General features: G+C 56.3%; 5 protein-coding genes across 5 annotated transcripts; 4 read left to right on the top strand and 1 right to left on the bottom strand.

The window, feature by feature from the left end:
• Nucleotides 1-3,109: 3,109 nt before the first annotated feature.
• USP43 (ubiquitin specific peptidase 43) lies at nucleotides 3,110-17,036 on the top strand (the record flags this gene model as incomplete). Its single annotated transcript, XM_082007951.1, has 15 exons — nucleotides 3,110-3,619; nucleotides 6,006-6,146; nucleotides 9,894-9,982; nucleotides 10,968-11,060; nucleotides 11,384-11,519; nucleotides 11,595-11,718; nucleotides 12,514-12,676; nucleotides 12,791-12,902; nucleotides 13,670-13,773; nucleotides 14,027-14,104; nucleotides 14,201-14,330; nucleotides 14,494-14,842; nucleotides 15,266-15,424; nucleotides 16,010-16,147; nucleotides 16,228-17,036. The coding sequence occupies 15 exons, from the start codon at nucleotides 3,110-3,112 to the stop codon at nucleotides 16,941-16,943; spliced, it is 3,042 nt and encodes a 1,013-aa protein (XP_081864077.1). The 3' UTR covers nucleotides 16,944-17,036.
• Nucleotides 17,037-20,317: 3,281 nt separating this feature from the next.
• ARHGAP44 (Rho GTPase activating protein 44) lies at nucleotides 20,318-48,533 on the bottom strand (the record flags this gene model as incomplete). Its single annotated transcript, XM_082008263.1, has 20 exons — nucleotides 48,327-48,533; nucleotides 38,221-38,260; nucleotides 34,982-35,086; nucleotides 34,824-34,900; nucleotides 34,201-34,312; nucleotides 33,220-33,296; nucleotides 32,318-32,435; nucleotides 30,814-30,882; nucleotides 30,655-30,736; nucleotides 29,690-29,817; nucleotides 29,433-29,544; nucleotides 26,889-26,970; nucleotides 26,121-26,201; nucleotides 25,924-26,037; nucleotides 25,694-25,785; nucleotides 25,214-25,394; nucleotides 24,655-24,672; nucleotides 24,153-24,375; nucleotides 21,764-22,466; nucleotides 20,318-20,463 (listed from the first exon to the last, which is right to left on the bottom strand). Exons 1-20 carry the CDS (start codon nucleotides 48,377-48,379, stop codon nucleotides 20,318-20,320), a joined length of 2,613 nt encoding a protein of 870 aa, XP_081864389.1. The 5' UTR covers nucleotides 48,380-48,533.
• Nucleotides 48,534-59,799: 11,266 nt separating this feature from the next.
• Nucleotides 59,800-64,602, top strand: LOC309411420 (cytochrome P450 2C5-like; the record flags this gene model as incomplete). Its single annotated transcript, XM_082008049.1, has 9 exons — nucleotides 59,800-59,976; nucleotides 60,505-60,667; nucleotides 61,040-61,189; nucleotides 61,976-62,136; nucleotides 62,309-62,485; nucleotides 62,590-62,731; nucleotides 63,171-63,358; nucleotides 63,994-64,135; nucleotides 64,328-64,602. 9 exons carry the CDS (start codon nucleotides 59,800-59,802, stop codon nucleotides 64,519-64,521), a joined length of 1,494 nt encoding a protein of 497 aa, XP_081864175.1. The 3' UTR covers nucleotides 64,522-64,602.
• On the top strand, nucleotides 64,591-83,219 carry FBXW10B (F-box and WD repeat domain containing 10B; the record flags this gene model as incomplete). The annotated part of the gene is made up of 13 exons (XM_082008264.1): nucleotides 64,591-64,674; nucleotides 69,242-69,338; nucleotides 70,492-70,701; nucleotides 70,802-70,929; nucleotides 72,161-72,283; nucleotides 72,839-72,963; nucleotides 73,408-73,611; nucleotides 75,111-75,232; nucleotides 75,813-75,961; nucleotides 76,906-77,048; nucleotides 77,764-77,922; nucleotides 79,379-79,466; nucleotides 82,275-83,219. 13 exons carry the CDS (start codon nucleotides 64,591-64,593, stop codon nucleotides 83,217-83,219), a joined length of 2,577 nt encoding a protein of 858 aa, XP_081864390.1.
• A 5,206-nt stretch (nucleotides 83,220-88,425) lies between these two features.
• On the top strand, nucleotides 88,426-94,073 carry LOC309411556 (Golgi apparatus membrane protein TVP23 homolog B-like; the record flags this gene model as incomplete). Its single annotated transcript, XM_082008223.1, has 7 exons — nucleotides 88,426-88,437; nucleotides 89,245-89,327; nucleotides 90,183-90,327; nucleotides 90,807-90,896; nucleotides 92,693-92,824; nucleotides 92,912-93,040; nucleotides 94,041-94,073. 7 exons carry the CDS (start codon nucleotides 88,426-88,428, stop codon nucleotides 94,071-94,073), a joined length of 624 nt encoding a protein of 207 aa, XP_081864349.1.
• Nucleotides 94,074-139,444: the final 45,371 nt, after the last annotated feature.

Consider the following 139,444-nt stretch of genomic DNA (forward strand, 5'->3'; position numbering starts at 1 on the left):
TTGATAAACTCCATTCTTCCCGCGCTGTGTGAAGCACAACCTGCCTTTGTTAAAGAATTCAGATAGGAAAAATCCCCTTCCTCATCCTTATTGCAAATGCTCCGGTGGATTCGGGTCTCCCCCTCCTAGGGGCTTGCAGCGGGATTTGCAGCAGGATGCAGCCGTGAGCGGGGCCATGAAGCTGCCAGGATTCCCCCGGAGCTCTTGGGACTTTGCTTTACGGATTGTCACCTTCGTATAGGAGCAGGGAAACCTAATTTTAAGGATGCCTTTACAAAAGGAGCATTTTATGTATGGGCTTTGTAAAGATGGACTTGCAGCTCCCTGGCCAGGAGGCTGCTGAGAAATGAGCGTTAACCGTGGGCGCAGAGCCAGTTTGCGAGTCAAACCTCTGAGCTTGGAGGTGTTTGTAGCCGGAGTTTCGGCTCAGCCCGGATGCCGTTCCCCGACTGCCTGAGGCAGTGAGACTCCCCCCCCCCCCCCCCCCCCCCCCCCCGGTGTCAGCAGCTTTCCTTAGCCAGGCTGGGGGCCGCCAGCCAACGCGGTGCAAGGGGGTTTCTCCAGGGCCAGACCCTGCACGGAGCCACCACAGCGGCCGGCCCGGTGCGAGCGCTGCCGAGCCCGGGAGCCGGTCCCCAGGCCGCAGCAGGGTGGGCTCCATCCCACCAGGCAGGGCTGCTTCCTGCCTTCATTCCCATCTCAGCGGGGCAGCAGCCCCCCAGGATGGGGGGGGCTGCACAGCTCCTAGATGGGGGCTGCTTCCCCGGGAGGCCTGGCGGGGGGCAGGGGGTGCCCCCCACCAGCGCCAGGCTCTCAGGGGACATCCCGCGCCCATCAGGGCTGGCTGCGGTGGGGAGGAAAACTTCAGCCGGGCTCAGTCCTCCCTCCTCTCTGGATAAGCAGCTCCTGAGCTTGCCGGCACCCTGGGGCCAGCCGCCGTAGCGCCGTCGCCGGAGGACCCCCGCGCGGCTGATCCCCCTCCACCTGCTCGTCACCAGGCCGTGATGGATTTTGTCTGAGATCACGTCTGGCCGCGGCGGCAGCGCACAGCCCTCTGCCCGCGCCTGCCCGCTGCCTCTCTGCCCTCCTCCATGCCCACCGCGCTGACGGCCGCCAGTCTGGCCTCCTCTGGGGAGGTCACCATCTCCCTGCACTGCCTCACCTGAATTCGCACCCACCCACGGCGCAGGGACGCCCTGTCCCCGGGGAGGAGGGATGGCGACATCCAACAGCACCTCCTGGCCCTTCCTCCACCATCTTGCCCCATCTCTTCTGGACCCGCGTCACCTCCAGCTGCCCCCAGGGCCGAGCTTGCAGCACATCCCCGTGTGGGGCAGGGAAGGCGGTGGGGCAGCTGCCTGGCACAGCAGACCCTTTCCCTGAGGGAAGGGGAGATGCTGCTGGGTGCTGCTGGGACCTGCAGGGATTGGAACAGAGGCCGCAGCCCCCACAGCCGAGCTCAGCACCCCAGGGACCCCCTCCCCGGCTCAGCATCAGCCTCGGCCGCTCCCCAGGGAGAGAAGAGCCATGTGGCCGCAATGGGGCCACCGCAACACCCCTTGGCCCGCAGCAAGGTGACACTTAGTGGCACCCCTGCCTGGCAGAGGGACCTCCTTCCCGCTCTGTCCCTCCCCAGCCCCTTGGCCCTGGTTATGGACAGCAGCTGCCCGGGGCGTGCCCCGGCTCGTCGGCACACAGGGCAGCCCTGCCGTGCTCGGGGCTATCTCAGCGGTTTGGTGGGAGCTCTCAGAGCAGTCCTGGGCCAGAGCTCGGCTCGGGGTTGTTGGCAGAGGCGAGCGGGTCCCGGCCTGATGTGGTTGGACTTGGTTGGGGGATTTGAGTTTCCCACAGCTGTTTGAAGAGCAACGCGCTGCTGCCAGGTTGCAGTGGAGCTGATGGCGAGTTGCTGCTGAAATAGCCGGTCCTGCTGCAGTCTCCCTTCTTGTGCCGCCATGGTGCCGTGGGACAGATACAGCTGGACTGGGGACTGATCCAGCTAGAAAGATGAGGACAGACTGTTTAGCAGGGCCTGTAGCAATAGGACAAGGGGTAACGGTTTATAACTAAAAGAGGGCAGATTTAGACTAGACATGAGGAAGAAATGTTTCACAATGAGGGTGGTGAAACCCTGGCCCAGGTTGCCCAGAGAGGTGGGAGATGCCCCATCCCTGGGAACATCCCAGGTCAGGCTGGACGGGACTCTGAGCAACCTGATCGAGTTGAAGATGTCCCTGCTCATGGCAGAAGGGCTGGACTAGGTGGCCTTGAAAGGTCCCTTCCAACCCCAAAATTCTATGATTCTATGAAAACCACTTCTCAAAAGCCCAGTGGGTTGCCTCTGCTGGGCGTGCTGCAGGCAGAGAGCAGGGAGCTGACCTGGTGGCCTCGGCCATCCTGTGTCCCCCGGCCACCCAGGGAGGGCTCAGGTCCTGATCCCTGTGGCTGGGGGAAGGTGGCACCATCCCTCCCCAGCCGGGCACTGCTGGACCCCGAAAGAGCACCCGCACTTGGCACCAGCCGCTGTGGGGCTGGCAGGAGGCAGCCGAAGCGCCGGGCTGACGACCCTCGTTCTGCGGCTCCGTGTGTGGGGAGCCCACCGGGCCCCAAAACCTCGGGGGGGGGGCACAGAAGCGAGCAGCGTCCCAGTGTCCCAGCGAGCAGCACCCGGAGGTGGCAGGAGTGGGGCAGCTCACGGCGATGCTGAGACCCCCCATGGCGCCGGCGGGCCATGGCTGGGGCTATTGGGAAAGCCCCGGGGCCACGGCGGGTGCTGCCCTGGCGAGAGGCGGGGGGCCATGGCTGGGACTCCCGGGGAAGCCCGGGGGAACGTCGCGGCTCGGCCGCCCGTGCCGCCCGCGGCAGCTCCCCGCCACCCCCCTCCCCACCCCGTCCTCCTCCTCCTCCTCCTCCCGGCTCCCTTCCCTCTCCCTTCTCCCAGCACCAGCCCGGCCGGGGGAGGAGCCGGCCGCGCACAAAACCGCCCGCCCGGCGCCTCCGGCCCCCGCACCGGCACCGGCACCGGGGGCGCCCAGCGCCCGCCCCGGGCCATGCGCGCCGCGGCGGGGCCGGGGCCGGCGGGGCCGGGGGAGGGCGGCGGCCGCCCGGGGCCATGAGCGCGGCGGCGGGAGGCGGCGGCGGCCCCGGGCGGCGGCGGGGCGGCGGGGGCAGCCCGGCGGGGCGGCGGGCGGGCGGCGGGCGGCGGCGGCGCGGCCTGCGCTCGCTGGGCAGCCTGGCCGGGCGGCTGCTCCGCACCTGGGCGCGCCTGGCCGGGGGCCGCGGGCGGCGCCGCGCCGCGCCCGAGGACGACGAGGGCGGGTTCCGGGGGGGCGGCCCCGGGGCCGAGCGGCGGCGGCGGCGGCCCGGGGCGGCGGCGGCGGGGGGCGGCGGGAGCGGGGGGGAGCGGCCGCCGGGCGCGCAGGGGCTGCGGAACCACGGGAACACCTGCTTCATGAACGCGGTGGTGCAGTGCCTGAGCAACACGGCGCCGCTGGCCGAGTTCTTGGCGCTGGGCCGCTACCGCGCCCGCGGGACCCGCGCCGAGGTCACGCACCGGCTGGCGGCGCTGGTCCGCGCGCTCTGGACCCGCGACTACACGCCGCAGCTCTCCGCAGAGTTCAAGGTACGGCCCCGCCCGGCCCGCGCACCCCCGCGGCGCCCCCCACACCCACGGGACCCCCTGCTCACATCGCCCGCTCCTCTCCCTCATCCTCCCCGTGGACTCTGCCCTGCCAGGCGCCTCCAGCCCCGCTGTCCCCCCCAGCCCCGCTGCCGTCACCCACTCCGGCCGGGCTGCCTTCCCCTGCGCTCTGACGGGCGCTGGGTGGGCGAGCTCCCCGCGCCGGCCACCCCACGGAACCGTAAGGGCGACCGGGGTGCTGGCTGTGGTGGGGGCTAAGACAGGATGGTGCCCCGGGAGCCCAACTCGGTGGCCTCAGGCCCCGTCACTGAGTGCGTGTGACGTCCTGGGGGGTGGCAGCACCCACCCCGCAGGGCCTGCCGGGGCGCAGGGGGTGCTCCGGGGGTAGCGAGGTGCTCGTTGCCTTTAATTCGTGCAGCGAAGTAACCGGCTCTTGCAGCGCTGGGCGCAGTATTTCCGTGCCTTCCGCTCCAAACGCACGCACTCTTTACGCACAGAGCAAAAAACACCCCAAAACTTCCAACCCTTGCTTTGAATCTCCTCCCTCCGGGCGGTTTTCTGCATCTTCCATGAATTTCCACCTTTTTTTTTTTCTTTCTTTTAATCTGTCTAAATAAGATTTTTCAAATAAGAGCCGAGTCTGCGACTCATTTTGCTTGAAGCCCATCTGCCGTGGCCTTGCTCCCTCTGCTTGTGCCGGGATGCTTATCCTGCTGCGAGCAGGGCCGGGGGCAGGTGTGGCCCGCGGGGGTCTGCGCACTGTGGTGATGCCGGAGGTCCTGGCCCGGCACGGTTAGTGCTGGTTAGAGTCGGCATCGATGGTCGGGGTTTAACTGCATCAGCTGGTTAAACCCACACGGATGGTTGGGGTTTCTCTCTCCTGGTGCTGGTTTTGGGGCTGAACTCCTAAAATTGTGCTTTTCCTGGCCCTGATCAGCCACCACCGTCCGAGGCTCGGAGATGAGTCCTTGGGGGACCCCCAGCTCTGTCTTCTGGGGTGCTCGCTGGGCCCCCTCCCTGGGCTCCCCACAGGGAGCGGGGTTCCCAGCCCCATGCATCCTGGCTCATGCTGCTCCCCCCAGGAGCTACTCACACAGCTCTCGCGGGCTGGTGGCACACTGGCATCTGCTGGTGTCACATACCCCCAGCTGAGCCCCCGGGGCCACCCGAAACCCAGGCACGTGGCACCGCTGGGACTTCAGCTGGCTTGGTGAGGGAGCCGGCATCAGTGTTTGCTTGGTAGCCTGATGGCACCCTGATGGGCTCATCCTCCCCGAGCACGGCCTTGGCCCCACAGCATTCCCAGCCCTGCTCTTCCCACTGCAGCTCCCCATGGTTTCATCACTCCAGTGGCTGCCTCTGGGGAGGTGAGGGGAGGGTGAGATCGGGGGATGCTCTGGGGAGCCCTGTCAGCACCTCCCGGAAACCCCCTGTGGGGCTGCGGGGAAGGAGGAGAGGGGCGAGGAGGAGCTGGCAGGGCTTGCTGTGGAGGGGCAGAGTCTGGCAGAGCAGGCAGCACCCTCTCCCCAGCACTGCCCTCGGGGTGGCTGGCGGGACCCTCCTGGCACATGGCTCCATCAGGGCCATCTCTGCTTCCCCTCCCTGGTCTCACCCGCTCCGCTTCAGTTGGAGGGTGCTGAGTGCTGGGCTCCGATGTGCCGAGCATCCCAAATTTTGGGATGCAGGAGGTTTGCTCAGGGGCTTTCCTCCTGCCTGTGTGGGCAGGGCGGGCAGAGCTGGCAGCTGCCCTGCCCACAGGCCACATGTTTGCTTGACTGTACAAACAACCCCCGTCCCTTCTAGGGACTTGGGTGGCTGGGCTAGCACCGCCAGCATAGCCTTGCTGGGGAAACTGAGGCACGGGCAGGCACTGGGCTGGCTGCTGGTGATGGGGCAGCAGGTGCAGGCAGGGTCTCTGGGGGAGAGCTGCTACCTGCCGGGTAATCCCAATGCTGGGAATTGCCTTCCCCGGCTCTTGCACTGAGTTGATGCTGTCGGAGCGTGCAGAGCGGGTGACATTGGCAGGTCCCCATGGGCTGGACTTGCCCGTATGGGCTTTGCTGGGGTGTGCTCTGTCCCCTCACCCACGGCAAGCTGTCCCCTCCTGGCCTCATCCTGGCAGCTGAAAGCCGGGACACCATGGTGATGGGCCACAGAGCTGCTGTCTTGGCCACATGTGCCGGTGTCCCCACTGCTCTGCTGTCCCTGGGCTGGCCGCGGTGACCCTGCAGAGGCAGGACGAGGGCAGATGCTGTTGCAGGCAGGAAGCAGGGATGGGTTTTTGTGATGGGCGCTAACGAACCGGCCGTTCATTAGTACCAGGCAGCGTGGCCCGAGGCTCAGCGCCCTCCCTGCGCCTCTCTTGCAGAACATCGTCTCCAAGCACAGCTCGCAGTTTCGGGGCAACGCGCAGCATGACGCCCTCGAGTTCCTGCTCTGGCTGCTGGACCGCATGCACGAGGACCTGGGCACCGGCTCCCCTGTCCAGCAGGCCCACGTCCCCCCGCAGGTGGGTGGCCCCCGCTGGGGTGGCTGCACACCCTGGCTCGGGGGGGGATGTCCACACCAGGACTGGGACCGGGGATGCTGAGATGTCCTGGGAGGGGGCAGGTTGGAGTTGTCCCCCCACCCTGGTATGGGATGGGGATGCAGGTGATGTGGTTTGGCTGGTGAATGGTGGGGAGGCTGTCGGGGCCCAGGTGCTGTGGGACTGGGCAGGGCGGTTGGGATGCTGGGAGAGCATGGGGGTGTTGGCAGGAGCCTATCCAGCTGAGCACCCCGGTTCTGGTGGGCACCCCGGTTCTTGGGGTTGCTCGGCTGGGAGGAGATCCAGCCACCCCCCACCGTCCCTCCCCGCCTCCAGCTAAGCTGGTCGTAATTACAGCACTCGGCGGCTTTGCTGCTGGCAAAACCAGCAATTAAGTCTCCTTGCATCCGTCTGCGCTCATGGCATCGCTCTGGCCCTGCCTGCTGCCTGCCTGCTGCCTGCCTGCCGGGGCGTTGCCTGTTGCAGCCGATGGGTTTGTGCAGCCGATGTTTGCCGTGCCGGTTTGGCGCAGCCGCCTGCTGTCCCTGCTTTGGGGGTGATGCTTGCCTTGGGCAGGAGGTCCCGGGAGCAGCGTCGTCCTCCCTGTCCCCAGCTTGGGGCATCGTGGCTGTGGTGACATGGTTCCTGCCCCAGGGACGCAGGTCGGGGACTCTGCGGGCAGCCCCTGCCTGGCCTCCAGCCTCACTGTGCCCATCCTGCCTGGGAGAGCTCGGAGGCAGCGCCCATCCCCAGAGCCTCTGGCCGGGGACCACAGCTGGACCATGAGCTGAACCGCAGCCCTGTGGCGTCCTGGGGCTGTAGCCACCCCTGCACTGAGCTGAGCCATCCTCAGCCCTGTCAGCCTTTCCCCGATGGCGTGCAGATCCCCAGGCTGTTAGGGAGAGCCTGGCAGCGGGCAGCTCCCCTTGCTCGCTTCTTAAATGTGAGGTGCCAACGTGTGCCACGGGCCAGGGCATGACGCCGGCGGTGCCCTCGGTTACCCCTGGCAATGCTCGGGCCGCCTGCCCATCTTGGCCCCTTTCGGGGGGTGCCACCCGAGCGGCTCCCGTGTGCCCATGTCCCCGGGGAGGCGATGGCCCATGGGGTTCGTGAGCCTGAATAACGGCTTTGAAGTGTCTGGATGGAGCTGGGCACACACACACCCGTCCTGGTTTTGGGTCGCCCGGGCTGGGGGAGGAGGGTGCGTACCAATAGCGAAGGATGGGGATTTGGGGGACGGTTCGCTCCTGGCCGAACCCGTGCTGAGGCTCAGGGACCGGGGATGCTCAGCTGGTGGGAAGTGCATGACGAGGAGGTCAGTGGTCCAGGGCACGGAGCCGGGCAGATTGGAGGGGTGCAAATACCCTCCTGGCTGTTTGATGGGTGCCCATGAGGGCTCTGGGGCCACCCGGGTGGGGACCAAGGCTTGTCTGCCGGGAGCGCTGGAGGAGGAGGCGGCATCCCCTGGGGTTTTGGGGGGATTCTGGGGGCTGCGTGGGGCACAGACACAGTCCAGGTCCCCTCTGTGCCACACCAGATGGACCCCGGCCCCGGGCAGACTGTAAGGACACGTCAGGCTCAGCAGGACCCGGTGCCAGCAGATGGCACAAGGGAAATCCACCTCCTGGCCAAATATCTCATTGATTTTCAGTCTTGCTCATCATGACACCAAAAACTCCTCTTCTTACCCCAAAAAAGCCCAATCCTTTCCCAAGCTACTGAGCCTCCTTTGTGCAACGTCTCTTCTGCCATCAGGCTCCGTGTGCCCATAGCAGGGGATGAAGCTGGTGTCTCCTGTCCTCTGTGTGTGGGGCCGGGGGCTCCCTGCGGTTCCCAGGGCAGCGGGCAGGCAGGCAGGCAGCAGGCAGGATGCGGGCAAGGAGGTATCTCCTGACCAAGCAGGTTTGGCTGTGTAACATGGTCGCGTCCCAGTGTCCCCGTTCCCTACGGAGTGGAGCAGAGGACCTGGCTCCTCTTGGGGGGCGTCCTGGGTGCGTGGCACGTCTCACCTCCCGCAGCTGCTGCTGGCATCCCCCGAATTTGGCAAAGGCGGCTGCCTCCCTGCCAGGCATCCTGCCTTTCCTCGGGACGGAGGAAAGGATCCTGTGCCGGCCCTGGGAGCGGGTGGCAGGGACGCAGGCAGCCCAGTGCTGTCCTCGGTGTCAGTCCCTGCCAACAACAGGGAGAGCAGAGGCCATGCCTCAGTTTCCCCGTGCACCAAGCAGGGGGGATGGAGCGAGGGATCCTTCGCGCAGGGCGCCTCGCCCACCCCGAGGGGCGTCCGGCCCGTGGAGGAGCCGGTTTCTCTAGGGGAAGGGGGCCCGGTGTTGCTCCTGCTGCTTGGGGACGTGCCGCGGGCTTGCCAGGGGGAACGGGTGCGGGGACCCAGCCGGGGAGCACGGCTGGCTGCGGTGGCTCAGGGTGCCGGGAGATGCCGGATCGGGCCCAGGGAGAGCTCAGGTGCCTGCAGTGTGGGGGGAGAGGCGGTCCCCCACCGTCGGGGGCTGAGCCAGGGGCACAGTGACGTGGGGACGTGGCCAAGGGATGGGTCGGCAGCGGAGCAAGCGCTCCCCACAGCTGCCTCCCCTGCCAGCTCGCAGGGTGCTGGTGGAACGGCGCTGCTCCCGCCACCTGCGCCGGGCCCCTGACAGCCCGGCACTGGGGCACTGGGTCGGGGTGCGGGGTGCTGCGCCTGGTGCCATGCCTGGGCTCAGGGCACCCGGGGGGCCATGTCAGGGTTCGGCATGTTGGGTGCCACGCCTGGGCTTGGGGTGCTGTGCCGGGGTGCTGTGCCTGGGCTTGACACGCCGGGCGCCGCGCCTGGCCTTGCGGCTGGTAAAGGTGCTGGGGAAACGCGCAGCCGCGGGGCCGCTCTCCCAGGCGGCCATGGCGCCAGCCAGGGCTTATTTTAGCTCCCGGTTCTGGTGATTTCGCATGCGGCTAATTCGCGCCCGGCCGCGTTTGCCTCAGGCGGCTGCGTGCGGAGCTCGTCTCGCAGACACACGGACACGCAGACAGACACATGGATGTCTGCCCACCGCAGCATCCCACCGTCTTGCCCACCCATGCCACGGCTCCCCTCAGCACGGCTGCTCCCGGCACCCATGGGTGCCTGTGCCGGCACAGTGGGTGCCAGGGTGCTGTGGGCAGCTCCCTGCCAGGCCTGCCTACCCTGCAGGTGTGTGCCCATGGGTGCTGGGGCTCCCTGGAGGGGATGTCACCAGGGGACTGGCTCTCCCCCCGCCCAAGCCCTCCCCTGCCGGAGGAGCCCGTGCTGCGGCGTGGATAAGCCGACCCAGGCGACTCGCCCGGGTTTTCCCTCCTGGAGCATTTCAGCTGGGCTCGAACGCGTTCCCAGCTCCAATTCCTCAGTGTCCAGAAGCTCTGGACACCGAGGCTGTGTTGGGTGGCCCCTGGGGGTCTCTCTGCTGCAGACCCCCTGCCCACAGCCGGTGCTGGGGCAGGGATGGGGACAGAGCATTAACCTTTATTGCTCCATACAGCTGGTGAGTGGGATGTACCCCAAAATTTCCCCAGGAGAAGGCATGCAGGGAGCCTGGAGGGCACGGTAGTGCTGGGCAGGGGTCTCTTCGGTGTCACCATCAGCCCGTCCTCATGCCGGGGGGACACCGAAGCTGGGCTTGGTTCACTGGGACGTGTCCCCAACCCCTCAAGGGTGGGGCGTCACCCCGGTGCCTCGCTTACCCCGCTTGTCTCTTGCCCCCGCAGCCCGGCAAGGATGGGAGCGGCGGTGCCGGCAGCTCCCCTCTCCCCCGCGGGCAGAGCTTCGTGCAGAGCCACTTCCAGGCACAGTACAGGTGAGCAGGGGGGGCCGGATCCTGCCCGGCCGGGGGCTTCATCCTCCAGCGGGCCCCGGGCGGTGCTGGAGGGGCTTTGCTGACGGGTGGCTGGATGCCGCGAGCCCAGGGGAGGGCTGAGCTGGGGAGTACCCATCCCTGCAGAGAGGCTCCATCCCACCCAGCCCGGGCACGGGAGCCGCTTCCCTGGTTGGCGGTGCGGCCACAGCGGGGGGCGAAACGCGGAGCGGGGGGTTTCAGGGCACTGCCTAGTCTGCTTTGAGTGCCAGCAAATATTTTTGCAAGTGGCAAAAAAGACAGGTGGAGGGTTGGAGCCTGAATCCACATGGCAGCGAGCGGGGTGTCCTGCCTGCTCCCCCCCGTCTCAGCCCTGCGGCTCCCAGTAATTAGCTGAGAAGGGTGCTGGGCTGGGTGCTGCCCCCGGCCCCGTGCTGGCAGGCTGGGCGTGCAGCCCCGGGGGGGCTGGATCCAGCCCTGCGGTGCTGGTGAGGGTACCATCCCGCTTTTGAGGAGGGGTCCTGTCCCTTCCCAGCACCCCAAGGTGTTGTCCCCACTTAACCCCCACCTGGGTGGGTTGGGGTCACCCCAAAGCCTCCAGGAGCCAGAAGCCACCCCAGGCTCGGCGATGCGAGCCCTTGGGAGGGGAAGCAGGATTTGGGGGGGTATCGGGGCCACAGCCACCCATGGGAGTGGGAGACCTCCCAGCCCAGGGATTTCACTCTGGCTTCTCTAGCATCGCTTTCTGCAGGTGCCCTTGTTAGGTTTCAGAGTGAACAAGACCGTTGGGAAGGGCAGGCAGGTACGGGCTGTGGTGCCTCACCCTGGCAGGAGGTCGTGCAAACCCTGCGTGATGCCGGGGCTGTCTGAGCCCTGTGGGATGCAGTACCCGGGGTGCGGTACCGGTGGCGGGACGCTGCAGCCCCAGGGTGGGGGCTCTGCGGGTGCCATCCCCATGCCGGTGATGTGCCCTGGCCATGTTTCACAGGTCCTCCCTGACGTGCCCTCACTGCCTGAAGCAGAGCAACACCTTCGACCCCTTCCTGTGCGTCTCCTTGCCCATCCCTCTGCGCCAGACCAGGTGAGCCCAGCCCCGTTCCTCCCCAGCCGCTCGCCGCCATGGCGAGAGGCATGGCTGCCGGCCAGCGGGGTTTTGGCTCCGAGGGGAGTCATTTGCATATTTCGGGGTAAATAATTAATTCGGGGGGTGGTGGCAGCGTTGGGACAAGTGACGGCCACCGCCCAGCAGCTGTGTCCGATGAGCCTCCGCTGCCCCGGAGTTTGGAGCCGCCATGCTGGGATGCAGATCTCACCGGCGTGGTCACGAGTGGCGTCGGGCCTCAGCGCGGTGCGCAGTGGCTTTCCGCGCTGAGGCATGCCTGTGCTTCCCTCCGGTGTCCCCAGGGCTCTCAACGTCACCCTGGTGCTGCAGTGCGAGCGCCGGCGGTTCGTGCGGGTGGGGCTGGCCGTGCCCCTGCTCGGCACCGTGGCCGACCTGCGGGAGATGGTGGCGCGGGAGGGCCGCATCCCCCCGGAGCAGGTAACGGCGGGGGGACGCGGGGGGGGGACGCCCCCACGCCGAGGGACACTGAGGGCGCGGGGTGCCGTCCCGCAGGTGATCCTGGCCGAGGTGTCCCCGCGGGGATTCCTGCGCTCCCTGGGCGACGCGGAGGCGCTGGGTGCTGCCGGCGAGGGGGCGCCCCTCTACGCCTTCCAGCCGCCCCCCGCCCGCCGCACAGGTACCGCCCCCCGCCCGTCCCGGGAGCGGCTTGTACGGTGCGGGGAGGGGGGGGTGGGACGGGCGCTGTGCGGGGGGAGGCGGGAGCTTCTCTGGGATTGGTGGGAGGCGGTGGTGCCCCCGGTGTGATTGGTGGCTGGGAGGTGTGCTGGGGGGGGACTGGTGTCTTGCCTGTTGTGATTGGTCAGAGGCAGCTTGCTCTCCTCTGGGATTGGAGGGAGACTGATGTGCTTTGCTGTGATTGGTGGGAGGCAGGTGTGCTTTGCTATGGTTGGTGGGAGCTGTGTCCTCTCTGCTGTGATTGGTGGGAGTCCTGGCACTCATGCTGTGGTTGGTGGGTGGTTCCCACCTTGTTTCCGCCCCTACCCCATGATTGGTGGGAGGCAGGTGTGCTCTGCTGTGATTGGTGGGAACCGTGTTTTCCCTTCCCCCCAAGCCCCATGATTGGTTGGAAGCAGGTGTGCTCTGCTGTGAAAGTTGGGAGGCAGGTGTGCTCTGCAGGGATTGGTGGTAGTCTTGTTTTGCCCCTCCCCTCCTGCCCGTGATTGGTTGGGAGGCAGGCATGCTCTGCCGTGATTGGCTGGGCTGTGATTGGTGGGAGGTGTGAGGGTGCCGGAGGCAGCGCCGCAGGCAGGGGAGCACAGGCAGCCCCGGCAGCGGGCAGGGGACCTGGCAGGGGGGTCCCCGCGGGGACGTGGCCACGGGAGAAGGAGCCCGTGCACTAATTAGTGCCTGTCGGTGCTGAACGAGAGCCCCTTAATTACGGGCGCTCACCCCGGCCCTGTCCTGCCCGCAGGGTGTCCCCGCAGCCTGCCCGCCTCCCCCGGGGGGACCCAGCCGGAGGGGCAGCGCCAGCTGCCCGCCGCTGCCCGCTCCTCCGACTGCCTGCACCGCGGGGCGGGTGGCCGCATCCTGCTGCTGCTCTGCAACACGGCGGGCGCCGGCCCGCAACTCGCCAGGTACCTGCCCGTCCTGCCTGCGCTTTGCCTGTGCGCTGCCCTCCTTCCTCCGCCCCCGGCGGGAGGGGGCGTGGGGGTGTCCCCCCTCAGCCGCGTGTCCCCTGCTGCCCCCAGGTTCGGGCCGCCACTGGTGCTGCGGGAGGAGCGGGGCGTCTCCTGGGAGCAGCTGCAGCAGAGCATCCTGGCCCAGCTGCGGGCCCTGCTGCGGGGAGAGGTGCGGGCGCAGGTGAGCCGGAGCGGGTGACACTGCTGTCCCCTCCTCGGCCGAGACTGCTGGCACCTGTGGCCACCGTGGCCGCGGTGGGTAAGGAGCCAAAGGTGGCCACCGTGTCTCCATGGGTGGCTGCGGTGTCTCCATGGGTGGCTGTGGGGGAGCTGTGGGTGGCCACGGTGGCACTATCACTGGCTGTGGTGTCACTGTGGGTGACTCTGGTGGAGTTGTGTTTGGCTGCAGAGTTGCTGTGGGTGGCCCATGGTGTGACTCTGGTGGCCCTGGGGGTGATCCTGTTGTCAACCACAGGTAGCCAATGTTGTCACCATTGGCCATGGTGTCCCAGTGGGTGGCTGTGGTGGCCCTGGGGGTGGTTGTTTTGTTGCCACAGGTGGCTGATGGTGGCTACATTGCCACTGTGGGTGGCTGTGGTGGCCCTGTGGGTGGTTGTGTTGCCACCGTGGGTGCCTGCAGTGCCACCCAGCTCCCACGGCAGAGCCTCCCCAGCGCTCAGGTGCCACCACCCCAGAGGCGCTGGTGTCCCCCAGCTGCCCCTTTGCCCCCCAGCCACACTGCAGCCAGCGGGACGGGTCATCCCCCAGCCCCGTGTCTCCGTCCCCCATGGGCATCCCCTGCCAGGTCGGCCACGGGGACCAAAGAAATCTGATTTTGGGGGCTTTTTTTGTCCCTTGTCACAAAGCACGGCTCCCCCCAGGGCGATGCCAGAGGGCAGGGGGAGCTCTGCCCCCCAACCAGCCCCACAGCCCCCTTTCCCCTTGCAGGGCACGGAAGCCCTCTTCCGCATCCGCCTGGCTGGGCGCTCAGCCCCCTGCGCCTACCTGTCCCCACAGGACCCCCGCCCTCTCTGCCACCCCGCCGTCGACAGGTAAGGGCACCCGCGGGGATGGGATTGTCCCCAGATGTCCCCTCATTCCCCAGGGGTGGCCAGTGGTGTCACCGGCGGTGGCCGCAGGTGGCCACCCTGCTCACCAGGGGCTGGGTCCCCAGCCCCATGTCCCCGCCATGGGTGTTGCTCGGGGACGCAGTGGCCATACTTGCCTGCCACTGTGGGCTGGCAAGGAGGTAGCCTGTGGGGATGGGGGGCTTTGGGGTGCATCTCACCTCGTCCTCGCCCCCAGAGCGCTGCAGCTGAGCGGGGCGGGCGGCCCTCCCCACGTGAAGCTGACAGTGGAGTGGGACGTGAGCACCAAAGAGCGGTGAGTCCCTTGCACCCGGGGTGGGGAGGACCGCCAGGCACCCAGGTCACCCTCCCTCACCTCCCTGGTGTCGTGTCATGCCCCCCTCCCACGCAGCCTTTTCGGCAACATCCAGGAGGAGGTGGTGCAGGATGCGGAGAGCGTGCGGCTGCAGCAGCAGGCGCACCGGCAGCAGCACAGCTGCACGCTGGACGAGTGCTTCCAGCTCTACACCAAGGAGGAGCAGGTACCAGGCACCCCGCCAGCTGCGCAGACAGCGGGCACCCTGCCCGCACCCGGCAGAGCCGCTGCCAGGGGCAAGCCCTGCCAGTTGGCAGTGCCAGGGGTGGCTCTGGAGGTGGGAGCGGGGTGTTGGGGAGGGAGGTGGCCGTGGCATGTGGTGTCCCCAGCTGGCCCCGGACGACGCCTGGCGCTGCCCGCACTGCAAGGTGCCCCAGCAGGGCACGGTGAAGCTGAGCCTCTGGACGCTGCCCGACATCCTCATCATCCACCTCAAGCGCTTTCGCCAGGTAGCTGAGCACCGGCATAAACTCACCACACTGGTGAGGTTCCCCTTGCGGGGTCTCGACATGGCCCCCCACGTGGCGCAGCGGGGCCAGGCCGGTGGGCAGCTGTTGGGGCGCTGGGCGCCCTGGCAGCCCCCCCTCTGCCTGCCCCCGAGCTGCCCCCGCGACTACCTCTACGACCTGTACGCCGTCTGCAACCACCATGGCAGCATGCAGGGCGGCCACTACACTGGTGAGTGGCCGGGGCGCTCGGGGCATGGACGTGGGATTTGGGGGCACTTCAGGGTGCATGGCATGGGGCTTGGGGAGCACTGCAGGGCTTGTGCTGTGGGGCACAACATGGGGTTAGGGGGATATGCTATGGGGTTGGGGGGCACCTTGGGGATCTGCTGGGGGGGCACAGCATGGAGTTGGGGGACACGTCACGGGTGTCTGCCGTGGGGCGCAGCAGCAGGGAGCCGGGCACCGGGGCCGTGCGGGATGGCGTTGCAGCCGCGCCGGGGCAGGCATGGCCCCCCAGCAGCCTCCCACCCCCCGGCTGTCCCCGCACCGTGGGGCTCTTGCTCCCCACTGCACCTTGGGGCTGGGGGGCGGCAGGGCAGAGCCCGCATCGCCCCCTCACCCCCTGTGTCCCCCCCTCACCCCCTGCCCCCAGCCTACTGCTGCAACGCCCTGGACGGGCAGTGGTACAGCTACGACGACAGCCGGGTGGAGCGGGTGCAGGAGGCGGAGGTGAGCACCCGCAGCGCCTACATCCTCTTCTACCAGCGCCGCAACGCCGCGCCCGCGTGGTCGGCCGGCAGCTCCGTCAGGGGTGAGCACCCCCACCTCCCCGGGCACCCCGAGGCTGCTGCCCTGGGCACGCAGGGCACGGCTCAGTGCATGTACGGGCGCGCGGGCTGTAGTGGCACGGCATGCAGACGGGGTGTCGTACGTGCGCTTGCAGCACAGCCAAACGCACGTGCATTCAGCGCTCGCGCACACAGCATGGCGCACGCACGCCCACGCCACGCGCAGAGCGCAGGTGCGCGCACATGTGGGCTTGCGTGGGCAGTACAGCAGATGTGCACGCACATGGAGCATAGCCACGCCTGCAGACGTGCACACGCGTGTGAGCGTGCAGTGTTGTGCGTGCACAGTACAGCCACATGTGTGCTGTATGTGCACGGAGCTGCACGCTGTGGAGGGCATGTGCTGTCACACAAGCACACACATGGGTGCTTAAAACCGCAGCCGCGCATCGCAGGCAGCGTGGCGTGCTCACGCTCGCCCCGGGTTGTGCACATGTCTACACGCATGCAACGCGCAGCTGGTGCTGCCCCGTTGCTGAGCGCTCTGGGGCGGGGGCACGGCAGGACCCCTCGCCCCGCAGCCCGGCCCAGCCTCCCACTCCCCACAGCCTCCACGGCCTCCTCGCTGCCGGACCACTGGCTGGCCCGCCTGGGTGGCAGCACGCCGGACACCGCGGCCTCGCGCCCCTCGGCCACCCGGCCCTCCCTGCCCGGCACCCCCGATGCCACCACCGCCCCGGAGAAAGGTGACGCTGAGTACCCCTCCCCAGCCCGGCACCCCGCGGCAGCTCCCAGATCCTCCCACTCGCTATTTTTGTCATTGCAGGTGGCTTCGAGGCCAGACCCTCGGTGCGGGGGGTCCAGGGCTGCAGCGTCAGCATCAAGCTCTCGCCCGCCGCTGGCCCCTCCAGGGCCGTGCCCCCGCGCTGGTCCTTCGCCTGCAAGGAGCGGGGCCGGCCGGGGGTCCCGGGGGAGCTGGTGGCCTACCTGGAGTCAGGGCGCCGGCCCCGCTGCACCCGCCACTCCCTCCTCCCGCTGGGCACGGGTGGGGACCGCAGCCGCGACACCCCTCTGGCCCCCAGCCCCACGTCAGCCAGCCCCACGAAACAGCCCGGCAAGGGGCAGGAGGAGCCGGGCAGCCCCCGAGCCCCCCGCTGGCCCCTCCGCGTGCCTGGGCTGCGGCGAGCTGCCAGCGCCGGTGCTGAGGGGTCCCTGCGCCTGCCCCCCAGAAGCCAGAGCAGCCCGGGGCGGAGCGGGGAGGGGACGGGAGGGCTCCGCCACCCCGGGCTGCCACGGCCAGAGGGGGATGTGGGTGTCCCCCCCCCACACCTGTCCCCCAGCCCGGCAGACGTGGCACGCTCGCAGAGCTCGGCCAGCCTGCCCCTGCGCCCCGAGAGGGGCCTGCGGCGCTCGGCCTCGCTGGGCAGGGGCACGGGGGGACCTCGCCTGCCCACTGGGGGTCCCCCCGGGGCCACGCTGCAGCGGGGACAGCAGCCCGTGGGCTCCCTGCACTGTCCGGCTGTGCCCGAGTCCAGCTTCTGAGCCACAGCTGGTGGGCACCCCTGCCCACGGCCCCCCAGCTGGGGCTCCCCAACTGGGGGTGTCTCGACCCACGGGGTCCTGAACTGGGTAATCCCAAACAAGGGCATCCCAAAGCAGGGTCACCCCGAACTGGGAACATCCCGACCTGGGGCCATCATGAGCCAGAGGCTCCCAGACTGGGAGCTTCCCAGCCCGGGGGCACTCCTAACTGGAGACAGCCTAAACTGGAGGGTCCCAAACCAGGGTATCCCAAAGCAGGGGCATCCCAAACTGGGAGCACCCTGAACCAGAAGCTCCTAAATCAGGGCATCCCCGCCTGGGGGCATTCCAAACCTGAGTCACCCCGAACCGGTGGCTCTGAACCCAGGGGCGTCCCAACCCGGCATGTCCTGAACTGGGGGCATTGCCCACTCGCCTCCCCAGGGAGTGGACAGGCGGGTGGGTGGGTGGGCACGCGCGGGCTCGCTGGCTCGGCCAGCTCTGAGACGCGAGAGTATTTATTGTACCAGGAGAGTTTTATTCAGAGATGCTTTTTGTTTTCTAAAAGGTGACTATTTTGGGGGGCAGGTGGGTCCCCCACACCAAGGTCTATGCAATACGTGATTCCTCCAGCCAGCTTTTGTACCGGGGCTGCAGCCCCACCGCCGGCGGTTTCTATTAATAAAGACACATGAAAGGAGCCCGGTGCAGTGCCTGGGGGCAGCGTCCGGCCATGGGGCCGAATCCAGGGGCAGGAAGGGCTTCACGTCCCATCGGTGCTTGCCCTGGTGCTGCGGTGTGTGCTGTGGGTTGGGGTGGTGGGGATCGGCCGGGGATCGGTGGTGGCCAGATCCTGTCCCGGTGTGGTGGCTGTGTGCCTGGTGGGAGGTTGGGGGTTTGTGCCCGCCAGGGATGTTTGGGGAAACTTGGTGCAGCCACAGCAGGAGACAGGGATGGAGGTGGCGGAGGTAGAATCAAAGTGGAGATGGAGACAGATGTGGAGGAGAGGAAGAGGATGCTGGCAGTAGACGTGAAGGTGGGGTCAGGGTGGAGGAGATGGAGATGGGTGTGGAGGAAGTGGGACTGGGGTGGAGGAGCTGAAGGTGGAGGAGGTGGGATGGAGGTGGAGGTGATGGAGGAGATGGGGACAGAGATGGAGGTAGAACTGGAGGAGCTGGAAGTGGACATGGACATAGAGATGGAGGAAGCAGGATTGAGTGGAAGTGGAGGAGGAGGAGATGAAGGTGGAGACCATCCCTTGCTGGAGGGCTACTCCAGGCTAAGGCCCTCCTGTGCTGCTGCCAGTGCCGAGGCTGTGATCCCGCTTTGCAGCAGGGCACCGACCACGGGCTGCTGCTGATCACGGGCTGTGACTGGCCCTGGGATGTCCCTGGCTGTGGGATGTCACCAGCCATCACCAGCCATGCAGTGCCAGGGGACGCCCGTGTCCACGGGATGCCACGCCGTGGGGATGGGGGTCATCCGGGAGGGGTGGCCGTGCTGCCCGGTGCTTTGCCACTGTTGCCAAAGGCTGTTGGATTTGGAGGGTGGTAGGTGCTCTGAGAGATGCCATTGGGTGGGGGGCATTGACACCCCCCTTATGACCCAACCTGAACATCCGAGACCTTCTGGCTCCCTCCAGCCCAAGTGTCCCTGACACCCTGCTGGAGCAGGTCCCAGAGCTGCTGGTGTCGGAAGTGGCCCTGGGGCTCCCTGTGACCCGTCACGTGCTACAGAGCCTCAGCAGCTCCTGCACCCCATGAAGCCCCTGCATCCCATGAGCCCCCCCTGCCCCCAGCCTCAACTCGGGGTGCTGGGGGAGCGGTGCTGAGCCCAGGGCTTGCATGGGGGCTGCTTGGGGTGCGCGACCCTTCCCGGCCGGCCGACCCTTTTTGGGGTGGGGAATTCCCAATCTCTCCTCCACCAGAGGGGCCTCATGGACATGCCCCTCTGTATCCTGCAAAGCGGGCTCCCGGCCCCCACCCCATCCCACCGGGCTGGGGGAGCCCCTGGTGCCACACAGCCCTTCCGCTGCCCGTCTGCCGCTGCCCAGCGGCATGCCGCTCCCCACACACGCTGCTCGGCCCCAAAACGCAGGCAAGGACCCACCGCAATTGGGTTGGTGCCCACCTGGGGTTTGTGACCACCCCAACTCTGGGCTGGGACCACCTCAAATCCAGGCTGAGCCCACCCCAGGCCTGATGCTACCCCATCCCTTGGGACCCTGGCAGCCCACAGAGAGCAAACCCCATCATTTTCTCACCCACGCCTTCATTAAGCCCCATTTCTGACAGCAAAGCACCTTCCAGGAGCCTGTGTCCCGAACCCACCAGTGGGCCCCAATCTGGGCTGGGACCATCCCAAATCCAGGCTGGGACCCCCCCAAATCTGGGCTAGGATGACCCCAAATCCAAGCTGGGAGCACCCCACACGTGGCGCTGCCCCATCCCACAGGACCAGGACCCCAACATCCCACACAGACACCCCCTCCCCCCATTTTACACCCCCCCAACCCTCATCCAGCCCCACATCCTCCCGCCAAACACCCCTCACCACCACCGGCACGGCCGGGCACGGCGCTGCCGGTGCTGACACAGGCATTAACCAAACGCCGGCGCCACCGGGCAGTTCACAGCGAGTGGCACACGATTTATTGATTGCTTTGGGGTGCTGGTGCCCTGGGTGCCCGCCTGGGGCGAGGGGCACGGCGCGAGCGGGGCGGGGGGCGAAGCGCTGCCATTTCCAGTCTCCCTCTGTGCGCCGGGTGGGTGGGAATGGCTCCAAATAAAACAAATCTCTATAGAATTTTTCTCTATATATATACAAATATATAATATATATATATCTCTGCCGATATATATATACCTCTCTTATCTCTCTGGGAAGGATAAAAGGTTAATTTGTCTTCGCATGCACGACCAAAGCCACGAACCCACGGGGACAGTGGGTGCTGAGGGACATGCGTCCTTGCCCGCCGGCACCCCAAGAGCCCGGGGGGGCCACACCCTGCGTCCCCAGGTTATTGCTGGTCAGGTCCCATCCTGCTCCGGCAAACAAGCGGAGGGGGAAGAAGCTGAAGAAATGAAACCCCGCTGCAAAGCGCCGGCGAGCTCGTTGTCACCTGGTCGGTACCTGGTGGCACCCGCCATCCGGGCACGGAGGAGATGGTGGTGTCACCCCAGGACTGTGGGTGCTGCGGGGTGGGGGGGACGACGCAGGCACCCAGTTGAAAGGCAAAGTCTGGATAAGGCGAAAAAAAATGAAATAAAGAACAGCAACCACCCCCAAACTGGGCGCTTTGCCACCCAAAACTGGCGTGCCGGTGGCCCTCGGTGCTGGTGGCCAGTTGCTGGCCCCTGGGTGCCGCAAGGATGAGCTTGGGGACAGGGACACTGTCATAGGGCTGTGCTCTCCGATTCCTCCTCCTCCTGCCGGGCAGCCGGGCCTGGCCCCGAGAGTCTCTGCGGTGGCTCCGGCAGGTCCCGGCGCAAGGCGGCATCCGGGGGGATGTGGAGGGAGGGGACCTCAAAACGGAGCAGACCTGCAGGAGGGCAGAGTCAGGGGGATGCGGCGGTGGCAGGACACCTCCTGTTAGTGCTGCTACCAGGGGTGTCACCAGGATCCCTGCTCTGTGCCAGCCCACCCTCGCCAGAGCCTGACACCAGCCCCGCTGTCCCCGCACACTGTCCGTGCCCATGGCGCTCTGCCCTCTTCCCACTGAGTGCAGCCGACACCGCTGTCCCCCCTCGCGAGGGACAGAGGGACCCGCAGGGTGGGGAAGCACCCATGAAGTGACACAGGGTGACCCACAGCCCGAGGTGGGTGGCGTCACCGCCGTCCCTTGCTGAGACCGGAGCAACCCACCCCCAGCTAGAAAAAGCACCTCCGCCTGTGCCTGCCCGGCTCTGCTGCCTGCTCGGGGACCCCGCGACGCGCAGCAGCTCCCAAGGGCATGTGGCGGGGGAGCTGCACCCATGCCAAGGTGCCATGCCAGGGCTGCACAGGTGCCAGGGTGCCGTGCCAGGGTGCCGTGCCAGGGTGCCATGCCAGGGCTGCACAGGTGCCAGGGTGCCATGCCAGGGTGCCGTGCCAGGCCCACAGCAATGTTGGGGTGCAATACTGGGGCCACTGTGGTGCCTGGGTGCGACGCCAGGGCCGCACCAAAGGCAGGCTGCCCGCCCGGGGATGCCTAGCCCTGGCTCTGCCGGGTGCCCGGGGGCTCGCTGCCACCCGTGCTGCCCCCCCCTCGCAGGCAGGGCGGGCACACGGAGGAGCAGAGCCCTCTGCCCTGTGGGCCACATGGTCGGCTGGGCCAGGGCTGGGGGGCTCCCAGCCGTGCCCGGCCCCACACTCCCCTGGCCTCTGTATCCCCTGGCATCCCCGATGCCACCTGGCACTTCCAAAGCATCACCCTGATCACCCCCCTCAATCACCGCAGCCCCCACCGCTGCAGGGACCCCGCGGGGAGGGCACAAGCAAAACCCGAGGGCAGGGAGGTCAGGACAGGTGCTTCCCGGGGACGATGCCACCTTCCTGGGGACAGTTCTGACTTGCCAGGGACATGGCCACCCTCCCGGGGACGCTGCCACCTTCCCAGGGACAGCCAACTTCCCAAGTCACCTTCCTGGGGTCATCATCACTTTCCCAGGGACACTGTCACTTTCCCGAGTACACTGCCACTCTCCCAGGGATGCTGCCACCTTCCTGGGGACACTGCCACCCACCCGGGGACATCGCCGCCCCCCCGGGGCCGCCCTCCCGGGCGCTGGGACAGCAGCCGCTGCCCGTGCCCCCCGCCGCGCCCCGCGGCCCGGGGGTCTGGCTGCCGCCGCCGCCGTTACCTGTCACTGCGCCGTCCCCGGGGCCGGCGGCGTCCAGACGGGGCAGCTGGGGGGGCGGCTGGGGGGACAGCTGGGGGGCCGGGGGGGGCGCGGGGACGGCCGGGGGGGGCTGGGGCGGGGGGGGCAGCGCGGGCCGCGGCCGCGGCTTGGGGGTGGGGCGGGACTTGGGGGCGGCGCTGGCGGGGGCGGGCAGGAGGGGGGACAGGAGGGGAGGGGGGGGCGGAGGAGGAGGAGGAGGGGGCGGCGGCGGCGGGGGGGGCTGCCCGGCGGGCAGGCAGGGCCCGGGGGGGGCGGCGGGGCCGTAGGCAGAGGGGGTGCTTGGGGACGTGGGGGAGAGGCTGGCGGGGGAGGGCTGCCCCCCCCCCGGCTCCCCCGCGGCCGCGCGGGGCGGAACGGGCGCCAGCTTCTTGGCCGCTGCGAGACAGAGACAAGGGGGGGTCAGGGCGCGGGGGGGGTCACACCGAGCGCGGGGACCCCCTCCGCCACCCCCGGCCCCGCTCCTACCTTTGCGCGGGGCCTGCGGACTCTGCGCGGCGGGCGGGGGCTGCGCGCTGCCCGGCCCGAGGCCGCCTCCGTGCGCGCCGGCCCCGCGGCTCAGCTCCGGCGGCTTCACCGCGCTGGGGGCGCGGGGGGAGCAGCGGGGAACAGAACAGAGCACAGGTGACCCCAGGGCAAAAGTGGGGGGAATGAAAAAGAAAAAAATCTAGGAACAAAAAGAAAAGGGGGAAAAAAAAAAAGCAGGACGAAATACTTTAAAAATTGGAAATTAAAACACAAGTGAAATAAAATTAATAATAGAAAATTAAAAAAATGAAAAATTATAAATGAAAGACAAAAAAACCTAAAATATGTAAAAAATTGAATAATAATAAAACAAATAAAAAGCAAATTAAAAAAGAGAAGAAAAAAAGAAAAGATACACAAGAGACTGTAAGGTAAAAAGGAGAGAGAATGAAAAAGAAAAAAAAAAAGTACCCCCCCCAAAACAAACTTGGATGAGATAATTTAAAAATTGGAAAATTAAAATAAAAATGAAATAAAGTTAATAACATAATATACATGTTTTTAAAAGTATGAATGAAAGATGAAAAAATAAACATGTTAAAAATCATCATGATAATAATAAAAAATAAAACCAATACAAGGAAATAAAGAGAAGAAAAGAGAAGAGAATACACAAGTGACTGGAAGGTAAAATGGAGAGAGAATGAAAAAGAAAAAAGAAAAATTCAAAGGATAAAAATAAAAGGAAAAACCCCCAAACAAACCAGGACGAAATAATTTAAAATTTGGAAAATTAAAATAAAACTGAAAGAAAGTTAATAACATAATATTAAAAATGTATAAAAATAAAAATAATGAAAGATGAAAAATAAATAAAAATTTAAAAACCCGAATAATGAAAATAAGAAGGAAATTAAAAAAGAGGAGGGGGAGGAGGGGAAGCCGTGAGGCTCTTCCCCCGCGCCCGCAGCGCGGCCCCGGGCGGGGCCGGGGGGGGCCGGGGCTTTACCTCGGCTGGCGTTTCTCAGCCCCCCGCGCGCTTGCGGGACCCACGGCACCCCCCGGGACAGAGTGGCGGGGCCACCGACCCCCCCGGCCCGGTTTGGGGGTCCCCGCGGTTACCTCGGCGGGCGGGGGGGGCTCGGGGGGGGCGCTTGGGGGGCAGTGCCACGGGGGGAGGGGGAGGCGACGAGAGCAAGGCTTGGCGCCAGGGTGAGGGGCGAGCAGCCGGGAGGAGGAGGAGAAGGAGGAGGAGGGGAGGAAGGCTCCGGCTGCAGGGGGATGGGGACCGGGCTGGGAGCCGGGGGGACCCGCTCGTCCTCGGGGCCCGGGCGGCTGGACCCGCCAGATGTCCAGAAACGCCATCAAAAAGCCCCAAAATTATATAAAATGGAGGAAAAAAAAATAATAGAAGAGCAGAAGCGCCGAGAGGGGACAGCGGTGGCAGAGCCCCCACGGTGCCGCAGCCCCCCCGCCTCGTCCCACCACGCCAGCATCCGGCCCCACGGCACGACCCACCCGGGGGTGCCACCCCCACCCATGGGCGCACCCCGGGGCAGAGTGTGGCTCGCAGGCAGCCGCAGGGCAGAAAAGTGGAATTTAGGTGCTTTCTCCCATCTGGCCCGTGGAAATTAAAGTCAGACCCTGACCTTGGGTGGAAGGAGGGCTCAGGGGGTGCCGGGGGGTGCCGGGCTCCGTTAGGCCTCTCCTTGCACCCCCAGCCCAAACGTCTCTACAGCCCAGCGGTACCCGCCGCGAGCTGGGCGAGGGTCCCGCAGGAAATCCCCCGCAGGCAGCGCAGTCCCCGTGACACGGGGACGCTGCGGAGGCGTCCCCACCGGGGGAGGATGCCCGGGTTGGGGACCCGGGGGTGCCGGTGGCCTTACCTCGTCCGCTCGGCTCCTGGGGGGAAGCCGAAGCTGGTGGGAGGCGGGGAGGGGGTGGCTGAAATGTCCGGCGACTGCTCGGGAATGGGCGAGTGGGGCGCGGCGGGGAGCTCGGCGGGCGGCGCGGGGGGCTGAGCGGCCGGCGGGGTGGAGGACGCCTTGCGCACCACTGAGGTGCCTCGACGGGCCACCCACGAGGTGTCCATCACCCTGACGCCCATGCTGGGGGACACACACAAGAGACGGGCTCTCAGCAGGCGCCTGGCGGGAGGGCACCACCGGCACCGCGTCGCAGCCCCTCTGGGGACCCTAAAAACGCCTCTTCCACCGGGAAGCCGCTGGGAATGAAACCTCCATGGCAGTAGGGCAGGGGTGGCAGGGTGGGATGTGTGCCTTGTGTCACCCACCGGCCACCTCTCCCTTCCCCGGTACCAGCAGGCACCCGCACCCTCCCAGCACCCTCCCGGCACGCTTCCAGCACCGCGGCAGAGGGTACAGTACCTTTGGATTTTCCTAAGGCTGCTTGGGCAGAAACATACAATTATTAATGTAAAAAACCCTTAAAAGTCGACAGTGCGTGCGCAGGGCGAGAGCCCGCTGCTCGGAAAAGGAGCTGCGGGGTCAAGGGGCTCAGTGGGGGGGAGGCAGGAGGGTCACGGGGAGAGCTCGGGATGGTTTTTGGAGATGGGGGGAGCCCTGGGGGGTTTCCGGAGCCGATCTGACTAGCTGTGGTCCCTGTGAGGTGGCACGGCGGGGGGCACGCACAGGCTGCGAGAGGAGAGCTTGCCCCAGGAGCAGAGCCCGCAGACCTCGGGGACACCAGGGCACCCAACACCCTCACGGCACAGCCCCAGTGCCACGCCACGGGCTACCTGCACCCATCTCCAGCGGGCTGGGGGCAGGCGTCAAGGCTCACCTGAGCATCCTCAAGAGCCCAGCATGGGGGTCCTCCCACGCCAGGACCACCCAACCTCCACCGGCTCAGTGCCAAACGCCGCCCCGGGTGGCAGCAATGCCACCACCTCCCTCTCCCCAAACGCTGGCACTGCAAAGACCCTACCCGTCCTTCTTGTAAAATTCAAGCATCATGTTGTCCGTGGCCACACTGAGGGGCCGCCGCGCCTGGTCGTGCTGCCGGCGGTCGGCGTGGTCCATGTCCGGGGAAGGCATGGAGCTGTAGTTGGCGTTGTGGTTGATGTGCATGGGGCTGCCGTAGTTGCCCGTCACGTTGAACTCGATGTCTGGGGTGGGAGGAAGGAGAAAGGGGGGGCGCTGGCTTGTGTGTCCTCAGTGAGGGGTGCGATGGGGGTATTTGGCACCATGAGAATGCTCAGGGGGGTCCCGAAGCAGCTGGGTTGGGCTCACTGCTGTGTTGAGTCTTGCCAGATCTCTGCCTGAGCACCGCCCGCCCTCCCAAGCCAAGGCAAGCAGAGGGGGCTGGCAAAAATAAATATGGGAGCTCAGCACCCCCTCCCCAGGGAGGGCCGGGAGGCCCCACAAGGCCCATCCCACCCCGCCACGGCTGCAGGGCGCAGCCTACCTCCGGGGAAGAACCAGTCGGCGTGCTGGATGAGCGGCTCGATGATGCCCACGATCTGCAGCGAGACGGTCGTCATCATCTCCGTCATGTTCCTGCAAGGCGGCGGGCAGCGGCTCAGCGACCCCACCGCAGCCCAGCCTTACTCCCAGCGGGATTTTGGCCCCGGACCCCTCCTCGCCCCCTTCCCCAGCATCCCTCTGGCACGCTCGCCTTCCAGCCAGACACCTTACCCGTCCGCCTGCGGCCAGAGGAGGTTGGGCCCCAGCACGATGGCCACGTTGCTCGGTGTCATTTTATTTGCATCCTGGTACTCGGTCAGCTTGGCCAGGAATTTAATCAGGTACCTGGGAAGCAGAGCCAAGGTGTCGGCGGCGCGGGATCGCGGGATCTCCATCCCCTCCCCGGGTCCTGCTGGCCCCAGGCTCACCTGATGTTGTTGTAGTTGGCTTTGGGCAGCTTCTCGCAGGCGCTCCAGAGAGCCTGCAGGCGCTTCTCCTGCTCCGGGATGCTGCGGGGAGGTGGGTGAGAGGGTCATCCCCCATCCCCACCCAATCCCAGGGCTTTCGACCCCGCCAGCCCTGCCCTTGGGGACCCTGCGAGACCCTCAAGCTGCTGCCAACGTTATATAAGTAAATTCATCCAAAAAACCCATCCAAAAGGAGAAGGAAACCTTTTGGCCGCAGCCTGGACGCTGCTCCTCTCCTCGCCTCCATGCAGCCCCCCGGGGTTTGTGTTTTGGGGATGTGTTCACTTTGGAAGGGGAAATCACTGCAAACAGCTCCCCAAAACAACAGCCCGCACCCTCACGTGCCACCCTCGGGGACTGTCCCCTCTGCCGAGCCACCGCCATGTCCCTGCCGTGCTCCAGCGCTTCCAGGGCACGTGGGGAACGTGGTCAGACCCATATTCCGGTACCACTGAGGTGGTTCCCACCCTAAAAAGCGATGCTCCTTCCCCCACCTCCCTGACCATGCAGGGGACATCGGGGCAGGGGACATCAGGGCCACCCTCACTGCTAGGACCCAGGATGCTCAAGGAGCGTCACAGGAGCCCTCCTGGCTCTCAGACCCCGGAGGAAACATCCCAAATGCTGTGAACCATGTCAGAAAGAACTCACAGCCTCCAAACCATCCATGGGGACCCAAGATGCCACCGCCCGTGTCATGGAGGAACGGGGGAGATGCACCAGACTCACTTGGAGGCCTGGATCCACTCCTCGTACAGCTCAAACGTCATGAGGGGCTCCGGCAGCTCTCGCAGGTAGGACTTGAGGGCTCCTGTGGCACACAAGGGACACGGGGCTCAGCACCGTGGGAAGTGCCACGGGTGGCACTGGCCAACGGGCATCGAGTGGTTTCGCTCCTTGGCATTTTGACCGGCATCCCTCCCAGCCTCCCCACCAAAGTGGCCCAAAGCACCCATTAGTCCCTCCAGCTTGGTGGAGCCTGTAGCACCCCCTGACCCCCAGCAGCCACCTTGCCACCTCCACCTAGTCCCTCCGAGCACCCCCCCGATTCCCTCCACCATTTTTGCCTCCACCAGGCGTTCACCCAGCTCTCCAGCACCCGTTTTTGCCTAGGACATTCACAGCTCCTTGTGCTGGGAGAACGTTGCCATTGCAGTCAATAGGAAACCAGGGTCCAATCCTGCACCCGCCGGAGAGCCCAGCCCCGGGGGGGAGCAGCTGACTGGCATTTAAACCCAATTAATGCTTAATAGCAGCCCCATGGGCTTGGATCTGTTCTTGGAGAGGGTCTTAGCTGCAGAAGAGGTAAGAGAGAAGATGGTAAACGATAACAAGTGTGAATCTTCCTGACCGTTCCTTGCTCCTATGCAGCCTCTCCTGATCAGCGTCACCCTCATTAGCGTCACCCTCATTAGGGCCCCGCTGCCGCCGCAGATTACAATCACATTCCTATTTTCTTCCTCGCCTGTGACCAAAAATGCTGCTCGAGCCCTTGGCCAGGGAGTGGATGTGCGGGTCGGGGTTTGTGCTCCTCAGTGGATGGCAACTCCTGAACTTTCACCAAGAGCTGTATTTCTGCACCTGCATTTGTCCTCCCATATATTCTGTCTTTGCTGTTCAAAGGCTTTGGGACAAATCACAGAAGGGTTGAGGTAGGAAGGGACCTCAGGAGATCATCTGGTCCAACACCCTCCTCCAGCAGGACCACCCATGGCTGGCTGCCCATGACCATGTCCTGAAGGCTTTTGAGTATCTCCAAGGATGGAGACTCCACCACCTCCCTGGGCAACCTGTGCCAGTGTTTGGTCACCCCCGCAGCAACAAAGTGTCTCCTGATGTTCAGAGGGAGCCTCCTGTGGTTCAGCTGGTGCCCACTGCCTCTGCTCCTGGCACTGGGCACCACTGGGAAGAGCTCTGTCTTCTTTGCACCCTCCCTGCAGGTATTTATATGCATCGCTGAGATCCCCCTGAGCCTTCTCTGCTCCAGGCTGAACAGTCCCAGCTCCTTCAGCCTTTCCTCCTAGAAGAGATGCTCCAGGCCCTTCATCATCTCCATGGCCTTTCACTGGAGACTCTCCAGCATGTCCATGTCTCTCTTGTAGTGCCCAGCGCTGGACCCAGCACTCCAGGTGTGGCCTCAGCAGTGCTGAGCAGAGAGGAAGGATCACCTCCCTCGACCTCTGGCATCACTCCTCCCAGTGCAGCCCAGCACACCATTCGCCTTCACCTTGCCGGCCCACAGTCAGCTCGGTCTCCTCCAGGACCCCCAGGGCCGACTCTGCCAAGCTGCTTCCCAGCAGGGCGGCCCCAGCGTGTCCTGGTGCCCGGGGCTCTTCCCCGCCGAGGGCAGGACGTGGCCCTTCCCCTTGCTGGACTGCACCAGGGCTCTCAGCCCGTCTCTCCAGCCTGGCCCGGTCCCGCTGGCTGGCAGCACGGCTCTGGTGCACCAGCCCCTGCTCCCAGTTTGGGGTCATCGGCCAACCCACCCCGCCGTCCACGTCGTTAATGAAGATGTTAATCAGGATGGGACCCAGTACCAACCCCTGGACTACACCGGTGGTTACTGGCCTCCAGCTAGACTTCATGCCACTGATGACCACCCTCTGGGTGCTCACGGTTGGTGCTTGGGGGCTGGATCACAGAATCACAGACTCACTAAGGTTGGAAAAGACCTTTAAGATCGTCAGGTCCAACCATCAACCCCACACCACCACTCCCACTAAACCATAGCCTGAAGTGCCACACCTACATGTTTTTTGAACACTTCCAGAGATGGTGACTCCACCACCTCCCTGTTCCAATGCTTGACCACTCTCTCAGTAAGGAAATTTTTCCTAATATCCAGTCTAAACCTCCCCTGGTACAACTTGAGGCCATTTCCTCTCGTCCTGTCGCTGGTTACTTGGGAGAAGAGACCGACACCCACCTCACCACAACCCCCTTTCAGGTAGTTGTAGAGAGCGATAAGGTCTCCCTTCAGCTTCCTCTTCTCCAGACTGAACAACCCCAGTTCCCTCAGCCGCTCCTCATCAGACTTGTGCTCCAGACCCCTCACCAGCTTCGTTGCCCTTCTCTGGACACGCTCCAGCACCTCAACGTCCTTCTTGTCGTAAGGGGCCCAACTCTGAATGCAGGATTCGAGGTGCGGCCTCACCAGTGCCGAGCACAGGGGCATGATCCCTGCCCTGCTCCTGCTGGCCACACCATTGCTGAGACAGGATGGATGGGCCACCCCACGCACCACCAACCCCCCCGCGCCGAGGCAGCCTCTACCTGCGATGGCGTGTGGGTCGGCCGAGTACTCCTGCACGTCCACCACACAGCAGTCCAGGGCGGCCTTGAGCTTCTTCAGCTTGGAGGCCGAGGGAGCCACTCGGAAGAGACCCTTCGCAGAAGACACGGGAGAGCATCGGACAAAGCTTGGGGCCGGGGTTGTCCCCAAAGCCCCCTGGGTTCCTCGTCCCCACCTCGGAGACACCCATATCCCGTCCCATCACGCCCAGCCGCGGGTGGCAGGGCATGGGACCCACCTCCTCCTGCATGCCGCACTCCAGCAGCATCGTCACGCACGCCTCCACGGGGAAGGCGATCTCCCGCCCGCTGACGGCCAGGTGCTCCTCCAAGGGCTTCCCGAAGGAGGGCTTCTCCATCCACGCCTCTGTGACGGGCAGAGCGGGTGAGAGGAGGGGGAGGACACGGCGGGGACGGTGCCGGATCCGGCATCCCCTCCCCGAAAGGCCCTTGGATCACAGCATTTCGGCAGCAAAATATTCCGTTTGGGTGTTGCTAAAACAACAGGACCCCGCACCTCTGTCCTGGGCGGCTCGGGAAGTGCTTTTTAAAGACGAAATCCAAACAAAATGTTTTCCAATCATCACACGGGACATTTCAAAGGGGCTGGATAACGTTTTCCGGGGGGAGCAATCACAGGCAAACCTTTGCAATATTTTCCCCCTTCTTCCATCACAGTTTGAGGCAGGAATATTTTGTGGGATCGAAAGAAAAAAATAAAATACAGATCACTCCCTGCCCCGCTGCAGGGACGGCAGCACCCCGAGCCCTGCCCCGGGGAATGCGCCGCGCTCGGGGCCACGGCGTGGGGCTTTCCCCGACCTCGGTCTCCCAGCCCAGCTCCTACGGAGGCTGCACACCGCAAAGCGAGCCCCCAGGGCCCCCCTTGGCGCTGGGTTCCCACCGCCGGCGCTGCGCTCGGTGGGGATATTGGGGCAGGTTTCCCCCCCACCTCCACGAAGCTGGCCGGATCCTGCCCCCCGCAACCAAGTGGGACGGGGACTCCCTCCCCAGTGCCGGGGCAGGCGGGATGCAGACGGGGCGAGCAAAGGGAGGATGCTCAGCCACAAACCCAGCACCACGCCATGGCGCGGGGCGATGCCGCAGCCGGCTGGCTGCTGCGACGAAGCCCCGCACGGCTCCGGCGTGAGGCAGAGCCCTCGGTGTCGCGTGCAGGAGCGGGACGGAGCCCGCGGGCACTTACCCTGCTGGGCTTTAATCTGAGGCAGGACGTTCTGCAGAAGCGCTAAGGATTTCCGATGGTACTCTGCCTGCACCTCGATCAGCTGTGGGGAGAGACGGCACCGGCTGTCACCCCTACGGCCGGGGCCGGGCGAGTCCCGCAGGGATGGGTGGCACTTACGGTTTGAAAATAGTTTGCATAGTCTACTTCTTTGGCCACAAAATTGTACATGTCAGCCGAGAGCTGGTCCTGCGGAGAGCAGAGAATTAGTCGCCATCCCACTCCTGCTGCCCTGATGCCACCACGATGGCCCTTTTCGGAGGCCACTGGGAGGGACCGGCTTGGTCACACCAGCAGCCAACGTGCGACGTGGCACGTTGCAGCACCCGCTCGAGATGTGCTTGGGACATTGTACACACGGCAGCACTGCGGGGCTTTCCGGAGCCCACAATTAGCCGGCACCTTGCAACGAGCTCCCTGGAAGCGAGAGTTACTTGGAAACAACCTGTCAGCCAAAGGCTGCACGTCCCGGCGGGCTGAAGAGGGCAAACTAAACCCCAAGTTTCCTCGTCCCAGCACCTCGCCGCGTCCCTCCTCGTGTGCAAGTGGCTCGTTACCCACAGGGCTAATTGCTGCGCAGCGAAGCAGCGCGCACGCCTCGGCTGCCGCGGGCAGCGTCCCGACCACTGCGTGCAGGCCAGACTGACGGGGCATCGGGTGCTTCTTGCTCCAAATTGTAAAGAGCCCCTCGACACCTGGACACACGTCCCTGTCCTCACGTTTGCAAAATAGGCTTTGCCACTTCCCAAATTGCTCCCTCCTGAGAATCCCCTTGGATAACTCAACTGGAGGAAAACCATCCGGGTTTTAAAACGCTGCAAGCACGTCCCCGTCACAACATCCCCCAGCACTACGGTGAATACATGGGGGAGCAACTCCTGGCCCAGCTGGTTTGCTGGGAATTGCTGGGCGCGTGGGGCTGCGACGCTCTAAGATGGGGGGAGACAGCGTGAGTTTGGGACTGGATTTTAAAGGCTACACATGCCCCTGGAGGAAAGAGCCAGGATTTGAGACATGCACCCAGCTTCGTCTCCTGCTCAAAACCTATAGCGCAAGATTCGCCCAGTCCCTTGCGTTTTCTGCCTCGGAGGAATTTAAAGCTGGAGAAAATTGCCTGTGGGTTTCATCGCTGAATCCTGCAGCCCGAGATGAAGGCGCTGGCAGCAGCGTCCCCCCTCGCTCGGACGCTTTTCCCACCCAACACAACCAGCTGGGTGGGTCGTGCTCCCGCAGGCTGGTGGGGGGTGACGTGGCCGGGTGGCACGCGTGGGCTCGGCACGCACGGGCTCGGCACGCACCGGCACTTCCGGCAGGTCTCTGTGCCAGGGCCGGGTTTACTCGGTGCTGCGCTCACCAGCTCCTGCTGGGACCGGTCCCCTGGGAATGGGATGCTCTCCGGCTCCAGCGGGATATGGAGGATGGGAACAGAGGAACCGGGGACGCCCTGCTTGGCATCACCCACTGCCACCAGGCTGCGTTTGGGCACGGGGACCAGCCGGAGGAGGGTTTATCACAGGCAATGGGGTATGAAGAGGGTGAAGAACAGGGTGAGGCTGCAGGTTTTGTGCCATGCCAGGGATGCCAAGGTCCCCCCACCCCAGCAAGGGGCAATTCCCCCGGGTACCCTGCAAATCTCCACTCTGTTGGCCGCCTCCTCCATCTCCTCCCTGAGAGCGTCGGCTTTGGCGCCCGAGGGCTGCAGGTTGCTGGCCAAACCCGAGGACTTCGCAGACTGCTGCCACCTGCGGAGAGCGGGCAGAGCTGTCACGAGGAGGGACGGGGACCCACGCAGAGCTGTGGTTGGATCCCAATGGACTTGGAGGGCAGCCCAGGGACCCCTCCTCAGCCAAGCCCACCGCGGTCGCCAAGGCTGAGCGCCGCAGAGGTGGTCCCGACCCAAGCTGGGATGCCGTGTCCGCTCTCAACCCTGAACATCCCCAACCCGCACAGCCGGCTGCACGCAATGGGCTCTAATCAAACAATTCTCTTCAGCGAGAGAACGAGCCTCATCCAGGCGGGAGGAGAGAGGAAGGCGATGAGAGAGCCTGGACACGACGCTGGGGACTACCAACACCTCCCGAACCTCTCTGCAGGGCATGCCACGATGCGCGGGGCTTGGCCAACTCAATGGCCACAGGCAAAACCCAAAGCACAGCCTGCCAGGTCCCGCCGCAGCCTCTGGGACATGGGACAATCCCAAGGGTCATCCCAGCTCCACCCCAGCGCTGCTCTACAGCGGCAGGAGCACCCGGCTCTTTGTCATCAAATGAGAATTCAGAAAGATAGGGAAAAGAGGAAAAAAAATAGAGATTTGTGCCAGAAAAAAATACTCTTTTCTGCAGAGGGCAGGCAAGGAAGAGGGTTCTACAGATTCTGCAGGCAAGAGCAGAAATTTTGGCTCATTGCAGAGCTTGACTTCAAGGCACACGGTGACACGGCTGAGATTTATTGTCCCAAGGGAGCTGCGGTACCAGGGCTTGGGAATTTCTATTTTTTTTATAAAGCAGCTCTGAAGCCACTTCCTACCGCGTCCTGGAGGAGTCCATGTCCAGCACGAGCTTTGCCAAGTGCTTCCTCTGCTTTTGGATATTTGGGATTTCCACCTGCAGCAACACACAGGAACGAGAGGAGATAAACGTCCCTGGAGCGGCGTCTGGGGCAGGTCATACTGCGGTGCTGGGAGTTTGGGCTGGTGCAAGCTGGGCAGATAAGGGTGCAGCTCCTTATTTAAACATCATTGGGGAGATGGCACGGCTCGTCCCTCCTCCGTGTCCTCACCCGGGCTATGCCACCCCCCGACAGCCCCGACCGCAGAACCCACATTCCCGAGAGGAGCATCCTTTGGGGATGAAAGCCTCCTGCACTGGGGGCGGGATGAAGGCAGGAAAAGGACTTTTGGGGATGGCAATGCAAAGCCTCCCCGTGCGCGGGCACCATTTGCCAAAGGATTTGTCAAAATAAAGCTGTGGTCCGGCTCTGCTCCCCTACCCTGGTAACACCGGCAGCGCGGTAAAGCTCTTGCTGTTTCTGCCGGGGAAGGTAAAACCAGAACCAAGGCCGGGACATGCTGCAAGGTGTAAAAGCCGGCGGGGGGAAAGCTTTGGGTAAAATAGAAAAACAAGGTTGGCAGCAGAGAGGAAAAGGAGGAAAAAAAAAAAAATCCCAAACAACAACAGTATGTGTTTGGAGCTTGGAGAAACGGGTACGAAATAAGAGCGTTAATGCCTTTGCCTTCGGGAGAGGCAGAAAAGCACAGGAGCAGCCAGGGCAGGCAAAGGGGCCGGGCAGGGACCACCGCCCCAGCAGCCAGCCCAGCTGAAGCGCGCGTTCTGCCTGCCAATTAAAGCAATTAGCAAACGCCTCGAAGGGGGAAGGTCTCTCGCAGGGGCCAGGAACCAAGGCACGCCGCCAAAGCAGTGGAACCCCGCGTTCCCCCAAGGCTTGTGTCGGATGCCAGTCCCCGGCGCGGTGACACCCGGCCCGAGGACGTCCCCGCTCGCCGCTCACCTCGGCCAGCACGAAGAGGGGCTCGATGACGTCCCTCTCCACCTGCAGCTCGAAGTGGATGAGCTCCTGAGCCAGCTTGTCCTCCGCCTCCCCGCAGAGCCGCAGCATCTTCCTGCAAGGGCACCGGCAGGGCTGGGCACCGGCGGCGAGCGACGGGCACCCATCCTGCGCCCACGGGGGTGGGCGATGGGCACCCAAAGGCCCTGGGGGTCTCGGCAGCAACATGGGGCAGAGGGCTGGAGGGAGGGCGGCAGCCCGGGGGGCCGCAGGCAGCCTGGGTCTTAGGAAAATCTCATTCCCTAACTATTCTATCAACTATAGTCTGAAATTGTATCAACTTTCTTCATGTATATATGGTTTACATCACATATATATACGGTTTACATCACATATATATACGGTTTACATCGCATACTGCGTGTCAGTGAGGATGACTAAAGGACCCCGGCTCGTCGCAAGGAGCAGAATGAAGGAAGCCCCTGGACTACCCAGATGGCAGGAGCACCCCCCACGCCTCCGACACCGCTGCGCAACCCCCTCGCTGTCCGGCGCCGCAGGCCAGGCACCGCGGCGATTCCCGGCGGCAGCAGAGCGCTAGGGGGGGAGACCCGGGCCCCCCTTACCCCAGCAGAGAGTCGTCACCCAGCACGGCCGACCCCTCCATCAAGCACTGCGCCAGCGTCGTCAGCGGCAGCTTCTTCTGCAAAGACAGCGCTTGCGTTTCCCACCCCGCCGCCGCCGGCAGCCCGCCCCGCGGCCGCAAAGCCCCGCCGAACCTCACCGAGCGCTTGTCGGCGTCCACACCTTGCTGGCCCTGCAGACATGCCGTCAGCTTCTTGTGGGTGCTGTGGGAGACCTGCTTCACCAGCTCCAGGCGCTTCTCCACCTGCGGATGCAGCGGCGCCCATCACTGGGGTCTCCCGCCTGCTCCCGCACCCGCCGCGCAGGGACATTAAGGGACTTCTTGCTTTTCGATCAAAGCCATTTTAGTCGCTGCTGCGTCGGATGCAACAGCCCCGGAGCCCAGCACCTCCCCGGGGCGGGGATGCTTTAAGCCGGGGAAGGTTTCACCGGGCTGGTGCTGCCCCGTCGTAACACCCCGAGCGAGGCTGGGGGCCCGATCCGGAGCAGCCCCCGAAGCTCCCGCGTGCCGAGGCGAGGGCGGGCGGTGTCCGCCCCCAGCCGCGCCACAGACCAAACGGGCTGCGGCTCCCGCCTGGCGCGGCGAACTGCCTTATTTGCCTCCGCATTGATTAAATGAAGAATTTCATCCCAAACGCAGCCGGATGAGTGTAAGCAACCAAGAGCTGCTGAAAACCGAAGGAGAGAGACTCAGGGGAAAACATGGAAATTTCAAAATCCTGGGAAACAAGCTGGGGAGAAAAAAAAAAGATATCCTCTAAAGCCTAAAATCTTGGGAAATAATAATCTGGAAAATAAAATACTCCCTGCCCGGGGGAAGCGGGAGAAGTGCTTGAGCCTGCAGGGAGTCCTCAAGGCAGGAGGCATCTCACGGGAGCCCGGCGCTCGAGCCGAGCTGCCCTCCGCCACCATAATAATGTATACGTATATAATAATATATATTACATATAAACACAATAACAATATTATTATATATTATATATTACATAATACGTACTATTATATACTATTGTATACTATTATATACTATATATAATCTATCATATATTATACTGTATAGTATATACTATAATAGTATTATGTTTATTATTTAAATAGTATAAATAACACTAAATATATAGTATATATCTATAATATTATCTATAATATTTATATATTATACAATAAAAATAATAGATCTCCACGATGCCTGGCTGTGGCAGAGCAGCCTCTGCTATCCCTGCAACATACACATGTTCCTTTCAACATATACACGGACACGTGTGTATATGTGTGTGTATATACCATTTTTATATAGATAGTATATCTACAATTTACAGATATGATATATAAAGTGTATCTATATAATTTTATATAGATAGTATATCTACAATTCATATATATGATACAGAAATAATGTCTTTAACGTATATTATGTAAATAATGTCATTTTTATACAGCTATATACACCTGTCCGTGTATACGTTGAAAGGCAGGGTATGACGTTCAGAAGGGCACACGGACGGGCGCACCCCCGTACAGACGAGCTGAACCAGAGCCAATTCGATACGACACCCAGAAGGGTTTGGGCCCCCCCCACCCCTGCAGACAGACCCCGCGCACGCGTCTGGCTCTTCGGGAGACACCCAGACAAGGCAGCACCCACCACCCTCCCCGCGGAATTACCCACCCCTCCAAAAGACGCAAACCCCACCGGTGCCGAAGCCCGGCGCGCCCTCGCCGGTTCTGGCACGCCGGGGTGTTCGGAGCAAGGTGCGGCCCTCGGTGCCGAGGGGTCGCGGAGACCTCAGAGCTTGCAAAGAGAAACGCCCCCAAAATGAAAATTAAGTAATAAAAAAGGCTCATTATTGATGTTCCCTCTGGCTGCTGGTGGCGGGGAGAGCGCTCGGCTCCCCTCCGCTCCGGCCCGCGCCGGGGGACAGCGGGACGCGTCGCCGGGGCCTGCCCAGCATGGTCCTGCCGGTGAAGTTTAAAAAAAAGTAAAAAAAAAGTTAAAAAAAAAAAAAAAGTTTAAAACCCCCCGACACAAATGGAAGGCCGGGGCCTGCCTGGCGGGGACGCTACGGCCAGGATGGTGCTGCCCAACAGCAAACCAACCCCCCGCCGCCCCGCGAGCCGGCGCGCGGTGCCGGCGCGAGCGCAGAGCGACCCCGGACCCCCGCCCGCACGGGTGGGCTGGTCCCAGCCGCGGGGGAAACGGCTGCTAAATCCCCCGAAAAGCGGCAAGAGGCCGCGGGAGGGACCGACCGGCGCGGGCGGCTGGGACGCCGGCAAACAGAGCTTCATCTCACCCTCGTCCGGCGCGGTTTTGCCTCACCCCTCTCGGAGGGCTCGCTCCACCCCTGCCCGCGTCGGCGGCTAATCCTCAGCTCTTGCCACAGCCCGGCGGGTGCGGGGAGCGGCACCGCTAGGCCCAAGCGTGGACAACACGCAGGCAGGACTCGGTGGCCGGAAAGAGCTGGGCCGCGGTCACCCGCGGGCCGCCGCCTGCCGCCACCAGCGCCCTCGCGCCCCGGCCGTCCGGCTGCTTCTGCGGAGTCCGCTGACCGACGGCAGCGGCACCGACCAAAGCCCCGAGCTGGGAGGTGTAAATACGTCAGCTTACCCCCGAAACCGGCTCCTGCAGCGGATGCGACAGCAGCCGGAGCAGCTGGGGCCGGGGGACGCCCGCGGCGCGACGGAGGAGGGCCGAGCACCCCCCGAGGGCTAGGCAAGGATTCCGCTCCTCGGTGCACGAGTTACAAGTCACACAATTTAGAGAATCCGTAAGTTAGAAAGCTCGTGAATTAAGGGATGGATTCACGAAGTCACATCCCTTCGCTGGCGCCTTCTCAGCTGCCGCCCTCCCCTGGGCATCCAGGCAGCCCTGCTCTTACTCTGACCTGTTATTTGGGATTTTGGAGAAAAAAAGCACTGAGCCGAGGCGTCCCCGAGAGCCCGTGACCTGCGCGTCACAGCCGATGCTCCGAGGCCCCACGCGAGGTTTTTGGCTGAGGCTGTTTTGCCGAAGTTGCCCAACCCATCAGCTTTGGGGACCGTCCTCTGCTCTCACGTGTCCCGTCCCCAGGGCAGGTTTTGCAGCACAGACGGAGACGCAGGCGCCCGCAATCCGGCCGGCCGGCTCGGGTGGCCACCCCGGTGGAGGCAAGCCGGGATCCGATTCCAGCTGACCTGAAAACCAGGCTGGGAGAGGGCTGGGAGGGCGCGCAGGAGGGAGACCACGCTGCTTCCCACGCTCCCAATCCCCTCCTCCTCCTCCTCCTCCCAGCCCAACTCATCGCTGCGAGACACGGCGGCACGACCGGCACGGAGCTGCTGCCGCGTCCAGCACCCACGGGTACCCTGGGCGTGGGTGGGAGCAGCTGCAGGGGACCTCACCTGCAGGAGATCTTCACTCAAAACCTCCGTCTTCTCAGCCCTGCAAGACAAGAAAGAACATAAAGCGTTGGCAAAGGATCCGGCACACGCGGCAGCACCGGGGCTGCACGCCGTGGTACCGGGCACGGCTGAACGTGCTTTTCCATTGGGATGCAGCCGGTGATTCAAGGTTCTCTGGTCCCACCAGCCATCACCTCATCTCCTAAATAAGTAAAGGATGGAGCACCTTCACGGCTCACTGTGAGCGTGCCACGTCCCGCACCGATTTAGGGTCCTCCCCCAATTTCCCCCTTATTTTTCCATTACACCCAGCAAAACAGGGATGCTAAATTCCCAGGAGGATGCGGGCGGTGCTGCAGAGGCAGTGTGTCTATGCGCGAAACCCTCAGCGCCACGGATTTCAAGGACACAACCCGTCCGCACGACTGAGCCTCTTCAGTCTGACACGGCCGACTGAATCTGCGGCGGCAGCTGCTGCCCGTGGCTTCGCCATAACCCTCCCCGCTGCTCGGCGGAGCTGGATTTGCCGCTCCAGAGCTTGTGTCATCCGCTGCCTTTGCTAGCGAGGAGCGCCGGGGATGCAGGAGGAGACGCAAATGCGCTGCGAGACCCTCCTCGGCCACGCATGGACCCGCAGCGTCCCTGCCCACCACGCCCCTGCGGCCGCCCCTCACCGGATCTGCTCAGGCTTATTTAAACCATCACGCTCTGGATCATGTATTCGTTTTCTTCAGGGTTTTTTACAGCTTTAGTGCATCACCTCTCTTTGAAGAATGACCTGTCAAGACGCGCTGGGGCAGAGTTGTGATTTGGCCCATTAGTCCCTAAAGGTTCGAAACAACGAAAGCTCGGTGCTCTCATCCTTCCTAAAAAAATACCTTTACTGCCTGAGCCTGGGTTGCTTTTTGCTATCCAAGTGGGTTTCTCAGCTTTCAGAGACTGAGCAAAGTATTGAAAGGGCGGAAATAAGGAATAAGCACAGGCACAGCAAGGTCCAAAGAGCGAGCCCGGCACGGCCGCGGTGCCAGCCAGGGCAGGGCTTGGTCCATGGGCTCATCCGCAAATGCACCAAGTGTAAATTAATCCAGTTTCTATATGAAAGTTGTCCCAGTGTCTGATTTAAGTTGGTTTTAAAAATGAAAAAAACCCCAATCCCTATTTATTTTAATTAAAAAAAAAAAAAAGAAGGTATTAAAATAAATGTGTAGCATCGCGAAGGAGAAGGACGCGGCAGGGACGCAGGCGAGCGTCATGCACCCACCACCGCGCAGCCCTGCCGCTCGCTCCGCACCCCTGAGCTCTTTTCCAAACTTTAAAAAAAAACACGGGGGAGAAAGAAGTCCCTCCTGTCCTTGCCCCATTGGGAAAATGCTTCCCCAAAAGCGATGGTTTTAGCTCGTTTCCTACTCTTCCAGCCGGGCTGAGGGAGGGGTTTGCACAGTGCTACGCTCCGACGTGCATTCGGGAAGCGGAAAACGACGTTTCAAACAGGAGAACAAAAATCTGGTCTTCTTCTGCTCCTCAGCGCGAGAATCCTCGGTGGCTTTAACGGAGAGCATCCCCCAGCCCCGGCGGCCCCGGCACAGCCACCTGCGCCAGCCCACCACACCCCGGGGTGCTTACGCAGCCTGGGGAGCCTGCCAGCGATTAATTTGGCTTTAAAAAGGGAGCGGGGGGAAGGCTGCAACGTTTTATGGACAGGAATACGCAAAGAGGATGCTGGAGCCACTTGACACAGCTGCCCAGGGACGCGGCCGAGCGACGGGCACGCCGTGGGAGCACGGGTTTCCCCGCCTGGTTCTGGCACTGGTGGGAGCTGAGATGCTTCCTCCTCCCCTCCGGCTCGCGGCGGGGATGGGGGGCTCTGCTGCAGCCACCGGTGCTGGCACGGGCACGGGGCAGGGCTGCGGCGGACCGGCGTCGCTCGCGGCGGTGGGAGCCGGGTACTGCGTCCTGCCGGCGCCGAGCACCGGCATCCGGAGCCGGGCATCACCCCACTCCCGCGCCTCGTCTCGCAGAACGGAGTAAAACACGGCCCCAAAAGCCACCACGGGGTGTTTCGCAAAGCCAAAGCAGGGGACGAGTCTCCTGCCTCGGGGCACCTGGACCCGACGGGCGATGCCGGCAGCAGCCACGGCAAAGGGCTCCCGCAGGCCCCGCGGCCGCAGCTTCGGGTTGTGGTTCAGCAGCTGCAAGTGGGACGGATCCTGCTCCTGTACGTACGCACGGTCCTGCTGATAACGTGGCTCTGCCGATGTCCTGCCACCCCACCTAAAGCTCTTTATTAATTTTCCAGAATGCACCAAAAAAATACAAATAATCCCCCTTGCCTCTGTGCGTGCTCCCGCTGGCAGCACCCCAGAGCCTGCAAATGATATCCAGGAGTGCGAGAACCGAGCGGCGCCTCCAAACCCACAGAAAGCCCAGCCCAAGCCGTTTTACCTGGTAGGATTAAAAAATAACATCATCCTACTCCACTGACATCGCATGGCATCATAGCTCCGTGCGGCTAATGCCACCGGGATGAATCCCATTACACCCGTTCTGTTTCTAAAGTCTCAGGCTGAAGTTTAATACAGTTTTACAGGAGCTTATATGGTTTTACGAGCCATCCTGCAAACCTGCAGCGAGCGACGCTTTGCAGCAAAACGCACGCCCCGCCGGGGAGACGGAGACTCTCCTGCCCGCCCCGGGCGCCGTCCTGCCTGGGGAGTATTTTTGGGGTGCTGAGCCCTTGCCGGCACTCAGAGATGCTCAAGGAGACCCCAGCACCCCAGTGCCACCTCCCTGGCACCCAGCGATTTCCCCGGGGAAAATGGAGAAATATTATCCCGCTGCCTTTTCTGGGGGCGGGATGGGGATGGCAGCGTCTCTCCGAGGATCTTGGCAAAGCATCTTCAGCGGGCTCAACCCTGAGCGTCTCCACTCAGCCCTTCCTCTTCAACAATCCTTTCTGGTTTGTGCTTTCTTCGCCCTCCCCGCACCGTGCTCCCCCCAGCACCCCACGCGAGGACGGGTGGGGGTCCCCGTGCTTCCCCCGCCTCGGCTTCCCATCCCCGGGGAGAACCGCTCGCCGAAACGCCTGGCCCAGCTCCCGGATCGCTCTCAAGGCCGTGGCCGTTCAGACCACAAACCGCAAAGGTGCTTCTGAAACCGCAACCCTACAGAAACCCATCAACAGCGTGACGAGGAACCGGCCTGGATGCGACCGATGCTGGGAAACGTGTCTGGCTCCAGCAGAGACGCTCATCCTCTTCCAGCCTGGCATCTTGCTCCCATCCAAGGAATCCCCCAGCCCCTCCTGGTACCCCCAGGCCCTCTTGGCACCCCCCAGTCCATCCCCAGCACCCCCCCAGTCCATCCCCATCATCCTCCAGCCCCTCCTGGCACCCCCAGACCCTCCTGGCACCCCCCAGTCCATCCCCAGCACCCCCCTAGTCCATCCCCATCATCCTCCAGCCCCTCCTGGCACCCCCAGGCCCTCCTGGCACCCCCCAGTTCCTCCCCAGCACCCCCAATCCACCCCAGCACTCACAGCCCGCCCTGGCACCCCCAGCCCCACTCCTCACCCCACTGCTGGCTCCATGCAAGCAGCCAGAGCCCAGCGGGGATGGAGCTGCCCGGGGGGTCGCAAAGACCCCTGAACTCAGCCTCTGCCGTAGCGGTGATGGCCGCCCCAAGCCCAGGGGACCCCAGGACCTGGGGACCCCAGGACCTGCTCCAGCCACGTGCGGGAGGCAGCCGAGCTCCTGCCCGCACAAAGCCTGTCTCCTTCCCAAACCACTATCATGCCCTGAGGGTGCCAGGGTCCCCACGGCGGGGGGGCTGGGGGACATGGGCTCCCGCGTCCTGGGGCAGCTGGGGGGCTACACCAGCCCCACTCTTCCTTGCACCCTGGCAGGGTTCAGGCCCATCTGTGCTTACCCCATAACCCCAGACCCACGAACGATGCTCAAGGGTCTCACACGCGCCGCAGAGCCCTGGGAAGGGGCTGTCCGCTGGCTGGAGCATCCCACAGCCCACCCATCAGAGCAGGCAACTGGTGGCACCAGTAAATCTGTGTGTCCGTTCAAGCCAGTGCCAGCTTTGGGCAAGTCTTTTCACCGGTTCATTTTTACGTGGGTATTGCCATCCCCACGTCTCACGTGGCGGAGGCAGCCAGGGCTCCCGCGCTGGGACGTGACCTTCCCCGGAGAACTGGAGATGGTGGTTTTCCCTCGTGCAAGGCGGCCTCAGCAAACAGCCGCAGCTAAAAGAGGGGTGTAGGGTCCCCCCAGTTTACCTGGCTGGTCCCTAATCCCCCCAAACTTCATGCCTTATGAGTTACATCCTGCAGGACACCCCTTGGAGAGGCAGACAGGATTACTGGCTTTCAGTCTTTCTTTCGTCTTTCCTCTAGGCAAATAAAAGCCCACTCCTCTTCTGCCCCTCCAGATTTCCACCCCGGAGCTGTTTTTCCTGGCGCAAACCCAGGCAATCCTCAGGCCCAGTCAGCACCCAGACACGCGCATCCCTGCAAACAGCTGGGAGAAAAGGGACAATTAATACGGAGAGTTAAAAGCAAACGAGCAGGGGATGCAGCTACAATTTGGTGGGGCATTCGCTTCCGCAAAAACTAATTGCTGCCAGCAGAAATCAACACCAATCAAGCAAATTAAGTTGATTTCCAAATAAATGCTACAGGAGCTTCCAGTGCCTTGACTTGTGGAGTTGCAGCAAAGCTGGTTCTTCTCTGGAGTAGCTCCTGGTGCCAGCTATCCATCCCCAGTGCCACCATCCCCCGACGTTCAAACCGCCAAGACAAGGAATCCCTGGCCTTGGACTTGACCCTGAGCCAGCAAAAGTCAAAGCACGATGGGGCTTTTGTGGCAGTATCCTCTCTGAATGGGAAAACCATCACGCCTGGCTGGCGGGCAGCGCTTCACCACGTCCATGATGCTCCGAGGACCCACACCTCCTGCCCAAAACACCCCTTTTGGCCCCATCCCCGGCAGCCCCCTCGCTGCAGTACGCCTATAAATATTTCATTGCTGTTTCATTACTGATGCCGGCCGGTTCCCCTGGCTTCTCTTTGCTCCAGCCTAAAAACAGCCTCGCGGCCGAACGCAGGCAGAGGGAGGCACGAAAACCCAGCGAGCCCGGGAGCTGGTACCCAGAGGAAGATTGAAGGTCCTCGGGCCCCCCAAAGCTCAGAGGTGGGGTGTTGAGGTGAGGTTCAACCGTGTGACTCGGATAAGGCACCGAGCATCCGTCACGCGTGCTGGAGGGAGGAGAAAGCCGCCCGGGTCCCATCCAGGCATCCCCTGGAAGCGCCGGGCATCGCGGCCTGGGTGGGATGCTGGTCCGAGGATCGCGCCAGCCCTGGCTTCTGCCGCCGCCTGAGCTCTCCCCGCCACCGCGTCCCCGGGGACACGCCGCCCGACAGCTTGTACCCAGGATCCGGCTGAGGCCAAATGGAGCCGTGGATTTTTCCCGGTGCCTTTTTAGCAGGCAAGAAGTGAAACATTAAATATTTATATCCTCAGATCCCCCGGGGGAGATGACTCCGAGCCGCAACATCCAGCGAGACGCGGCGAGATGGCCCCGCCGGTGCCTCCTCCGGCGCATCTTGGGCTCGTCCTGCCCGGCGGTGGCCCGCAGCGACGGTCGCAGAGTCTCAAACCTGCGGCTAAGGGCAGCGATGCCCACCCGGCGGGCACGGTGCCAGGGCTCAGCCCCCGGCTGGAAAAGCGGGATGGAATGAGAGGGGAAGGCTGGTCCAGCTTTCCTCTGTCCTTCCGTCCACTGCTGGGAAAACCGAAGGAATCAAAGCAAAATGGGGGACAGATTTTAAAGGCAGAAAAGCCTCTTTTGCTCATCTCCTGCCCCTTTCCTGGCTGCGAGCTCTCTGCGTCAGCGTCCCTTCGGTACGGGATGCACAGAGCCCGCTGCTCCTCACGCCTGGTGCATCCCTGGCAGAGGAAAACCCACCCCAGGGCCGCATCCTGACCACGCTTCGGTCCTGATTTGAAAATCCTGGAGAAGCCCCTGCAAAGCGTAGGGCCGCGAGGCCGCCGGCCGCGGGGATGAAACCTTCAGCCCGCTCCATGAATATTTCAGTTTGTCAGCGCTGCCGCCTCGCGAGGAGGATAAAAATATCCCAGGGCTGCAGGGACGCTGTCGGCACCATCCGATGGGCGCGGCGTTGCTCGGCAAAGCCAAAAAGCCCGGGGGGGTCTGCTGATGGCGAGCCACCGGCACCCCAAAGTGCAGCCGTGGACCCCTGCTATTTAAAGCGTGTTGTTCCTCCTGCAAATCCCATCGGAAAAATCCCAGCTGGTGCTTTTATTCCCTCTGTCCTTATTCTGTGTACCCGGAGTAAAACGTCCTTATTTCTTGCAGAATATTCTTGCTACACGCAGAATAAAACCTCGGTGTTTAAAGGTTTTATATCTACATGGAGATGTCATGGAGCTTGGAAAAGCATCTGCCCCGAGAGGCACCGAAGTGAAGTCCAGCCCAAAAGGCTGCCGCTGTCCCCCGGGGTGGGGGATACAGCCTGGGGATGCTCAGAAAGGACCACAAGGAAAAAAAAAAAAACCAAAACCAACCCCCGCAAGCCGGCACCATCCTCCCCGGTGTCCCCCGGCCGCCTGCCGTGCCGCTCGGGAACCCAGACGTGTCGTTTCGCACGCGGCTGCAAGCGCCCATTTTATTCTCGATGGGAGAAAAAAAAACCAAACAAAACCAACCATATTGAGCCAATTCTGGAAAATTCATGGGGCTGATTCAGCTGCCGGAGCGAGCACTGCGGCATGCTGGTGCCCGGCGGCCCACAAGCTCGAGGCGAGGGTGCGAGCTCCTGCCGGCTCAGCTGCCGATGAAACGGGTCAATAAATAGAAATTAATTAAAAAAAAAAAAAAGCAGTTTGCAGCGATGATCTTCAAAGTGTTTTACAGCCACTTAATGATTTCTCAGTGTTACAGTGCCCGGAAACGGAGCTGAAGACCAGATTTGGAAAGGTAAGGCAATGCACCCAGCATCACCGCCTACCCCGATCTTGACCTTGACACTAACCTTAACCATAACCATGATGCTGATCCTGATCCTAACTTTAAACCCAATCCTAATCCCAATCCTGACCCTAAAACAGATCCTGACTCTTACCCTTACCCTGACCTTGACCCTAACCTTGACCTAGCCCCATCCCTGCCCCTCCCCGTGCAGGTTAGCCCTGTCCCTCACACTCCCACCGCATGGCTGCGGCCACCTCACGGGGACGAAGGGCTGCTCCTGCCTGTCCCCTGCCTGTCCCCTGCCGGGGTATTCTGGCAGCTGCTGGCAGATCCATCGATGGGGTTTTCCCCTTCGGCTGCCTTTTTCCTTCCTTTTTTTTTTAAGGAAACCGCACCACCAAAAGCAGGAAAAGCCACCAGGGGCTGGGACCCCTGCGCTGTGCCCCCCTCCGCACCCCCTGCGCGGTGGCTGGGGCGGGGTCACCACTGTCCCCGGGCCCTGTGGGACGCAGCCACCCCCGCAGCAGCAGGATCTTATGGGCTGGGTGCTGCTGGGAGAAGTGGCACCAGCACGGATGCCACTGCCGTCGCCGCCGTGCGCAAACTGTCCCCATCACCCCCATGTCCGTCGTCATCCCCCCCCCCCGAGGGGGTAGCGCAGACCCCAGCCCCGGGCCAGCATCCGCCTGGCGGTCCCCAGCCCTGGACTCGGGGGCACTGGCACTGCAGGGTGACGGTGCCGATGAGCAGGAGGGGACACCCTCGGACCCTGGAGGGTTACGGCACACGTACCCCAGCGAGCCTCTCCCGGGGGGAGACAAACCACCAGGCTTCTATTATTATTCCTCATTTCCATCCATTATTCCCCATTTCCATTAATTATTCCTTATTCCTATGTATTATTCCTTATTCCTATCTATTACTCCCTATTTCCATCTATTATTCCTTGTTTCCAGCTGGCTGAGGAGGGCTACTCAGGGCTCTGGAGTGGGGAAGAGGGATAAAACATAAGCCTGTGCTCGAGATGGGGACAAGCAGAGCTGGGCCGAGGAAGAGGAGGCTCCAGCTGCCCCATCCTGGTGCTGAGCAAGGAGGGAGCCACGTACCCCGCCATTACACCCAGCCCAAAGAGCCTGGCAGCGCGGGCAGCTCCGCAGGCAGCAGACGTGCCGGGGTGCCGACGGAGCCTCCCAGTTGCCCGTCGCGAGCCGGCGTCGCAGCGAGCCTGCAAGAGGATCAGGGGTTTAGTGGCTCCAAGCCCCGCAGCCGCCGTTGCCGCTCCCCGGGCTGCGCGTCGGGCGCCACAGGGAGCCCGGGGGATGCGGGAAGGAGGATGCTCGCCTTGTCAGCGGCACCATTTTGAAGCCGAGCATGTGTGTGGTGCCCGGCTTGTGTCTCCCACGTGGCAGTGGCGGGACCTTGGGGACACCCCTCCCCTGCAGCCCCCAGCCGCGGGTGGGAGACGTGTCAAACCTTCCCGGCGCGTCTGGAGAGCAAACCCGGCCCGGCGCAGATGCAAGGAGAAAATCACACGCTCTGTCCCCAAAACAGGCTCCTCCTGCCGCTCCCCCAAGGTCTCCCAGCGCTCCCACACCGTGTTCCCTGTACCGCGTTCCTATACTGCGCTCCCGCACCGCGCTCCCACACCACGTTTTCACTTCCGCACCGCGTTCGGTACTCCTGTACCGGTTCCCGCACCAGATTCCCGTAGCATGCTCCCAAACCGCGTTCCCACACCACATTCTTGCACCGTGCTCCCGCACCAGATTCCTGCAGCGTGCTCCCAAACCGCGTTCCCGCACTGCGCTCCGGCACAGCCCGAGGCGGTCCCCTGCAGCCACCCCAGCCCGGTGCCGGGGCTGTGCAGCAGCTCCGTGGCCGAGGCAGGAGCCGCCGCCACCGGCTACCTCCAGCCTGGCCAAGGACCCAGAGCCAGTGGGGCGTCCCCCATCGCAATGGGGCACAGGGCGAGGGGGGACGTTGGGGATGCCAGTGGAAGTCCAAGCCCTCGGCTCCAGGAGGGGGTGCTGAGCCCGACGCCCCAGCCGTGCCGGTGCCCCCAGCGCTGTGCTGGGAGGGAAAAAATAAATCAATCCCCGCCCCGGCAACCGCAAACTCACCGGGAATTACACAACAGCCACCACCAAACCCCGGGCCCGGCCGTGCATCTGCACACACGGGCATCCCTGCGGGCACGGGCCCTCCACCTGCACCCCCCCTTGCCCCACAGCCAGCCGGGGCCACCCGTGGGTGCTGGGGGAGCAGGCCAGTGGGGCACCCCACAGCATCAGGGCTGTGGTGCCCGGACAGCGGGCCCAGGCCTGGGACAGAGGGGATGGGCAGGGGCAGTGGGGCAGGCAGGATGAGGGCAGGGGCAGGCAGGGGAGTAGTGGATAAAGGGTGCAGGGAGTGGGGCAGGGATTGTGCAGGGGACAAGCAGGGGTTAACAAGCAGGCAGGGTGCAGGCTGGGGCCGCAGGCAGGGGAGGAGGCAGGGAATGGGCAGGGAGGAGGTGAGGTGTGGGCAGGGGGGCAGACAGGGAGCAGGCAGGTTGAGCGCTAGGAGCACAGGCAGTGGGGCAGGCAGGTTGCAAGGTGGGGAGCAGGGGCAAAGGGGTGGGCAGGAATGGGGCAATAGGAGCCGTGGGGCTGGCAGGAAGCAGGCAAATAGGTGGGCAGGGGATGAGCAGGGGCAGTGGGGCAGGCAGGGGAGCAGGGAGCTGTCAGGGGCAGTGGGGTGGCAGGGCACAGGCAGGGAGCAGGCAAGGTGTGGGATTAGGGCAGTGGGGCAAGCAAGGGCTCAGGCAAGGGAGCAGGCGCAGAACTGGGGCAGTGGGGCAGGCAGGGAGTGGGCATTGTGGACTGGCAGCAGGGCAGGCAGGACACAGGTGAGGTGCGGGATCAGGGCAGTGGGGCAGGCAGGGAGGGGGCAGGGTGCAGGCAGAGTGTGGTATGGGGGCAGAAGGGCGGGCAGAGAACGGACAGGTAGCAGGGGCTGCAGGGCAGGCAGGGAGGAGGCAGGGGCAGTGGGGCAGGCAGGACGCAGGCAGGGTGCGGGATCGGGGCTGTGGGGCGGGCAGGGCGCGGGCAGGGCCCGTCCCCAAACCCTACCTGCCCACGGTCTGGTTGGCGAGCTGGCGCATGCGGTTGAATTGCTTCTTCATGGTGGCGGCAGCGCGGGCAGGGCGGGCAGCGCGGGGCCGCGGGCCGCCCCTCCCGCATCCTCGCCCGGCGCGCAGCCGAGCCGGGCCGGGCCGGGCCGAACGGAGCCGGGCTGAGCCGAGCCGAGCCGGGCCGAGCCGAGCCGGGCCGGGCCGAGCCGAGCCGGGCCGAGCGGGCCCGCCGCCCCTGCGCGGCTCCGCGCCTCCGCCTGCGCTCCGCGCCCCCCCGCCCCGCTCCGCGCCGCTCGCTCCGCGCCGCCCCGCACCGCCCCCGGCCGCGGCGGCGATGGGAAATGTAGTCCGGGGCCCGGCGGGTTCTGCCGGGCGGGGGGGGGGGCTTGGGGCGGGCCTGGCCCCGGGCATCCCCCCGGCATTCCCTGACATCCCCCCGGCATCCCTTGGCATGGCCTCAGCACCACCTGGCACCCCGCAGCATCCCTCTGGCATGCCCTGGCACCCCCCCGGCATCCCTTGGCATCACTCAGCATCCCCTGACAGGGCCTCAGCATCCCTCCAGCCTCCCTTGGCATCTCCCCGACATCACCTCAGCATCGCTTGGCATGGCCCCAGCATCACCCCAGGATATCCTGGCACCCCTTGGCATCCCTCCAGCATTCCCCCAGTACCCCCCCGACATCACATTGGCATCCCTTGGCATGGCCCCGGCATCCCTCCGGCACCCCCTGGCATTCCTTGGCATCCCCCCGCCACCCCCCAGCATGCCCCAGGGATTTGGGGCGCTCAGGGCTGCGGCAGGTTTAAACAGCGTCTCGCTGCTGCGCACCCCTGCGCAGCGCCGGATGAGCCGGGGCACAGGCCCGCCTGCAGCACCCGGGCAGGGCAGGAGGAGCGGGTGTCGGGCAGTGAACCTTGCTGCCTGGCTGTGCTGCGCCCCCCGGGCTCTGCAGACCCCGGGGAGAAGGTGGGATGGTGCCCACCCCCAGACCATCACCCCGGCTGCCTGCCCAGGGCCTGCAGGGCACTGAGCCCCGAAAGCCCATGCTGGCGTCGCCCCCGGTTTGAAGGACACTTGATTGATTTAAGTACTCTGTAGCTTCTTGGTGTGCAATAAAAAACAGTCTAAGGCACGGATCCCTGTGATGGCGTGAAACCTGCTTAGGAAAAGCCCCGGTGATGCTCTCTGAGGCACCCGCATCCTCCCCGTGCCAGTCTCCCCGTCCCACATCTGGATCCGACTCTCGGAGACATGCTCGGACGGTAGAGCTACCCGCAGGCATGGCCTCGCAGCGGCAGGGCTGTTCCAGCGGCCGCTCTCTCCCACGGCAGCAGCCCCGCACCAGGCTGTGAGCTCCGCTTTGAAACCCCGTTACCCCCAGAGCTTTTCCATGTTTCACTCGGCTAAGACAGGGTCAGAAAACCCACACTCGCTGTTGGACCCTGCAAAGCATCTGCTCTGTCGCAGCCCCACGGCCCTTGGCCTCAGTCTTCCCATCTGCAAAATGGGGCTAGAAAGGTGCTCCCAGGATTTTTACAGCCTCTTTTAGGACTGACAGGATTTTCTGGTAGTCAGCAGTTCTCGTGAGCTTCTAGGCACACTGATGATCATCCCCCAAAATAAGACACGGCAGCTGCTATTTTGGTCATTCCAAACAAACCCCTGAAATAGCATTTCCCCTGCTGGCTCCAGGGCGATGCTCAGGACAGGCAGGGCACGCTGCCTGCCGGGTGCACGGAAGGGTGCCGATGCACGCCAGTGTTCATGGAGCACAAAACGATCAAGCCTCAGCTGTGCTCCTTCCAGCTCTCTGAAAACCCAGGGAAAAAATAAAGCAATGCTCATCTAATGGAAAAAGCCAAGAAATTTAGCATTAATGGAGACCAAAAGCTGCCCTGGGCGGACCGTGCTGGGGGTAGCGCTGGCTTGGTCCCCAAGCTGTGCCGTGCCGGGGGCCGTGCAGCAGCTCCTCTCCTCCCGCTCTGCTCGGTGCCGTCTGGGGACATTCCCAGGCTTTTTTGGGTTTTCCATTATTTGTAAAATAACGGTCCTTCCCTCCCGTTACCATTGTCTTGCAAAACCCGTGCCCGCTCCCTGCACCCGCAGGCAGCACCACACCATGCCTCCCTGATCCCAGCATTTTGGGCAGCTGCCTGCACTGCCTCTCGCAAGCTCCTCAAAACCAGGCAGCTCCCAGGGCTGTTTTACTGGGGGCCTAACACACAGGGCTTACAAAATCCCGTAACACCCCCTCGGAGCTGTTTGAGGAGGATGGTCTCAGTTAATATTAGGCACCGAGGAGCGATGATGGGCATCTGAAGTGACGGAAACCCCCCTGAGCCTGCCAGGAGGTGGCAAAGCAAGAGTAATGCCGGTGGGAACAGCATCGCTCCCAGCAGCCGCGGGCTTGAGCTGAAATCCAGCCTGATTCTGTGCCGCCGCTTCCCCCGGCCCTACAACGCAGCTCCCTCCCCTGCACTGCGCCTGCTGCGGGCTTGCACTGCCTGCCCTGGGAGGCGAAGCCCCAGCCCAGTGTCTCCCAGTCCGGGGAAGTTTGCAGCATCCCAGGGATGAGGTTTGGGTCTGTCAAGCCCTGTGGCTGGGCAGGTCATACAGGAACCCCCTCCTGGTGCAGGAGGGCAAGGACCGATGGGGGAACATCCCCGTTTCGGGGCTCGCAGGCTGCTGGTGAGGGATCTGCTGCTAAATTTAGCTGTCGTCACAGGAGGGCTGAGATGGGGTACTGTGGGCTTGCTGTGATGGAGGGGAAGGCGGCCGAGCTCCCCGGCCGGGCTGGGACACAGCAGGAGCAATCCCAGCGGCAGCTCCAGCTCCGCTCAGCCACTCCCGAGCACCTCCGTCCGGAGGGACAGGGGCTCCCGCTGGGACATCCCCCGGGATGCTTTCGGTGCATCTCGGGGCACAACCTGTCTTAGGATCCAGGAACATTTTGCAGCCAGGGAGCTCCTGGCACCTCCCCTGGCATCAGCTGGTGCAGGCTCAGCACTTCCTCTCTCTGTCTTTCCACTCGTAATTGACTGTTACTCCAGCACATTTTATGGGATGTCTGGGGGTGGATACAGGGAATTTTGGCCCCTTTGGAGAGATAGAGAGAGCTGCACAGTTCAGAGCTGGGGTTCCCACCATGGGATGTTTGGAGACACTGCTGGAGAGATGGTTTACAACCTTCCACTGGAGCAGGAAGGATAAAACTCATGGACACAACCCTGGGAAAAACCCTGTCGGATGCAGTAATGTTGCCCACCCTCTCCTGGCCCAAAGGCAGCTTCAAAATACCACGTCAGGGTTGATTCTTCTTGTCTTCACCAATGCAGTGGTGCCAATAAGGTCAATCTGACCTCCCCAGCTTGCTTCTGGCTTGTACACAAGGTGACTGAGCTGTCCCCCCCACCGGCCCCCCACCATCTCGGTGCTGTTGAACTTCCAAGAGGAGATAGCGTTGGCCCCGATGGGTCAAAGCAAATTAGCATCAAAGCAAAACATTTTAGTGGAAAACCATATGATAGTTAACAGCCCTGACGTGAACCGGGCACTGGCCCAGTTGCCCCTACCCGCAGGTGCAGCGCAGGCTCCTCCTGACCCACATCCATCCCTCCGTAACCACACCAGCTCCCGAAACACGTCACAAGCAGACGCCACATCCCACCGCGCCTCTTCTCGGGCTTTGGCGGGCGCCGTGCTCGGGCTACGTGGTGGGAATGTAGGAAGAGCAACAGCCCCTTCCATGCTGACGGCAGCCCTGAGGGCACCAAGGATGGTCTCTCCCACCAGCGATGAAGCTCGTGTCCTTTCCGCAGGCTGACAGGCTCCCCTGCAAAAGGGCTTTAATCCTATTTCCCTGTTTTCTGTTCCAGGAGGCAGAGATAGCGAAGGGCGTGATGGAAGCGGTGCCTGTGCGATCCCCGCGGCAGGAAAACAGGAGGAAAGGGGGGCCGGGAGCAGGGGAAGCGGCCGGAGAGCGCGCAGTAAGGTCCCATCCCTTGTCCTTTGGGTAGCAGGCACCCGCCTGCGCGAGCGAGCCCAGCCTGGCCGAACCCCGCTGCACCCACCGTCCTGTGACTGCCACCAAATCCCCGCTCTGCCCTGGCCGAGCTGCTGCTGGAGGATTCATCCTGCCTTCATCCTCTGCAGCGCACCGTTCCCAAACACCAGGAGCCACCAGACTCTCTGATTTATTCCCGTGCAAGTGTAAATAATCACTTGGGCACGAAGAAGCAGCGATGGAGCACATTCCCCGGCGGCAGGGCTTCGCTGCAACGCCGACTGTGCCGCAGCCCTCCCCTCCCCGTGCCCGCTTGGATTTGGCCGCTGCCGCCTGGCACGCTGCCGTGCCCCCGCAGCCACTGGCCCGGGGAAGGGCTCTGCTCCACCCGCCATCTGCCTAACCCGAAACTGTGGCGCCCGTCCCGCCGCGTCGCATATGGCACCGGAGCTGCCGCTTTTTGGACGGGTAACGAGTGATGCTGCTGCTCGGGGCCGTGCCGGTGGCTCCCGCGGAGGGTCCAGCTCCCGGCTGCCTCCTGCTCCCACGCTGCCGAGACCCCTCCCTGCCTCGCCGGCGGCCAGCGGGGACACCGGTGGGGACCCGGCCGACTTGGCGCAGGAGGTGGAAACGTGGCCAGAGCCCCTTGTCCCCAACCCAAAGCCCTACGGCTCGGTCATAGGGGCGCGCAGGGCCCACCGAGCCCCACTCTGCCCTCCCCGGCTGGAGGGAAGGGGCAGGGAGCCCCGAGCCCAAATTCCAGGACCTGTTACCTATTACAGAAACGCAGGGGACGGAAAGTCCCCGGCGGAGGGGCTCCCCATCCCCAGGGAGCGTGCCGTCCCACCTGCAGGGACACGGTGCCAGTGCCAGGTCACCAGTCCGGCTCCCAGCGTGCGTCTCTGCCGGGCGCGCTCGGGAGGGTGTAAGCATCGCGCTCAGCCGCGTCGAGTGTGAGTGCTATTTTTGCCCTTTCTTGGAATTAACATATTTTAATGAAGTTTATAGATGTGGTAAATGCACACACGCACAGAGCAAAGGGACGGTGTGCCCTGGATAAGGACGTGGCATGTTTGCAAGGTGGCGGCGGGGGGGGACCGGCGGCGATTTTTTCTCTTCTCCTCTCCGTAATCATCGCAGGAACGGCGAGCGGCAGGACAGGAAGGTTTCAGGGCAGTGCAGTCTGCACCTCCACAGCTGGTCTAAGAAATCCCATGTATTTTTACACCCTTCAACTGATTTTCATAACAAGTCACTGACGCCGCGCTGGGATGCCCAGCTCACTGCCGGGGAAAACGGCAGCACGGCGAGGCTCCGCTCCCTTCCCATGCGCGCGGCACAAGATTTGCTCTCTCCAAACATTTCTGGATGGTCCTTGGGCCCCTGGCATGTTCTCATTGGCAACCCACAAGGCAACCCACCCTGGAAAGCTACATCATCTTGTTTAAAAATAGAGCCATGTTTGCTGAGAACTGGGAGCGGGACCAGTGCAACTGGTCCCATTAGGAGCAAGGGTGCAGGGAGAGCAGCGGGCTCCTTTTCTGGAGTGATTCGGAGCAGAAAATTGCGCTTTTTGTCCGTAAGCAGACCCAGTACAAGCAGCACAAACTGATCCTCCCTGTCACAGCCAGCCTTGCTCTCCAGGGAATTACAGGGAGAAATTAATGCTGTGTAATCAAGCAAGCAGCGGCCGTGTGGGAAGCGCCTGCTGCGGCTGTAAACCCACCACAGCCGCCCCTCGCCCCTCGCGCCCGGCCGTGGCCGACACACGTCGGACAGGCAGCACGGGGAAGTGGGGGGAGGATTAAAAATTAAAACGTTATAGGAAAGTTTAATCGCATTTTTCGGTTCAATCATAAACGCGGCGCTTGAGATCATTTCCCACGGTGGTGATGAATTTCCACCCGTCAGTGATTCATCCGGCTTATTTGATTTACAGTGTGGCGGCAGGGCTGTACGTGCCCCCGCAGACCAGGACCGTGCTCTCTCAGGGCGCGTCTCCGGCCAAATATTAATAGAAATTTGGGCTGTCTTCACGGCCGGCTCTCCCGTGCTGAGTGACCTTCAGGGCACGTCCGCCTCCGATGAGCATCGCTTTGGAGCGGGATTGATCCTGCAGGCACTTCAAACACAGTCCGCCTTCATGTGCCTTCTGTGCAAACGCTGATTAATGGGCAAAATGTCTGTCTCTCTTTTATTTCTGGCCACTGAAGGAATCAAAATGAAGGCTGTCAGTCCCTGATTAACCACCACCCTTTCCGCCGCTGTTCCCAATGCCATGTTCGTGCTCTGCTCTCCTCCGCCACCGCCGTACAGATGACCCGCCGTTGCCACTGTATTAAAACTAAAACCATGGTAGACTAGACGCAAGCTGACGATGGCATTTATTGAATGCAAATGGGAATTGCTTTATCTTCCTGCTTGAATTATATCTCACTACTTGGCAAGACGGGACACAGGAGCTCCTGCCTGCCTCTCCCACTTGCAGCAGGACCTGTCCCCAGTGTCCCACAGGGCTCCCAGAGACCTTTGAGATGTTTCATGGACTTTAGGACCAGGAGAAACGTGCTGGCACTGGAGAAAGCCTCGCCCTCCTTATGGAATGAGCAAGCCATGGAAAACCAGACCAAGCCATCTGCTTGATTTAACTGTGACGTGTAGATGGATGAAGGAAGAGCCCAATGCTCCTCCAGTGGTGACCTCTCAAAGGGTGCAAGGTTGGGCCCTCGGGTGTCTTAAAGCCCAAAGCCTTGCGCAGTGTCCATGGTGGCAGGGCTACCAGCTAACACCACAACGTGCTGATGTTATCTGTCCCCAACCAGCAGCCACCGCGGCGGGTGGCTCAGCCGAGGACCTCAGCTGAGACACGCAGGCGAGGACTGACAGCACGTGGACGGCGAGTGGCTGGAGGGGACCTGCTCCATGGCTCGGCCTGCCTCACACGGGAGAAAGCCCTGGGACCGAACAAAACACGTTTGTATTACTGAGGCAAATCAAACCGTGCCTCTCCCACACTCTGGGGCGGGGCAGTGATGTAAACCTGGATTCTCTTGAGGAATCCCATAGCAAACCCCAGAAACGACCCCCCCAGGAGTGCGAAGGGGGCTTCAGCATCACGCTGCCATGGAGCTACATCCCAGCGAGAGGAGATGACAGCGAGGACGAAGGACGCTCGCCCTATGGTTACGGCCAGCCTCCGATGCAGTGAGTACTGCTGCATTATTAAGAGCAACCAAAAATACCCCGGATTCGTCGTGAGCTGGCCTGGGCTACACGGCGAGCGGCCGCCGGGGCCGTCTCACCCCTCGGCTGGCAGAGGGCAAGGGGGAGAGGCTAAAATGGTTTGCAGCTATTTTTACACACCCTTCGTCCTGCGCGGTCGCGGCCCCGGGGTGAGCAGAGCACCTCCGGCGGCTTCGGGCTGCTTCGCTTCGTGCCCCAGGTGGGATCTGGGCTGCCTTGAAAAATGGCTTCACGGGGAGGGCTGCGGGGAGGAGGAGGGCGGGGACGGAGGGTGGGCTTCGCGAAGCCAGCGCTGAAACCTCACGCGGCGTAACGGCTACCCGTCGGCGCTGCCAGGAAGGCCGTGTTTGAAAGCCCATGGACCAGAAGCCTCCGGAATCGTTGTTTGACCTCTTCATTAACGACGTGGACGGCGGGGCGGGGTGGCCGATGACCCCCAAACTGGGAGGAGGGGCTGGCGCACCAGAGCCGGCGACGCACTCACAAAGGCGGCCACCGGCCTCCTGAGCTGCAGCAGGCGGAGCATGGCCAGCAGGCCGGCGGGCAGACCGCGCCGCTCCGCCCAGCACGGGCGAGACACGTCTGGGTGTCGTGTCCCACACTGGGCTCCCCAGTGCAAGAGAGACGTGGACATGCTGGAGCGAGTTCAGGAAAGGCTCAGGGCCTGGAGCATCTCTCCGATGAGGAGAGGCTGAGAGAGCTGGGATGGTTCAGCCTAGGGAGGAGAAGGCTCAAGGAGACCTTATCCTACCCATGTGGGTAAATGCTTGATGGAGGGGGGTAAAGGAGCCAGGGCCAGACTCTTCTCCAAGGTGCCAAGTGAGAAGAGGCAACGGGCACAAACTGAAATATAGGAAATTGTCCTTAAACGTAGGAAAATACTATTTTACTGTGAGGGTGGTCGAACATGGGAAGAGGCTGCTCAGAGAGGTTGTGGAGTCTCCATCCATGGCCCGGATGGAGCCTCCTCTCGCTGGCCCTGCTGGACCAGGAGGCTGGAGGAGATAACCTCCAGAGGTGCCTCCAGCCTTGGTGACTTGGTGTTTCTGCAGCTGCAAGCCCCAGTCAGACCCTCTTCCCGGCCGCGCCGTGGCTCTGCTCCCCATCCTCCTCCCCACGACGTGGGACGTGTCCTGCTCCTTGCCAAGGTTTTTCCACACCGACTGCAGAGAAGCGCTAGATGAGAGATTTCCTCCGGCAGATCTTCCTAGATCTAATAACCCAGACAGTTTATTGACTTCTTTATTTAACTGGAGTCATCTTCTCCCACTTGTGCCCTGCCGCGTTTGCCTTGCAGCTTTTCCAAGTACACATCTACGCTGAAAAATACCCCCCGAGCATCATGTCTTCTAACTCCTTGACTCTACCCCTCTGATAAATTCTGGGTCTGATGCAGCAACGTGACCACTAATGGAGCAACTTCTCCCCAGCCCTGGCAGAGCCGCAGCGTGGCGGCAGGAGCCAGGCCCCATCCTGGCTCCAGGTCCAGGCATGGCCGGGACCAGACGTGCCCCCTGAGCTCCGGGAGCATCCGGACGATGTGGGGCAGGCGTGGGCTGCTCTGCTCCCCGATTGCTTCTACATGTTATTTCTGCATGAGTTTAGTCCCAAAACATGACTTTGAATTAAAATCCAAAAGCCCTGGCAATCTCTAAATGGATTTTTTATTTTTTTAGGAGTCAAAATATTCTCCCTTTTTTTGTTCACGCCACATGGGTCCTTCCATGTGGGTTTTTAGCTGACTCTTCCCTGTTATTTTAGTTTTTGGGGCAGAAATGTCTCACCAACTGCTCCTGAAGGGATCCCAAAGCCTTGCAGTTGTTTCTCTACAGACTCCCGCCCTCCAGCAGCCTTTATAAGAAAATCAGCAGAAAGATGGACAAAGTGCCAATGGCTTTGGGTCCATATGAACCTGTTTGGGTTCACTTTAGGTCCCAACCCTGCTAAGTGCCGAAGCGGCTGCGCCGAAGCCCACCTGAGCTGTCTTCAGGCAAAATGGCATGCAGTTGCTAAAAGTTTAGTTGACAACTTCTACCTTTCCCTTTTTTTTCTGCACACTTGACAAGAGATACTACATGGACATTACATTTTGGGTCGTTCAGTTTAATTTATTCGATAAGTTAGGAAGAGAAACTTAAAGCAAAGTCTCATCAAGCAGTTCAATAAGTCAAATGCAAAGTTTCACCATCCCTGGGAATTATTTCTTGTTAAACTTCTTGTATGGTGACCTGGACTCACAAATTCCAGGGTCAGTTGTTTGTTTTCTCTATTTCGTCGATAAAACGTGGTATGATAATGTTTTTTTGGGTGTCATTAGAGACACCTTTCAAAAAACCTGCTGTAGCAATGAGGGTTGCACTGAAATGCTATCGATGTCCAGGCAGCCGGCCACGGGCTCTGCCTGAGCTTGTCCACAGAAGAGGGAATTTTCCATCAGATTTAAACTTTGCAGCTCATATTAATCCCCACGGCTGTTTCTTTTCCTGTTGTTTGAGTGATTCCTTTGTATTGTTTGGCTGCCATGGAAAAAAACGTGTCAGTCACCGGGAGGCTCTTCACCCCCCTGCCAAAACCCCAGTCACTACATCACCCCCCCAGGCAAAGTTCCCCACTTGCAGGCACCCAAGCCAAGAATTTAGAGCAATCCGTGGGAAGAGCAGGGACGGGACGGGGTGGGCTGGAGTAAACAAGTGACTCACGGTAACCTCCCGGCCTCAGCCCCTGTGGGCCTCAGCTACGGGGCTCCTGGCACCGCCGTGGGGCTGCCCATCCAGCCACCGCAACCCTCTCCCCCCAACACCCCTTGTGCTGAGCGCGTTTGCAGTGCTGGTGGAGTCAGGAGTCCGCTCTGGCCCCCAGCAGCATGGGGCAGCGAGGAAAAAATCCAAATATTGAAACAGAGCAGTCCCAGGGCTGCGGGAGGTTCATTGCCAGTCACTTTTTGGTGATTTGAGAGAGGTTTGCTGTGTATGTGTAAGGAATCGCACGGCGGCCGTGGGAGAGTGTCCCGCAGAGCCCGGCTGGGACCAGCCCGGCCAGCGGCGCCGAGCATCCCTGGTCCGGCACCCACGAACCACCCCGCTACGCGGCCAAAACAGGGTGCAAGTGCGGAGGTCCGGGCTGTGTGTATCAGCCCTGCCCAAACGCAGTCCCGGCTCCCGGCCGTTCGTCCTGCAGCTGCACGCCGCAGATGCTCTGCTCTGCGTGAGCGTTATAATTCAGGTTCTCGGCCAATATCATTTAATGCCCTCTGCTGAGGGTCTCCTTCCGCGAAATCACACCTCCTCCCTCTTTTCCTCCAGCCCTCTCCTCCAGGAGAAACCGCATCCTTTGCTGGGAACTGGCTTGCGACCAGTTCGCTCGGACAAGGGCTGCGAGCACCCTTGACCAGAGGTGTGGTGGCTGTGCCACTGCCAGATGTGCTCGCGTGCAGCCAGATGTGCCGGTGCTCAGAGCGAGACGCTCAAAAACATCGGAGGAGCCCCAAAGAGGCCGGAGGAGCCCGGGGAAGAGTTAACCCCACGCCTGCAACAACTGTGACGCCTCGGGTTGACGTTCCCCCAAAACGCTAGTGGAACCCCAAAATATTTCAGAAAAAAAATAGGATTTTCCTATTTTCTGATCCATTTTCCATCAGAAAGGAGTCTGATGGGAACTTGTCACCCAACGGGTACCTGACCAGCCGTGTGTGCCCCGCTCCCGGGCTCCCTCTCCCGTTTACGAGAATGTCCCCTCCTGGCTCACTGCGCTGGTAAGCAAAGGAGGTGACAAAACGTGCAATGACCTGGAGATGACAGGCGAGGTTTTGCCAGGACAGTGACAACTTGTTCCGTCGCATGCCGCCGAAAGGGAGCACCGAGCAAAACGTGACTCCGCAACGCGGGGAGGGGAGAGCTGCCCTCTCCCCCAGCACGCCGGCGGGGTTTTGCAATGCACGTCAGCTCGATGTCAGCTCTCAGACCTGTGTTACAACACAGCGGGGCCAGGTATGTGCTTGGCCGGCAGAAACCGGCGTTTCCGTGTCACCGCCTGGCCGGGGAGCTGCGGGGGGACACGCAGGAGATGACCCCCGTGATGTGGGAAGGGCCGTGCCTATATAGAGCGCAAGGAAGGGCAGAGGCAGCAGGTTTTGGCTCCTCTCTGCTCACTGCTCAGTTGTGATTCTCTCCCTGGAGGGGGAATTTCGTGGTATTTTTTCCCTGCTCGGCAGCACGGGCGAGGATGGATGCTGGATCGGCTGGGGTGCTCGTTACCCTCCTCCTCCTCTCCATCCTGTGGTTCCTGGTCTGGAGAAGCGATAAGAAGAGAAGCCGGCTGCCTCCTGGACCGGCCCCGTGGCCCATTCTGGGCAACCTATGGCAAAAGGACGTCCTGCCCCTCTACAGGAGCTACAAGAAGGTAAGAGAGGAACTGGGGGTGCCGACCCACTCCCAGTCCTGGCAGGAGAGAAAGCGTGAATGTCCCATGTCAAAATAAAAGGGGAATTATGCAGGTGACTCTTTTCCCCCCTTTCTTTTCTCTTTTCCCACCTTTCTTTTCTCTTTTTGCCTGCCTCTTCTCTTGATCTGCCAGAATTGCCCGAATCCCTGCTACTGGCAGCACAACCAATGCTGTTACTGAAGTCTTTCTCCTCCTGTAAGGGACCCGCGGGGGTGACACTAACCCCTCTCGGGGCTGCAGCACAGCCGCCATCCAGAGCTGCTTCCCGGAGACGATGTTCCAAACCCCCAAAGCTTCACTGGGATCAGGAACCCCCAGGGACAGGGCTGGGCTGGGAGCGGGACGAGGACGCCGGCTTCGAGGGAGGCGCTTCCCCTCCCTGCCCGGACATCCTCCAGCATTGCGGCCACCAGACCTCATTTAAAATTAAACGAACGGCCGCGGTGCAGGACCCTCGTTCACCACAGCTTTCCTCTCCTCCCCCAGCTCAGCAGCACGTACGGCCCCATCTTCACCGTCTGGCTGGGGCCGAAGCCGGTGGTGGTGCTCTGCGGGTACGAGGTGGTGAAGGATGCTCTGCTGGGCCACTCCGAGGAGTTTGGAGGGAGACCTGCAATACCCCTTCTGGCGCAGTTATCGAAAGACTATGGTAGGTGTCTGGATTTCTTCTAGACACTATTTCTCTCTGGGTGAGCTGAAAGCCCCCAACTGCAGCTAGCCATGCTCGAGTCTAGTGAAGGACTCAACACCCAAGACCTCAAACACCCATTTCCGACTCGGCAAGTCCCTCCAACTATTATGCCTCTTGCCCAAGGACAGTATTAGTTTCAGTTAGCTGGTTCCAGCTTTGTTCTGAGTTTCTGTAGAGATCCTCAGCCTTTCAAGGATGTTGTGCACGCAGCAGGGTCATTTCCTGGCTTATTGCCCCATTGCTCCTCAACCAGGCTCCGAGCAACGTCTCCCATTCCTGGGGAGGTGCCATGGGGCAGGCAGATGAGTGGTCCCCACTGCCTCCTCCCAGGTTTTGTCTCCAACAATGAGAAGAAGTGGCGGGAGCTGCGGAGGTTCACACTCAGCACCCTGCGGGACTTTGGGATGGGGAAGAGCTCCATGTCGCAGCGGGTGCAGCAGGAGGCCCAGCACCTGGTGGAACTGCTGGCAAAACTTGAAGGTGACATGGGTCCTGTCCACCCTGGCCCCTGTGGTGGGCAGAGGACACATAACAGCCTCATGGGACATGTGTGGTCCCTGGAGCTGTTTGCAATGCCTGGTGTGGATGATCCTTGCAGAGAGGGCTTAGACCTAGACCCATTCCACCCAGAGAGAGCTGCAGGGATGTGACACAGCCTTGGTTTAAAGGCCAGGGTGGGAGATCCTGCTCCTGGACTGGTGCAGGAGGTGGCAACCACTGAAGTTTTCATGCCAAAAGAACAGAAATAGGAAACTGCATGGCATTGAGAATGCACAAATATGATCCTGCCCTCGTGACACAGGGGTTATCAGGGTGATGTCCTCCTCTCTAACAAAACTGAGCTGCTGCCAGTGCCACCACCTCTTCTGGGGCTTCCTGAATATAAGAGGAGATGTAAGGTCAGTTGTACACTGACTCGTCCGCCTCTGATGTGCGGTGCTGGTCGAGGGGTTGGTTCCCGCAGGGAGATGCTCTGCAGCCCCCCAGATTCCCCGGGGCACGATAGCAGAAGCCCAAAGTGCCTGGAGATGCCTCTGCTTTCGTCAGGCCCAAGCGCTGGGGAGAGGTTTAGGAGCAGGGAGGTAGATGTAGGAGCCCACAGCTTGGGAGGGCTCTTTGCTTTGGCTGTTAGACCCAGCAGGTTCAACCAGGGCTCAGAGTTCAAAGGACAGGGGCTCGAAGCGGGAGTAAGGGTGCTTTCTGTGTTGAAGCAGATAAATAACTGTTGACTATTTGATGCCTTTCTTGCCTCTTCTATGGCTGCAGGAAAGGCCTTTGAGCCAATGATAATGTTCAGACACGCAGTTGCCAACGTGATCTGCTCCGTTGTCTTCGGGAGCCGTTACAGCTACAGCGACACGGCCTTTCTGGAGCTACTGAACGTGATCGGGAATTACATCAGCTTCTTCCTTTCCCCCATCGCCATGGTAGGCATCCTTGCTGTGCTCAGCACCTTCATGTCCGACGTGCTTGGGCAGTCGACGGACGTTCCTTGGCTTTGGGTCGCTCCTTGGCTTTGATGGGAAGCATGGCTTTGAGGGAAAGTGTGGGAGGCTCCGTCCAGGCACCTGAGCCCTCCTGTACCTCCTCCACCCACAGGTCTACAACACCTTCCCCAACATCATGCACCACCTCCCGGGGCCACACAGAAAAGTCCTGGCCGAGTGCGAGAAGCTGAAGGACCACATCCGAGAAAGGGTTGAGCTTCACAAGCTGACGCTGGATCCCAGCTGCCCCCGGGACTACATCGACTGTTTCCTTATGAAAGCAGAGAAGGTAGAGGTGGTGCAAAGGGGGGTGAGGGCTGCCCTCCAGACCTGGCTGCATCCTGGAATATCACCCAGACCGTGCTGAATCCCTTCCCCACTGCATCCTTGCAGGAGAAGAGCAGCCTGGAGGACATGTACAGCAACGAAGACTTGGTCATGTCAGTGTTCAACCTCTTTGGTGCTGGGACAGTGACTACTAGCAACACCCTGGTCTTCTTCCTCTTGGTCCTGGCAAAATACCCCCATATTCAGGGTAAGAACAGCAAAATGTGACTGCTCCCTGTGCCTGAGGAGGTCGCGGTGCAGCAAAGGCGCAGACAGAGTCCCAGCCCTGGAGGGTCCTGTTTGGGAGGGGAGACCAAAACCACCCTGCATGGGTCACCCATGCCTTTAGGGTGAGAGCCGTTAGACACAGGTTCACACAGGTCGGAGGGATCCAGGTACCTGCTCCCTTTTCTCCATCCCTTCCTGTGCAGATGGCCCCAGACTGGCCTGTGAGAGATGCTTTGAACCTGCCTGATCCGGGGAGGTGTGCGGACAGAGACCCTATTTCTGGTCTCTACAAGGGGTTATGCCGGGTTGCTCCCTCCCTGCTAGATCATCCTTTGGCTCTAGAATAGGTGCCCATAGAGGCCAGTAAGAAATCATGGGGGGTTTTGCAACAACAAGCACCACGCCTGCCTTGTCCCCAGTCAAGGTCCAAGAGGAGATCGACGCGGTGGTGGGTGCCAGCCGTGCTCCCAGTGTGGAGGACAAGCTGAGGATGCCATACACCAACGCGGTGATCCACGAGCTGCAGCGTTTCCACAAGACCCGCATCGAGAACTTCCCACGGATGACGACGCAGGACGTCGTGTTCAGGGGCCACACCATCCCCAAGGTAGATGTCATGGCGCCAGGGTCTCTGTGTCCCCAAGGGGAGGGGTGGCAGCGGGACTTGAATGAGATTTGCCTTTGCCCCTGGACTGTTTGCTCACTCCTGAAGGTCCTCGGTGGGGGGAGATGGCGATAACCTTTTAGTGGAGGGGCAGAGGGAGGTGAATGCCACTGCCGGTTCTGCCCACACACCCGTGTCCCTTGCCTGTCCTGGAAAACACCTCTTTCCACCAGGGAGATGAGCAGGATTGCTGGGGCTGGGAGCCTGAGCTCGCCCCGGCACGGGGCCACGCCAGCCCCCACCTCCTCGGCAGGTCGGGGGACAGCCACAGACTTTGTGCAGCGAGAGGGCTTTTAACATAAATCAATGAGAATAACTCAATAATTTCTGTCTCACGAGCTGCACAGAGACCGGCAGGACCACGGGGGCTGTGGAGCCCCACGTTAGTTGCCCCTGCCAGGCACAGAGCTATCGCTCCGGGCACCCTCCCCACGGGCATCTGGGTGGGCATCAGGATGTGCCCCCAGCCTCCGCCCGTGCCCCCCAGATGCTCCTCCCTTGCTAATCCACCTCCGCAGAGCCCTACGCTGCGGGACCGATGTCCCTCCTTGCTCCCCTGCCCCATCCCTCTCCCACAGGACACAGCCGTTATTCCGGTATTTTCTTCCGTGCATACGGATCCAACGCAGTGGAAGAACCCCGAAGAAGTCGACCCAGGCCACTTCTTGGATGAGAAGGGCGAGTTCAGGAAGCGCGAAGCCTTTATGGCTTTCTCGGCAGGTCAGTGCTCAGCCCTGCCCAGCACCCTGCCTGCAGCGGCTCCGCTCCAGGGCCCGCCAGCACGAATATCGGTTGGCACCAGAGTTATACCCTTAATATGAGCTTTCTCGCTATCCTTTCATGCCCTTTTTCCCCCAAGTGCTGGATGAAGCCATCACCCCAGTGCTCACCCTCCCCGTTCTGTGCCCCCAGGGAAGCGGATGTGCCCGGGAGAGGCGCTGGCCCGCATCGAGCTCTTCCTTTTCCTCGCCACCCTGCTGCAGAGCTTCACCTTCCAGCTCGCCGTCGAGTACAAGGAGATGGATTTATTCTCCCTATGGCTCGAGATAGAGAGGAGGGTGATACCGGGCAAGTTCCTCGCTATTCGGCGCCCCATGTCCCCTTAGGGGCCTCGGGGAGAAGGAAGGGGTCTTCCAGGTGCCTCCACTTCTGAAATCAGAGCACGCCATGCGACCATGAATGCTACAACAGCCACCAAGCAGGAGGATCGCTTTGAGCTTCTCTTCGGAGAACTGCCAGGCATCTCTGCCACCAGCTCCGTGGGCATCCCAGCTCCCAACCCTTCCCCTCCGCGTCCCAGTAACACAAGGAAGGCAGCACTGGTTTTCCTCCCTCGGTATCTGTTGGCTCTGGTTGAACCTCTAGCTCCTTGTGGCAGGGCTGCCTGTGGCTCCCCGGGCTCAGCTCAGCTGGGGGCTCCCTCATTTTGGTGAGAGATTAAGAGTATTTCTGCAATAAAAATAACCGTCATAACTGGATGCTGGTGTCTACAGGGACACTTGTGGTGTCTCCTGACATATGGGCGGTGGTGCTCAGGCTTCCTTGCCCTTCACAGGTAGGGTGTGAGCCAGCCGTGACAACCAAGGTGACAAGCTGGGTGTACCTAATACTTCTGCTTCCCTGCTTTGCCCCCTCTCTGTACCCTCCAGCATTACACAAAGTCCACGACACTGAAAATCGCACTCAATCCCCTCCCTGCGTCCCAGTGCACAGGGGTGAAGCCCCTGTGAACACCCTGCAGGAGTTTTAACATCACAAGGTTAAAAAATGGTGCACAGGGGGAAATGTGCTATAGCATGAGGGTGCTGCACTTGGGAAGCAAGAAGTATTTTGCCACCAAAGTCACCGCTTCCTTCTCAGGGTGCTCCATGTGGCTTCTACGCTTGCGCTGCCTTAACCATCCCTGCACAAAGAGGGGTTTACCTGCTAGCCCCAGGGCAATGCTCCAGCCTTTATTCCAAAATATTGTGACTTTAAAAGAAAAGAGTTTTTTCTTTAAACGCCTGTGCAAGGGAAAAATGACCCAGACACATCCCCACCCTGCCTGGCCTCAGCGATGGCCTGGGCTCCTCCTCGGATGACTGGGCAGCTGGGACTGTGTCTGAGCCTTGGAAAACCAGTATGTTTCCCATCACATCCAGTTCTTTCCAGTGCAAACCTCCCACATATGGGACTTCAGCTCTGCATCTGTTCCTGGGCTGTCTTCATCTTTCCCAGGTTTTTGTGTGTCCCAGGACGGATTGAGCCAGGAAAACATTGTTTGTTTTAGCTGATTTGCCTCTGTGGCTTTAATCTTCAAATGAATCTTACACATCTCAGGAATTTATTGCTTGCTTCAAAACACTAATCCCCAGGGCTCTGACCATAGGGACGTCTCCGCAGCATGGACAGGCAGAGCCACCTGAGCTCCAGCAGCAGCAAAATGATTTCAGCTGGGGAAAGGGCACAGGTTTCCAATAAAAGGGCTGAGTTGCAGCTTAGAAGAGCTGGAGCTTGGGAGGAGTATGTGGGAGAGCAGAACAGAACAGATTAAAAAAAAGTTTTCAGCTTCTTATCTCAACCTTGGCTGCTGGGCTGTGCTTCTCTGATGTCCTTCACATCACTGTTTTTTCTCTAGCCAACACCCCCAGGTGCCTGTTCAGTTCTATGTGCTCATGTGCAGCTGGTAAAGAAGCTCTGGGGATTACCCGAGAGGTGCTGGTGGTGTGGGACATGCTCCCAGCCCCCTGGCTCTCCCTGGGCAGGGGCTTAGGCTTGTTGTAGAGGATATTGTCCCAGCAGTGGGGCTTGGGGTCTCTGTGAAGCCTGGGACTGCAGGTAGGGAGGTGATGGGCAGTTATGTGGGGGTCTCAGGGCTGGCTTTGGGGGGTGTTGCCTTGTTGGGGTACTTGTATCTCCTTGCAGGCATGGTGAGGGGGGATGGCAGGGAGCCAGCTCCAGGGAGAGGTGTCTGCTCTCTCCAGATCCCCACGGGGGAGATTGGGGATACTGGGGGCTCCTCTCGCCCTGGGACAGCAGCTTCTCAGTGGTTGGTGCTGCCATCCCAAATGGATTTCCTGGACACGGCTGTAAGAGGAGCATTTCTGTGCACAGGGAGGGAAATGCATCTCTGGGAGGGCTTGTGATCTCTTCAGAGGGGAGCTCCAACCTTTGACTTAATTAAACAAGCAAGCAGACAGAGGCAGCCTGTAGCTGGGTTTGGAACTGGTGAAAAAGGGTGGATTTGCTGTAAGTAGCTCTTTGTGGCAGGAGAACAGCCCTGCACTGGAGAAGAATTGCTGAGGCTGGAGCCCTGCTTTTCTCTGCTTGCTCCTCCAGAGTCAAGTTAAAATCCTGCACAGCGAATGTGACGGTGGGGACGTGCGTGGGGCGGTGGCCCGGGCACCTGAGCCCCTAGGGCTGCCAGCTTCCCTCAGCACGTTTGTCTTGCACGCACCAAACTTGAACTTGAAACCACTGCGCCGGAGGCGCTGGGATCTCCACAGGGCAGAGAGCCTCCTGTTCCCATCCGGGGCTGTCTCTTCCATTCCTGCCCATGGTAAGTGGAAGAGCCAAACGGGGAAAGGGAGAGCCCTGAACCTGCCCTGCACAGAGCAAGACTCAGGTACGTGGCACTGCTGTCCCAATGCGTTTGTGCCCCTCCCTGCGAGGGACGAGGCCCTGGGGAGGCAGGAATTTATTGCTGCCCACCTGGGCTGTTCTGCAATGTCTTGTCTTCTGGTCAAAAGATTTATTTTTTTATGACCTAGTTAATCCCCCTACCTTCTCTCAAATGAAGCAGCCTTTACTCTTATTCTACATGCTTTTTGGACTCATTAGATGACTAAATGAGGTCTTTTGGGTTTTTCCCCAACTTGGGGAAGCTTGGGACTCAGGTGCCTGAGTAAAAGATGTGGTTTTGACCAAAGCAAGCTGACTGTGGAGTATCTTTGCACACTCTTTTCCCAAACACCTGCTGGATCAGCACCGTCCAGCTGACATTTATTGCTTCTGTGCCTAAAACATGCCAAACGCTGCGGTGTCCGAAGGCCGACGGTGCTCCAACATCCCCGAGGCTTTTTACACCCGTTTGCTTTACTCTCCAGCTCGCTGCCCTGCCTGCGGGCTCACCCCCCGCTGCCTGGGCAGAGCGAGGAGCAGGCAGCCCTCACCCGAAACCCGCCGGCTGCCCCTCAGCGGCTCTTTGCGAGCGGGGCGGCTATTAGCAGCAATACGGCAGGGCGGTCGGAGCTTTACGGTAGCGGGTGTTTCCTAGCAGCCGCGACGCAGCGGGGATGGGCGGGCGCCGGGGGGAGCCCAGCCACTCGCCGAGGGCAGGTAAGCGGCATCGAAACCGCGGGGCTGGGGCTCCGGGACGCCCGGCAGCATCACCGCGGTCACCGGGGCCGGTGATGGTACCGGTGGTGGCCCGTGGCACTAGTGGGCTTGTCTGGGCCTGCGCGCGGGGATATGGGACACGGAACGGCCCCTCAGGTGATGCTTCGTTTACTGGTCATCGGTAAAACGGTGGACCAAAAAACTCGCACCTAGACCAAAACGGTCGGGCCTGCGGGGTTCGGTGCTCGGGGGCGCGGAGGCTGTGGTGCTTTTCCCTGGTTTTCCCTTCCCGTGGAAGCCACCAACGTGGGGAAGGCGGCCGCTGCCTCGCTGGGGCTGCGCCGGATCCCCTGAGCTGCCACAAACCCTCCGGACCTTTCCCGGTTGCGACCCGTAAAGCGGCTGAACCGAAGGCGAACTGGAAGCAGCTGGCCGCGCGCTAGCCGGGAGGATGTCACCCACGGTGCCACCCAGCACCGTGGGTGGCTTTTAGGGGACCCTTCCCTGCAGGGTCAGCAACTACTGAGCACCGCTTTGGTGGAGAGGAATGGCACCCAGCCCGTGTTCTTCCTCCTCTGGGGAACGGGCCGCTCTTCGCAGAGCGGTAGGAGTGTCCGTGAGCGTGTCTCGCGTCCCCTGGGGAACATGGCGTGCCGCGGTCACCCTTAGCTGCTCGTCCCAGAGATGGAGACCTGCCTCTGAGCTTTTTCGGGGTGTGCTCTGGGCCAGCCTGCAGCTGGAGGAGATGTCCAGGCTGTGCACCCCGAGGGTACAAGCACCGTGGTCTGGGGGTGATGCTAAGATGGAGGTAGCATTACCCAGCTGGGTTCCCTCCCGACGCTGCTGCTCTGGCTGTTCCCCTCTCTTTTTTTATTTTATTGCACATGGCAAATTCCCTGTGCAGGTGGTACAAAGGGTCAGTGCCGAAAGGAGCAGCCCATCCAACATAACTATGAATTGTAGCTTGATTTGCCACATGCTATTAACCTTCTGGTTAATACAGTAGATTTACTGTATCATTTCGATCTCTGATCCTTCCAGCTGCAGGACACGAGTGGGCAAAGGCAGGGGCGAGCACAGGTCGTGGAAGGAATGGGGTGCTCCTGGCAGCAGGAGATGGCGCCAGGTGGGACTCGGGGCTGGCCTGTATGAGTGCCCCAGCATGCAGGAACCCTGTGAATGAGGTGACCATTGAAGGGGAGATGAACATAGCCTATAGCGAAGTATAGATGACAACAAACGTAATGAAAGAAACTTCCTCGTGAACTCTTCTGGGCAATGCATCTCTGGAGTGGGGGCTGTGAGTGGAATGTTTTAAGTAATGAAACCCATACTAAAGAAAGTGCTGAAGGGACTAATTCTGTATAGCTAGAAGGGATAGAATAAATAACATAGCATAATTTATTTATTAGATACTTAATATGCTATTCTACATTCTGCAGTCTTCTAATTCAGCTCCAAGAAACCTACTGTGATTGTAAGGTTTGATTCTTTGCTTAATTCTTCCAGAGGAAGATGATGTTGGTGGACCATCTGCTGAATCCCAACGGAGCTTCAATGAAGACGGCTGTCCTCAGCCCAGTGCCCACGCTCGATTTCCACTATGGTCTGCTAGCACTTCTTCCACAGCCCTTAAAAGTAAAACCTCATCCGCAAGAACTGGCCAGCTTAGTAAGATGGGTACCACTACCTGAGTATTTAATTCTGGGAAAAATCTATGGGGTTTCATTCCAGAACATTAACAACTGTCACTGTCTAGCAACAATTCTGTTTGCTTTGGGGGTAAAAAAAAGCATGGCAGACCATGGCAATAATTAGGTGGAAAGTTCAAAGCAGTGCCGGGCAAGGGGAGGTGATGCCACTCGACGGATGCTTGTCTTTGCTCTGAGTTACTTCCCAAGTTTGCTGAGGTGCTGATGGGATGCTCTTGGTGAAGAGATGTAGGACAGTGTGTCTCCTTTTGCTCCTGAGGAGGCCATGGACTGAGATGTTCTGTCAGGTTTAAGGTCTTCCACCAGCACAACCTGAATTTGAAAAGGTAGCACTGTGGCTGGTGTTGCAACCTGGGTTGCAGTTTGGCAAAGATGCCCGGAGGTATAGATAGACACCAGCAAAAACTACTGATGTGAGAAGGGTGTTAGCTGTGTTTACCCTTCTGTTATCTTGGGGGCAAGAGAGAAATTTGTCCCCTTTTCTTCTTCTCCTTCTGCAATGTCATAACCCAAGTCATATTTTTACTGAAGAAAATCTAATGGCTAAAGGAAGAGAAGGTTTTCCACTCTTTCCAGGAAAGAAGTGCTATGTCCTTGGCATGAGGCTGTTTTGATATCCTGCCTTAGCGTCTGGGACAGACACCCTCCCATGCTGTTGACTGCTGTAGATAGAGGTGGAAGAGGTAGAGTTTGTGCTTGTAAAGGGACAACTGTCCCATTCCATCCCCACCAAGCCCACCCAGCCTCTCCTGTGGCCCCTTGGACCACCTGATTTTTCCAGCTGTGAAGAGCCCTCGCTACCCTTCAGGTGGTGGTGAGCAGGAAGAGTTGTCATTCTCTGCCCTCCGACCCCGCTGGTGTGAACGGTCCAGCAAGACACTGTATGGATTCAGCATTTTCTGGCGGATGGTACAGTACCAAAGGTGTTAGCAGAAGAGTAGTCAGATTAAGATCAACCAACTCTTGCAGAGCATTACTAACAACAGTACTGTTAATAGCCACTGAAGCTCGAGTGCATGCAAGACTGTCAATTCTCCTGTCTTCTAGGTGGTCCACCACCAGCAATGTGCTTCTGGCCCCAAAACACCGAGTGCCTCATCCAGGAGGGTCCTGATGCAGAGGACAGCTCACCTGCTATGTCCTCAGCCGATCAAGATGATGTTGTGGTTCCTGCATCTCTCCAGACACCCTCTAATGTCAACCCACCCAAGGACTTCATTCGCTGCCTGCCACTTCACCTGTCCGTGTACATCCTGGGTAAAGCTGCTCTGATTTTCCAAGGGTGGTTTCCTGTAAGGGTAACCAATGGGCTCTAGTGTGTCTAGGGGTTTGTCAATCTGTCCCTTTAATTCCTCAGCGCTTTTGGATCAAAAATCCCTCAAGGCATGTGCTGCTGTGAGTAGATGCTGGGCTTTTCTGGCCAAAGAAGTCAAGAGGGAACGTGTGAGTCAAAGCATAGTACAGGAGAAGATCCTGTATTTGCAGGTATGATGTCTGTGTTTCTGCTGCCATTATGCACTTTAAAAAGAGTGTTTCTCTGTTACTGCCCAAGCCTTTAGATGAGGTGCCTTTACTGGAGGCCACCTCTCAACTTCACCCTGTTCTTTCTTCCTCCATCTGCAGAGCTGAGCCAGGTTAGATGTTTATACTGTCACAATTTATATTGGATATTAGGAAAAATTTCTTTCCTGAAAGAGTGCTCAGGCATTGGAACAGGCTGCCCAGGGAAGTGGTGTAGTCACCATCACTGGAGGCGTTCAAGAAAACTTGTAGACATGGCACTTTGGGACATGGTTTAGCGGACATGGTGGTGTTGGGTTGACAGTTGGACTTGATCTTAGAGGTGCTTTCCAACCTTAATGATTCTATGATTCTAAGTAAGCACAACAGAATAGCCTTTACTGATCTTTAGAGAACCTGCAACTCTAAAAATGGATCAAAACATTCTTGTAATCAAGAAAACAGTGTTTGGTCACAAATGCAAATACTGGACTTCCAGGCGCTAGTGGAAATTGGGCAGAGCTACCATGGCTCCCTGAGGCAGCTGGAACAATGAGCTTTATTTGCTCCACGTAGGAAGACAGGAACGCTAGGTTTCTTTGTGAGAAGTCAGAGCTGGTGGTTGGGACACAGTAAAGACAAACTTCTAGGAAAGGCTTGTCCTGGTTAGTACAGACCTGCCATGGGGCCAAGCTAAGTGTAAAGATAAATCCCCAAAGAGGCAAAGTTAGGGGTCTCTTCATGCTTTGATTTGTGAAGAGAGCATGGAAATCTCAGCTCCGGGTTAGCATTCAAAGAAGGCTTAATGGAAGGCTTCACACATTAAAAATGAATCTTGGATATTGATAAAGGTATTTCGAGAGCCTCTTATCTCAGTGGGTTTGGATTCTCAATCAATGGAGGGACCACCAAAGATGAGATGCGCTTTGAAATTTTTTTTCTGTTGAAATGGAGTTTTGCAGCTTAATAAAAGGTTAAGCTAGAGTTTGGAGAAAAAAACAAAAAGCAATTATTTTTAACAAGAGGTTAAACCTTATACCAACAAAGTGGTGAAGGTGAGCCAGATCTCTTAAAAAATAACAGGAAGCCAATGTGTGCAGCTCAGCTTTGCGTGTAACTTCAGCTACCAACGGAGATGCTGAAGCATCAACACATGAGCATCCTCTGTGCGCGCGGGCTCTGCAGTGACTGTGTTGCCTCTGCTGGCTTATTCCAGGGGTTGTGCCCTAGAGGAGCGCTTTCAAACTATGCTAAAACAGTTGATGTGACAATTCCGCAGTTAAATGAAGAGGGATATGTCATGGAAGTGGAAGGCCACAACTGGATAAGTAAAACAGAGGTATGTGGGAAGTTGTTTGCCTTCCAGGGATCCTGCATTTCAGGACCTGGGGAGGAAGAAGGACATGGTGGTCTTGGAAGACAGGACTGAGTTTGGGGTTGCTTTGCTCTTCTCCCACTCCTGCTTCTGGCTTGCACCGTTGTGAGCAATTTGTACGGACCGATGCTTGCTCAGCCCCTGCTTGTGTGGGAGGGAGCCTGCATCCCTGAACTCCTGCCTTGACTGTGTCCCCCGCAGTCGCATGGATAGCCCTGAGCCCAGAGGTGCTGGCAAGGCTGGGCAGCGTCACGAGGACATGGGCAGCGTCATGAGGACATGGCTTTTTCCCCAAAGAATAAAGAGGGCAGCTGTCTGGTCTGCTGTTTTTGCCACGGAATGTGGCATGGGGACAACCCTCGTTTCTGCACTAACCAGGAAGCTCCTGCACTCCGGGTGTTCCTTACCAACACTTTCTGCCTCTGTTGTCCCCACTGTAGCGCTGAGACCCAACCTGATACCTTTAATACTATGGAATAATGCTGCATTCCCCCCTCCCTGACTTAGTTTCCCTATTTCCCTTCCCATCAGGAGGAGGAAACCAATCTGCAGGCAGCCTACCATGATCTGCAAACTGACACGATTCGGCTGGAAGAGAGAAATGTCTTCTGTGGCTCCTACAATATTCGTGTCCTCACAGACCAGTGAGTAGAGTACCCGGTTGCAGGGCCAAAGAGTGGCTTCTGAAAACCTGTCCCATTCCTTGCGATCCTTCTGTGGGAATGTATGGCTGGAGAAGGGTCTCTCAGCATCACTGTTAAGAAATCCCCCGTTTCAAATCCAGTTATTTATAAAGATACCAAGGGAAGTTATTTTTAAAGACATAAGGGTTAGTGATCCACAGTGGGATCCCCACAAGCGATATGGGGCTGGGAGGAGCCCTCTCCCCTCTTTAAGCTTACCCTCCAGATGCAAACGCAGCAAAACTAGGGACCTTGGTTGTGGGGCCCTGCAAAGGGTTCACGCATTTAAGCGTACTGCCCGTCAACGAGGACTATTAAGGATCAGAGAAATGCATGTCATGGTCTTAGACCTGTTGTACCTTGTTAGCTGGCTAAAGCTCACCTCAGTCACTGTTTCTTATCCAGATCAGACCGAAGCAGAATAATCCATTACAGTGGTGGAAACTTGGTAGCCATTGGCTCTGCAGACCGAAAAGTGAGGCTTCTTGGTATGTCAGGAATGAAAGAAGTGTTTCCTTTGCTTTCTGGCCACGCTGGGAGCATCAAAGCACTCTTCCTCAATGAGAAGAAAGGGTTTGTTCTCAGCGCAAGCTTTGATCTCAGCATCAGGTGAGCAGCACGGGGACTGTGCCCTGGGATACCAGCCCCTTGGCAAATCTAGGAAAAATAAGTACTTGAACAGTTTTGGGCCCCTCACTACTAGAAGGACGCTGAGGTGCTGGAGCGTGTCCAGAGAAGGGCAGCGAAGCTGGTGAGTGATCTGGAGAACAAGTGTTAGAAGGAGCGGCTGAGGGAACTGGGGTTGTTCAGTCTGGAGAAGAGGAGGCTGAGGGGAGCCCTCATCGCTCTCTACAGCAACCTGAAAGGGGGTTGTGGTGAGGTGGGTGTTGGTCTCTTCTCCCAACTAGCTAGTGATAGGATGAGAGGAAATGGCCCCAAGTTGTGCCAGGGGAGGTCTAGACTGGATATTAGGAAAAATTTCTTTACTGAGTGGGCAAGCACTGGAACAGACTGCCCAGGGAGGCGGTGGAGTCACCATCACTAGAAGTATTCAAAAAATATGTAGATGTGGCACTTCAGGACATGGTTTAGTGGGCATGGTGGTGTGGGGTTGGTGGTTGGACTTGATGATCTTAAAGGTCTTTTCCAACCTTAATGATTCTGTGAAACTTTAATCCTTTCACCCCAATCATTAGGAATCTTCCTTCCTATCATTTTCATTAGAGTAATGAAGGACAGTAGGTAAGGAAACACATTCGCTACTCACACAAGACAGTTTCTGTGTCCTAGTTCCACCCAGCACTGAAAGGTAAATAGGAAGATAAGTGGTGCACAGGTTTCCCTAAAGCGTCTTAAAACACCAGCTATGTTTCCCATAGGCACTTGCAGCGAGATTCTGGCCTTGCTAAGGTCAGCATCAGGGAGGTTGGGTTTCTCTGCGGCATTTTAGAAGGCCTGTTGCACTAAGCGGGCTCAACACCCTGGTACCTGCTGTACGGCTGCTCCCTTCCAAGGAGTGCACCCTGAAACAAGGGGTGGAGATGATCAGCTCTTACATCTTATCTATCACTAAATCTCCAAAGTATCACGATGAGGGATGAAAAGCTAAAGAGTAGGTCATCCGGCTCTGGCATGGCAATTGCACAGCTTCATCAAAGGCAGCATTTAACAAAAAGGGAGGTTACACCAACTCGGGCTCTGTCCTCCCTGCTCTTCCCACTCCAGAAGGGCTGTTTGTTTAAGTGCAGGCTTGAGCTTTCTAAACAAAGTCAACAGAAATTATCTTGGCAGCAGTCAGTAAAGAAACAATCCTATCTGTAAAGCTCTACGTTTTAAGGTTAACTGAAGGTAACCATGCCAAAGGTGAAATCTAGCCACATGGTTAGAAGCAGTTTGGAGGTAAAAGAACAAAGTATATGGGTAAAAATTTAATACTGAACCTGACTTGATTGTTCCAAATCCTCCGACACCTCTGTGGAATGACTCCTGATTTTAGCCTGGTGTGTATGGGAGAAATGCTGGGCCTGTTAAGTGGTAAAGAAAGAATAAGATTAATAAGATTAAGTTAAGTTAATCACTGTTTTCCCTTTCCTGTTGGTCCTTTGTAGATGCTGGAATATATACAGTGGTGCTTGTGTGAAAATCTTCAATGGTCACTGTGGGACAATCACCTGCTTGGATTTGCATGAAGAACAGTTTGTGTCAGGGGCCAGGGATGGGATGGTGAAAGGTGAGAGCCGAGGCCAGCAGCTTCCCAGACAAAGGCAAATAGCAGCGAGCAGCGGGCAGAGCACTTGAGAGTTGTGATAAGTGAGACACATGCAGTGTGAAAGTATGAAAATAAGTCTATAAATTGGAGGGCGAATTTTAGTGTCTCGTATTTTTGCTTCCAGAACAGCCCAAGCTGTGGACACGTGCATGCGCAAGGTCTCTGTGTCATTGAATAAATTCTCATTATTTCTGCTTTTATTCAGTCTTAATGGCTTTGTGGCTATAGGGCTGGACCAACTTTTGGGAGAATGGTATCAACTTTCAGCTTTGCCAGACGTTTCCTTATTATTAGCTTATAGAATAGGGATGTGCTATTTTTTGGACTTTAAATTTTTTTAAAAAATTTAAAATTTAATATTTAAAATTTTTGCCATGCAATTATACTTTTTAAGTCAACACTTGGCTACATGCAGAGCTGCAGGTACAAGGTGCAACTGTAATTCCAACAGTTTCTTTTAATTCATGTTGTACTTGGCAAAACTTATCATTGGGGATATGTATTTTTAATTTTTAGTATTTCTCCCCTTTGCCCCTAACAGTGTGGAACCTGGAGAGTGGGAAATGTCTCAAGACTCTGAAGCACAGCAGTGCTGTTTGGGTAGTTAAAATGGATGGCACCCGTGTTGTCAGTGGGTGCGACCGAGGGCTGGTGAAAGTCTGGTGTGCTGCTACGGGCACCCTGATCAAAGTAAGCTTCTTTGGTGGATAATCTTGTGCTGAGTGGTCAAAAATTTTCTGTGCAAGTTTAGCATAGATTTCTGATTTTGCCAAAGACTGTCTAAAAAAAAAAAAAATGCCAAAAACCAAAACAAAAAGCGCTCTAAACTGATAAAACAAACCGCAGAATTATTCATAAGCAAATAATATAAAAACTGATTTGCAAACAACCATTGATTCTAACCCAGGGTTGGATTTGCCTTGCTTACCCTACATCATTACTTGTTCTCTGTAGATATATTCATCTCTGCTCCTGTAGAAACATTCAGAACCTAGGAAGAGGGTGGGAGGGCTTGAGTAACAGATCTCAGGGTTGGAGGTATCATCTACTTGCCCAAAATATGCAACTTGCTCTCAAAACTGGTAATGGTGTATAAAGCTGAAGCAGCTGGAGAGCTGCTCTGCAATTTAAAGACTGGGGGAAGAGACTGCTAATTACCTTTGCAGGTGTGCAGAATTAGGATTAGTCCACAGCTGAGAGGAGTGAAGCTCCTTCTACCTGGAGGACAGAGAGTTGCAAATCGAGACACATCTCAGATGCAAGAGATCCCAGCTCCAGCTGAGCCAAGTTTGCAACTGCCCCTTCCATGATAGTCAGGGCAGTCCACTCTCTGCTCCTGGTGAACATTCAACAGATGACAAAAGTCTCAGCGTGGTAACACATATTTAGCAAGTGTAGTAAAGACGGAAAATGTATGCTGATTCCATGCCAGTAGCTCATCAGCAACAAGCCCAGAATATTTCTTGTGACTATAAAACTACACGGTTATCCAGAGGGTGTATTGGTATATTATAATAACACCTGATAAAACTACAATGTAGTATATGAGGCTGGTATGGTGAATGCCGTAAGATATCTTGGCATATTTACATCAGATTGCTGACAGCGTTGCACCTATGTCTTTTATTTTGCAGACATTAGAGGGGCACCAAGGCCCAGTGAAGTGCCTGTCTTTTGATCAGTGGCACCTAGTCACAGGAAGCACTGACGGATATGCCCTGGGATGGAGCATGTTGGGAAACCTCAAGAGATGCCTAATAGCTTTCCGCCACCCTAAGTAGGAATCGGATGTGTTCCGAGTTGTATTCAACACTCCACTAAACCTGTAAAGAAAATGTCTCCCTTGTAGGAACACAAAATGCCTTAATTATCAGTCTTAGGATTTGAAATACCGCCACTGTCAATGATCTTAATCTTTAAAACGGTGTCAGGTGCTACATGGTCACAACCAGTTTGTCAGTTAAGACCTTTAACAACCTGAAATGCAAATATGCAACCACTTGTTCACAAACAGGGACGACTGAGGACTGACAGTGCATAGTCCAGTATTTCAAGGATCCCAACCTGTGTGCAAGAGGGTATCGCGCTACCTGGTCAAGATAAGATACTTTCTCTGTCAGAGGTGGCTGAGTTGCATGCTGAACCCTACCAACTGTATAGTATATTATTTTCTAATACTTTAATTGCTTATCAGAACTCTGAAAACTGTAGCATCTTACTGTTTTCATTTACTTTCCTAAAAATGAAATTTAAAATGCAGCAGATGGCCATAACCACGCTGGTTGCTCTGAGGATGTGCTGCGTTGATTTGGACATGGAGTGATTTTGAAGGACTTCACTACTCAGCCTTTTAATTATATCAATGAGCTTCTTTGTTTAGCCTTTTGATGGAGGCAGACCTTTGCATCCTCTCCAGGACATAAGGGGTAGCAGATCATGTCTCCCGGTGAAAGCATGATGAATGTACCAATGCTGACATGTTGTGTTTTCAGGGAAGTTCTGTCTCTGGAGTTCCTCTATCTCAGAGTCATCAGCGGCTGTGCTGATGGAAAGATTCGTATATTTAACTACCTGACTGGAAGCTGCCTGAAAGTGTTGATGGCCAACAGCAGAGGGGACCCCATATCTTCCTTCTATGTTGCAGGAAACAGGTTGGTGACTGTCCTGGTGTCAGCCAGGGTAGAGTTAATTTTCTTCACAGAAGCCAGTGTGAGGCTGTGTTTTGGATTTGGGATGAGAAAATGTTGATAACGTGCTGATATTTTGAGCTGTTGCTGAGCAGTCAAGGACAGTCCAGCTCCTCGTGCTGGGCTGCCAGCGAGCAGGCTGGGTGTGCTTGGGGAGCTGGGAGGGGACACAGCCAGGACAGCTGACCCAGGCTGGCCAAAGAGATATTCCCTACCATATAACGTCATGCTCAGTATATAAAGCTGGGACAAAGAAGAAGGAAGGGGTGGAGGGACGTTCAGAGTGATGGCATCTGTCTTCCCAAGAAGCCATTATGCGTGATGCAGCCCTGCTTCCCTGGAGATGGCTGAACCCCCGCCCGCCCGTGGGGAGCGGGGAATGGATTCCTTGTTTTGCTTTGCTTGCGTGTGCGGCTTTTGCTTTACCTATTAAACTGTCTTTATGTTAAAGCATGAGTTTCCTCACTTTTACTCTTCCGATTCTCTCCCCATCCCACCGTGGGGGAGTGAGTGAGCGGCTGCGTGGGGCTTAGTTGCCGGCTGGGGCTAAACCATGACAATGACAACAGCTGCAGTCGGCCTCCGAGCCAAATTAGGTAGCTTACATTGCAATGGAAAGAATTGTGTATTTTTCCTTTTATTGTCCTTCTCACAAATAAGTTTTAAAGAGCTCCACTACAATGGCTGAAAATAGGTTTGATTGGTGCATTCAGCAATCTAAAATTTTCTGTTTCTATACAACTTAAGATATAGATCCAACTGTAAAGCTGCGTTCGGAACCCAAATTTGTTAAGAGGTTGGAGAATCAAGCTAAGGCCTGACAAAGCCTTTACCTGTTCCCTGACCTACTGTCTCTTTATAAAAGCCAATCATGGAAAATACTTCCAGGTTCCTTTACTTCTGCATGTCTAAATAAATGTAGTTCCCAGCTTCTGTGTAAGCAATAGCTAAAACACTGGCATGTTATCAGTGCTGTTTTGGTCAGAACTCTAAAACACACCAATATATGGGCTGCTATGAAGAAAATGAACTCCAACCCAACCAGACCCAGAATACCACTCCAATTTAGGTTTAAATGTCCCTAATGATGTGGTACCCCCAGTTTCCTTTTGGCATTGCACTGATCTAGCTCAGTCCACTGTTGGCAATGTCCATTCTAATTATTTTAAAACTAATTTTGCTCTAGAGCTGACTGAAAAGAGCCCTGTAGAGCTCGTACAGAGTACAAGTTAAAATGTACAGCGCCTGATTGATGGGACTAATTGCTACTGCTTCCTTCAACAAGTGATGGTTATCTTGGATCTGCTTAAGCATCCTCCGGTTTTGAATTACACAGAAGCAAATGGGCCCCGTGGGTAGTAACTGCTGTGTTGATGACTCTGCTTCTAACTCTTAACTCTGCTTTTCCTTCCTTCTCCAGGATGGTGATCAATTCACCAACGAGGCTGTTGATGTTTCAGTTTGAGGATGTCAGGTGGGACTATACCTTAGAGGCTGACCGAGAGACGGTGGGGAAGCAAAACCAGCACAACAGGATTTCAAGCAGAACACCGCTTCACCTTCAGCGAACGAAACGCCATGACATCAGCCAGATGAATCGACTTGCTCTGCAGACACGAGATGCTGACCAGCTCATGCTGTCTTGCTGGATCCGGTCACCAAAAGGCTGTGGAGCATCTCAAAGTACTATGTACAGCCTCTGCAATACACCGGCATCGTTTTCTAAAATGAGTTAGAAATAGTTTGGCATGGTGGTGTTGGGTTGGTGGTTGGATGTGATGATCTTAAAGGTCTTTTCCAACCTTTATGATTCTAGTTTCAAGTACCCACTGCCTTCATCCTAATCAATATACAGGCTTTCTGCTTTTTCAAAGCGCAGTCTGGTAGATGTGCTGTTGCATTTCAATGGTTCTGTAATTTCTAGGCTTTTGTAAAACCCTTGTACCTTTTAGAAAGGTTTGGTATAAATTCAAGACAGGCACTGTCACTTTCTAACTGAGTAATAGAGAATCAGTAGTAGTATTCATATTCTTACAGCTGGTGTGCACAGAAACATGCCGCTGACTCAGTGCTTGAATTATTTATTAGAAAATACTCTAGAAAGTCGTAGGACACCTGCATTGAGGATCTGCTGTCACCAGGAAATGCAACTGCACATAAGCAGGCACCTTTTAAATTGTAAAACTGATGTTATTTTTTAAAATTCAGTAGTTATTTAATACAGTATGCATCACAAATATTTCAGCTCTACAATCAAACTGTGTATTGCAGATAAACTGATGGGCTAAGAAAGTTTTCATGCCGTTAAGGCCATCAGATGCTAACCTCCCTGATGCAGCTCTACTTGGTAAAAGACATACAGTTTATAGAAACAAGCAACAAACAGGGAGCGCACTATATTCTAATTTCAGTAGCAAAAAAGTATGGGTTGTGTATACATAATACTTTAAAAAAATCAACATTTGCTGTCATCTTTGAATTCTGTGAGGTTTTCTGCTAATAAGTATCTCTGGATTATTTCTAATATCTAGACATTTAGAAGTTGTGATAATAGGCAAAATGGTAACCAAAGACTTGAAATCCCATGAGTTACAAAGACTTTATTTAATTAAAAAAAAATTAACACCAGTGAAATTGAGAGCTGACTTTTCCTTCTGTTTTCTAGCGCTCTGCTACGAAATGATGAAATCAGCGGCTTGTCTGCAACAGCAGCCTTTTCTCAAGATCGAAAAGGCTTTTCGTATTCAGGCAGAGCGGCAGAAAAAGCTTTTCATTCCTGGCACCACACAACCTCGTGCCTTTGCCTCGGGAAAGTCCGCAAGAGTACATTCTGCAAGAATCCTAGCAGAGACTGGTAAGGACTCTTTGCATCCAGGTAAAACAGTAATTCTCCAAAGAAGTGCGCCTAAGATAACTGGATGGATTAACCGAAAGGTAAGGATCTCTAGAAGACAGGCCCATGTCTGGAAGGTTTGCAGGGTAAAACAGATCACTTGCAGAGTCTGTGATGGCTACAGAAGCTGCTTTAGATCAGTCAAACAGGACAAGTGATCAGCTCGAGCTACAAAGCCTAGTTCTCTGGTATCTAGGTATCTATTTTTTACTGTATCCTTCTATTTTTTGATTTCTTTAACAGGTGTAGGAGAATTGTGCACAAAAATTATCCAAGGAGTTGTTATTTAATCAGTAGCAATAACACAGAAATTTGTTTAAAAAAAAGATGTCAATTGTCTCAGCCAGCAACGATGCGGCAACCTGAAACTTGAAAATGAGATAGTACTGAGATCACAAACGTGGTCTGTGGCCATATGGCATTTGTCTCAAGTTGATTTTTCTCAGGTTTTATATTCAGCATCTGTTGGGAACTTAATGTTTAAGACATAGTCTGAAATCTTACTTCAGAAGAGCTGTACCAACCCAAAGTCTCTAACACCAAACTCCTGGTGTTTGTAATTAACATGCAGGGTCATATGGATGTGCAGATAAAACAGTTCTAAATTCTGTGAATGAGGAACAAGCAGTAATTTTCACTAGTTTGTTTTGCTGTATTTTGGCTTTCTGCACTTTATGTTCTCTGATATACATTTCCAGAGGGCAGAAGTTTCAGTTAACCGGCCTGGAAAACCAGAATTGTATTGCAAAGCAATGATATATGCGAACAGCACGATATTGCAAAGCAAAGTGACAAATGAATCACTGTGGTGAGGCCACGGGACTGAGCGTCTTACACAATCTATGTCATAATCCCCATCTAGTTCTTAGTCGAGGGCATAATCACACAATCCATCTTGATGTCTGTCATACAGCACAGGTCACTCCATCCCCTGAGACAGCAAAGCTAGGCTATGAAGCATGTCTTGTGATTTCCAATTCAAATGCAGCTCTGAGCAGTAATGGCTCAAAGTGGTTCTCAAGTGTTGGCTGCTTCAAGGATTTCTACCAGGAACTGACTTGTCTTGAAGCCTTTTCCCAATGCACAAAGTGTAGGACAAGGAAGAGATGCATGGGAAGAGGTGGTGGGGAACCTCTCTCCTTTCAGAAACCATGGTTTCAAACAAGGTGGATACCAAGCTGTCCACACAGAAACACAATGTATGTTACCGAATCTGACTTTAGTTTGATCTGTATAGTCAAATACTTCTCAGTCAGCCAAGACAGAGTTCCCTCTGATGCTGGCAGCGTCACTAGCGAGGCTAAGGCTGAGCAAACTGAAATGGGCACCACTGGCTTGTACCTTCCTCCACTGCTCATTCTGTAGATAAACTTGGCCTGTCCATATGCCTGTTTGTCCAGCACACATCCTTGGTCTTCTTCAGAGTACTACTCTGCCAACAATGATCGCAAAAACTATCCTTGACTTCAACTGTGTTTTATTTTTGGAAACAGATGGCAAATCTGAACGTGGCCCTTCCCTCTATGCACCTGCACGTGCTGACAGGGCAGAAGCCACTTTGCAGCATGTAAAGAGAAGAGGTCCAAGTTGTCTGATGTCCCCTGACAAGTTCCTCTTAACTGTCAGCATGCTGCAGAACACCTGCAAGGCAGCCCCAGTCAGCTCCAGTATTAAGCACACTGCAGAAGTCAGGGAAGCATGGGAACCTCCTTGGGAGCCCCAGCAGCACCGCCCTGAAAAGGTACAAATACACAAAACCCCTCTGCAACACAAAAAGGATCAGACAGTCCAGCTCCAACGTGTGAGACTGCACAGTGATTCTCTGACAATGAAAAGAATTTCTATACCCTTTGAAACCAAAATGCTGCAGCTCAAGCTGAAAAACTCTTTGCATGGACCCACTGTGAATTCCTCCATCCCTGCTCCCTCCATTGTACGTCCCAAGACTTGTGGTTTGCTGCGAGAAAAGAAAGCTCACTGTGGTCATGGTAAAGTCGTTCCTCTCCCTGAAGATGGGGTTCAGCGTATTGATCCCTCAGCTTCTTCTGAACTGATCAAATCAACACATGTGGTGATTGCACAAATGAAGAACGACGCGGTTTCCAGGAGAAAAAAGCCCTTTTGTCTGTACGCTGCAGACTCTTCCCGAAGTGACGGTGGGTTCAGGCTTCTAACAGGAAAACAGAAGGAGGTATATGAGGCAGCTGCTGTAGCTCAGTATCAGGCACACCAGACAAAGCTTACAGAAGTTCAGCAAAGAGCACGCAAGAAGGCCTGGCTAAGGAAACTTAAAGGCCTATCTATAGACTCTTTTACAGAGGAGGGGAAAATAGCTGCTCCTGAATTTGGGTTTAACACATTTATCTGAGGTAATCCCTTAGTCCAACAGCCAACCAGTACCTGAGGAGTCTGCTGTCCAGCTGAGTCTGCCATGTCAAGATCCCTGTGGCTTCTAAGCATAAAAGACATCTCCCCTGTAAGATATTCTAAGAGATAGTACTGATATATTCAGCTATTTCTCAAGGGAGTGAATGGACCAAGTCCTCTCCTGGATTTATCTTGCTAGACCTGCTGTTACTGCAGACACAGCACTGTTTTTGACCCTAATATAGCTCAACATGTGTGTGTGAATAATAATTAAAAGAAAATCTTATTAGCATTTATGTGGATTGATTAGAGTTTATAAACAGAAGCGTGCACTGAAAACTGGCTGAGCACTAAGCCCAGAGGGTGGTGATCTAGTTGGAGGCCAGTAACCGCTGGTGTAGCCCATGGGTCAATACTGGGTTTAACATCACTAATTAAATTACGTGGACAGTGGGGCAGGGTGCACCCTCAGCAGGTTGGCCGATGACCCCCAAACTGGGAGGAGGGGCTGGCGCACCAGAGCCGTGCTGCCAGCCAGAGGGACCGGGCCAGGCTGAGAGCCCTGGTGCAGTCCAGCGAGGGGAAGGGCCATGTCCTGCCCCCGGCGGGGAAGAGCCCTGGGCACCAGGACACGCTGGGGCCGCCCTGCTGGGAAGCAGCTTCAAATTTAATTTGGATTAAATAAAAAAATAAAGGTAATGATTCCTATTTCTCTGTTTTTGTGAATAAAATGTCTAAACATGCTTGATTTCCACTGATGCTCAGGACTTAAAATGGCAAAATCCTCTCTACTTGTCCAACTTTGAGTATCTGGGCCAGCATTAAAATCCCTCTGTTACTCTCTTGCATTAGAGGCTTGAGGCAGGACGCTCCTGCCCACGGTCCTTTCAGCAACAGTCCTGGTTTGAGATGAAGTCTGTGAGACTCTCCGTACAGTAGGGTGGTGATCAGCTTTATTTTGTTTATTTTAATGTCATCTTCAACTTCCAAACCCTGGGATTAAGTCAGACCTTGCTAACAGTGAAAAATAACAACAGTTGTCCCCCAAAGAACAACAGTGAACATGTAATAAAAACTAAGTTTTCACGTAAAACTATGAGGAAGCCAGAAACAAATGAAGATGCGGGAGCTGGACTGCTGAAATTCAGGTTTGCTGCCGAAAGGCCGTGCAGGCTGAGGACGAGCAAGGGCGGGAGGTTGGCAATTGGCTTTATTGCAGTGTGTCTCTGCTGTGGTACGGGGATTATAGCTGTCTGAGGTGGCTTTGCCTGACGTTAGTTTTCAGACACGAAGTAGCAAGGATTTCACACTTCGCCACGGGATGGCACTTTCTCACAAGAAATCAAGCGTAAGCCCAGCAGAGCTGCAGCCAGAGGCCCTTTGGCACAACCCCCTTGGAAAAAAGCATCTAACAGAGGAAGCCTGATGGAAAAACACCACGGAAAGGCTGATGCCTTTTTAGTCACACCAAAGTGAGGAGGATTAGAGTGTTGCCTTCCTATTTGGAGCCAATAAATCAGCATCTCCCAGCAGGTGTGGGTGCCCAGGCACTTGCAAGATGCTACAGCCGGCAGAGGTGGCGTGAAATTCCCTGTGAAAGCAGAGCTGGACCAAGTCCTGCGATCGGCTTTAGCTCAGCACAGCGGATGCAAAGCTGGGAGCTGGGCATCAGAGATGCCCTGGAAGGGAAGATGTCGCACATGGTATGTGCAATCACTCACGGAGGTAACTGCGAGGCGGTTGCTTTACTATCTTTGCAATTCACTTCTGAATTAAATTGACCTTTCTGTGTGCCTGGCCTTCGGGCGTGCAGAGGCGACAACCTGGGGGTGCGGCGGGCAACACTGGCAAGCAGAGACAGAGCCAGGCAGAGTGGTGGCACGATCGTTCCGAGAGCATTTTGCTGTAACTAGGCGTCATTAGTGCCGTACTTGTGTCATCCACAAAGTGTAGACAATATTATCCTGATATGATGATACCGTATTGATGTCATAGCAGTTTTGTCTGTCTAGCTTGACACGCATTTCTAAACAAAATGTGTTTTTACCCGAGTGTTGGTTATAACTAGAAGTGTCTGTATTTCAGCAGAGGAACGGTGCTTGATGTTTCACACTGCGAAGAGAAAACAAGCAAGATGGTATTAAAAAGAGGCAACAGCAAAGATATAAAAAGTAAATTAAGTTTTTATATAGTATTGTATATAATAACAGCTTTGGATTACCTGTGAAATGGCATACTGACTTAAGTGAGCATATAAAATGATGTTGTCAACTAGGCAAGCAAAATGGACTTTTAAATATTGTCTTTATATACATACGAAAACAAAACCGTATACAGGCAGTATTGAAGCGAAAGGACATTTTACTTCTTCGTGGCTGGATCATGCACCATGACATTAGATTATTAGATTATGTGTATCGGACTTAAGATAGCAGTGATTCCAATAACTGTATCTGCCCCTTCTAAATTAAAAAAAAAATATCAAAAATTAAAGATGTATGAGAGAGACCATTAAACAGCCAGGTCTTTACATGATGAACATTTAGTCTTCCAACTTGTTGCATAATATGCTTATTTCTATGGGGCCTCTCTGCTGTGGTTTTTCAGGTGTTATATAGAAATAAAGGTTAATTGGAATACAGTACAGTTTTTGAGTAAGTCATGAGAGGAGGGCTGTGCCCCTCAGGGCACTAGCAGATACCAGAGCTGGGATATTACCCCTGCGGCGCGGGTGAATATGAGCCCCAGGGTTACAGCCTGCATGGCTGGGGATTCTCCCTCTAGCCCACAGCTCCATGCATTGATTTTCCTCCTGGATGGCTCCAACCACGGGGTCCCAGGGCCCCAGCTGCATTTTGGGGACCCCATACACAAGAGCCCCATGCTTCGCTGCCGCCCCAGCAGGCACCCGTGTGGTGGGTGGAAATGCCCAGAGGGGTGAAGGGAGCTTTGTCCAACACCAGTGCCCAAAGGAGGTGAAAGCAGCAGGGACCTGCTCCCCCGCTCGGAGCCTTGTCCTGCCCCGGTATCAAACAGCAACTTGGCGTCATCTGGGAGGCAACACTGTGTGTGAAAATGCTGTATTGATCACAAAATAATAAAGCATAAACTGCTTTTTTTTTTTTTTCAAAAAAATAAAATTTTGGCCCACATGCTTTAAAAAAAAAGGGGGAAAAAAACCCCAGACAGGTGTCTGTTTCCTTCAGAGGTTTTTCAGTAGAATTTTTGGTTGACTTTTTTTGGTTTGTTTTACTTTTTGGTAATTTAACGTAAAGGTTAGGCAGTGCTGCTGCATATTTTCAGAGGTGCTGAGAAATTTGCCAACAATAACACCACATTAACTGTGTTGCAGCAACACTGATGGTAATTTCTCTACTATCACTTATGCCGCGCCACAACCAGGTTTTAGATTTTTGCAAAGAAACCACAGGGAAGATTGTCCAACAAGAATGCATCGTTGGTACCAGCACTTCATATGCTTCCACATTATTGCTTTAGATATTTTTGACTAACAGCTAGGGACCCTTGCTATGGATGTGTGCTAGTGGTAAAGGAGAGCTCACAGGCATCCCTTCGCTTGCTCTCCCCTCTCCCACCAGCGTGCGGGAGAGGTGAAGCAGATGAGGCACAAACAGCTCAAAGTACTCCTGAGTCGGCCCAATTAGAGACTTTTTTGTCCTTAAGAAGCTCTGGATTTCTACATCTTTGCTTTGATGCATGACTTGCTATAGAGATCATAGTCTTGCAGGTCTGAAATCTCTTTTAAGACATACGAATACATCAAAGGATGAGCTAGTCCCAGAAATGAATGAAATCTGAACGAAAACATAGTCCTTCAACACAGCAGCTGCCAGATCACCTGGTAGGCAGTTATGGCTGGAGCCGGCTATGGTAAGAGTGATCCAGGAAGGGAGAGACCCTTTTTGCTTCAAATAGGATCAAGTAATGATCCTTCAGATCAATGGGAATAAAACAACGTTGTGCCTCATTGCATGGCAACCTCTTTGTTCCTTTGTGCTTGCCAAAACAGATGGAAGAATAACTGGAAAGAATAACCATATCGTTAACTTTGTCGTCTTCCTTTATAAATGAAGCAGGAATTTGCTCATTTCTTCCCTAACAGATGTTTTCTAAATTGTTCACATACAAAAAACGCCGGGCAGCATGTTTCAGATGAGCTGTTTGCAGATGGCTTCCTTGGAGCGCGAGTGAGCTCGCGGCTGCTGCCGGATCCTCGGGTTTCGCTCCTCGCGTATGCTCACACCGATCGCTGTAATGAGCAATTTTCAAATCAGGGCACTGTCAACTTGCACCTTTTTTTCCTGCAAGCTCTGTGCCCGTCTGTAGACTTCGTAAAAATTGAAGCTTAAAGCTTCCCCTTTCTTTTCGGCTAGGCTGCTTGGTCTTCCCTTATGTTCTGAAAATACTGACCTGAGGGGAGTTATTCTGTTTTGAGCTTTTTCTACCACATTTTCTAGACATCCAGTTGTTTGGTTGCGGAGGGGTTTTTTTTTTTGACTTGTGCCTGGAGCAGAGGTTTTTACTACCGAGTTACTCGGGAAGGGCGCAGTGCAGCGAGCGCGGGCAGCTCTTGCACAAGGTACCTGGCAGCCGATGCGGACACTCGCCTGCCCTGGGGGAAGGAAGAGGGTGGCTCAAGCCCCGAAACCCGCTGTGCCACGGAGCACGCTGGCAACGGGTGTTTTCCAGGTACGCTGCAGAGCCGGGAAGGTGAGCCTCCAGGAAAGCCATGCTCCTCGTGTCGCTCCCTCTGACCAACGCCACCCGCCACCGACTCTGGGGATTACGTGCCCGTATTCACGGAGGTTCACCCGCGGGCTGCCGGCGCCGCAGGCCGCGGCGCCAGGGACCGCTCTCGTGGCAGCGGGGGGCCTGGCCCCGGAGTAGTACGGGGGTGCCGGGGGCCGGCCCGGGCCTGGCCCCAGAGTACCTGGGGGCCGCCGCGCTCCCTCACGGCACGGGCGGGGCGCGAGCGGCCCCTCCGCGCCCGCCGCCAACGGCTGCAGCGCCTGGCACCGCCCCGTGACATCACGGGGGGGAGGAGCGCGGCCACGTCTCCGGCCCCGTCCCCCCCGGCGCGCACGCGCGGCGGCGGGGAGGGGGGAGGAGGTGCGGCGCTGGCGCGTGTCGGGATTGGCCCGCGGCGGTGACGTAGCGCGGCAGGCGGAAGTGAGGGGGCTCCGACCATGCTCCGGCAGGTGAGGTGGCTCCCGCCGGGGCGGGGCCTGGGGGCAACGCGGGGGGCCCGCGGCCGCGGGAGGGAGAGCCGAGCGCGCCGACCGGGCCCGGGGGCCTGGGCTGAGCAGCCGGGGGCGGCGCGGCATCGTCCGGGCACCGGGTATGCCAGGTAGGCAGCCGCTTTCTGCTGCCGTAGGCCTGCAGCCCCCAGGAGACCCGGAGCTCGGCCGAAACCGCTCGGGTTCCGTCCTGAACCGAGTGCGCACCGGGGGGGCGGGGCCGTTTGAGGTTCTGTGGTGCTGCTCTGGGCTCCGCCGGCTGACGGGCTGGGCTCAGGGAAGCGGTTTCTGGGTGAGAGCGCTCGGCAAGTCCGGTGCTGGTGGTGTCGCGTTCCTGCGAGGCCCGCACAGGGATGCGTCCCGTCTGTCAAAGGAATCCAGTCGGATTCCGTCACCGGCATCTTCACTGAAATGCAGGACGATGCGAGGCTGTTGCCTGACGTAAGAATAGCTCTTGTACAAGGCAGTGAGTCCTCTAGGAGGAGCGAAAGACCCTAGAGTAGGCTGTGAAGGTAACTGCCTGGGTGTAGAAAGGGGCCTTGGACTCACACCGTGAGCTTATGTAGTTTTCACAAAGCACAAATCAAACCGTTTAGTCCTGCCGGTTTTGTTTTGTATGTGGTTGAATCCTCACATTCTTCCCAAATTTATTTTGACCTTAAAATGCCACTGTAGTATTCTGGGTAATCAAACCTGTCCCTGCTTGAAGTTGAAAACAGATATTTCCCCCCCCCCAATGTAACTCTCTGCATCTGTTCCCCGCTTTAGGACAGCAGTGATGACATTGAAGATGTGTCTCTCTTTGATGCAGATGATGATGTATCCAGGAGATCAAAAAAGTCAAAAATAAGGTCAGTGGCCACAGAGAGAGTTTTTAGATGAGTTCTAGGCAGAAGCACGAGGAGGAAAGGAGTGCCATGTTATATCAAAATATGTAATGGCAAATACCTTATTTATATGGAGGTAGTGGAGGGTAATTTCTGGATAACAGAGAGTACCAGTTCCAGAAGCTTAGCTGGAATTTGTAGATCTGTGCCTTCATGCTTCCGAATGCTCTCACATTTAATACGTGTTTGTGTTCCTCTGTGTCAGGGATGTACAGTGAGACGACTGTGTGTAATGGGAGGTTCTCACTGTGTTGAGTGCTGGTTCTGGGCTACTCCCAGAACTCTTCCCCAGTCTCCGTTCCGGAATAAGTTTGGTGCTGCCCTACTGTCTGCCATGTCCTGGCGTCTCCTGCCCAAACTCCTGCCACAGAGCAGTGCCCAGACCCACATGCTGTGGTGACCCTGGCTCTATACTGCACTTTTCTGACCTGGAAACTGCAGAAATGGGAAAGAAGGGCAAGTCTCCTGTATTGAGAAATGCGATCTTTCCTTCAGAGCTATTTCCTCTGTCAGAACCTTTTTAAACTTACCCCATAAAAATTGACTTGCAGTGAACACTACGTAAAACTCTCTGTCCCCTTCCACCCCAAATTCTGTCTGCATGTGGGATATCGCTGCATGGTGAGTGTGTCTTCCTTACAATGAACTACTAGTCAAGTTTATTTCCCATGTTTTCAGCAGTCGTTGCACACTGGGTTCATGTTACGATGTTGATCCTTATCCTACGAGTTGGCAGGAGATCGCCTTGGCAATGGCATTTCTCTGAAATCGCTTCAGTCTTGTCTGAAAGAGCTGTGACTGTACTGTACTTCATTCCAGGCATCCAGTGGCATCATTTTTCCACTTATTCTTCCGAGTCAGTGCGATAGTTGTCTATCTGCTCTGTGAGCTCTTAACTAGCAGCTTTATTGCCTGCATGGTGACAATTATCCTCCTCTTGTCGTGTGACTTTTGGGCTGTAAAGGTAAGTTCCTCTTGTTGTTTTGTCTTACTACATAAGAATAATGGAAGGAAGTGATATTCATGTCACAAAAAAAAAAAAAGTAACTTTGTGCCTTTCCAACAACATGATACCCAAGATGCTGTGATGTATTGCAAAGTGTTAACAAAATAATAACTCTTAAATCTCTGTGTACCTGACTTCTTTTTGAAAATGAAATTAAGAACATGTGTTAGACTTTTTTTTTAAGGTAGCACAGGCTTCATTATTAGATCGCTTTCGAATCACCAGAAATACGCCTCACTTTATATTGTTTCAGTAATTTGTTATTGTACTAGACATATCAGAAGATAGATTGTTGTGGACGTAAGAGCCATGTAATCTTGTTTTCTCAGATGTCAGGCAAATGAGCACCATTGAAAATAGCAACCCAAACAGCTGAACTTTGGGAAACGGTTTCTTTTAGCAGAAGATACAAAGCTCATTGTTTTTCTCTACTTCAGAATGTCACAGGGCGACTGATGGTTGGCCTTCGCTGGTGGAACCAGGTGGATGATGATGGTAGGAGTCACTGGGTATTTGAAGCCAGGAAGGTAAATTTCTTTTCTTCTTTTTTTTTTTTTTTTTTTTTTCCTTTTAATTGTTTCTGTTTTATGAAACTTCTATGAATTGGTGGTTATGCTTGTGGTGATAGATTGCACAATGTAGACATTTACTTCCAGCCACAGATCTGTAACCGTGGGCTTGTTTCATGTAGGCTGCTGAAATGAGCTTTTTCATTGTTGAATTCTTTAAAAATTCTCATGGTGTATTGATCTGGCTTAATGCAAGTAACCTAAAAGTTCCACATAAAATGCAGTAAAGGTTGTCAGGTCAGTAACCTACAAGTTTTCTGGTGTGAGCTCGGAACAGCTGATGTAGCTTTTATCTCCTGTAGAAAATTATTGGAAGTAGGAAAGAAACGTATAGCATTCGTCATGGCTGTTGCTTCACCTTTGTGTTCATCCTGGCTGCTACTACCTCTCTAGTATCCCATCCGTCGGGCACCTCACCACATGTCACTATTTGCCCTTTTGATCCCTATCTCTTACCTCTGTATGGAGCTAATGGCATGCAGATCTGGAGTGAGGTAAAGGTCATTTCACAGAATCATTAAGGTTGGAAGGACCTTCAAGATCATCAAGTCCAACCGTTAACCCAATACCACCATGTCCCCGAAGCGCCACATCCACACAGTTTTTGAACACTTCCAGTGATGGTGACTCCACCACCTCCTTTGGGCAGCCTGTTCCAATGCTTGACCACTCTCGGTGAAGAAATTTTTCCTAATATCCAATCTAAACCTCCCCTGGTGCAACTTGAGACCATTTCCTCTCGTTCTATCGCTGGTTACTTGGGAGAAGAGACCAACCACCACCTCACCACAACCCCCTTTTGTAGAGAGTTGCAGAGAGCGATGAGGGCTCCCCTCAGCCTCCTCTTCTCCAGACTGAACACCCCCAGTTCCCTCAGCCGCTCCTCATCAGACTTGTGCTCCAGACCTCTCACCAGCTTTGTTGCCCTTCTCTGGACACGCTCCAACACCTCAACATCCTTCTTGTAGTGAGGGGCCCAACACTGAACACAATATTCAGTATTTCCTAGATGATGTGGGAGGTCTGCAGTGGTGTAGGGATTTGAATCTAAACTTTTCTCCTGCCGAGTTTGTGCACTCACTACTGGCACATTCTTTCTCAAAACTGGGCTAGTTTAGAAAAGCTAGAACATACAGGGGAGAGGGGGAGAGGGAGCTGAACTGCTGGTGATGCTGTAAATTTACCCGTAAGTTGTTAACCCAGTCCAGATTTTTTAACTATTCTAGGAAGAAGTGAGTGCTTGCTTGGGATCTTCGGCTCTTTAAAGACTTTATAAAATCAAGAGCCTGGTGTGAATCAGACCTCTCTGTGTGTGAAGAAAATTTACCCTACTTTCATGCCTGAGAGTATCAATATTTAGTTCTGCCAGTGCTAGGGTTGGTGAAATTCTGGTTGCCTGTGCAGTGATTTGGAGGTAGAAAACATTACCGGTTTGTCTGTTTCTAAGCTTTGTAATTGAACCTTGCAGTAAATGTCATGTTTCCCAGACTTAACCTTTTACCCCCAAGCATTCCAAGAGGATTTGGTGCTGCTGCCTCCTGTTTCTGATAGAAAATTGACAAAAGGATCCGTTAACTGCAAACATTTTCTGTTGCAGAAAGATCTTTATGTGATGTGGAAATTGATCTTGAAAGCACCCAGTACTGTTGTGGAGGCAAAAAACAGGGGCTTTGTAGATTCTGGACTGTTTTTAATGACAATGTGATCTATACAATGGAGCAGCCTGTTAATCTCAGTTTCCTTTCTCTTTCTAGGTATCGGCGCAAGGGAGTAAAACCTCATCAGAAGCAGAGTCCCGAATTTTCTGGTTAGGTCTCATTACATGTCCTATGATCTGGGTGATATTTGCTTTCAGTGCTCTCTTTTCTTTCAAAGTGAAGTGGCTGGTGAGTGGACTCCCTCAACTTAATAAGTCTTGCACTTTACAACTAAATTTACGATATAAATCAGTGACTTATTTTCCTGTGTCTTAGGCAGTGGTTGTGATGGGAGTGGTTCTTCAGGGAGCCAACCTTTATGGTTATATCAGGTGTAAAGTTGGCAGTAGAAAGAACTTGACAAGCATGGCGACCAACTATATTGGGAAGCAGTTCTTGCGGCAGGTAAGAATTCCAGGGTTTTGAAAATCTTTCAGCTGATGTTTCTTTCCATCCGTCAGCTTCTTTCCTGCCTGGGCATGAAAAGAAAGACTGAAAAAGCTGTTATTTTTAATTCTGCAGAGGGAACCTTCAACACCTTGCTGCCTTGTGAATTTGAGCCCCTTTAATAAAGTCACTGAGTAACTTGCTGATTACTGGTATCAAGTTCCATTTGCAGCACATCATGAGCTCATATTATTTGCTGGTGCTGTGGTCAGGTGCCATAGAAGTTACTGGAATATGGCTGGTATATTGGAAATAAGGAACACAGTGAATGTGGTGACAGAGTGAAATGTTTTTTTGTAAACTGCTCTTGGATAATGGATTGCTAAATTACTCCTTTCATTGCACTGCTTCCTAGCAGGTTGTGCTAGCCACAAAACCATGCATCTGGAGGCATGTGGCATTGGTCTTTGTGCTTCAACGCACAGCTGCAGTGTGCATAGCTCCTAGCGAAATGGGCTGCCGCAACCTTTTATGTTCTTTCTCATTTCCAACCAGCTCTTCTCAAGAGGTCCTTTTTTGCCCCAGCCCTGGGTTTTCTTCCTTCCGTAGGTCCCTGTAGGCACAACCATTCCCTGTTCCACTTCTAGACTGTCATTTAACTTCTGCTTTTACGGGTTTTCCTGACTGTGGCTGGCTGTATTATGCAGATGACTCTGGGGACGGCTGGTTTGGCTGCCACAGGTTCACAAATGTTTGCTGGAATTACTGTGACAATTAGTGTAATCAGAAGCTCAAACACTGGTAAAACTTTCTCAGCAGTCTGTGCTGGGGTTGTGTTCTTCTGTAGCTAGATTTGCTTCTGGATGCTTTTACCACTGCAGTGGTTAACCAGAAGCCCAGACCAGGCTTGATCTCTGGCACAAATTAACGTCTTGCCTCAGAATCATGGCAGTGAGTCACATAGTTCTCCTGTACTCCTCCTCTGTTGTTTTTTTTTTTTCTTTTTTGCCTTCTGCAGACTGTGGCTAAAGAGGACCAAACAGCATCCTGAGTCTGGTGGAAGCCTCAAGCAAGACCAGATTCACAGTAGCGGACAACAGAGAATGTTGCTGTGACCCTGAGATTTGGGAGCTGCATACGTGAGGTTTGAATTAAAAGAAGTAAATAAATTGTGCAAGACTTCAGGTTAACACTCCTAGCAACTTATATTCAATTTTCCACTAGCAGTTTGTGTTTAAGTCTTTTTTTTTTTTAGTTTGATTAATTAGAATTAATTTGCCTAAACTTTAAACTAAAAAATATCCTAGGTGGCTCTCATACAGGTTTAGAACTACTGGATGAATTCAGAGGAAATTGCTGGACATCCTTCTTCAGAAAAACCATGCACAAGCCGAGCCTTCTGTTACCCAAGAACTCCCCCAACTCTTCCAGCAGTTGGTGCCTCAGATAGTTTCGGTTGTGGACGTTGCTGCGTTTTGTTCTTGGAGGTCATTGCTGCTTCTGTTACGAAGTTTAGATAGTCCTCTTTCGGCTCCGCATCCTTCTCATTCTGTGACTTGAACGACGCTGAGGTGGTTGCAGTGAAGGACATCTAAAGGAAATGTTGCTGTTGGCTTAGTGGGAAGGTTATTGAAGTCTCGTGGAAACTGCAGAAAGTGATTTCTGAGCAGCTGTGGTCTTTTATTTATCTGAAGCATTCTTGGAGGTCTCAGTAACATCTTAAACTCCTGGATTTATGGCAAGTCCCTCTTCTACCTATAGGCCTGCATCTGTATGGGGAGCGTAGCAAGAGTAAAACCAGCTTATGAGGAAGGTTGCAGGCACAATTTCAGAGCCAGAGTGAATCTGAGAGCGGTCGTCTGACTGATGCTGTTAAAGCGATGCCACCTGGCGTCGTGTCGGCGCCGCTCAGTAGTGCGCGATGGTGCCGCGGGTCTTCTTTGGTCAGGAGGGTGTAGGGTGATGTGACCTGCAGTCTCCTCACCAGCTCCTCGGCACAGGGTCGCAAGGAACGGGACCGACAGGGGTTTACGCTTCTTGAATCCACGCAGTGTGCTGTCCTTAAGCCATGCTCCACGCGGAGTCTGTGGGCTGAAAAAAAGCCTTTTGTAGGATTGTGTGAAATGTTGGCTTGCAGTGTTCACGGAGATGGCAGAAAGTGATGTGTTTTGTGTGAAAAGCTGTGTGAAAGGGGTCATTTCCTTCTTGTCATGTAGTTCTGTTCAAGGCAGATTGTGCTTTTGCAGCGGCAGATGTCGTAAACTTCGGGTGAGGTGTTTTGAATTAAGAATGTGATTTCTTTTTAAATAATGGGTATTGTAAATTGTGGGATTTCATTAACATGATTTCTCTCCCTGTACTGTAGCAATACTTGGGAGCTGTACATTTGTTTAAGTCTTTGGATTGATACCTTCCTTTTGTAAATATGTATTTATACAATCTTGAAATTAAAATAATGCTTTGTTTAACCAGACCAGATAGCCCTGCTATGATTCACGGCTGAGCTTTATTTATGCTCTGTGTTACGGTAATGTAGTTTTAACAGGGGTTGCTTGTCCATTTAAATGGTGCTGTTTAGCAAGCTCTGGCACAGAGCCCCGTTTCACGCAGGGGTCTTGGACAGTTTTCCCTGAGCAAACACTTTCTTCATAAGCGTGCTGGGGTCATTGTCATGCAGAGCTGAATTAATTGTCACTCTATAAGGCTCAGCTGGAGTGGCTACGAGGCTCCTTCTGAGGGCACTCAGAGGGCCCCCCTGCCCAGGTCCCTGGCTCGCTCCTGGCAGGTGGCAGCGTAAATGCTTGTGCCATAATGTAGCGGGAACTTCTAGTCTCCATTTATGTGGAAAGGATGATTTATTTCTGAGGCATGAATGTAAACAGGCAAAATGAAGTCCATCACTGAAGTAAAGGCGCTTCTGCAGCCACGCGGGGACGTGCAAGTGCAGCGTCTGGCCCATACGGCACGATGGAACGGAAGTCCTTTCTGCTCCAATCCAACAAGTCCCCAGTTTGCCACTGCTGTCGGAGGGGTGGCACTGACTCTGGCACAGCTCCAGCCTCGAGGTCGTTGTTTTAAAATGTGTTGAAAGTTTTGGACTTAATGTTTATTCTCCTGCTGCCAAAGTTCCCCCCAAACTGCTGTAAAATATAGAGTGCTTTTCTGGAAGTCGCAGTTTATTTAATCAAGGACAGAGGCATTTATTAGTACGTGCCTTTAAATATAGCCCTCTTTGTCTTATTTTTAGCCTCTTGGCAAACCTTCAGTCTTTTGGCTTCTGAGAAGCTGGCATTTTATTGCGTTTCTCCACGGCGTGGACCAGAACGAAATTTCTTATCGCTGTTCCAGTTGGGTGTGAGGCTTGTTTGATTTTTACTCACTGTCTGCTGGGGTTTCCTGTGAACCGGGAAGTGGGAGTTGCTGCAGAATGGGGAAATTCTCTGAATGTGCTGGTTTTTGACAAGCCTCGGGAATCCACACTAAGCCAGTTTCTTGAGCATGAGCTGTTTAATGGTGGCCCCACCTAAGACCTCCAGGCCTGGGTGGTGGCTGAACTTCCAGGGTTTACAGAAGCAGAAATACTCCAAGAGCAGTAATAATAAAATACTGTTTGTTCTGAAATAGCAAAGTACGCCTCGGATGTTGCAAACACAGCTGAGAGGTGGGCTTCAAATCATCCTCATTTTACAGGCAGAGCCATTTTGAGTCCTTGGAGCATAGTGCCTTGGGCCAGCGGGGAGCTTGCTCACAGAGCTGGGGACAGCATGCTGTCTGCTTTGGGGTGCAGGAGGCCTCATCCTTCTCCTGTGTCCTAGGGATGAGCTGCTCCGTTGCTCTTCGGCCACAGCGGGGACCTGCCTGCTGCCACAGGCCAGCCTTGGTTGGTCCTCGCCCACCCTGGCATTGCACTGTGCAGCCAGCCGGGTGCGGGAGTCCTCAGGGAAGGCGCCTGATTTCAGGGGCAGAAGTAATGCTTTTTCTGACCCCGTGCTTTAAAGCTACATCCAGATATTCTCAAAACACAAAAGCTTTAGAGACAGTTTTACCCCATCTAGTGCATCTTTCCTTCCCTCTGTGCTGCAGGGAAGGGTGAAGGCGGGATGCTGAGTGTGCCCAGGCAGCCTGGCTCCTGGCACTTGGAGCCTGTCCATCTTTTCCTCCACGAATTTCTTGGAGACTTGCCGGGCCCGGAGGGCTGCAGGGAAAGGTCTATTGTAGTTGCTTGGCAGAGGCCACAGTCAGCCTTGCTCACACGGGACAGGACATCCCAGCTGGTATTTCTTGAACAAAAAGTTGCAGTGACTAATGGAGAGTGACCTTTGGGGAGACCAAAGGGAACAGGGATGCGGGTAAGGAGAGTGGATGTTGGCCAGGACCCAGTGCTGCTTCCAGGGCTGCTGGCAGGAAGGAATTTCTCGCTTCCCTCCTGCCTTTCCATGCATACAGCCCCAATTTGGGAGCGGGCATCCCTTCCCACCCTGCAAACCCACGGCAAGCTGAGAGCCTCCCCACCACCTTGATAAGACAGGCGAAGGCTAGAGAGAAAGGAAACGCTATTGCTGTTTTACTGATAGCAGCATTTCTGTACCACAGAGGACACGTGGGCTCGTCATTATCTGCCCGTGTGTGCCAAAAGCAAACCGGGTGTGTTGAACACAACTCCAGTTCCTTCCTGTCCTCTCCGGTGCCAGCGCGTGGCTCGGGGCAGCTGACGTCGGGGGTGCGCTGCGCTGGTTTCTGCCGCTCAGCCACAGGCTGCAGCGCTTGGCCGCTTGGATTTCACTCCTGTTTCTCAGGGGGTGGCATTGCCTTTGGGTGCTGCTGTGGGGACAGCCTCTTCCTCGGCTCGCAGCAGGTACGTGTGCTCCCAGCTGTGTCTTGAAGCTGCGAGAATGGCTCTCTGGGTCAGCGTGAACCCATGAGACCCAAGGTTTGACTCAAGCAGTAGCTAATTCCATGTGCCTTGGAAAGACTGTATGGAAGTGGCAAACTAACATCCACACTTTGAGGAAGACCTTTTGTACCTCTGCAGGTTTGTAGCTCCCTCTGTGTCACCTGATGGAATTTGCTGTTGTTAATTTGACCGATTCCTTTCTGAGCCTGCGCAGACTTTAGCATTTGCAGCGTCCTGTGGCAGAGAGCTCCACGGATTAACACTGGCCATGGAAAGATGCTTCACATCTCGTTTGTGTGGAACCTGCCTCCAACTTAATTTGATGCCCTTCTGGTGAGGGAAGGGAAGGGTGGGGGTGTTCTGCGTTCGCCACCGTACCCGGCAGAGAGATGCTGGGTTTTGCATTAAACTTGGGGATTTGAAATCCCCAGACAGATAAAATTACCGTTGGGACCTTGCTGCATCAGCTTGCTGAAGATCTAAGGTCTCCCCTCTCAAAAGCCACCAGCTCATGGCACGGTGCCAGGAGCAGCTAGGGTCCTCCAGGGTAGGGAACGCTGATTGCCAGCATCGTCCCAGCAAGGTCACTGGTTTTACTGAGGTAAAGACGTCTGGGAGGACATTGTGGCTTCGTGTCCAAGAGGACCGTTGTAAGGAGGCGGTTGACCAGTTGGACCTCAAGAAAAGGTTTGGGATGTGAGGAGACGTAGGACTCCTAACTCTTTCAAGTGTCTCTGTTTCTTTTCTTATCCTGGCAGGGCTGGGGATGGCTCAAGTGCTCTGCAATGACTGGAGGGTGCTTTGGTGCCCGGCAAGGAGAGCAAGCCAGTGCGAGAAGGAGCAAGCAAGCCTGGGGCTGAGACACTCTTTTTAATGCATTTACAAGTTTTGGGTTAATGCCAGCTCCCTGCCTGGTACTTTACTGGGGCAAGCAGCACAAGGATACACTTGGTTTTCTGATGACACTTAGAAAGGCTGGCAAGGCTTGTCCCCGTTTCTCAAGATGGGTAACGAGGAGCAAAACCAACGCAAATGCACCAAGCCTCACATGGTGGCCGGGCTGGAGCAGGGCTCAACCGGTCCATCGTGGGGCAGGAGCTGGCCCTGGGGAGGCAGTGGGGCAGCACGAGACAAGACAGGGTGTTTCTTACAGCGGCCGGGCTATGGATTCCCAGGGGTGACAGCAAAGGACAGGTGTGACCCTGGGGCATGGAGCACCCAGGGACGCTGCTGCCAGCCCGGCATTCGCAGCAAGGAATGAACCTCGGGGTGACTGCAGGCACCCGGTCCCTGCAGCACCCTCCTCACCTGGGTGCCCTGTTTGCACCCAGAATTAGGCACATGTTTGAGCCCAGGCGCAGCTTCTGCTGATGTTTATATAGCAGGAGGGTATCCTTAGAGGGGCAGGTTCCTGCAAGCCCAGGGCTTTGTGTGTCTCTGTTGCAAGGTCCTGCACATCTGGGGTTTCAATTTTTAATGATTCACTAGTGAGATGAAAGAGCAGGGACTCTGCTAGGCATGTTTTATGCTGTGGCAGGTCTGTGGGGACTGCGCAGAGTTGGCCAAGTTCAAATACATGGAAGAAGGGTTCATTTTGACTCTCCTAAAGACATGATCCTACAGCAGACTGTTAGTGTTACAGCTGTCTCCTGGCCTTTCAGAGCATAGTGAAGCATCCGATGAGCAGTTTTTATACCTGCAGGTAAAAGCAGAAGGGTTTTTCTATGTTGTCCTGCTTGCTTTCTGTTTCCTTATTAAATGAACTCCGCACACTTTAAGGGCCAGCAGTCAGCGTGCCGGAGCAAGCCCCCCGTACTCAACTGGTGGGTATGGCTTAAATCTCAGAGGCTTCTGGAGCCCCAGAGATAGGGCGGGAGGATGGTTGGGTTTCCCTGTAACGGAGCCTGGGAAGGGAAGCATCTTGCTTTCCTAAGGAGTATGTAAAGAGGAGAAGGAAGAGACAGTATTTAAAGCACAGAAAGCAAACTGTAGCGTAGAATAAGGTAGAAATGGGCAGCAGAGATGATTTCAGGCAGGGAAGCTTAGGGCCATAGGGTATAGGCTGTGGAGCTAGAGCCCTCTAAGGTCATGTCACGCTACTGAATTATCTATTGCACAGATGAACTCTTATCTACTTCAAATAGCTGGGTTTGTTCATATTAAAATGGCTGCCCTTGATCGTGCCAAAGGTCACGGTAACTCAAAATCCGGTTTCCGACCCTGCTTGATGATGCTGATGCGAAGGAAATGGTGATCTAAAATAATGATGCCACTCTTGCACCTTGCTTAAAGCCTGGCAACCTGTGGAGCAGGATCTCAAAGCCTGTGATCTGCATTTTGGTTTCTAACAGCTATGAACTTGTCTCAGGACTTAGTGGCATCCAAACCCTCCTGTGGCAATGAATTTCAGACAGAAATGATGTGTTCCCAGGGAACCCCTTGGGGGACCTTCCCCTGGTATGAAAACTCCTATTTTATTCCTGTCCTTTGTTATTGATTTTTTTCACAAACTATTAATTTGTAAATTATCCAAATAATAGCTATTAATGTCAGATCATCTCATCCCTCAGCTGCTTGCTACACATTTCAAAGAGCTTTAAGCTTTGCCAGGTGGGACTCCCCTCGGCAAAAGCCATGTTGACGCTCTTCGGCTGTTTCTCATCTCTGTGAATCGCGATCTGCAGAAGTCCAAACAGTTTGCTCAATATAGGAGTTGGATTTTCTGGTCTGTTGATCCTCATATTCCTCCCAGAATCGTTAAACCCAAAACACTTGCCACCTTCCACCCACCTGGCAGCAGGAGAGGCAGTCGCTTTGCCTGGGGATTAGTAGCTTGGTGGGTTCATCCCTGAGCTCTTGGGACTCCTCCTGGAAACCTCCTTGGCCGGCTGAGTGATTCCTCTTTGTGCTGCCAGCTTGCGCAAACCTCCTTCTATTTAGTTCATTTTGGGCGAGTTCTTCAGATTTTTTTTTCTCTTTTTTTTTTCCCCCTCCCAATCACAAAGCAGTGTGTAAACAACTCCATAGTAACCACTGGAGTACATGAGTCATTTAGCTTTTCTGCCACAGGACGTACTCACTTGCTTTTGCCTCCTGTTATGTTTCCAGATTAAAGGAGGCTTTAGTTTTTGAAACTGTTACTCACAGTTTCCTACTGAGTGTACCGATGTTGAGTACGGCCGGTTTTTGATGGTTTGTATGACTTCTTCCCCGTTAGATAGATCCTCTACCCCTGCAGGACCTTCCATGCTGTCTGTCCCCTCTGCTGTCAGGTTTAAAACTCCGTATAAGTTTCTTTTAAGTAATATCTGGATTATATTTTGCTTTTGTTGGAGCCCTCCCTCACATCCGGACCCCGTTGCAGAAGGAATTTGAATTGCCCACCAAAACTGCCTCTGGTCGCAGGAACTTCCACACCCGCTTCCCAGCATCCGAGAGCCCACCGGGCTGGAGGTGCCCAAACCCTCCTGTGGGTAGAGATCCCGCCCCAAAACCTCACCTAAAATCTCTTTGGATGAAGAAAAAAATAAACACCCTTTTGCACAGCTCTTGGGTATGTGAGCCCTCGATTTCTCATGTTTTAATTTGCAGGCTCGTGCCCAGAAGTTTGGTTTAATTAGGATCTGGACGGGAGAGAGGAGGGGATGGGGACTTTGCTTGGGTCCTGCTCCATCCCCAGCTCGGAGACCAGATCGGGGGCGGTGGGGTCTGGGCGGCAGCTGGGGCAGGAGAGCGCACGGGTCTGGTTGCAGGTTGGGGGATCCGGCACTGCCCCGCTCGCGCTGATTCCCCGGAGCTCTTCGGCAGCTGCTGCCAGCGGGATGCCCCGGATCCCGCCGCTCCTGGCTGCTGCAAGCACAACCTCAGCAGAACGGGAGGAAAACGCAGGCTCTGTAGCATCCCTGTGGGGTTCTTCTCTCTTGTTTGTGGCGGGGAGGGGGGAGCGCAGCATCCCCTGGGGCGCTCCCAGACTGGGCAGCCTTTAGGGCACATTAAAGCAGCCTTTCCGTTAGCACCTGGCCAGTGATTCCCTGGGCAAAACCTCTTAATCCCCCATGGCCCTCGTGTTTAAAGGCAGCATCTGCAAACATCTGGAGCAGCACCGCTGGGCTGACCCTGCTGTCGGGTCCCTCCAGCCGGCCGCCGCCTGACGCAGGCTCCAGTCCATCCCTCTCCCGTCTAAACCCCTGCAGCGGCAGAGGGAGCTCTTATGCCTTTTTTTTTTAATTAAAGAAATTAAAAAAAAATAAGGGGGGAGCAAAGAAAGTTTTCTGGAAGCGTTTGTTGGAAACGCCTCCGAGGATCAATCCTGCGATGTGAGAAGCGTCAGGAACAACCTGCTGGCCCAGCGCATCCCGTGCGAGCGTGGGACCGCAGTGGGAAGGGTGTCACCTCCCCGGGTGTCACCCCAGCCGCGGGCGCCCGGCCTCCCGCGCCTCGCGGAGGGGTGACAAAGAGGAGAACAATAACCGAAAACACCTCTCCTTCTGTCGGTGCTCCCTCTGACCTTTCTGGGGCCGAGCAGGGATATAATGGGAACATGATTTCACCACCCTGATGTTACGGGGTGGTGTGAGCAACCACTTGAGTTGGAAAAAGTAAGTAAAAAGCAAATTTATTCGCAGCTGGCCATGTGTGTGGGATGAGCCGGCCGGGTTGTCTCCTCAAACAGCCTCAGGACTGTCCCGATTTTGGGGAATAAATTCTGATTTAAATAAATGCTTTCTAGGAGGCGATTCAGCCCTGCGCCCAGCAGCAGCTGCCCGTGTGTCGGGGGGCACATCGCACCCCACTGCACCCCTGTGAGTCCGGCATCCCGCCCTGGGCACGGGCTGGGTGTTCCCTGGAGCAGTGCCGTGGCGTGCCCTGGGTTTGGGGCGTAGGGACGGACATCCTCCGCTCCTGGTTCGTTAGCTGGGAGCGCAGCCTCTTGCTCCGGATCCTGGGAATCATCCTATTTGCCAGCACCTTGGGGAGGATTTGAATTGGAGCCCCCAAAGCTGAGCAGAGCTGCTCCACGTCCGCCAGCGTCCAGCGCTCTGGCACCTGCCGAGGTTAGCAAAGCTAAACTGTCTTGGCTTAGCTTTTGCTCCCAGAAACCAGAAGGGAATTTCACCGTCGGTTTTAGTGGGAGCTGCCAGGTTTAACCATTGGACACCACAACAAAAACCACGTCTTCTGCTTCCAGGCTCAAGCACCTGCCGTCGATGCTTTGAAGCAGCAGCTAAATGCCTTCCCTGCCATTCAGATGATGACGTTTTGGGGTGATGGGACTCGGGGGACGGGACAACCTGGCCCCGGTGGCTGCCCGCTCACAGCCCCCAGACCAGGAAGGTGCAGCAGCATCATGCCGGTGCACTTAACCTGGTCCGGTACAAAGCAAAACAGATCAACCCCCACCTGTTTTGTCGTGGATTCAGCTCTCTCCTTTTCGTGGGCGGGAATGGGGAAGGCGATGCCGTGATCCGTGAGCGGGGGCAGCCCCTCGCAGCCCACGCCGCGTGCCAGCCCCTTGCCACGGTGATGCTGCGGGCGCGACGCCGCTCCCCGGCGCCGCTGTCCCGGTGCAGCGGCTTTCCGCAGCTGACAGCCGTGGGGCTGCGGCGCCTTTTCGCAGCACGGCCCTGAGCTCCAGTTCCCAGAGCCCTTGGGAAGGTCCTTGGGAAGGACCCGGCTCCCTCAGGTCCTTCCCGAGCCTCCCACTCGCAGCGTGGGCTCTGGCTGGTTTTGGTGGGGGGTGAGGAATAGCTCGGTGATGTTTCAGCGCAGAGCCACGCTTTCAAATCCCCCACCCCTCATCAGTTCTGCGTATCCCCCAGCCACGGCCCGGTTCCTATACAAGAACTCCCAAATTTGTCATGACCTGGTTTTGCAGTTGCTCCTCATCCCTCGTGCTCCCGGCAAACGGTTTGGCCCCTCTACTCGGGTGGTCTTGCCGAGAGACGTCAAGTACAAACAACCCAGTGTAATTTCTGGCAACGTCAAAGTTTCTGGCTTCAGATATATCAGCAGGACTTGTCATTACGTTTAGCTGCTTTCCCCTACCCTCGCTCCCACAAGACCTTGAAGTGCTCTTACATGATTTTAGGATATCCGCAAACCAGCCAACCTGTTATCCAGGCCTCGGATTTCATTTTGACGAGGCGGGACCGCAGTTTGCACACCGCAGCTTCGTCCGGCTGGCGTCCCCATCCATGCAGAGCCCTTCACGCCCTCAGCCTCATCCTCCTCACCCTCCACCAGCGTGGCAAACAGCGTGACCCACGCCTGTCTGGTGGCTGCTGCTTGCTCAGGTCTCTCTCCCGGCGCGGGGCCACATGTAGATGTGTAACGCAGGGTTGGATGCAGCAGGGTTTGGGGTTTTATATTTTTCTTAAAAGTTACAAGAAATGGTTTCCTCTCCCCTGTGGCCTGTTGGCATCGCCGCGCAGGGACGGCTGCGGATACCAGCGCTGACGAAAACAGCGGTACCCTGCCCTCCTCCCGCCGCTACAGCAACTGGGCTGAACCCTGAATTCTGGGGTTCTGAGGTCTCTTTTGCAGGCGTGACACTACATTAGCCACAAAGGACTTGACGAGTTTTCACAGAATCACAGAATCACCAAGGTTGGAAAGGATCTTCAAGATCATCAAGTCCAACCGTTAATCCAGTGCCACCATGTCCCCTAAACCATGTCCCGAAGCGCCACATCCACACGTTTTTTGAACACCTCCAGTGATGGTGACTCCACCACCTCCCTGGGCAGCCTGTTCCAATGCCTGACCACTCTCTCGGTGAAGAAATGTTCCCTAATATCCAATCTAAACCTCCCCTGGTGCCACTTGAGGCCATTTCCTCTCGTCCTGTCGCTGGTTACTTGGGAGAAGAGACCAACCACCACCTCACCACAACCCCCTTTCAGGTAGTTGTAGAGAGCGATAAGGTCTCCCCTCAGCCTCCTCTTCTCCAGACTGAACACCCCCAGTTCCCTCAGCCGCTCCTCATCAGACTCATGCTCCAGACCCCTCCCCAGCTCCGGTGCCCTTCTCTGGACACGCTCCAGCACCTCAACGTCCTTCTTGTAGTGAGGGGCCCAACACTGAACACAGGATTCGAGGTGCGGCCTCACCAGTGCCGAGCACAGGGGCACGATCCCTGCCCTGCTCCTGCTGGCCACACTATTCCTGATACAGGCCAGGACGCTGTTGGCCTTCTTGGCCACCTGGGCACACTGCTGGCTCATGTGCAGCCGGCTGTCGACCAGCACCCCTGTTTATTTTCCCTCCAGTTTATGTCAGCGCCACGTCCTACGGGGCCGTAGGACAACGCTGGCAAAAGACAGACAATTAATTGCCTCCTCGAAGCCAAAGGCAGGCTGTCCTGTGCCCAGATTTCCAGCGCTTACCGGCACTGCGGTACTGCCTGCCAGCCCCGGCCCCGCACGGCGCACGTGGGCACCTCACTAACACCGGCCGTACCGAAGGCCGGCGGCCAGAGCAGGACACGGTGCTTGATGAGTCGGACGGGAGGCGGGAGCCCTGCAGGGATCGCAGCCCGCAGGACTTTCCTTTTTGCAGTACCGGTTTGCATCCACATTAAAAATTCAGACTCTCTTCCCCCGGGGTCGTGGCTCTTCGTGGAAAGAGGTGACTTCACGGCTTGACAAGGATCAGGGGGGCTTTTTCTCTAAAAGAGATGATGACTAGAGAGCTCAGGCACGTCCCACCCGGCTGCCTCCCCCAGACACCCCGCGGCATCAGGTATTCTCTGCTCGCAGCCTGATTCCCCCCAGGGAGGGAATAGTGCGGTTATCCTGCTTTTTCCCAAAACTGAGCGAGATCCTGTCATTCAGGAAAACCAGAGCCCCACACCAGAGCCAAACACACCACGTCGTTGAGCCCTTGAAACTACGTGTGTCAAGCATAAAACTCACCTAGCTGAACTATAAATCAAGCCTCTGCTTTCAGGCAAACCAAGCTTGCATACTCATGAATCACTCCTTGCTTCATCATTTTCTGTTAAGGAGATCTTAAAATGAATGTACTCAAGTCAAAAAGTCGATTAAAAATGAGAGTCCAAGTGACTAAGGGAGGATTTTACATCTTCATGCAAGTTTTGCAAGCAAATACGTGCATTTGTAGGAAGAGCCGTCATCCTCCAAATATTTCTGCAAAAAAAAAAAAAAAAAAAAAAAAAAAAAAGACAAAAAAAAAGCGGAGGCGGGGAACGACGAATGGGGGTGGGCAGGAACCGGCTGATCCACGCAAGCGCCCGGGCGAGGAGCCTGCACAAGGAGTTCGGCCGTAGCTGCCCAGCTCCACCTTGACCTGTGCAAATCGGGTTGGGTGAAGGCAGATTTCTTTGGAAATAAAAATTGCTCTGCTTTCTGGTGGCTCTTTGCCAGCCGAAGACCTCAGAGAGGAAAACGTGCGGCAACCCGGCGCCGCGGCACCGCTTCGGCTCACAGGGCTTGGGCTGTGCTGGGCACCGTGGCGGTCGGTGGGATTGCGAACGGAGGGTGTCCTCCTGCTTCCAAAACACCGCATCTGCCTTTTTTTCCCTGCTGAGAAAGTCTTTATCAAATATTGGCCGTGCTCGGGACGCTCTGGCAGCAGTAAGCAGGAGAAATTCAACTTTCTGCACTTTCTCTGCAGCAAAAGGTGTTCCGGGGCTGGGATCGCCGTGGGGTTTGGGGACGGGGGAGCTGGCACCCCAGGGCGATCCCACGGGGCAGGCGAGCGCAGACCGCACCCGGTGGCATCCCTCCGTGAGAGCAGGAGAGAGATTTCACGTCAGAGCGGCGCAACACGCCTGCGGCTCACCCGGCGGGTCGCAAAGCCCTGGGCGTATCGGTGCAGGGGAGGGACGCGCACCCCGTCCGGGTGGAGGTTTGCGAGCTCAGAAACTCCTCTTCGCAGGCCGTGCTTGGGGAAACGCGCTGGCCCGCACCGTGCCAAAGCAGGATGTGCCAAACACCGGCCGCGGTGACCGGCTGCGCCGCTGCGGCCGCGGCTCGGCCCCGTGCTCGCTCCCCTCCCTGCGCGCACAGCCGCACGGCTGGGGCTCGCTCCGTGCGTCAGTGCTCCCAGGGAAAGATGGTTTGGGAACAGGTCCCCGTCTCTGTCTTGGATGCTGAGGCTCGGAAGGTGGAGTACGCGTCGTCCGGGGGACACGTGCCCTTTTGGGGCTGGGAGCGCAGAGGGCACCCCGCAGAACACGGCGCTGGGGCTGCAGGAGCCCCCGGCGCCACGCGGACCCTTGCAGCCCTCGAGAAAAGCCACTCGATTCATCTCCTGCCGCTTTCGTGGCAACTGCAATACCTGACGCGCACGGACAGACGCCCTGGGGCACGCAAGGACACGGCAATGGCCCCGAAAGCGCCAGAACGGGGAAGCCGGAGCAGACGGCACAGGCGTCCGCGCAGCACCCGCCGCCCGGACGCCTGGTGTCGGACGCGCACGGATGCGCCGAGGCACGGCCGGGCGCTAAAGAGCATCGTGGCGTGGATCCGCGCTGGGGTACAGGGCGTGCGCCCCACATCCGGCACGTCCTGCCTGCGTCGGGGTGCGCTCACACGCGCGCGCACACACCGTTGTTTTTTTGCCGGGCCGTGACTGCGGTGAATTTGTGAACCAAAGGCAGGGTCTGGGCGCTGGGCTGTCAGCGGGTCCTCGGGGAGGTCTAACAGCCTCCGGCTGCCGAGGATGAGCTCAGCGCCGGCCGGGCCGAGTCAGCCTCCACCTTCCGCGAGCCCTGGAAGCCGGGGTGGAAGTTCTGCTGTTCTCATCAGGTGGTTTTTCGACTTCAAATGACTTTCACTCCGTTCCTCGCCCGCTCAGCCCCTGGGCGCTGCCAAGTGAGACGGGCGTCGTGGCCGTGCCCCGTGCAGCTCCCACGGATTTGCTATGGATTTCACGGATCTTTGAATCTTTTGAAACGTCAGCAACCGCTTAACTTCGGCTCGGCGATACCCAAAGGTGCGGAGGCACCGGCACCTTAGAAGCCGCAGCTGGGGTGGGCAGTCGCAGTGCGCAGGCACAGCCCACCTCTGCCTCCTCCCAGATGTGAACTCCGCAGCTCAGGTCTCTCCTAGTCTAAATAAGTATTCGAAGGAAATTCCAGCTCAGACCCCTCCTGGCAAAGCTCTCTGGCTCTGCTCTCGTGGTTTGAGCGCGCAGGACCTCTGACTTACAGCTGCAAATATCTTGTAGTTACACAAGAGGAAGCAGCAGAGCTAATGTGCATGGGAATTATCCCATGTCCTAAAACTTTGCCGGGCCTGGAAGCCATCTGTGTGACCCTTCCTGGGGTCGGAGGTGAAACATTCCGTTTTTCCTGTGTCATTGGGAATAAAAAACAGAATACTGGCTGGTGCTCGCAGCCCTGCGAGATGCCAAGTCCGTGTGTCAGGACGCTGCGAGCTATTTTCTTTACACGTGATTTAGCAACGCGAAAGTGTGTCCAGCGAGCAGCCGCCGAGTCCTGCGAACACACGGCTGGGGGATGCGTCACGGTCCTTCAAGGAAAGGGCAAAAGAAAATGAGCACAACTGAATGGCTGAAACCTGCATGTTTCGAGGGGAAATAGTAACGATCTCAGTGTCTGGAGGGAGTTTAAAATGCAGGACACTTAACTGCAGTAAGATGGGCAATTTATTGCAATTCGTGACATATACTCGCTGGCAGTTGAACAGCATCAGTTATTAGCAACCGGAATGGATGGTTTAAATTAACTGATTTAAAATTTAGTCATTTAATTTAAAACGAGTTGTTGCAAGTGAAGTCAAGCCCACCTAACTTTGACCCTACAGACCGCCCATGAGCAACACCCATGGGGGAGACCTGAGGAGTCACAGCACCCCGGGAGCAGAAGCGATTGAGGTGCCCAACTCAGGGCAAGCCAAACCGCCTCCCAAAGAGCCTGTTTCTCCCCCCTTAGAATAGAACAGAATATTACTTTTAGTATCTGATTACTTGAGATGGAGCCGCACATCTCCTCGCTGCCCCTCTCCTTCCCACCAACGCAAGCGCCAATAAACCAGAGCACGCCCCGACTTTCCAAGAAAGGTCCTGCCTCTGCTCCCTCTGGTGAGCTCTCTGGGGGAAGACCTGGCGGGTTGCCTACTTCCACGATGAGGAAGGTCATCGTGGGCTTGTTGTGCTCAAGGTCATCGTGGGCTTGTTGTGTTGGACCAGCGCCAAAGACACCGAGCTGGAGCCTTTTGTCCTGGGTGCTGCCCAAACGTGGGGCGAAAGGACAGGCTTTGCCTTGATGAACAAGACAGAAGACAAGAAGTTGACATGACCACGGGTGGAAGCAGTAAGGCTGTGCCAACCGTCATGGGTGATGAAGCTCCTCGCCCGTGCCGATGGGTGCTGGACTCCTTGTTCAAGCCTCCCAAACCTTCTCCCCACCCATCCTTTGGAGATGGCACTGCCAAGACGGGGTGGTGACTCCCAGACTGGCACTTTCCTCCCCCAAATAAAAAAGTCCAAGTCATGGATCGGGAGAGTGGAGGTGGGTCTGGGCCAACCTCGTGCTGGGACGTTTCCCACAGGGAAGAAATGAGGCAGCGCAAGGAGGAGAGGAGGAAATCACCCTGGAGGGGTGGCTTGTTTACTGCAGCTCCTGCTGGTCCCAGACAGGAAAAATGGCCCCTGACTTCCCCCATCCCCTGGCACACCAGGAGGTTGTTTTGACGTGTCTGGAGAGGTGCTGGCGGCTGTCTGAAGCGCTCACAGGGAGACACGCGTTTCCATCGCTCCCGTCCCACCGAACGGCCGGGGCTGACTCAGATTTCCTGGAGATGCTCTTATCTCGTCCTGCCCAGCGCAGCAGCGAGGGCGAAACAGCAGCCCCTGGAAAGGCTTCCTTCCGCCCTGTCACGGCGGGCTGGGGCTCCCACAGCCGCCGAGAGCTGGAAAACCCCGGCAGCCGCCGCCGGAGCCCCGGCTCCCGGGGAGGGCCGGGGGCTGCGGCGCACCCAGGGCTGCTCTGCCCGATGGGTGCTCGGAGGCTCGGTGCAGGTCTGCGTCCCCAGCGCCGCTTCACCCAGCAAGAAAAGGTCATGCTGAGTTGGGCACGGCTAAATAAACCTGCCCAGTCCTCGGCAAACCCCTCCGAAAGCTTCGGGGCACTTACATGTGTGTGTCACGACACGGACGGCTCTGGCATCGCTTTTAACCAAAAGTAAATGAAGGCAGAGCTGGGCAGGCACCTCTTTGCTGTTCACCTTTGCCTTCGTGACATTAACCTGTTCTTAGCTCCTGATTCCAGGTTTCCGTCCTTTGCTTTTTAAAGGCCCAAGTAGCAAAATATCCGCCTTGGAGCCTGCAGCCACCAGCCTCACCTGGCGTCACTTCTTGCTGTGGCACATGGTGGCCACGGCCACCCGGCACCCCTCTTGACTTCAAAGGCTGTCTTTTCTTTTGGGGGAAAAAAAGCTGAAGGAAGAGAGAAGAAAGTTGCACTTTTATTCCCAAACATCAAAAATGTGGTGTATTTATTTTTCCCAGCAATTTTGTTTGTTCTTCCGAATCTCAGTGGGGTTTGAAGAGACACAGGAGAAGAATTAGGTAGTTCAGGGGATTGATAAGACGCAACTGCATGTGCAAGAACAAATTCAGGTCTCCAGTACTACCTGGCAGCATTTGAAAGTCTTTCTTATCTGGTTTCTTATCTGAAATGTACTGGGAATCTCAATGCAGTCTCAGCTCTCTGCATCACACAGCTGACGGGCTCCTTGGCCTCTGCGATATATCCAAATCCCTCATCTTCCTCTTCCAGCTTCTAAATGATGTGTTTTCTCCTGTCTCCGTATTCTTGCTTCGGTATCACCCTCCCACCCACATCTACATGCTGCTCTGCAAAGTTCGTCTACAGTAAAATGTGGAAATTAATCCTTTGGCTGAGCCAAGTGGCCTTTGCACGCTTTTATCGGAAAGTCGGCTTAGTGCATTTTCAGATGGACTTGTCAAGCTGCTGCACATAACTTCTGGGATTTCACCCTCTCAAAGTCCCCTCTCTGCAGAGAGTTGTGATTTTGCGACGCAGAAGAGAGACAGCAGGTAGAACAGACATACTTATTACACCCTTCGAAGAGCTTTGTTTCCATATATGCAAAAAAAAAAAGGCTTTTGATAATGCATCCATTACTGAAAGTGTGACTTAGCTGCTCGATATGCACACACACACAGAGGACTTCCAAACGTAATGTTTGATACGTTCATGAAGATCCCAATTCCAACAGAAATTCCCGATACAGCAGGAAGGTAAGATATAGTTCATGTTCATAAGAGGCAGGTTTGGGCCAGCTTTGGCTCCTCAATCTGTACAGGCCTCCAGATGATCTCTGCATGGTCTGAGCACCGGGAGTTGGGTTCTCCGGAGTTCTCCAGATGCTCTTGGCCAGCAGAGCAGCATGAGAATGATGTCTGACTTTTCCATCGGATCCAGATGCTCCTTCGCTCCATGTGTGGAAGTGATGAAGTCAACCAAGCATGGAGTCAAGCAAACAATCCCACCTCTTTCTAACGAGAGCTTCCACTTAAGATGACTGAGGCTTAGGATGAACGCTTCCTCACCCAGTCTTCCCACAGCTGACCGGGGTCGTGCCTCCTTCTTTTGCCGAACAGGGTGGCAGGAGGATGTGGGGCAAGGGAGGAAGAAGAGATGCCGCCCAAACACAGGGCAGGGAGGTGCTGGGTGATGATGCTGCAGGGTGCTGAGGGGTGCTCAATCACGCTGCAGCAAGGCCATTTCCCTGCCCTGTTTATCAAGCGTTAGGTTACCGTCCAAACCCTCCACCCCCACAAATCCTGCTACACCAGATGGTGATTTCTAACGAGTTCTTTTGGGGGAGAACGCTAAAATATAGCAGGTAAGAAGACACAGCTTAGTGCCTTTGCGACTAAAGCAAACGCCCTTTCCTGCCTTGCGCCCCAGCCTGGGCCGGAGCAGGTCCCCGGGATTCCCGTGTGCATGTGTAATAACGCCGGCTCACATGGCGGCTCTTGATTTTCTTGAGCACTGGCGAGACGTGGCCGGGCAGCCGTAAATGCTCAAGCCGGTGAAAGGCTCCGTACATCTGTGCCGGGATCGGGGCTGCTTTGCTGGCTGGGGTGGGGGGGTGGGGGGGTGGGTGGATGGATGGATGGACGGACGGACGGACGGACGGCTGGAAGGGCGCGCGGAGCTCGGTGCGACGTGCTCCTCTCCTATGTCTCCAGCCTCCTCTTCAAGAGCTGAGGAGCAGGGCACGGTTCTTAAGCAGCTCTTGGAGTACGTGGTTGGGGGTATCAGTGTAAACCATCCGGCGGTAAAAGCAGAGTGTGTCTCTGGAGAGCGGCTCCATCCCACTTCATCGCCCTGCAGGAGAGGTGGGAAGGTGTCTCAGGGCTGTATTTTTGGGTCAGCTTCCAGGTTAAACTTTTTGGGGTCTACTTTGAGGTTAGATCTGGCTTTTCCCTGCTTTTGCTCAAATCGATGTTGCTGTCCTGCGTCTCCCTTGCATGACCCAGGCTACCAGTGGGGTGCTGGTGGAGCCATGGAGGGTTTCCAGGCCTCCACCAACAGGTAAAAGGTGGATCTTCCTTCCAAGTCTTCCATTTGCAGTCTGGAGTGCAGAAATGTCTTCTGATGCCTCCTCCTGCCTAGGAATAAAGTTTCCATCACACTGTGGATGTCAAAGCCGAGGGGTTTGCTGGAGCTCTGGGAAAGCCAGGATGAGAAATGCAACATCCCCCCCTTTGCTTTCCTCCCCCGGGTGACACAACCGCCCACCTCCCTGCTCCACCACTGCTCTCGTGTCACCAGTGGTCCTGGATGGGCAAAGGCTGGAGGGGGACCTGCACCTCCCCGCGGGCTCACGCTTCGGCCACACCGAGGGGAAAAGCCCTTCGCCTGCCTGCACGTCTGCCTTCACTTAAACCACGCTGCTCTCTCCTACCTGCACGTCTCCAGTGTCTCCTTCTGGGCACCGGAGATGCTGCTGGAGGTCTGAGGTGGAGATGCAGCTACGCAGCCAGCGCCGCGCTCCTGCCCGCAGCCTCCTTGCTCCCAGTTAATCCAAGTAGATACTGAAGCCCAGTATTACTACCCTCATTGTCTTTTCATTTTCCTGGGTGTCGGATTCGCTCTCTGTGTTAACAGATGAGTACAGGGAGGACGGCAGAGCCCCGGGCTGGTAGGAGAGCTCAGGGTGCAGGTGGTCTCCTCTGTGTCAGGGTCTGTGGTAATTGCCAGAATTTTGCTTTCTGCTTCGTGTCTTTTTTTTAATCTGTGGCCGGTTCTTCTCTCTCCTCCCTGTAATGTGACCAGCGTGACATCCGGGCTCCCCGTGCCGTCACTTGTCGGCTTTCCTGCCGCTGCGAGCCCTGCCGCGGTCTCCCCGTTCTCCAGCCACTGCGGTCCTGCCTGAGAGGAGGTGACGGTTTCTTACCAGTCACAAGGACATCGGGAAATCATCCGCCGTGTTGCTCCACATACTCCCAGTGCAGTGGAGACAAGCTCCATCCAGGCAGGGCAAGGCATGTGAGAAATAAGTAAAATGCACAAATTTAGGGAAAAAACCCCACCGCATACAAAATTTTGTCTCGACCTGGCAGTGTTGCCGGGCGAGGGCAGCTTTGGTGTCTCTGACGCCGTGTGTGCATGTTCTTGTGCTGGGGACACCTTCAAATGTGGGACTCCAGTGACCGGAGACTTTCTTTTTGTCAACCCAGCCCAGAGGGGCCTTTTAACCAGAGGGAGGAGGAGGAAGGTCGGTGATGGCTGGAAAGGATTTTTAGGACTATGAGTATCGTCAGCTGGACTCCTTTGACTTGCAGCTTTCTCTGATCATGAGACAAGGTGTCCAGGCTTTAACTACAGCTTCAGTATCAACCCTTTCTAAGGACCTAGGCTGCCTCAGCTCCCTGCCTCAGTTTCCCCAAATAGGGCTACAAGTGTGTCTGCCTCACACGAGCATTTTCACAAGGACAGTGTCCTGCTGTACACATTGCCACCGTGCTTTCCCTCCGTCCGGCAAGTCTGGACCGCACCAGCATCCCAGCACACCCATTTTCCTCACCTGGTGAGACCGCTCGGACGCGATGCTGAGCCCGAGAGGCGCGCAGGGACGCAGCCCGTGCGATGAAAGGCTCGGAGGTGCCTCTACAAGCATTTCCTCGCCGGATCCCTCTCGCTGTGCACAGAATTAGCACCTCTAACTATAAAAAATAAATCCTGGAAATTGTTACGTCTCCCTTGCGCATCACAAAGGCATCTGGAAAGGGCCACAACCCAGGTGAGAAAGGGTCAGGCTGCGTGACAGATCCGGCTGCGGCAGGACAGGGGTTTGGCGTAAATGATGCAGCAGAGTCTGGGCAGGATGGGCCGGATCTGTGTCACACCAGCAATGGCTTTGGCTTCCTGCACTGCCGGAGGCCAGCCCGGAGCCGTAACGGGTCAGATTGTTTTCTTGCTGATTTTTTCAGACCAAGGCTGGAGCACCTCTTCCCAGGGCAGAGGGGCTGCCAGAGGAAGCAATTATTCATCTCCAGGAACGTTTGAAGCGGGGAAAGCTCCTGGAAGCCTCCCTTAGTGCTTGATGTCAATGTGTTTCCTCGGTACCGCGACTGCTGCATCCGAAGGGGCCGGCGAGCCCTTCTGCATCGCCGCCTGGTGCCACCGCGGCTGTGCGGGCAACCCCAGGCTGGGCTGATCCCTGGAATAGCACGGGATCCCTGGAATAGCACGGGATAACGTCCCCCTGCAGAAGTGGCCGGAGGCTGGCGGCTGCAGAGCCGCATGACACCACCTCCACAAGGACGGTCTCTCCCAGGGCAGGGGCTGCTGGAGCTAGGGACGGTTTCCAGGTAAATAACCTCGATGGATACCTCTTCCCTGAACTCCTCCGCTCCCCCTTACACCGTACAAACTCTGAGCAGCCGCAGTACCTGTGCCAACTGTGTCGCAGTTTAAAAACTGAGAAAAAACTCTTTTTGCTTACTCTGGACCTGCATCCTTCTACTTTCATTAATACAACCTTGCAGGACTGAGACCCAGTTTTGTTCACCATCACATCTCCCCTCCCTTGGTTGCTCCCAGTGAGAGCTGTTTCCTGCAGCCACCCCTGCACTGTGCAGGTGACTCCTGTTTTTTTTCAGGTGCAATAACCATCCTCCTCAGCTCTGATCCCTTCTCCTCTCCCTTTCTCCCCTGGTTTGGGGGGAGCTGGGTGCACACACCAGCCCTCCTTGCCTCTGTCCCCACTCCTCCCGGCCCGGGGCTCGGACACATTGGGGCTGGGACAGCAGCAGAAGTGACCTCAGCACTGAAACTCCCGGCTCTGCCTGTTGCGTGTTTGCCAAATGCCTCTTTATTTACAATGCTCCGTGACAACAGTTATCGTCAGTACCAGAGAGGCTGGGCTGCAGGAGCTGGTTCCCTGCTGCCAGCCGGGATGAGGGATGGAGGTGCCAGAACGTGCCCAGCTGTGGCCACGGGGGACGGGGACGGCTCGCTTAGCCTCAAAACACCGCCCGTCCCACAAGAAGGGCCGCTCTGGGGCGGCATCTGGCCCCGCTCTCCGGCTTGTTTTGGGTGGAATCGCTGGGCTCAGTTGAATTTGCTGGTTTCTGCCTGCTGTCTTTTTGGGCGCATCCTCCCCATCTCGCCCCACCTCCGAGCTCGGTGCCTTCCAGCTCCCACCCCCGGCCTCTGCCGCGGGCGTTCCCCTCCTGCTCTCCGACTGCGGTCCTCGAGATTATGATTATTAAAATCTGCTGCTAAATAAAATGAAGATGTGCTGTTCCTCCTCCTCAGCCGGCCAAGGCTTCGCCCTGCGCTTGAGGACACAGAAGGGCCACACCGCTTCCTTCGGGAGCCCAGGGCTGACCCCCAGGGGAAAGGACGCTACGGGGGGGAGGCAGGGCCCGCGTGTTGGGCGCAGGGTGCACCCCGGCTCTGGGAGAGCCCCGGGGCGGGCGGGGGGAGCTGGCGATGCCCGCAGAGCGCTGCCTGCGCGGGTGGCCCAGCCACCCCTCCCCTCCGTGGACAGGCAGCCCTCTGAGGCTCTCGTGGCACGGGATGCACCATTACACACTTCCCAAAATCGTCCGCTTCTTGCCAGAGGTATTACTCAACCCAGACGTTCCATGAGCGTCCGAATCCCTCTCCCGGGTGCAATCGGGTAAGGAATTACACCCGGCTTCCCGAAGGGAGTCCTCACCCACCTGCCGCAGGGGGAAGCGGTCCCCTCCCCGTCCCCTCCCGGTCCCCTCCTCGTCCCCTCCCGGTCCCCTCCTCGTCCTCTCCCCGTCCCCTCCCCGACCCCTCCCGGTCCCCTCCTCGTCCCTTCCCAGTCCCCTCCCCGTCCCTTCCCGGTCCCCTCCCCGTGCCCTCCCGTCCCTCGCGCCGGGACCAGCAATGGGGAAGCACCGCAGCTCTGGGCTCAGAGCGCGCAGATTCAGGGCACTGCAGTGGGGAAGGAGGATTAGGGATGGGCTGAAACCCCTGTAACGCTCTGGCAAACGGGCTCTTGCCCAGCCTCCTCCCACAGACTGCCTCTTCTTCTCCTGCAGTTCATCGTAAGAAGCAAACTGGAAGCTCTGGGAGCAATCACAAGCTCCCCGAAGCTTTGTGTAAAAAATCTCTATGAGGTCAGCCCCTTCTTCCTCCTGCTATTGCAAAATTTTTTCCTCTGTGGCTCTTCAGTATAATGCACAGACACAGAATCTATCACGAAATCCACCTCCTGCTTCAGCAGGCTGGAGCTCCCGGTGCCTGGCGGGATATTTGTAAAATATATGGAGGTAAAAGCAGAACATTTAGAAGTCCTATGGGTCTGCCAGTTGATACACAGACGGCACCAGGCCATGTACACAGGCTGCTCTGCATCCTCTGCGGGGATGTGCACGCCAGTGCCCGGTTTGCTGGGGTTGCAAAGATGTATTAAAAGCACCAGCTGAGCTGTTATTTAATGGTTAAGGCCAGTAGCCAGTTTTTATAGGATGTAGGATCAGCTCCCTGTGCCTGCAGAACTAGTCTTGTCCCAGTGTGGAAATGTAGCAGGGAACTATATATCAGCTTTTCTTCTGTGTGGATGTTCTCCCGGTTATAGTGGCTTTCCTACACCAGCATCGGCAAATCCTCTTGTGTACCCAACTCTTTCACCTTCTTCTGCTACCTTTACCTGTCAGTAAAATAAGAATAATATCCCCTTCTCTCATTTGCTGCTCGATACCCGTGCTTAGATTGTAAATTCCCTGCAGGGGAACGGCCTAGCTCCAGGTGGATTTTGATAAAAAACACGTGTGAACACAAAAGCCGCAGGCAGTACCCACCCACGTCCCCGCAGCGCCCGTCCCCAACCCCTCGGCCGTCGCGGGGGCCGAGCACGGGCGTCACAAAGCAGGTGCTGAGCAGCACTGCTCTGCCCGCTGCCGCCGGCCGCTGCCCGGGGAGAGGCAAGGGGAAGGGGCTGCCCTGCAAGCCCTGCCACGTCCGCCGCGGCCACGCCGAGGTGTGACCTGCCGGGGAGATGTTCCAAGGGGGGATTTAAGACGCTTCCTCTGGGCGATGGAGGTTAGAGGCGGGGGGAGGCTCAGCCGGAGCCAGGTGAGCTCTCACCGGCACTCCTGCCGGGGAAAGCCGCGGCGATGCCCAGCTGGGCGCCTGGCGCCGCTTCCCAATGCATCTCTGCCGGGGACGCGTCTTCCTCAGACGAGGCTGAATCACCCAGAAAATTAAAAAAAAAAAAGAAAAGCAAGACCCCCTGCCGTGCCTGGGGTCGGGCCCAGCGCAGGGCCTGGCTTTCACCTGCAGCAGGGGATGCCAGCGGCAGACTCGTCCCGGGGATGCCGGGGATGCCTCGCAGCATCGCAGCAAGCGACAACACGCCTCCCAAATCGAGCGGACTCCCGCAGCTTTCATCGGCTGCCTGTGAAGGGCTTTTATGTCGGGAGTCACAGCCTCTCTTCCTGGCACGGACACGGCCCAAGACGAATCGGGAGATCTTAGCAACGGCAGCAGCATTTCCCCGCAGCAATCCTTCCCCAGCTAAAGGCAGGCTTTGACGCTGCCAGGAGCCAACGGCCACTGGGAGGACAAGAAGCTATTGAAAGTGGTTTTCTTCCTGTAAAATAAATTTACCCCCTTTCTCTCTCTCTTTTTTCTTTTTTTTTTTTTAATTAGAGGTAATGGAATCAACTGCCAGCCAACGTGCCTAGGATTCATGAAATATCTGAGCCAAAATTTGCTTTGTATTCTGGTGTCTAATGGAGCAGGATCTGGTTAACGCTGGGTTTAATGGGAATGCCACGTTTTTGTGAGCCAAAGGAATAAGCTGGGCCAGCAGCATCCGTGCCTGGGCCTGGGCTCAGAAAATGAGAACGTCTTGGGTTTTTAGAGTTTTTTTTTTGTTGCAAATCTCAGAGGTATTTCTGGCTGTCCCATATCTGACGAACCAAGCCTGTTTGGTCTCAGCGGCTTAACATATGTTCCTACTACTAATTAAACTTCCCAATCTGTCAGCAGAATAGTGTGTTTGCTGGATGGAGTGAGGGATTAATTCCAGCTCTTTGGACACCCAGGCAGGTGCGAAAACCACTGGATAGACTCACCTGTGTTACCCGTGAGGAAATAGGTACCATAGGTTGGTGATGGGCTCCAGCTGTTGTTTTGGGCATTTAACTGGCGTTTCTTTCAGAGAAAGAAGTTGGGTGTGAGTATTTTGTTCACACTGTGAGAAGGATGATATTAATTGAACTACTTGTGCAATGTAGGCTCCGGGGACAGAGTCATGGAGGGAGCAGTGCCAAACTGACCAGGAGGGTTTTTTCTAGCCAAGATATGTAGTTTCTGGAGAATTGGTGCGGGAGGAGGATGGTGATACGGTAGCGCCTCTGACGCAGGAAGGCATGTAGGACCGGCGTCAGCTGCCCAGGAAAACGCGTGCCCTGGTGAGTAGGTAGCCAGGGGACACAGAAACACCTGGAGAGACAGATGAGCCTGTACAAGGGCCATGCACAGGACAACACGAATGACCAGAAACATCTAGGCTGATTTTAGGCTTGTTTCCCAAGACAATGAGCTCTAAGTGCACTGAGTGCCTGCCTCTCCTCAGGTAGCCTTTAAACCACCTGAAACTCATGAAAGAAGGGAACGTTCTCCATGACATTTAAAAGCCCCCTCCCAGGGTGTGCAATGTGGTGGCTGAGGTAGAGCTCAGCTGCTGGCACTGATTGAGGAGGCTTTGGGTGTTAAAAGCACCTCCAGCAGCTGGGCTGAATTTCCACCTCTCATTGTAATGGCCGCTTGAGGTGCTTTATGTTGTCATAAGCACTCAGCAAGAGCCAGCTCTGCTCCTGAGGGTGGCCTGGGCTTGAGTGGCTGCCCCAACTCAAGCAGAAGCTGCTCTGCTCCTTGCTTGGCTGCTGCATCCAGGTGCTGGTGGAAGCGGTGGCAGGGTGGGAGAGGCAGGACTGGGAGGTACAAAAATGGGAATGGGTGAGGTTGGGACTGGAAGGAGAAAGCAGGGGCAAGAAATGGGGAAGGAGACATAAAGAGGGGAATGATGGGCTGAGGCTGGGGGAGAGAGAAGGAAAAACAAGTCCTGCCTGTATCCACTGTGCAGCTCTGGGCTGTTTGTGAAGGTGAGACTGGACTTTTGCAGAGCTGCCCCATGCTTTATGCACTGGGTTGATTGGTGAAGCAACAGCAAGTGCACTGGGTAAGGGAGGGAGTTTTGGAAAAGCGCGTGCAGCAGCGTAGCTGGAGCTCAGCCGCCCCGTGCGTGCGCAGCACTGGGAGGACGGGGGCTTAAATTCATCAGCTCTAATTCTGGTGTTTTCTTTAAAATGCGTGACTTTGCAACCGGCCCCATGCTATTCGAAAGCCGTGAGCTCTGTGTGAGATGACGAGTGCTCAAAGCCAGATTCAAACCCTTCCATCAAGGCTCGCTTTGACCGCAGGGGCTTCCGGAGCGATGCGGAGCTGGATGCTGCGTGAGGCCGCGGCGAGCGGCCGTAGCGGAACATCTCTATAGTAACACAGTGTTTGCTGGCAGCAGAGCAGCTTCCTGCAATCTGCTCCTGGCCTGGGTGTTCCTGAGGACAAAAAAAGGAAAAAGAAAAGTTTTGGCCATTCAGCATCATGTGATACACGTTCTGGTTTTGTTTTCCATCCCCACCATACATTCAGTGAGGAAAAATGGATGCTTTTTTAAAGGAAATCCTGGAGCCTTCAGAGCGAGACACGTTTGACTGCTTGACGCGGATGGAAACGCCTTCTGTCAACGCCTCCGGGAGCCTGTGCGCAGGTAAGGGCTGCTCAGGGCCCGGGTGCCCTGTGCCAGGGTGATGGGCAGGCTCCCGCCGCCGAGGGCAGCGTTGAAGTGGAGAAAGCTGGAGGATGTGCACCTCCAGGATAGGCATTTCCCTCAAGCTGGTTTCCCGCAAAAACGTTGGAGTCGCTGATAAATGGGCTGAAATATTCCCTGGGTTGAAATGTCGACTTGACTGCAGGAATACGAGCGAGGCTACACCTCGGTGGCTGTAGCTGGCCAGGCTGAGGTGGTCACATGCCGGGAACTGGTGGCTGCGTCGTGCCTAATTTGGGCGTTTAACGGTAGGTTTGAACCTGTTGGTTAGTTCTGCTGGGTGCTCTGGGGTCGGTGCTCGCTGTGCATGTCCCCCAGGACTGGGGAAAACTTTCAAGTCACCCCGGATCTTTGCAGCTCACAGGGGTGAAGTCGGGGTTACCTCCTTGGGAAATGTGTGACGCATTCTCCGAAATATCTGGAAATCTTAGGATTTTTTTATGGGCAGCTCAGCAGAAAAGAGTGAGACTCGTTTAAGTTGCTTGTGGCAGGTTGCTTCCCCGGGTGTAAATTCCCTCCTCGCTGATCCCCAGCAATTGAGTGTGATTAGTGGCTAATTACAGCCATTAGTGGCTCATTTCAGGCCGGCTGGCTGTTTAAGGCTTCACTGCCTGTGCAATGTCAAGCTGGGGCGGGGGGGGGGGGGGGGGGGGAGGAGTACGTATTTGCAGCAGGGAACATAAAGATGATTTTCTGTGTGGCTTGGTGTGGTACATGTAGCATGAACATGGTGATCATTAAACTTGACTTTGTGTGTTTTAAGCAGCCTCTGCAGAGGCATAAGAGCATACCTGTGGGTGTGTAACATGCGCACTTGCATTAGGAAGCAAATGAGTTAAGTGATGCTTGAATCTCGAAAATTATTTACGATGGTTTGCATTTCCCTGGACCTTTTTGACCACCTTGCAGTTACGTACTTGTGTGTAGCTGGTGCACCGCTACCTGCACTTGTGATCTTTACCTGAGGGTGAGAAGGTGCCTTTGCACAGCCGCTGTTGACCGTGCGGCTAGCTGGATGTCTTAATGTGCAGTTAGAGGAGAGGTGCTCATAGCCAAGAGGATGTCTGATGCTGCAGGTGACCCTTGCTGTGGCACAACCTCGTAATGTGATCTCTGATACAGATACTAGATCTTTAGGACCTTCCTATAATGTTTTCACAGAATCATTAAGGTTGGAAAAGACCTTTAAGGTTATCAAGTCCAACCATCAACCGAACACCACCATGCCCACTAAACCATGTCCCAATGTGCCATGTCTACCTCCAGAGACAGTGACTCCACCTCCCTGGGCAGCCTGTTCCAACGCTTGACCACTCTCTCAGTAAGGAAATTTTTCCTAATATCCAATCTAAACCTCCCCTGGTGCAACTTGAGGCTGTTTCCTCTCGTCCTATCGCTGGTTACTTGGGAGAAGAGACCAACCACCACCTCACCACAACCCCCTTTCAGATAGTTGCAGAGAGCGATGAGGGCTCCCCTCAGCCTCCTCTTCTCCAGACTGAACACCCCCAGTTCCCTCAGCCGCTCCTCATCAGACTCATGCTCCAGACCCCTCCCCAGCTCTGTTGCCCTTCTCTGGACACGCTCCAGCACCTCAGCATCCTTCTTGTAGTGAGGGGCCCAAAACTGAACACAGGATTCAAGGTGCAGCCTCACCAGTGCCCAGTACAGGGGCACGATCCCTGCCCTGCTCCTGCTGGCCACACTAGTGCTGATACAGGCAGGTTTTCTGCCATCTCTCTGGGGAGCAAATCCCTTGTGTATGGCTGCTGCCCTCACGTACCAAGTGCCAAAGCAGGGCCGCTGTCTGCCTTGTTTTCTGAGCGGGGCTTTGCAGCACAAGGGCATTTCCAGCTGGAGAGGTTGATATTTTGAATTAAAAAGCTAGGTGCTAGTTTCTCTGCCTGCAGGCTAGTGGGTGTGTAGTTGCTCCATACAGCTCTACTCTCATTAATTCACAAATGGACGGGGTATTTTTTTTGTATGGGTCATTCAAAGAAAATTTCGAGACTATACAAAGAAAGTATGAAATGGCTGGATAATGGTGCTCAGATGGCCTGTGGTTGTCTTCTTGCCATAGGACTTGGGAGATGGCTTGATGCCTGTGTCTCAGGACAGCAAGCTTCACTGTGCCACCTCTGTAAAGTGGGAGCAGGAGTATTTCTGCACGTGTCTGTTGTGTGGATAGATACACTGAGGAAGGCAAATAGTTCAAGGAGCTATAATCAGCTCTTGGGTACCTCTTGGTGGCTTGTGGGCTTCAGGTGACATGTTCCGTGGGTGGTGTGTTGTGCTGAGACCCGCCCCTTGCCTGCTGGCAAGGCTTGTCACCTCTGGGACACCTCTGTGGCTCTTGCATCCCCCTGCACACCCCTTGCAGCCGTCCAGGCCACCAGTGAGGGTGCAGGAAGCCGCAGGGATGCTGAGCCCGTGTGGCTGCTACCGAGCTGAAGCCACTGCAACTGGCTGAGTGCATGATTCCTGCCCAGTGGTTTGGGTGTCCCTACCTTGTCCATTGGGCAGAGAAACCTGCCATCCTGATGGAGCTCCATCTTTCTTGAAGACGCCCCTGCTCATTGCAGGGGGGGTGGTCTAGATGACCTTTAAAGGTCCCTTCTGACCCAAACTATTCTATGATTCTTCATCAGCACTAGTGACTCCACAGCCCCATGGGCTCCCCAAGCTGGTGCCCAGGGAGTCTTCAGGCTGTCCTGAAGCCAAACAGCTTGCTGAAGTGCAGTCCTGCTCCAGACATCTTGAGGTGGGTGGGACTGGCTCCTTGTTGACCACTTGCATCCCCTGGTTCCTCCAGCCCTGTCCATGCATCAACCTGCAGAGGTTTCTGTTGCCAGCCAGGTGGAAGGGTTATAAGAACACTGTCTGCCGTGCTCAGGCTGTGGGGGAAGGATGCTCTTTATGGCTCTGCTAGTTTTCACTTGGTGAGGTTGAGCTGCTCTACAGCCTTGCTTTGTGGGTGGAGATTGTTGCTGCACCACTTGTAGCTTTTATGTTGTAGTCTTGCTTCTTCCCAAGGGATGAGGTGTGTTTCTTGGGGAGCTGCTTTTTACTCTGCTCCACCAAGTTTTGCTGGGGCCACTGATCAGCAGCGTTGGGGGAGACAAATGGCATGTGCTGTATGGAGGCAAGCAGATGTGTATGTTAAGCAGTTGGAGCCCTGCCCAGGGGAACATAGAAAGCAGATGTTGGATCCATGACCTGCTGGATACGCCATGGACCCTCGCTTCCTTGTGTGCCTCTGTGGTCTGGCTTTGACAGAGCTGGAGTTAGTAACTCTGCAGAGGCTGGGGCCAGTTCAGCACAACCCTGACTGATTTGGCTGAAAGGAGTGTCTGGTCATTTAAAAGGTTGTATAGGAGAAAAACAGACACAAAAGTCATGTTAAATAGGAATTAAAGCATGAGCAAGAAATTGAGATGCTCTGACTTCTTTTCCCTGTTCTTAAGGTAGCCTGGAGGCTGCTCTAAGTTATCCTAGGGTGACCATGGGCCAGCTGGAGGTAGCTGGGATGTTGTGTGTTCCTCTGATAGTCTGTCCTGCCCATCCAGACCCATTCCCACTCATTACATACCACCTGAGGCCATCACTGGTCATCTGGATTTAGGAGCTAGGCTCTGGTCTCTCTCCATTTACCCTATGGAGCTGGATAGATACTGAGGGTTTGGGCCAAATCTTCAGATCCAGCTGAACTTCAGACCTGAAGAAAGACCCAAATGGGTGAGATCCTTGGTTGGGCTCCACAAACTCTCCTGACTTCCACTAGCAAAGGGGTGGGAGATATCTGACTTTTTTCCTTTATGTTGTCCTCTGCTGTGTCACCTAACACTTGCTCACTGGGCCGTAGTAACTGGGCAGTAAGGGTAGTATCTTGCTCAGGACTGTGAAAGAGGGTCCCGATTAAACTCTATGGGCCATGCAGCAGTCGGGGCTGCCGTGTCGCCTGCGCGTGCTGGCGGCGTTTCTGTGCGTGCGGTGCGTAACCGACGGCTGCTTTGCACGCAGGACAGCCGTGCCCGCGTCTGCGGCTGCCCCGAGCGTCCCTGGTGTGCCTGTGCCAGGGCAAAGAAGCCGTGCTGGCCCCAGGATGTGCCAAAACGGGAGCAGCCTGCGCCCGCTGCGGAGCGCAGGGAAACGGTGCTGGGCTGCTTGGGTCGCAGCTGCCTTCAGGGCATGAGTATAACAGGAGGAGCTGGTAGAACTGGGCAAAAGAACCTTTCCCTCCCCAAAACATGAAATCTGGCGATTCCAGGTGTGCTGGGACCTTGGGCGCATTTACAGCCCAGCCGGGTTGGTGCTGGTGTGGGGCAGCGAGGGTCCCTGCACTGGCTCCGAACACTGTGGCCTGTGTCCACCTCGGCAGGGTGTGACATTCCTCCCGGCTCTGGCTCCGGGCTGCAGCTGGGATGTGGCAAAGGAACGGTTTGCTGCAGAATAGGGAGGTGTCTGTGTGAGCCTGCTGGCTTTCCGCAGCCTGGAGTTTGTTTGCTCCTAAAAAAAAAAATTAAGGAATTAATTTTGTTCTATCTTGCCCATAGGCTCTGCTTACTGTTAAATTTACAAAGGGGTTTGCTAATGCGTGGCTGGAGAGAGGAGACAAATTTCTGCAGGGGAGGCATGATCAGTTTTGCTGAGAAGGAAAACTTCATAGTACTGGAGTGATGTTTTGCTTTTGGAGTAAGGAACAGCACTATTGTGAAATACATGCTGGAGAGGATGTTTCGAAGGGCTTGTGCCTTTCCTGCTCCAAGCCGTATGTGCTGCTGGAACAACTTCAGCCTCGGCTGATTTTCAGGGCAGATTAAGAAAACTAATTGGTTCCAAATGCCCTGATTTGGCCCTCTGAATATGGAGTGTCTGAAGTCCAATGGGTGATTTGGGGAGCTGAGTGCTCCTAGTAGAAGGTTGAGTCCCACAGGTAATGTACTGGAAGCAGCTGGGGGTTCAGAAGGGACCTGACTCTGGAAGCCCCAGTGTCTCGGAGGGGTTTAACCTTTTGCTAAACTCCAACCCAGGGTGTGTCATGGTTGACAACACAAATCTCTGGATGCTTTTGCAAATAGTGGTCTGTGCCGTCATTTGAAGGTGCCTCTCTCTTTGCAATCAACTTGCTTTATAAAGTGTTTATGCAAAGCATCCCTTTCCTACCAGCTGAGGGAAAGGGCAGTAGCTACAGCAGCTCCTTAGTTTTGTTTTTGGTTTTTACCTTCTTACTCTGCACCTCTGGGAAGACTGTCTTCTGAGTCTTGCTTTCGTTGTCTATAAAATGGAGATAATGGCAGAAGTGCTCCCTAGCAAGCAGAGGATGCTGTAAGGCTGCACAGAGCACTGGAGGGCTGAGCTCTTCTCCAGGGACAGCTATGCCGAAAGTCAAAGTCATATTTTCTTGATCACAACTTAGGAAAAAGAATGTAGTAAGGGATTAATTCAGTGATGAGCACTCACATTTCTCAAGAAAGCTGTGTTACTGGTGTCCAGGCTTCTTTGGTGTTGGGTTTCCTGGGAAACCGTATCAAATGCTTCCTTGCAGGAATGTGTGAGGAACGCCGGAAACTTGCAAGCAAATACCTTGGGGATACTTGCAGAAAAGCAGAGCGCAGTTTTGTAACTGGGTGACTGATGGTAGAGGCTTCAATGTGAGAGCACGTGTGTCTTGCTGGGACCTCTGTCCCTGCTGAGCAGCTGCCTGGTGGCCCCTGCCCCACCAGACGGGCCCAGGGCTGAGTCCTGCTGATGAAGCAGCTTGTCTGCAGCAACTCCTCTGCACAAAGAGATGAACAGTTTCCCTGGCAGTTGTTCTAGAAATCGCCACAAAGCTCTTCAGATCATTTTGGATGTGCTCCTTTAGTCATTCTGCGCTGCTGGCCAGCTCTAGCAATGCATTCTCCAAGTCTGTGTGTATGTCTGGGGAGTGTGTGAACATGCCTAGCTCTACTCCTCACCTCAGTCTCATGTAGATTAATCTCATGACCTTCAGACTTAAATCTGTTTTCCCCTTATTCATGTGTTTCCATGGCTTTCAGAAAGTTGCTGCCATCTAAAGGGCACAAAAAGGTTGCTCTACAGCTACAAAACTGGAGGTGGTGTGCACTGAAGTCGGTGTGTCCTGGTTCACAGACACCTGTGAATGTCTCTTTGGGATTAGATCTGCTCTTCATCCTCTTTTGAGGAAAAACCTGTGCCTAATCTCCAGCTTGTGGCTAAAAGCAATGCTGAGTGACATTGAATTAGTAGCCAACTGCCTAAAAGCTGGACTACATGTCACTAAACTGATTGGGGGTTTAGTCATTGGCTTTGCGGAACATGAAGATCAAGTGTGCTTTGGGTTTGTTCATGGGGACCAGAGCTGTGAAGGATGGTCCTCACAGCAGGGCTCCAAGCCAGTCTTAGTCAAAGCCGGACCTCGTCTCTGTAGGGGATCCACTGGTAACAGGAAAGTCTGTATGTGGAAAGTCATCAGATTTTTATAGCTTGTGTGCATAGTTACCAAGCCAAAGGTGAGAGGAAAGGAAGAAGCACAAGTGGACCTTGTGTCCCGAGAAAGCGTTTGGCTTGGCTTTTCATGGCTTGTTTGTAGGACTTGGTGAGGGCTGCTTTCCCTTTTGATGAGATGTCGTCTAAAAATGGGGAGAATTTCCTGTGCTGAGTGAAACTGTTGGTTGACAGAAAGTTATCCCAGATGGCAGGTATGGAAAAGGTCACACAAGGGATGACGTTAGTGCTCTGGCTCTTTCCTTGTTAAAGCTGTTCACAGGTTCACTTGTTAAAACTGACTTCCCAGCTCTGGATCGCGAAGGGAAGGCTTGGTTAGAGAAGGGCTGCTCAAACACAAAAGCCAGTTCTCTTGGCAGGGTCCTTCTGCTGTGCTCCTGTGATATTCTTGATAGATATACAGGCTTGTATTTTGCCTTTTGGGACAGATAAATTGTTCTGTGGTGGGCGGTGTCCATCAGCTCTGCTCAGGCCAGGGGCTTGCTAACAAGTAGCGGAATGAAGCCATCAAGAGGCTGCTTCAAGTGACCTCAATCACTTGGGTCATTCCAGGAGGTTCCCCAAAAGACACAAACCCCACCATAGTTTAGCAACCGCAACTACTTGAGGGATTTTCTTTCCTGGACTTGTAAAACTTTTATGCTTGTGTGCAGACTGCTGCACCAACAGAAGCGTTGCAGGTTTGGGGGGCAAGCTGTGGTGGGGTGTGTGGGGGAAACGAAAACAGAAGCAAGAATCTGCTGTAGCTGAACCACTTCAGAAAGTCATTTGAGTAAATATGACGATCCACGTGGATAAACTAAGCAGCCCATGTGCAAGGGAGGTGTTGCTGCTGGTACAGACCGGCCCCTTCCTGAGTTATATTTGGTGCCATGTCAGTGCAGGGTTTCCTTTTATGCCCTTGCCTTTGTTCCGCTCTTGTTTAGGAGCGAGGGATTGGGGAGCTCCCTCTCGGGTCGTCCTGGGTTTCCGAAGGGCGGGCCAGGGGGGATGTTCTCTTCCCCTGGAAGATTAATTGTACGAAGCCGGTATTTCTGTTCTCGAGGCTAATTTGGCTGGATACTGAACATTCCTGCCTCGCATTTTTAGTGTGGCAGGCGGGTGTCGCAGCCTTGCAGCATCTTCCTGCTGAAAACAGATGCTATTTCAGCCCCTGGCTCGTGTTGCATGCCGCATCCAGAACAGCTCGTGGGGAGAAAGGCGTGCGCACGCCCTGCTCCTCCTAAACGGCATCTCCGGGGCACGCGGGGCGCGTCGTGGATGCGTGCTGGGCTTTCATAACATGCACGTTTAAGGTAGTTGGGTGGTGAGATGAGCTTGTCCATCCACTCCTGCCCCACTTCAAAGGGCCGGGTTGCTTGTGAAGGGCTGGGGTTTGCGACCCTGGGTCCAGCGAAGCCAAGATCAGGGCTTGGATGTCCCTGGAGCAAGGATTTTTGTGTACAGAGCAATACTGCTGGCTTGGACTTGTGGAGATGTTTGGGCAATGACATGTCCTGTGGGTCTCCAGCTGGAGTGACGTGCTGCTCGGTGGGAGGCATGGGGGCCATGTGAAACCCCAGCCAGGGGCAAAGGCACGTTGGGGTGAGCGTGGGCTGATGCAGCACCCCGTGGCAGGAATGCCGCGCTCGAGGCGTGGTGTCACTTCTCAGGCTGGCGGGGCGGCCCGATTACTAATCCATGGAGCTGGCTGGGAAGCCTGTTCCTGTGCGAAGGAGAATTTTATGACAATCTAAACGGTGCAAATTTTCTGCTTTGAGAGAGCGCCTTCACAGAAAGGCGAAGTCTTCTGTTATCTTGCCTGATTTGATCTTGCCAGGTTTTTGATGCAAAGTGGATGTTTTCCAGTTGGAGTTTTTAATCTTGTCAAGAAGTCAACAACTCTGAAAAACAGATTTATTCCAGCAAAATAGTTTCTAGCTGAAGCTTTTTTCTTCCCAACTCGTATTCAGTCAGCTCAACTCATTACTGCTGTTGAGATTGGATGTTGCCTGATCTGAATGCCTTTGGAAAAAAGAATTTTGTACATAATTGAAGAGTGGAATGTTAGTTAATGCAGGGAAAAAACCCCTTGTACAGCAGAAGAGTCTCCATCCTCAGAGTTAGTCAAAACCTGACCAGACAACCTTGAGCAACCTGCTGCAGCTGAGTCTGAGGTGCAGCCCTGTGACGGGGAAGGATTGGAAACCACAGAGCTTGACCTCTTGCTCAGTGAAATTCCTTCTGGCCACTATGAGAGATAGTGACTTGCCAAGCACAGCTCCTTCCTGGTATTTCCAAAACAGTCTGGAGAAAACTGGGCTGTCGTATGGCAAGGTCCGATGGGCTGTGGAGGTTGGGGTCTGTTAGCTAAATGTAGTCCTTGCCCCAAAGATCTTCCAGGCTGCCTAGGCAGGGAGGAGAGGAGAAGGGATGGATGGAAGCTTTGCTTCCTTCTTCTAGCCATGGAGGCGTGGAGAAGCTGATTTTTGTGGCTGTCTCAGTCTTCTAGGAAATCCATGGAAGAGTAGCTCCATCCCTGGGTCCTCACCTGCTGGAGATCTCACAACTACATGAGGTTCCTTCCTCTTTGAGATGAATTTATCTCCCAAAGCCTTGACCTTTGGGAAGGTTGCTGGCAGCTGGTCTGCATGCTGCAGCTCGGCCAGCGTCTGGGTGCCAGACTCGCCCTGCTGGTGTAGGACCACAGAGCACTTCATGCTGCCACCTTCAGTGCCACATCCTGACTGCGTGACAATGGCCAACACCACCAAAGGGTGCCCTTAGGGGAAAGGTGGCCTCTCCCACAGCCCCTCTGGGAGTGAGCAGGTATCGCCCTGGCGCTCGGACCAGGCTGCTGGGTGGGAAAGGAGATGTTTTCTCTGCTAACCTTTGATCTGATCTTCTCTGCTCAGCATGCAAGTGAGAATCCATTCACAGTCAGAAATGGGGATGCCCATTCAAATGAGTGTTGGAGAGGGTTTCTCCAGCAGCTGCTCACAAGCTGTTAGTGGGGACTTGCCAGGCTGAACTGTTCTGTCTGAGCGATCGGAGCTCTCCTCACCGAGCTCCGAGTGTTCCAGCCAGCACCGGGACCTCCACTGGGGCTGTCAAGCTGAACTCGGGGTCCAAGCCACCCTGGGAGTCTTGCACCATCCTTTCTAGACTGCTGCACACGTGTGCTGCCTTTTGTGTTTTGCTGAGTCACGTTATAGCGTGTCTCAGCAAAGGGGAAACTTGTGGCTTCCCTGAGTAATCTGCTTCCTCTCTGTGAAACTCCGCCAGATAGCAAAATAGGGAGGACGGTGCAGAGAGGGGGGGAAGGCGGGACACCACAGCATCCTCCTGGTTCCTGTGGGTGCCAGAACAGTCACAAGCCCAGCGACGCACAAGTTCGCGTTACGGCCGTTTCACATGACAAAAAGGCATCACCGAACGGCTGGGGGGGCCCCTTGGCTTCTGTGGTGTGCGTCACAGCGGTGCAATACACATCATCCTGTCCAGGAGGCTTTTTTCTTTTCCACGGGAAAGGTGGTCTGAATTTAATTGGCCGGATAGAGCTAACGGTGGTGGTGGTGGTAGATAACCCAGTGGGCACCAGTAGAAATGACTCTTCAGCAGGATCTTGCCTGTCAAGTTAAGTTTGCTGCAGAGGCTAATAGCACAGCAATTAAGGTAAAACTAATATTAGCTTGAAGTTCTGCCTGCAGCTTGAATCGCATCGCTCTACTTTTGGTGCGAGGCTTGATTGGAAAACCTTACGTTTAATTTGTGTTGCATTAGCCTGACGGCAGCTGGTTTCGTGGGCTGAGTGTGAGCCAGATTTTCTGCTGTCATAAAGCTCCAGCTCCACTAGGACAGGGCTGATTTATGCGGGGTGAGGATCTGGGCCAAGTCTCCTTGCTGTGTTGCTGTAACATGTATTGTTCAGGCATTTGCTGGGGGGTGCTTGAGGACTTCCAAATAATAAGCCAGCCTCAGCGGCTGTGAGGAGGAAGAAAACCATCTCTTTCCTTCCTGTGGGTCAGCGTGTCTATTTTTCTGTTACAGGCAGGTCTGTCTGTAAACAAGGCTGGATACGTGCCTGGATTATGCTTCAGCATCTCCCTGTACCTAAGTCTGTGTTAAATGTGGAAGGAAATGCCCAGGGCAGGGAAAATGACCCACCAGTATGTGCTGGGCTGTCAGACAGGACATGGATGCAGGGATGTTCTGGGTGGGCAGCTCCCGGGGAAGGAGGTAGAAAGCACCTTGGGAAGGAGCAGTGTGTGCCCTGGGGCTTGCTGCTCCCCTCCGCAGAAGCAATTTCATCGCTCCTGTTTGCCACCTGAGAAACCCTGACTGATGTCAGCTCCAGTTGTGGCTGAGACTCTCCTCATGCAGCCTGCCTGCTCGCCCGACAGCCTGGTCAGTCCTGGCAGAGCCAGGCTTTGCGAGATCACAAGCAAAGCCTGCGGTTTGCAAACATCCTTCTCGAGTCTGAGCTGTTTCTGGGGATGAGAGTGGACTTGAGGAGAACATCCCAATCTTCAGCCTCATCTCAGCTTTATGCTCAGCCTCCAGATTCGGAGCAGTAGCCCTGAGGTTGTTCCATCCCCATGGCACATCCTGGACTTCAACTCAGCTATGTGTAGTACGCATGGTGTAGCTTTTCTGGAGGCAGTGAATGGCTTGGTGTAATGTGGGTTTTGTACAGGACCCCATTCACATGCTTTTTCATGATCACAGAATCTTTGGGTTGGAAGGGACCTTCTGAGGTCCTCTAGTCCAAACCCCCTGCATGATGAAACTAAGAGGGCTACTACAGAGTATTTTGGCCATGGTGACTGAGATCCCAGCCTGGAGAGCTACCTGGGAGGTGCTGAACTCTGCCTGGATTTTTCATTTTTTCTCTTGTTTTGTGTCCGGTTTTGCCTGGGGTATCATACCCGTGGAGACAGGGCAAGTGGTATGTTGTGAGGGGGAAGCCCTGGCTGAGAAAATCCTTTCCCTCATGTTTAAGTCCTTCACCTGAGTGCAGTGCCTTCACAGCACTTTTCTGCTGTGGGAATGATGTGAACTTTTGACTCTTTCTGACTAATACTTAAAGCTGCTATCCCTCCCTGCCTGTGCTGCCAGCCTGGTTTCTCTCCCTTCATTTTCGTGATTTCATCTGATCCCAGATCCAGTCCTGGCTGTGTGCAGAGTAACCATGGTGCGTTTCAGCCACCAGCGCTGAGTCTTTTACTGCTTGTTTGAGAACCAGAGGTGTTGGAGCTGCGGCAGGATGCCTGGGAGGGCATTACAGGTGACTGCATGTTGCAGCCTCCCCAAAGCAAACTAACCCCATGTATTTGTGCTCCCTGTGCAAGCGGAGCCCTGAGATGTGTCTGTGACAGCAGGAAGCTCAGTGTTTGCTGCCTAAATATTGACCTTGCTGCTTGAGGAAGGCTTGAAGGAGTCTGCACTGCAAGCTTGGAGCTGCTGGGGTCTTGTGTACAAGCTGTGCTTGGGGCAGGCACCCTTGGTGGGACAGGACCTGTGCCTGTGTGTGTTCCACTCTGGGTACAAGACTTGGAGCATCCCCACTGAGGTGCACACAAGCCCTGCAGCAGGGGCTGGGTGTGTCTGCTGGAGAAATCTGCATGAAAAATATTGCATTGAATTGGTCAGTTTGCAGTGAAAAATGACCATCCTTTCAGGGACATATTGGCTAATACATTAGGAAAATGATTACTGGTCATTACTTGTATTTTGGTAGTGCTAAGACTTCATTTAGCTCTGCTATTCCCCACTGTCAGACACCTGAAGTAGAAAGAACAAGGTGATGCTGAACCACAAAAGCTTGCAATGACTTCTATCAGCTTGTTGCTGATCAAGCAGAAGAGTGACATACCGGGCTGGGAAGCTGGGAGGTGAGTGACTTTCTCTGGAAAGCTTTCCAAAGCATGGTCTTTGGATGTCAGAAATAAGGCGCTCCTTGAGAGTGGTCACAGGGTGGCCTTGCTCTGCCGTGTGTGCCTTGCCACCGCGTGTCCTGGTGCTCTCCCTGCTCAGGCACCTCTGGGTTACCCGCCAGAGCACTTTGGGAAGGTGCCATGGCATTCCTGGGGGATTAATTTGGAGACAACATGAGAAAGCACAGCCCTACATGACTTGGAAGCCACACACACTAGGATTTATGGTGGGGTTTCCAGCAAACCTACCACAGGAGTGTCCCGTGCCTGTGCCATAACATGTTGGTAGGGAAAAGCAATGCAGGGGAACTGAGAGAGCTCCGGCTCCGATGTGGTTGTTCTGTATGTGGGGAATAGCATCTCTGACTTTGGGGCAGGTTTGTAAGGGTGAAATTACATATGTGATTAAGCTTTTTGGAAGATGCAGCTCACAACAAGGTTTGCTGCATTGCTTTGTGTGAGCTGTGGGAGGCTTGCAAGAGTCATTCAGATGGAAACTGCACTAAAATACCCCCCCAGGCCAGCTCATTTCTAGGCAAAATCACACCGAGTCACAAAGTGTAGCTCAAACTATGTGGTCTTTACAAATGTATTTATTGATAAACACAGGAGGTATCCTGGCTTTTATTCCATGTCTAGGGTAGGGACAGGAGGTATCCTGGCTTTTATTCCATGTCTAGGGTAGGGCATCCTGTAGGGCTCTAGCTCTGACTCAAGGTGTACAGCTCTACTGTGGTGGGTTTATTTTTATTACCAGGGTGTTTACAAACATCAGAATTGGGGGGGGGGGGGGGGAGAGTATGAGAGACTGCAATGTATAGGTTAACACTGGGGTGCTTTTTGCACAACTGGAGTTAAGTGGGAACATTGAGGGTAAGCCCCCAGCCTGCTGGGGTCATCAGGAGAGAGATGAGGGGTGGCAGGTGGGGAAATGCAGCTTGGGAGGATGCTTGTGCTGGGACAGATTTGCCACTGTGGCCTTGGCAAATGGCCTGGTTCAGGCGCCTGAGCTTGCAGTGGGGTGGTGATGGTGGTGGCTCTTCCCTGCCGGAGTTGGGTGCTGTGGGAGGGTGAGGAGCGTCCCTTGAGGCAGCCCACCTCAGTGCTGAGTTGCCAGCTGGAGTCTTCTCCCAGGTCAAGCCCTCTGCATTGGTCCAGCAGTGGAAAGAGACCAGAGGGAAGCCTGGATGGAGAGGAGGACAGGGAGGAGCCTCTTCCTGTAGAGGTTTTGAAGACAGTTATGGCCGTCAGTGCTTTGAGGGCTCTGGAGCAGCCCTTGCCGCGATCTCAGCAGTAGTGATCTGTGCTTTGCAGTGGTCAGAGTTCACTTTCTCGAGCCAACACTTGTTCCAGGCAGCTCCTCTGGAAGGTGCAGTAGGAGGTCAGAGATGTGGGGACGTGATGCTGGCTGCATCCCTTCCCTGCCACCCACAACGGTGCCGGGGCATGCGGCGGGTTGTTGGTACGCTTTCAGACTTCTGTTCTACCTCTTGGTGAAAGTCTGTATCATATTTTTGTCTTTGAAAACATTTCATAGGTTTTCTTTAAAAGATGCTTTTGGGAAGCAAAAAACACAGACTTGATTGCACAAATGTGCTTGCGTGACATAAACATATTCATGAGCACATTTACATATATGCACACAGAAAGTGGTGATACCCGCTAATTATTCTGAAAGTCTATTTCTGGTAAAGGTTTTTGTGGTCGAAAGATATTCTTCGGCTTTCCTGTTTGCTCACTGAGGTTCAGTGTGCAACAGCAACATTCCCGAACAGGCACTGTGCGTATTCCTGAAACTTTGTAGAGTTTGCTAGTCTCTCCATTTGCATTTTGATAATTAGGTAGATTATGTGTTGGTCTAATCAGCTGTGTGATGCTGCTGCATGGTAGCCTGGTGTTACAGCACGCAAAAGGTGAATCTGAATTCCCTGCCCTCATTCCTCACAGCCCTGTGCTTTGTACAGCTAGAAAGGAGTGTGTGCTGTGATGCAGGGAGGTTGGATTTTTGGATGGGGATAGATACCCAAAGCCTGCAGGACTGCAGTATCTGCCCCCCTTCCCTAGTGTGCAGCTTACCCTGGAAAAAGCCCTGAAGGCGAATAAAGGAGGAGGTCATTTACCCCTTTTTTTGGGACTGCAAAGGGTTAACTGCTGCCTGAGCTTGCAGACCAGTGTAATGGAAGTTGAGCAATCTGGGATTTATTAGGGAAACTCAAACTGGGAATTAAGAGAGCTCCAACCAGTAGGAGAGTTTTCTCGGAGGTTTGAAGCGCGTTTTCTTCAAGCTAAACACTGATTTGAAGCGGCAATGCCAGAATTTCTTGCAGGGGCCTCCGGGAAGCGAAGGACGAACAAGCTGATCTGTTTGCACCATCCCACCAGCTTAGTGTGGAACTTTTATTGCTCTGTTGTGTCTCCCTTGCCTCGGCTGACAAAGCGCCCATTGTCCGCACCGCTTCCTTCTCCGCACCCCGTGGTGGAGGCTGCGCTGCTGGCTGATCCCGGTCTTGTTCCCGGTGAAGGGGAGGGAAGCCCTCCCTGGGGCTGCACGGTGCCCCAGAGGGATCGGAGGCGTAACGCCGGCTGGAGAGATGGCTTATGGCCGGGTGTTGGGGACCAGAAAGGGCTCCTCTGGCTTCCCCCACATCTGGGCTGCTTTTCAGAGGTGATCGAGAGTTAAAAGTGAATTGGGTGTCCATGGGGAAAAAAGCCTGTGAGCTGGGAGAAAAGGGGGGGAAAAAAAAGCCTGTGGAACTGTGGAGCAGGCAGCTGGGGAGGGCTGGATGGTGCCAGGGTGGGTTTTGCCTAGTGAGAGGGGAGCTGGTTCTTGGTCCCAGCGTGGCTGGGACTGGCTGCCTTTAAAACGTCTCTATCAGACGTGGCTCTAGATGCACTCTGTATTTTTGCTTTCCTCCCCCGGAGCCTCACAGTTAACTGGGAAAATATTATTCTGCCAACTCCTCTGCTGCTCACCACGACGGGAGGTCTTCGTGCCCTCCTGCCAGCACAACGCCGTGCTGTTCCCTCTGCCCGCCGTCCCCGTGCTTGGTGGGACTGCGCTCCTGGCACCGGGGAGCGTGCTCGGCGCTCGCTGCGGGAGAACGGTGTTTTTATTTTCCATGCACCTTCAGCCTTTTGTAGCGGGGCTGTCCTAAAACTTTACTGCCCTGGCTGTGTGCTACCTGTGTTCAGGAAGGGGAAAATGTGGCAGATCTCCAGATGAACTGGGAAGGTCTCTGGTTGTCCCCTTGCTGCTGAGTGGGTGAGGTGGGGAAATGCCTGTAAACAGCGGGAGTTGCACCATGCCCTGGTGTTAATGGGACTTAATGGGACTTTCGTCCTATAAACGGTGGTGGCTGTGTCAGGCTTGGGTTTATCGGGCATTTTGCTTCCATGGAGGTGTTGCTCCCTTGCCAATGATGGATGTCAGCTTTCTTCTCTGCCTGCCCGGTTTGGCTGCCTGCCGAGGACAAGCTCTTCTATCATCCATGAGCAGAAAGTGTCCGGGGGGTGTGAGGAGCTTCAGGATGAGCAGTGTGGTGGGGTCTCGGCTGAACTCAGTCTTTGAGGTGGCAGGGGTTTGTGGAGGCCGAGGCAGCAGGTACATTCATGGACCTTTATGAACTTGAAGTGGTTGGACTCGATGATCTTAAAGGTCTTCTCCAACCTTTATGATTCTATGAAATCTCTGTTCTTCTGGCAAGATGAGGTGGAGAGAGCCCTGCTGTGATGTACAGGTGTCCTGCCTGCAGCTGCTTGTGTATTTGCTTGTTTCTGGGCTGGTCCAAGTCTTGTGGGCACAGGTGCAGGAAACATTTGGGGGCAAAACTGTTGTACAACGCTTCATGAAGAAAGCGCTGAGAGGTGTTCTTCGCCCTGTTGGGAACAGCAGCCATGAGGCAGCAGCACGTGTACCCTGGTCCTTGCTGGGACTGGAGGGGCAGCTGGGCTGGCCTGGAGGCTGGTGTGGGCTTGATGCCCCGTTTGGGGATAGCTGAAGCTGGAGGTTTGTACAGGATGAAGAGTCCAAGGCAACCTGTTCTGCTTCCCAGGCTGTGGCCTGAAGTGTGGGATGTCAGCTAGGTGCAACATGACAGACTGGAGATTCTTGGCGGAGGGGGTGTGGGAGCTGCAGTCCCCTTTGCCGATGGCTTCCCGCAGCGTTGCGGCACCTGTGGGCACGGGTGCTGGGGGGTGAGCCCTGGGCCCTCTGAGGCACCTCCGGGCTCTGCCCGCCGCAGGCAGCAGAGGCTTCTCGGGGGCAAAGGGTTGGGGGGCGGTGGCAGCAGGAGACGGATGCGGAGCCACATGTGAACATCTTGTCCTTTGCACCCTACTTGATCTGTCGCTTTGGAGCGCGGGCCACTGCGTCTCCAAGGGGGAAAAAATGCCCAGAAATTCCACAGACCCTTCAATATCGTTTCTGTTTTACAGTGAGACAAAAAAGGTCCCTTTGTGTGAGGGCTGAAAGAAATAGCCCAGTCCCACAGCCTCCCCGACATCTTAATGTCAACTATTTGCCTCCTTGTGTTTTCACATAAACAAGCGCTTTCTCCTGAATATCTGTGCTCTGGCTGTTCCCCCAGCTTGGTGGTGCCTGCGGGACGGACAACCCGGCCCCCTCGTCCACCTTGTGCGGCCGGGGAGATGCGAGGCTGGCGAGGGGGGACGTGGGCCAGAGAGTAGCAAGGGAGGTGGGTGAAGCTGGGTTTGGAAAGAAATGAACAGTTTGAGCTGCTTTTAATTCAAGGCACTGCTGCGTGTCTAATAGCAGGGGGCAAATTCTTGCTCTCAGATCTGCGCATAACCGCAGCGAGACTGGTGAACTATCCCTGTTTGCGCCAGCCTGGCCCAGTATCTGGTTCCTCCCTTGCCAGGACATCACCCATCCTGCTCGGGGTCAGATGTTCCCCCTGTCAAATGAGTAGTGCTGCACAGATTGCAGCAGCTGAGAAACCACCCTTTCTATTTTAGTTGCTGTTTGCATGTACACACTGGGCTGTCTCGGGTATAACACGGAAGACTTCTATCCTGGAGACCACCTTCTTTTTTCTCTCGTGTTCCCTTCCCCTTTATAAGAAGAAAAATTAGAAGTGGAAAAGACTGTAATGTTGTGTCTGCAAAGTAAAAACGAATTAGTCTCTAAAATGCCGGTGCCAGCAGCGTTCCTGTGGTTATTGTTCATTCAGCTACGCCGCACACGTGTGCTGCTCCGTGTTCCCGTTCTCAGCTGTGTAACCTGATAGATCCCTGGGAGTTTTGTAAAGCATGTCCCGTGGCAATCGAGGGATGCAGTGCCTGCAAGCTGCTGCTGCTGTGGAAACCCTAATTTTGGTTTCTCTTATGTTATGCTGTCGGTTTTCAAAACTTGGGGCTGTTTGGGGATGGAAGCTGGTCCTGGTAACCGAATGTGGATCCTGGGGTTAGGGCAGCTCTGGAGAGAGGCAAAGTGGTGGAGGCGATGCGATCCACGTGGGTTTGTGTCTTGCCTCTTTGTCTCAGCACCTTTGGAAGTGTTTGGGTGATGTGATGGTACCTGCTGGCCTGGGGCAGGACCTTGGCTAACTGCTCCTGGGCCGTTGTAGTTTACCCTATGGTTCAACTTCCAGTGGATCCAAAGCCCCTTGGATGGGCACCTGTCAACTCCACCTAATGTCAGGTCAAGCCCATCCTGGAATAAACAGAAAAAACCCTCATGTGTCAAGCTATTTGCTTCTTCCTTTTGGCTTTTTCACTGTGGTCCCAGCACCCAGACGGGGTTTCTCCCCTTCCCTGGAACCTGTCATGGGGATCCTGAGTTCCCAAATCTTTCTTGCTGCTTCTGTTGATCTCTTCCTCCTCCAGCCCTTTCAGAGCCTGTGATTATCTCTTTCCATCTTTATTGCACAGCTTCCCAATTCACATCTATGGGGAGGAGTTTGGGTTGGAAGCACTTCATGGAGAAGTTCAAACAGTAAAATCAGATGAATGAATAAAGGGGAGTTTTGTTGTTCTTATCCTTTCATCAACTTATTTTGTTCCCAGCAGTTCATTTTGTAATTGCTGTTCCATCTGGCTTCTTGTTGAGGGTCAAATTAAAATCCTGCTGAAGAGGAGATCAAACTGCTGTTGAGTTGTATAGGACTGGTAAGGTCTGAAGCTGACTTCTGGCAGAGTAGCACTTATTTCTCTTCATGCTGCTTAAACTGAGAGGTTGAAAAACCTTTGGGCAGGAACCTTAGAGGCAAGAGATTCCTGTCCTGAGGATCCCCCAGCAATGTAGGCTAAGCTGAGATTGTAAAATACAGCAGCGAGATGTGCCCAATGGTGTCTGTCAGCTTTCCTGGAGGGGTGGGTGTGCTCCCCCCGGAACAGGGGGAAGAAGAAAGGACGTTAGCTGCTGATGTCTTCCCAACTTAGATCAGCAGTTTTCAGTGCTATGCTTCTATTTGGCTGTAGAAAAATGGATGTTCCAGTTCAACTGAAAAAACTGCTGTCGGTGGAAAATGACACGATCTCCTCCCCAAGCCCAGTGCAGGCAAGACCTTTTTCACTGACTTGGGTGTCCTGTGGACTGGCCTTGTGCTGAGGGAACGCATGTGCCTGCAAGCTGCTTGGAAGGGATGTGCCACACGGGTTCCCATGTCTGGGGTGAACCAAGTGTTGTATCTTCTCCACCCCAGCCTTTGGAGATGTCGGCTCCTGCAGGCCACCATACCCCAGCCAAGAATATGGGAACCACATGGCCAAGGCCAAATGACTGGGAACCAGAGGCTGGGGGCCCAGA

The sequence above is a fragment of the Phaethon aethereus genome (genome assembly GCF_964289735.1).
Source record: "Phaethon aethereus genome assembly, chromosome: 18".
Lineage (NCBI taxonomy): Eukaryota > Metazoa > Chordata > Aves > Phaethontiformes > Phaethontidae > Phaethon > Phaethon aethereus.